The following is a 142,659-nucleotide window of genomic DNA, read 5'->3' on the forward strand; positions in this document are numbered from 1 at the left end:
GCTTTTTAAAAATTCCTTCATGGGATGTGAGCATCGCTGGCAAGGCCAGCATTCATAGCCCATCCCTGAATGAATGGGTTGGGTTCATATGACAAGTGTTTTAATCTTTGAATTGTATTAATTTATGTGTATTATGTCGAATATAAATTTGAGTTTTGAGTTTTATTATTCCATGTGGATTTTTTTTGTAATGAGTCTGAAATAAAAATTAAATGGCAAAATGATCACCGTGGTCTTTATTTGGCAGCAATGTGAAGGTCAGGCTGCTGCATTTGTGCGAGAATGGTTTCAGGATACTGCTCCCTGATAGATCTGTCCTTGTTTAAACTCAGTGTGAAAGCATCTGGGTGATTTCTGGAACCTTGAATCCCAACATGTGCGTCATCGGAGTTTGATCATTCGAACAGGAGGAAACCATTCAGTTGCTCGGGGTCCGTTCAGCTATTTAATCAATCATGTTAGATCTGTGTCCTAACCATCTACCCATCTTGGTTCTGTAACACTTTATACCCCTTTCTGACAAATCTATCAATTCAGTTTCGAAAATTTTCAATTAATCCTCAGCGTCAATAGCTTTTATTTTGGTGGGTTTGGGGATGTGTTCCAGATTTCCACTGTCCTTTGTATAATCTTTCTCCTACAATTCTACATACAAACATACAAATTAGGAGCAGGAGTTAGCCACTCGCCTCTTGAGCCTACTCTGCTATTCAATAAGATCGTGGCTGATCAGAACGTAACCTCAACCCCACAGTCCTGCCTACCTTTCACTCCTTTGTTTATCAAGATTCTATCTAGCTCTGCCTTAAAAATGCTTTTTGAGGAAGAGAGTTCCAAAGACACTCAACCCGCTGAGAAAAAAATTCTCATCTGTCTTAAATGAGCGATCCATTATCTTTAAGCAGTGCCCCCTAGTTCTAGATTCTCCCACAAGAAGAAACATCCTCTCCCCATCCACCCTGTCAAGACCCCTCAGGGTTCTTAGAGGTTTCAATTGTCACCTCTTACTCTTCTAAATTCCAGTGGATACAAGCCTAACCCGTCCATCCTTCCTCACAGGACAACCCAGCCATTCCTGCTATTAGTCTAGTAACACTTCTCTGAACTGTTTCTAACACATTTACATCTTTCTTTAAATAAGGAGACCAGCACTGTACACAATACTCCAAATGTGGTCTCGCCAATGCCCTGTACAACTGAAGCCTAACCTCCCTGCTTTTGTAATCAGTTCAATCAATGATAACATTATATTAGCTTTCCTAATTACCTGCTGCAATTCATGCACTAGGACACCCAGATCCCTCTGAATCTCAGAGCTCTGCAATCTCTCACCATTTAGATAATAAACTGCTTTTTTATTCTTCCTGCCAAAATGAACAATTTCATATTTGCCCACATTATACTCCATTTGCCAGATCTTTGTGCACTCACGTAACCTATGTCACTTTGTAACCTCCTTACATCCTCTTCACAATTTATTTCCTACCCACCTTTGTGTTGTCAGCAAATTTAGCAACCATTCCTTTGGTTCCTTAATCCAAGTCTTTTATATAAATTGTAAAAAGTTGAGGCCCCAGTATTGATCCCTGTGGCACACCACTCGTCACATCCTGCCAACCAGAAAAAGACCCATTTATGCCAACTCTCTGCTTCCTGTTAGCTAGCCAATCTTCTACCAATGCCAACATGTTACCCCCTACACCATGAGCTTTTGTTTTCTGCAATAACCTTTGATGTGGCACTTTATCAAATGCCTTCTGGAAATCTAAGTACAGTACATCCACTGGTTCCCCTTTATTCACAGCATATGACTCCTTCAAAGAACTCCAATAAATTGGTTAAACATGGTTTCCCTTTTACAAATCCATGTTGACTCTGCCTGATTGCCTTGAATTTTTCTAAGTGTCCTGTTATAATATCTTTAATAATAGCTTCTAACGTTTTCCCTATGACAGATGTTAGGCTAACTGGCCTATAGTTTCCTGCTTTCTGTCGTCATCTGTTTTTGGAAAATAGCAAATATAATGTCTTTATTCAATCTAATGGAGCCTTCCCCAAATCTAGGGAATTTTGGAAAATTAAAACCAGTGCATCAACTATCTCACTAGCCACTTCCTTCCAGACCTGAGGGTGAGTTCCATCCGGACCTGGGGATTTGTCAGCCGCAGCCCCAACAATTTACTCAATACCACTTCCCTGGTGATTGTAATTTTCTTGAGTTCCTCCCTCCCTTCCATTTTCCTGATTTACAGCTATTTCCGGGATGTTACTGGTGTCCTCTATAGTGAGGACTGAAGCAAAATACCCGTTTAATTCATCCGCCATCTCCCTACTGTCCATTATAAGTACCCCAGATGCACTTTCTATTGGATTAAAGCTCACTTTGTTAACTTTTCTTATTTAAATATCAATAAAAACGCCTACTATCCGATTTTGTTACTAGCTAATTGTCCCTCATACTCTTAATTTTTCCCTCAATCTTTTTGTCATCCTTTACTGTTCTTTATATTTTTTCCAGTCTTCTGATCTGCCATCTATCTTTGCATAATTATATGCTTTTTCTTTAAGTTCGATACTGTCTTTAACTTTTTTAATTAACCATGGATGGTGGGCCCTCCCCTTGAAATTTTTCTCTCTCATTGGAATATATAATTTCTGGATATTCTGAAATACTCCTTTAAATATCTGCCACTGAACTTCTATTGACTTATCCCTTAACCTCATTTGCCAGTTCACTTTAGCTAGCACTGCTTTCATGCCCTCATAACTGCCTTCATTTAAGTTTAGAATACTAGTCTTGGAAGCACTTGTTTCTCCCTAAAAATGAATGTAAAATTCTATCATATGATCGCTGCTACTTAGGGATGCCTTCGCTAGGAGGTCATCAATTAATCCCATCTTATTCCACAATATTCTTCTTACCTTGAAACCTGCAATGTGAAGATCCATCCAGACTGGGACAAGGACTCTTCCTCTTCAGGAGCTTCCTCCAGAGGGGACGGACTGAGACCTTCCCCAAGGCCCGCGTGAGTTTGTGTCCGTTTCTTACCCCGAGATTTAATTGCCTGTCCGTGACCCTGGTTTTCGGTGGCTCCGGTTAACCAGTTCCTGTTGGATTGCGGTCCTGGAATTTCAAAAAGACAATCCTGGGGTTAAAGGTTTTTTTTGCAAAAATATACTTTATTCATAAATCTTCAAAAACATTTCGAACCATTTCAAAATCACCATCACAAAAATACAATCAGGTTCAACTTTTACAACATGAATCACAAGGTGTATCAGTACAAACAATAAATATTACAATGATTGGCAGACATTCATTTTGAGCTGTACATCCCGAGGGCCTCTAAACAGTCTAAAGCCGTGTTATAATTCAGGGATAATGCGTGTGTTTTAGGCTGTGCGATTATCCTGACCGTGAAACGGGATTCCCGTTGGTCATTTTCTATTCACTTTACGGAGGTTCTGGGTTTGGATTTCTTTCTGTCTCTCTCTCCAGCTTTCTTTCTCTGTTTATTTTCTTCGCTTTGCGCTATTGAAGTCTTGAAGAAATATTAGCAAGTGAATGGAAAGCCTGTTTATGAGATAAACCCACAGCAGGGGAAGTGAGCTGCAGAAGGGTTAGGGAAAGACTTCAAACATGGGGAGAGAGAGGGGCAGGAGTTTGAGAAGGTAAGAATGGCAGAGGGAGGGGGCTGCTGAAGGGGGAGATTATACAGAGCGGGTGGGAGGCTGCTGTTGATTTCGGAGGGGGGGCGGTAATTAGAATGAACATGGGGACAGGGTGCTTGTCCATGTTTGAAATAGGGAGGGCTCGCAGCTGCATGTTTTAAACGCTGAATGTCTAAATGAGTGAATAGCTGACTGATGATATTATACAGAAGTCCAGAGAGATACGGGGTGGGTTGGGAGGTGGAGGGTGGTGCTGGAAGGAGTGCAGGGACTGTTTTGATGATGGGTTGGGTATTATATGAGGATTTGAGAGAGAATATTGGAGTGGGCAAATGCGGGGTTAAAAATGACGCGTGGAATTTGGCGGCCACAAAAGAAATGTCAGCGATAAAATGATGCGGAGATGCAATAATCGCCTGTTGACAATCGCAGGGAGGAAAAAGATGGGGGCTGGATAGTTGCGGGAGGGAAAACAAAAGAGCCTAGATTTGGAAATATCATTTTATGGCCTATATTGCTTGTATTCAATAAAGCAGAAAAAAATACCATATCCTAAAATAAATTAACATCTATTTTTTGAGTTTGAAATCAGGGGAGAGCGCGAACGCAGTCCCCCACTACCACAAATTTTGCAGTCGAGTATCCCGCATTTGGGGACATCGCAGGCTTCAGCACACCCGAAGTGCAATGGGATAGCCTCGTCCTGGGAGAACAACCTTCATGATCATTGTCTCTCCCCTGCCAGGTAAGTATGCCTGAAAATGCTCACACGCTGCCAGCCGACTTCTAGCACTACCTCTCAAAGTCACATACACTCATTTTTAAAAATCATAATGTACCCTGTTCATAATATTTTCCATTAAACAGCTCAGTTTTTCTCATGTATTGTAGAACATGCTTAACTATCCCTCTAGATAGAGAAAAGGCAGCTGATATACTGTCCTACATTAATATTTGCATATTGCCTTAAAAGGAAAGAAACCACCTTCCTAGAAAGTTGGCTGCAATTTGGGCATTCTCCAATTAGAGGCGCTGTTCCCTCAATATAAGAGACTCGTTCAGCCTCAGCTGTAATATTGTACACTTCCTGGACCTTCATTCCAATGGAAGTACCTCCATCAGTGCATCAAAGAACAAAAAAAAGTACAGCACAGGAACAGGCCCTTTGGCCCTCCAAGCCTGCACCGATCATATTGCCTTTTGCAAACATTTTGCACTTCCGGGGTCTGTATCCCTCTATTCCCATCCTATTCATGTATTTGTCAAACAGCCTCTTAAACACCACTAACTGTTTCTGCTTCCACCACCTCCTCTGGCAGCGAATTCCAGACACTCACTACCCTCTGCGTAAAAAAACTTGCCCGCACATCTCCTCTAAATCATCCTCCAATACTCTATCCTCAAATAGTTTCTGGACATCACTCACCTGCTGCAGCTCCTTCTGAACATGAGCAGTTCATTGATGCACCAAGTCAATGCCACTCTACCTATGTCACCTCTATCTCACCAAGGAATTTCTGACCTTAACTGCGGACTCTTTCCTGTTGTCTCCCATCTAATCCCTATTTATTGCCATGGTTTTCATGTAATGTAAATTGCTAGATAACCTGGCCCATATAATTTGAGTCTTCCTTGTGTCTATTCATGTGTGCACTGTGGCTTCTACTCCCGGCTCTAGCCCATCACTTATATTTCCACAATTTTCTGCCCTTTTTTTTACTACTATTCTATTTATCCTCCTAGTCCCCTGTCCTATTGTCATGCCTTCTTTCTCAGGTGCTTTGCCCTCCCAAATCCCTACATCAATCCTTCAGTACTCCTTGACCTTCCTCCACTCCTGTTGCTGTCCAAGGCTTGACTCCCTGTCAGGTAAAGGAGAGGGTTCTAAAGGAACCTAAAGGAAAGGGTTAGCAGGCTAAGAGCTCAGAGTAGTGCTTGTTATGTGGAAACCAGACAGCATTGCTTCTTGAATGGAATAGAACTGTTAATCACAGTGGGACAGGAAGAAGTCCCTACATGGCTAAGCCAATGGAAGACAACTTGGGAACATGCCAACAGCAGATCCTGCACCCTTAGAACCAATCAAATGGCTAAGAAGGATCGTACACAAAGACAGTTGCAGAGCAGCCAAGGAATCAGGTGAAATCAACCTGGGCACAACAGGATGTTCTCTCGCTAAGCTGCAACTGAGGAAGGCCGGATGGTTATTAGAACATGAAGCTCAGGTACAAAACCAGGAAGGGAGGATAAGACAGGAGCAGACAAAGCAAGAGTTAGAGAAAAGCCAGAGATAGAGAGGCACTGAGCTATTGTACCAAACACGTTTGACGGAGTGTAAGCAATAATGCGAGGAGTTCGAGGAGGAGTTTGTGTGTGTGTGTGTGTCTGTGGAAAGAGGAAAGAGCGGAGAGGGCCGAAAAGGAGGTGGAAAATGTAAAAGCCGCCTTTAAGGTAATTGCAAAATGAGTCCTCTCAGCACTGAATCATCCCAAATACAGGAATCAAACAACAGGACAGCTAACGGTACCTCTTTATGTGATGGGCCCGGGGGAGGTGGTCCCGACATCAGGACCAATTTGGTGGGTGTTGTCCACTGCCGCATGCCCTGGATACTCCGGCTACTGCAGAGGCCAGAACGATGAGGGAAGTAGTACATGCGTGATGGAAACCATCGGCCAGTTCTACAGGTTTACATATAACTACTAATCAGCTGCTGGCAATGGTAACGGAAATCCTGTCTTGAAATTGGGGAAAGGGGATGGTTACATTCGCAGCCATGGAACAAGCGGTGGGTCTGAATAATTAGCAGCAATGTTAAGTTGCTTCTGGCAGCCTTGAAGCCAGAGGTTTACGATGGGCTTGTACAGCCCAATGCGAAAAGCAGAGGATGGGTTCGACAAAACACAGGATCGAACCTTGCAAGCCCTAGGTGATTCTTCAGGGGTCCCTACGATTAAATAGGTAGCACAAGACAAAACCCTCCAGAGGTGTTCAACAGTCTCTGCACACGAACATATGAATTAGGAGCAGGAGCCTGCTCCGCCAGTCAATAAGACTATATCTCATCGGAAGGTAACCTCGACCCCATATTCTCACCTACCTACCCCACCCCCACCACCCCCCCCCCCCCCGCCCCGTCATAACCTTTCACCCGCTTGTTAATCAATAATCTACCTCGCTCTCCCTTAAAGATATTCAAAGACTCTGCTTCCACTGCCTTTTGACTCACAACGCTCCGAGAGAAACAATTTCTGAGAAAAAAATGCCTGAAGCCAAAGTGGAAACTGAGTTGTGATGATCAGGGTAGATTTTGTATTGATGCATGGTTAGAGGGAGAAGGGGATGTTATCAGGTGGATAACTGGGGCTTCCCACACAGTAGTGTACACCCCAAACCAGCACAATCACCTTAGACAAGTGGGGTCCCTTTCAACTTGAAGGGGTTCATGAGGTACAAACAGGTTGTGGCGATATCTATACCTTTAAACTTTCAGGTAGGGCACTTGGAAACCAAATGGAGTGGTAAGCTCCTGTGCCGGGGCCAACTTAGCATAGGAGTGTTGAGATCAACTTGGAGTTGAATATTTCAAATAGATTCTGGTCCATACCAGACTGGATGGAACATCAGTATAAATTTGTGTTCACCTGCAAAGAACAGCAGCAAACTTGGACCTGTCCACCTTAGGGATTTCATAATAGCCCCTCCATTGTTCACTAATGTATGGCTAAATGCCTCAAGGAATTCAGCCCAGATTGTCTTATCCAATATGTGGTTGACTTGGTGCTGTTCAAGGATCTCTTGAGCAAGTTGTTTATAACCGTTGGTTGATACAGGGCTAAAAGTAAACCCAAAAAGACTCTTGGGTTTAATAACCAGGTCAAGAGAAAGGTTGATAGATGAGGCCAAGTGAAATGCGGTTCAGAATTTACTGCATCCTAATTCCTTAACCTTTTTGCACTCATTTTTGGGCCTGACTGGCTCCTGTGGGAATTTATACAGGATTATACTACCACAGGAGCTCCTCTGTTCAATTTATTAAAAGGATGATAGTTTGGAACTGGGATCAGAGTGTGAGGGGGTATTTGAAGTTAAAACAAGACTTACAAACAGCAACAAAAACAGAAAATGCTGGAAAAATGCAGCAGGTCTAACAGTATCTGTGGAGAGAGAACCAGAGTTAACATCTCAAGTCCGTATGACTCTTCTTCAGAGCCTACAAATAGCACCTGTCTTGGGAATCTTAGACCCAGAAAAGGCATTTTGTTTAGACTTGCCACTGAAGGAAACCTGAGCACTGTGTTATTTATGCACAGAAGATTAAAATGTATTACATACGCGTCTAGGATGGTCACCAGTGTAAGAAAGGGGGTTCTCATTGTCTGAGTGACATTTCTTAGCACTTTCCCGGATGTTTGCTGGGACTCTTAACTCATCACCCCACCCCCCACCCATTAGACTGTCAGTGGATGGATGGTTGGAGAATGGCACACTGTCAAGCCAGAGAATTTTTATTTGGACCCACCTTCTGGGGGGAGGCACTTATTAAATTGCAATGGTTGGAAGCGTCCCAATTGGCTGCTAGTGTGGTTCACCAGTGGGGGCCACATGAATGCTCAACTGAAGGAGCATTGGGAGACAGATGTGGGGCTGAAGGGTGGAATCGACCCAGGGAGGAAGGATATTTATGGATAAAAACAAAAAACTGCGGATGCTGGAAACCCAAAACAAAAACAGAATTACCTGGAAAGACTCAGCAGGTCTGGCAGCATCGGCGGAGAAGAAAAGAGTTGACGTTTCAAGTCCTCGTGACTCTTCAACAGAACTGAGTAAAATTAGGAGAGGGGTGAAATATAAGTTGGTTTAAGGTGGGGGGTGGTGTGGTTGTAGGGACAAGCAAGCAGTGATAGGAGCAGATAATCAAAAGATGTCACAGACAAAAGAACAAAGAAGTGTTGAAGGTGGTGATGTTATCTAAACGAATGTGCTAATTAACAATGGATGGCAGGGCATTCAAGGTACAGCTCTAGTGGGGGTGGGGTGAAATAAGACTAACCGGGCATAACAGGTATAGATTTAAAAATAATGGAAATAGGTGGGAAAAGAAAAATCTATCTAAATTATTGGAAAAAAAGGGAGGCGGAAGAAACGGAAGGGGGGGGGGGGTGGTGGGAATGGAGGAGGAAGTTCAAGATCTAAAGTTCTTGAATTCAATATTCAGTCCAGAAGGCTGTAAAGTGCCTAGTTGGAAGATGAGGTGCTGTTCCTCCAGTTTGCGTTGGGCTTCACTGGAACAATGCAGCAGGCCAAGGACAGACATGTGGGCAAGGGTGGAGCGTTAAAATGCCAAGCGACAGGGAAGTTTGGGTCTTTCTTGCGGACAGACCGCAGGTGTTCTGCAAAGCGGTCGCCCAGTTTACGTTTGGTCTCTCCAATGTAGAGGAGACTGCATTGGGAGCAACGAATGCAGTAGACTAAGTTGGGGGAAATGCAAGTGAAATGCTGCTTCACTTGAAAGGAGTGTTTGGGCCCTTGGACAGTGAGGGGAGAGGAAGTGAAGGGGCAGGTGTTGCATCTTTTGCAGGTGGTTCTAGCTCAGGAATTGAAATGAAAAGGTGGACAGGATGTGGGAGTTATGATCTAAGATTGAAATTGCCCACCCATTGGCCCAACAGTTGGTTGCTTATCTGGTGGCCCATCTCATTGGATTCCACCTCTTATGTATATATGATCTGAATCTATGTTCATATATGTTATGCTATATGCTCTGACTCTACATTCACTTGTAACTCATGTAGCGAGTATTTAGCCACCTGGGAGCGTCGAGGTTTTAAGTCAGCAGATGGCTGACCTTTGACGATAGCCCCATTGTTGACTACAGTTCTGGGGGCCATTAAAGGCAAGTGGGGTCCGTATTATACTCACAAGATAAAGATCCAGTCCAAGACAGAGCCCAGGTACGAAGGCAGTAAAAGGGCCGATGAACTAGCGAAACTGGGGGCGGCAGAGAGCGATCCATGGGATCCATTTCACTCAGGGACAATACAGAAATCGCCCAGGGAAAGGAACCAGCAGAAGGGATTTCCTTGCCTCCAGATGTAAAGGAGGTACAAGCGAATGACATAATGTTACAGTCAGTTTTAAAGGACAAACCCAATAGAGGGTCCCTTTGGATGTGACAGTAAAAGAAGGGATGCTGTTTAAAGGGGACAAATAGGTATACTGGGGAGGGATACATAGAGGAGTTCATGCAGTTGGCACATGGAGGTCCAAGGCCAGACATCCAGGGCTAGATATGACTTAAAGTGGATGTTGGCCCCATTTGGGAGAGGGTGCAACAGATTATTGCAAAAATTTCCCAGTATGTGCTACTAACAACCCCAACCCCCACAACTGAAAGGCCATTTGGGTCACACCAGATGAGTAGAAAGTCCATGGCTCTGTGTCCAAATTGGTTTACTTGCCCACCACTTGTAGAGGGAGGAAATATTGTCTTGTACAGGTCAATGTCTTCTCTAAATGAGTGGAAGCTTTTCCCCTAATGTCTAACACTGCCCAAGTATCAGTGAAAGGGTATTCTCGGCATGGGGACTACCAACAGAGCTGGACCACGATCAAGGTACCCATTTCACGAGCCAGGTTATGCAAGTTACCCTAACGTATACTGGGAATGAAAGGGAAGTGACATATTTCTCACAACCCTCTATCATCAGGGATTGTAGAAAGAATGAATCGTATTTTAGAGGAAAAATTGAGGAATGAACTGTAGGGTTGGCCCATTGGTCCTGATGAACATTCGGGGTCACTCCATCCAAGGGTATGGGTTACTCATCCCATGAAATAACGATGGGATGTCACATGAGAACCCACCTCCTCAAAATCAGCTGCTGGGCCCCACTCTCACTGAGAGTCAGTTGAAAGAGATTACCAGGGATATGAAGGACTTATGGGAAACATTGAGGGAGATGCTTGCAGCCAAGAGGGTAGGTAGGTAGGTAACATATAAGAAATAACTTGTTTCTGAAACCACAAGACTGGGACATTGGTGATCAACACATGGTGAGAAACTATGTCTGAGTACGAGCCTTTGAGCCCCTGTATTAGACCCATACCCAATTGTGGGTGAGGCTAGTCCTATAGTCTATGCCATTCAGTTACCCAAGCAAGTTAAGTGTGCAGTATAAAGGGTTAATGTTAAATATATAAATAAATAGTCTACATCATCAATGTAACATCACATGATAACAGAGTTTAGAGAGAGAGTTCTACGTAGAGCCCCGTGCTGTGTCTGCCTTGTAAATAGTTAGTATAATGTTCAATAAAAGATAGAGTTTGCTAACAGTCTTATCTATGAGTCCAGGACACAACTACCACATCTAAGACTGAAACAACAATAACAGAAAATGGTATCACATTAATCAGTGCAAACGGTATCAAGGTGATGGGGGAGCAAAGACCTTTAAAAGTCCAGGGTCAGTTCTCTCGATGTCCTACCATCGTCCCATATACTGGGGTGATGACAATGGGTGAAATGTCCCGCTTGTGAGGCCAAGTCCGCAAGTACTCCCTGATCAGGTATCGAGCAAAACTCCTACTCAGGTGACCTGTAGTGGTCACTTCATCCCTCCCTCAGATCAATGTCCAGCAGAAGAGCTGGAGCAGACCCCGTTTTTTTCACGGCGTCATCTAAACAGAAGAAAAGGATGGAAGACAAAAATAAAAGGAGATATTCACCTAGCGTCACGGTCTGATGAGGAGGCAGCGAGCACAGAGCAGATTATCAAGATGAAATGGCAGTGGTGGCGGAGGCTGGGACTGCTAACCAGCAGGTGGATTGTGGCAGTGTCGAGAAACCGTGGTTACAACTTTAGTATTGGGTCCAGTGACGTTACTCAGAGGATGGGGAAAACGGCAAATCAGAGGCAATCCATATGGACGGGGGTGGGTGGAGGATTAACGCCTAGAGAGTTATCAATGTAGCAAACTCGGTTGAGGAGATGGATCAGTGTTTTGAAAAATCAATAACTGCACTGGCTGTAGCTGTGTCTGGAGGGCATCGATGGTGCATTTAGTGCACGATGGATAACACCTTCTTATGGAAGGAGGGGAGCAATCAAATAGCTCAAAATTATAATATAACGGGGTTGTTAATTCATTAAAGGAAAGTAGACAGGTATTCTGATGGAGAAATTCTTGAGTCAAAGACCAAGGGGTTTCTGTTTCTGACAGAGTGTTCAAAAAAAGGTCCAATAGACTTAAAAATATGAATCCTGCCTGAACAGCCGATTCCCAAGAAATAGTTGCTGGTAGCTCAGAACTTGAGTATTGCTGAAAAAGGGAGACATGTTGTTGAAGCTTTTCATCTTGCACTCATCAGGACAGATTTGCAAGAATACCAAATCTCAAAGGGAACAACAATTTATACTTCTCATTATTCTTCTCGTACAGTATAACACAACAAGGATCATTATTTGTACTGTGGAGATGTTGCAAAATAACCATGTATGTACCCATACTGCTTACCATGGTGAAGAAGAATATTGTGTGACCCCAAGTGAAAAGCAATCTAACCATGGAAATATTTGTATGCAGTACCTTTCGCTTTACTCCACTTAAGCCTGTCAGGCTTGATTTACACACATTAACAAATATCCGTCTTTTTTTCCAAACATATACCCTATTCATAAAATTTGTAAAAATACGTTCCCGAACATTCTGACTTTATGGAAAGTGCAATAAAATTCAAAAGTGGTTATGGTACTGGGCTTGTAACCCCAAGATCAAGAGTTCAAATCTCACCATGGCAAATTATGAAACAATGTAATTTCATCTGAATAGGAACAGATGGAAACGTGTTTGTACTCGAAAGAGTTACAGCATTTGCTACTCTTAGGTGTCCCAATACAATTGTAATACTATTGATTTTTAACTTTTCTATCAGTGTGACTGTCATTATGTCTTAAATGTCACGGATGCCTTCAAAAATGATTTGTATAAGTCTGGAACTGAATTAACCCCCTATCCCTGTACACTTGACTGTTCTCTGAAAGGACATTGATCTACCTAGTAAACACGTTTATCAATTTCAACTGCACACCCGTAACAATAATCTGGACTCCGTATCCTTCTGGTCCATAATTTGGGATTGGAGTATGAGTATTAAGGTCCATCTTTGAATAAGTATCATGTCTCACATCCTGGTGATAAGACAATTAGTAATAGTAAAATATTTATTGGTCGATCTTATCTGGCGGCAAAGAAGCAGAGCTGACGTGATGCCCGAGTGAATCAAAACATTAATGTATGTGATTGTCAGGATGCCACCTATGAACTTATTGACAACTGTGAAGGTGCCTTTTAAAGGGATGATAGAGGCACCTTAGGGGGAACTGTAGGGAAAGGGTTAATGGACTGGCGATGAGCTCAGAGCAGTGTTTGTTATGTGGAAACTGGATGGATGCGATACAGTGATGTTCACTAATTATGTTGATACTTTTTAATTGCAGCGATACCGCTGAATTGAGCAATTTGAATTGAATAGAACAGTTCTTCGCAGCAAACTGGTTGAAAACAGCGGCGGCTGATTGAAACCAGACTGGTAATCACAGCGGGACAGGGAGAAGTCCTTATATGGCTAAACCAATGGGAGACAACTTGGAAATGCACTAACAGACCATCAGATGATCACGCACCCTGGGAACCAATCAAATGGCTAAAAAGGATCATACATGAGCAGAGTTGCAGAGCAGCCAAAGCATAAGGTGAAACTGAAGGGTCCTTGGGGCACGATGTCATCAGAGCGAGACCACCGAGGAGTCCCACTGGAAGCAGATCGATCCTAGTCAGATTGGATATAATCAGCCTGCAGTCAACCTAGTCTGACTAACTAGCGGTAACTATGTTTTTGTTGGAATAGGCGTAAATCATTTGCACATTTTGCTTAAAGTTTCTTTTTAACCCTTCTTTAATAAAAGTTGTTTGATTTACAATGAATTTTGTCAGCTATAACTCTCCAGCTTGGGAACCTTCTACTTTACAGGTTTTCTCTCCGTCTGCCTCTTAATTCTCCAAAGAGCCCAGCAAGGCATTTATTGCTGGCTCCTCACAAGCAGCAACCCCAGCTGCCCCATCCGACTCTCTCACTAACCTTTTCATCCTGCGGCCCTCCACGACTAATCTTACCACTCAGCTCCCCATCAAACTTACCTCTTGTATTAAAAACAAAAAAACTGCGGATGCTGGAAATCCAAAACAAAAACAGAATTACCTGGAAAAACTCAGCAGGTCTGGCAGCATCGGCGGAGAAGAAAAGAGTTGACGTTTCGAGTCCTCATGACCCTTCGACAGAACTTGAGTTCTGTCGAAGGGTCATGAGGACTCGAAACGTCAACTCTTTTCTTCTCCGCCGATGCTGCCAGACCTGCTGAGTTTTTCCAGGTAATTCTGTTTTTGTTTTACCTCTTGTATTGCTGACTTTGTGCAGTCTGCCAGTGAATCAGCATGTCTCTCCAGAATTGCTGTTCACTTGTGAACAAAGCCCTTACCATCCATGAGCTTATTGAAGGTGATTGGCCCTGACAGAAACTTGGCTGAAGAGATGATACCTTCCCGCTAACTGAAACCTCTGGACCTGGCTATACCTCCCATCAATTGACCCACTAACACTATTGTGGTGGTGCTCTGGCTCTTATCACCAAACCTCACCTTGGCATATCTCCTTACTCCTTTGGCACTTGCTGTGCTTTTTGAACATCTCACCTTATTCTATCTCTCTCATTCAAAATCCTTATTCTCTATTGCCCACTTTAGTAGCATAATAATTGTATTACCAAGATATCTTTCCTCCTTCAACTTCTACATGTGAGACTTCTCTTCCTCAATGATTTCGATCTCTATCTCAGCTCATCATGTTCTCTCTCTTCTGAGTTCACTGCCCTCTTATCCTCCCAAAACCTCTCTCTCCACGTAAACTCCCTGACCCGTATCCACAGCCACCCCTTCGAACTTGCCTTCTCTCATGGCCTTGGTACTCCACTGTATCAATCACATGAATGCCATCTCCAATCGCTTCCTTGTGCAGCTATCCTCCTGCATCCCCCTTCCCCATCCCAACCTACTTCCTTCTGTGTCCACCCTGGGAAAAAAAACTGAACAATTCACTTACAATTGCACTTCAAAATCCTCACTGGCTCACAGTTGGTCCTTGAATCACCCGTATGTTCTTGTAGCTACCGATCCCACCCTCACCAAGCCCCTTTAATGATCCCCATTAAAACCACTACTCTCTTTCTGTCCCTCTCAGCTCATCTTCTGCTGAAACCTTCATCCATGCCCTTTTTATCTCTGGACTTGACTATTCCAACACAGTCCCAAATGGGTTTCCACATTCTACCCTCTATAAACTTCAGCTCATCCAAAACTTTGCTCCTGGTTAAGCAGCGTCATTATTTTAAAATTCTCACCCTTGTTTTCAAATCCCTCTTATGGTCTCGCCTCTATCTCTGTACATTCCTCCAGCCCCACAACTCTCTGATATATATCTGCACTCATCTAATTTTGGCCTTTTGAGTAGCTCATATTAACATCTCCACTATTGGTTGGTGGTGCCTTTGTTAGCCTCAGTCCTAGCCCTGGAATTCCTTCCCCACACCCCTCTCCTTTCCCTTCTTTAAAACACACATGAAAACCTTTTGGTCATCTAGGCTAATAACTCCATATGTGGGTCATTGTCATACTTCATCTTATAATGCCCCTGTGTAGCACCTTGGGCTGTTTCATTGTGTTAAGGGTGCTACATAAATATAAGTTGTTGTTTAAAGGGAGAAAGAGCGATTGGGGCGGAGTTTGCACTGTGGGCGGAGTTCGTGTTGAGAGGGGGTGCAGTTCGTGCTGTGGGAGGAGTTCGTGGTGAGTGTGGGTGGAGTTCGCACTGGGAGGAGTTCGTGGTGAGTGTGGGTGGAGTTTTTGCTGTGGGTGGAGTTCGTGGTGAGTGTGGGCGGAGTCCGTGCTGTGGGCAGAGTTCGTGGTGAGTGTGGGCGGAGTCCGTGCTGTGGGCAGAGTTCGTGGTGAGTGTGGGCGGAGTCCGTGCTGTGGGCAGAGTTCGTGGTGAGTGTGGGCGGAGTTCGTGCTGTGGGCAGAGTTCGTGGTGAGTGTGGGCGGAGTTCATGCTGTGGGCAGAGTTCGTGGTGAGTGTGGGCGGAGTTCGTGCTGTGGGCAGGGTTTGTGGTGAGTGTGGGTGGAGTTCATGCTGTGGGCAGAGTTCGTGGTGAGTGTGGGCGGAGTTCGTGCTGTGGGCAGGGTTTGTGGTGAGTGTGGGCGGAGTTCGTGCTGTGGGCAGGGTTTGTGGTGAGTGTGGGCGGAGTCCGTGCTGTGGGCAGGGTTTGTGGTGAGTGTGGGCGGAGTCCGTGCTGTGGGCAGGGTTTGTGGTGAGTGTGGGCGGAGTTCGTGCTGTGGGCAGGGTTTGTGGTGAGTGTGGGCGGAGTTCGCACTGTGGGCAGAGTTTGTGGTGAGTGTGGGTGGAGTTCGTGCTGTGGGCAGAGTTTGTGGTGAGTGTGGGCGGAGTTCGCACTGTGGGCGGAGTTTGTGGTGAGTGTGGGCGGAGTTCATGCTGTGGGCAGAGTTCGTGGTGAGTGTGGGTGGAGTTCGTGCTGTGGGCAGGGTTTGTGGTGAGTGTGGGCGGAGTTTGTGCTGTGGGCAGGGTTTGTGGTGAGTGTGGGCGGAGTCCGTGCTGTGGGCAGGGTTTGTGGTGAGTGTGGGCGGAGTCCGTGCTGTGGGCAGGGTTTGTGGTGAGTGTGAGCGGAGTTCGTGCTGTGGGCAGGGTTTGTGGTGAGTGTGGGCGGAGTTCGCACTGTGGGCGGAGTTTGTGGTGAGTGTGGGCGGAGTTCGCACTGTGGGCAGAGTTTGTGGTGAGTGTGGGTGGAGTTCGTGCTGTGGGCAGAGTTTGTGGTGAGTGTGGGCGGAGTTCGCACTGTGGGCGGAGTTTGTGGTGAGTGTGGGCGGAGTTCGTGCTGTGGGCAGGGTTTGTGGTGAGTGTGGGTGGAGTTCATGCTGTGGGCAGAGTTCGTGGTGAGTGTGGGCGGAGTTCATGCTGTGGGCAGGGTTTGTGGTGAGTGTGGGCGGAGTCCGTGCTGTGGGCAGGGTTTGTGGTGAGTGTGGGCGGAGTCCGTGCTGTGGGCAGGGTTTGTGGTGAGTGTGGGCGGAGTTCGTGCTGTGGGCAGGGTTTGTGGTGAGTGTGGGCGGAGTTCGCACTGTGGGTGGAGTTTGTGGTGAGTGTGGGCGGAGTTCGCACTGTGGGCAGAGTTTGTGGTGAGTGTGGGTGGAGTTCGTGCTGTGGGCAGAGTTTGTGGTGAGTGTGGGCGGAGTTCGCACTGTGGGCGGAGTTTGTGGTGAGTGTGGGCGGAGTTCGTGCTGTCGGCGGAGTTTGTGGTAAGTGTGGGTGTCAGACGAAGGTAAGAGTGCAGTGCACTGAGATGAGAGTTTCAGATGCTGCACACATTCTTGTGTAGTCTCATCATTGATGGGAGCCTCCAGACTGAATTCCTCATTGACCACTGAAAGACGATGGCACCATGATGTAGATCTCCATTGTCTCAACAAGGCACCTGGCCTGCACAGTGACAGTGTGATGACTTAAACTAATGACATGTCCTTCTTCTTCCTTAGGTCTGCCACCAAGCAGCCAAGCGCGGGACCCCCAAGAGCTACCCTTGATGCCAGAGGGCCACCAAGCTCCAGAAGCACCTTCACACCTGCTCTCTGAACCAGGCACCAGCGCAGATACCAGCACCTCGGTGGGCATTAGTTCAGTGGCTAGGATCTCAGTGCACATTGGTGAGGGCGCTTCACACTTGCTTAAGGTGCAAGTGGAGGCAGAGAGTGCCCAGGGCGCCAGCAGTCAGAGGACTGCTGGGGACCAGGACAATGCTCAGTCAATGGCTGATGATGGGCCTCTGGAGTCGTCCATTAGGCAGCAGATGCTGGAAGTCCAGCGGGGTGTGTGGGAGGATCTGGCGGAGATCCATGAGGGTATGAGTGCCATGGTCTCCATTGTGGAGTCCATGCGAAGCGTGAGCACTGCGTTGACCCTTATGGCCGAGCACAATGCCTCCTCCATGGAGACAGGCAACTCTCATGGAGAGGCAGCTTCAGGGACAGTATCAGGGGTTCCTGGGGTTGCGCTCAGACCTGCAAGCACTCACACAGGCAATGACCTCAGGTGGTCAGTGTGAGATGGATGAAGCACCCAGTATCCCAGGTAGGTGCCCATCCATCAATGGCGAGCAGGGAGGTCCACAGTGACCTCACGTTGGTGCACAAGCTGCCTGTTGTCTCTGCGGACTCATCTCAGGACACTCTGGATGACAGTAGCAGCTCCTCCACTCCTCTGCCAGTGACCGTGCCATCTGATGAGTGTTATGGCCCTGCAGTTGGTAAAGCTGAGTTATTTAAAAAATCCCAGAGGGAAACTTTAAACAACTGTCATAACCTATATTTTTAAGTGGTTTGTTTGAGATGCAACTCTAAATTCAGGAATCAGACCACCAGTTCACAAGAGATTTTTATATCAAACTACACGAGACATTTATTAATTTACAGAAGTTAAATATATATACATGGCTACAACTTACTATCATAGTTTTTAACAAATTACCAGACTAAAATCCATGAAGGCAACAATAACCCACAGACTTTAAGCAGACACCAGGCAAAGCATTTTCACCTTACAAATTCAAAATGAGGCTCCTTTCCCTTTGGTTCCTTTGCAGGCGCAGTGGTAGGTTTACAGGCTTTGATCTTACATTGTAAATTCTCATTGTGTTGCCAGCCCCTTTGTACTCAAAACAAAAACAGAATTACCTGGAAAAACTCAGCAGGTCTGGCAGCATCGGCGGAGAAGAGCAAAGTTGACGTTTTGAGTCCTCATGACCCTTCCACAGAACAGCTTTGTACTCAACCTCTTCTAACAATAAAACCCCTTTCTTGTACCAATTTTATTAGTAATATAGACATTGCTTGGTCTCTGCTAGCTAGGTGTCAGATTTCACTCCCCTTCTTGAATGCTCTATTCAACAAAATGCAAATGCACTCTACCTCTCTTACATCTCAAAACTAGCACACATCAAAGCACCCAGACTAGCTGGCTTTAATCCAATTAAGGCACACCCACAGACTAAACTTCTATTTAAAAAAATAATTCCAATAATATATACATTAATAGCTTCATGACAATGAAGCTGCAGCAACTGGGGAGATGCCAGCCATGACATGGCCGCTCCCTCCCAGGCGGGGCCATCATAGGCTCCACTGGCCAGAGGACAACCACCAAGGTCATCAAGGCCAACAAGACAGCAGAGTGAGCAGGTTGTCTCTAATGCCGATGCCAGTGAGGGGGGAGCGCCTAGACGTAGCTTCCAGAAACATAAGTTTAAAGCACCTTAAGCACAAGAAGGACTGGTCATGAGTGATCTTTTGTTCTCCCAATTATTTTTCATTTTTTAATGGTGTGACCATCAATACCTGATATTGTTCTTTTCAATAATCTGTGAGCTCCAACATTAAATTACATTTGCTTTAGTGTTATTGGCCTGAGTATGCTTCCTTTGTTTTGTAGGTGCAAGGTACGCCAATATGGAATGCTGGACGTGGTTGGCCCGAAATTTTATTGCACTGGCACTGAGCGTATCTTGGGGGCAAAGGAAAGGGTCATTTCTGTGATCCAGGATGACGATGGTAGCCCTGGCATGAGGTGGTAGCTCTTATTTGGCAGCCTAGCTGGAGGAGCATTGGATCAAGGCGTCCCTGGTGTCCCTGTCTCCCTGGAGGTTACAGAAGTATGTCTCCATGTCCTCAGCATTCTCCTCACCATGCTACTCCTCTGGATTCATCCTCTGTGCCCTGTGCAGCTGCGTGAACATCCTCTTCCTCCAGTGGGTTCCCCCTTTAACAGTGCCAGATTGTGGAGATAGCAACATGCAACCACTATCAATGACACTTGCTCTAGGGGGTATTGCAGTGCGCCCCCAGAAGGGTCCAGGCATCGGAAGCCCATTTTCAGAAGACCTATGGTTCTCTCTACCACCGCCTTGTGGAGGCATGACTCCTATTGTAACGCAGTTTTGCCTCTGTTCTTGGGTGGCAGAGAGGTGTCATGAGCCACCTTTTCAAGGGATAGCCCTTGTCACTCAGCAGCCATCCATCCAATCGGGCTGGAGCACTAAAGAGCCCCGGCACCTGGGAGTGTCCCAGTATGCACGCGTCATGGGAGCTGCCAGGGTACCTGACACAGTCTAGCAGCATTTGCATCTTGTGATCACACACTATCTGCATGTTCATGGATTGGAATCCCTTCCTGTTAACAAAGGCGCTCGGCTCACCTGCTGGCACCTTGATGGTTACGTGTGTGCAGTTGATGGCACCCTGGACGTGGGGGAACCCAATTATCGCTACAAAGCCTCTGGCTGCTCTGCCTGACTGTCTCGTTGGGGTATGGAAATGAATGAAACTCAATCCCCACCTGAACAGAGCTTCTGTCACCAACTTGACACAACTGTGGACAGCTGATTGGGACACTCCACACAAATCCCCCACTCACCCCTGGAAAGAGCCAGAGGCATAGAAGTTAAGGGCCACTGTGACTTTCAGAGCCACTGGCATGGGGTGTCCACCCACAGAGTTGGAGCTGATCTCAGGCCCAACTTGACAGATGGAGGTGACAGTCTCCCTTGAGAGGCGGAGCCTCCTTCGGTATTGCACCTCGGACATATTGAGGTAGCTGTATCGCCGCCAGTAAACCCTGGCAGCAGGACAGAGGCAACTTTTGCGGCCCCTTCCAACTTGGACTACCTGCTGGCCCTGCGCCTCTCCTCCCGCAGGTCACTCCCCTGGAAGCTGCATTGGGGAAACCTGGCCTCCTCTCCCTCCTGCCTCTCTCTTCCTCCTCAGAGGAGGGTGTCCCAGCTGAGACCACAATCCCCAAGACCAGGTTAACAGAAGGTTGCCTGATACCTGGAAGGGTCCACACGGTCCGAATCCTCTGGGGGCCTGGTAGGCAGCAATGGGGGAGGATTTTTCCCTCATCGGGCAGGCTTGGCGGGAAGCTGACCCCTGCCCGCGATGGGGGCTGGTCCGTGATTTCACGCCGGCGGGCCATTTAAGGCCGGCCCAGCATGAAACATGCGCTGCCTGTGTGGGGGAGCGGGAAGAAGGAAGGCGAGTGCGGCGAGGGTGAACTTTGCCCGAGTGTGCACTGGAAAAGCTCCCTGAGGCGTAGAGCTGTTAAATGTTAAAAAACAAAATGAAGAATTTTTTAAATGTTAAAGAAAATGTCCCCTCGTGTGATTCTGTCACGTGAGCAGGAACATGTTACAAATGAGACGTAAAATGTTTTATTTTATTTTTATTTGCTTTAGGAAACCTCATCCTTTCCTGAAAAGTACAAAGGACACTTGGCCTTTTCCCCTTCCGCCAATCAACTGCACACATGTGGCCATCAAGGCGCCAGCGGGTGAGCCCGGTGCCTTTGTCAACAGGAAGGGCTTCCACTCCATGAACGTGCAGATAGTTTGTGACCACAGGATGCAGATTCTGCAAGCGTGTGCAAGGTACCCAGGCAGCTCCCATGATGCTTTCATCCCGATGCACTCCCAGGTGCCGAGGCTCTTTGGTGCTCCAGCCCGACTGAGCACAGAGACGACAGGCCAACATTGGTTGCATTGGACCTGCTGACCATTGATGGACGAAACCTAGCTGGGATACTGGGTGCCCAATCCACCTCCCACACTGACACTGACCAGCTGAGGTCATTGCCGGTGTGTGGGCTAGCAGGTCCAAGTGTATCCCCAGGAACCCCTGATTGTGTCCCTGGAGAAGCTTCTCCATGAGAGTTGCCACTCTCTCCATGGAGGAAGCATTGCGCTCGGCCATGAGGGTCAACACAATGCTCATGCTCTGCAGGGACTCCTCTACAACAGAGAACATGGCTCGCAGACTTTCATGTATCTCTGCCAGATCTACCTGCACACCCCACTGGACATCCAGCATCTGCCGCCTAATGGACGACTCCAGAGACCCATCATCAGCCATCAACTCAGCATTGTCCTGGTCCCCAGCAGGTCCTCTGACTGCTGGCATTCTCTGCCTCCGCCTTCACCTCAAGCAAGTGTGAAGTGCCCTCACCAATGTGCACTGAGGTACTAGATGGCGATCCTATGCCCACCAAGGTGCTGGTGCCTGCTTGACAGAGAGAGTGTGACGCATGTGCGTGCTCAGCATGGTGGTCCTCCGGGGTCAGGGGTGGGCCTTCAGGCTCCTCATTTCGACCACCTGCTGATGACCCTAAAAGGGACAAGAACAACATGTCATTAGAACAACTGTCACTGTGCATGCCAGGCACCCTGGTGAGACAGAGATATGCATCATGGTGCCGTTGTCCTTCCAATATCAATGGGCACTCCAGGTTCGAGGCTCACATCAATATACAGACTACGCTAGAATGGTTGCAACAGCCGACATTCTCACCTCGGTGCACTGCACTCTGACCTTTCTCTGGCACCCCAACCCCACTGTGGCCGCTTGACCGAGGTGCATGGTGCCTCTCCAGCTCCAGGGCCTCCTGCTCATAACGAGTGAGGATTAGTAGGTGTGGTGGTCCCCCTGCCAGTCCGCGACCTCTCAACATTGTTATGGGTCTCCTCCTGAAAGGATACAGGACCATTGACGAGTCCACCCTCTACCTGCAGCACCATTGCAGCCTGGCCAACCCCACCTGAGGAACACGTCGCCGGGCTCAGCCGATTCGTGACCCTGGAGCCACAAGTCACTCAGCCCAAGGAGGCAGGGCTCACCCCATTGGCCGGCTCCTGCCTCATTGCAGTGGGGTTTTAGGGGCGGAGTCGGCGCTGGGGCGGGGTTTTAGGGGCGGAGTCGGCGCTGGGCGGGATGTGGGGTGGAGTCGATGCTGGGGCGGGGGCGGAGTCAGCGCTGGGGTGGGGTCGGGGGCGGAGTCTGGGGTGGGGGACGGAGTCTGCGCTGAGGTTGGGTGGGGGGGGCGGATCGGCGCTGAGGTGAGGTTGGAGGGCGGAGTCTGGGTTGGGTGGCGGAGTCTGAGGTGGGGTGGGGGCGGAGTCGGCACTGAGATGGGGCGGAGTCGGCGCTGAGGTGGGGGCGGAGTCGGCGCTGAGATGGGGCGGAGTCGGCGCTGAGGTGGGGGCGGAGTCGGCGCTGAGATGGGGCGGAGTCGGCGCTGGGGTTGGGTGGGGGGCGGAGTCGGCGCTGAGGTGGGGTTTGAGGGCGGAGTCTGGGGTGTAGGGCGGAGTCGGGCCTGTCGCTGTGTGTCCGATACGGATTCGGAGCTGATGCGGGAGCCGCTGCGATGTCGGGAGCCGTGTTCTTCGGCTGCACTTTCATCGCCTTCGGGCCCGCGCTCTCTCTCTTCCTCTTCACCATCGCCCGGGAACCGCTGCGGGTTATTCTCCTGATCGGAGGGTGAGGGCGCGGCCTCGGGATTCCAGGCAGCGGGAGGTGCTGAGGAGAGATCAGGGTCCGGCCGGTGACCCCCGGACCCCTCCCCCACCCCCTGTGCCTCATCCCCCCCCCCCTCCCCATCCCCCCTCTCCCCATCTCTCTTCTCCCCCTCCCCAACCCCCTGTGTCTCATCCCCCCCTCTCCCTATCTCCCCTCTCCCTATCTCCCCCATCACCCCATTCCCCACCCCCCTCCCCATCCCCCCTCCCCAAACCCCCTCTCCCCCCGCTGTGCCTCATTCCCCCCCCTCTCTCCACCCCTCTCTCCACCCCCTCCCCTCCTCCCCATTCCCCCATCCCCCCTCCTCCCCATCCCCCCCCTCTCCTCCCCAGCCCCCCTCTCCCCCACCCATCCCCCTGTGCCTCATTCCCCCCACCCCCCCGTCCCTCATTCCCCCACTCTCCCCACCCCCTCCTTCTTCCCCAATCCCCCATCCTCCCTCTCCCCATCCCCATTCCCCATCTCCCTACCCCCCCCCATTCGCCATCCACCCTCCTCCCCAACCCCCCTCTCCCCCTGAGACAGTGGTTAACCAATGCACAAAACAGTGTGGGGAAGTATGTCCAATCCAGGGTAACGGTGGAAGGGCGGGATTCTGGTATCTATGTGCAGTACAGTCATCTTTAGGAGATGATGGGACATCATTCCCCGTGTAGCTTGTTTTTGGGCTCAGTGTTTCAGCCTGAGTTGTACATATAGAATCTGTAGTTTCAAAGCTTGTATTCTTTCAGACAGATCCTAATTGCAAAGGGGAAATGAAACTGGGGAAACTCCCAGTTCCTAAGGAAACCAAGACTCAAACAGATTGGTCAACCAAAAGCCTCAGGGGGGACTGAAACTGTATATAAAGGACACAGAGCTGTTGGAGCTCAGGTCATGAGTTTGGTGGTACAGTACAGGCAGGCTGAAGAAGACAGAGGCTAGATCCAGAAGCTGAGAATAAGCAAATGTACAGCTGCTGCAGCAGTTTCTGTTACTTTGAAGATAACATTGGTGGATCTACACCATCCAGACCATCGTAAGCAGAGTTGAGGAGGTTCTGCAGACATGTTCTATTTTTGATGAGGATCGTACCCGTGGGGCTGGGGCTGGTTGTGCGCTTCTGGTGACTGGCAGTCAGGCTGAATCCTAGAAGAGGAGCTGAAATTCTTCCTGAGGGAGGAAGAGTTTTGAAGGACTTTGTGACAGATTGGTGATTCATATGCTGAGCGGACTGCTGAGCCAATTCGTGAGATCTGTCGGCAGTTACAGAAGAAATGCAGTGAACAGCACAGACCACTGTACATTACCTTCATAGTGAACTTTATCAGCTGAGACAAACTGTGGAAAATAGGCTGTCCACCCGGACTTCTGGGCATCATTTCCTCTTTCCACGCGAACATGCGCAGTTCCATCAGTTACAATGCAGCAACATCAGATGCTTTCAAGATCAGTAGCAGGATAAAGCAGGGCTATGTCCTGGTGCCAACTCTCTTTGGCATATTCTTCTCCATGCTGCTATTGTATATTTTTGATGACGAGGGTGCCTACTTGCAGTCTAGAGTTGATGGCAAGCTGTTCAACTTGGCAAGACTGAAGCATGTGAAATCCTAGCCCGTGAGTTCATGTTCGCTGATAACAGCGGCTGCATTGTGTGAGCCCAATGGATTATGGCCACATCCCCAAAGACATGCTCAGTGACAATCTTGTATCGCAGACAGGTCGTCCACCTCTGCGATACGGGGATCTCTGCAAGTGAGACGTCAGAGTTAACGCATGGGGGAAGCCCTCGCTGCTGACCAGAGTGCCTGCAGAAAGCTGTCAGGAAGGGTGTGGAAAAAGCAGAGGACAAAGGAAATGACCAGATGGCAGAAAGGAGAGCCCGCTTCAAGTCGTATTCAACTCGAAATGTTAACTATGTTTCTCCCTCCACAGATGCTGCCAGACCTGTCGAGTATTTCCAGCATTTTCTGTTATTTCAGATTTCCAGCATCTGCAGTATTTTGCGTTATGTAGTACCTTTTAAAGCATTAGGTGCCCCGAGGTCCTTTATAGGCTAAAATGGCCAAAGATGAGATATTAGGACGGGTTCCTAGAAGCTATACCATAAAGCACGGCTTTCTGGAGGGTCTTAAAGGTGGGGGAGAGAGTGGCGGAGAGGGTCAGGGAATTCCAGAGCTTTGGGCCCAAACAGCTAAAGGCACGGGCACCAAAGGGGGAGCAAATTAGGTGGGAGGTGCTCAGGAGGCTAGGATAGGTGGAACGTAGACTTCTGGGATGTTTGTGTGGCTAGAGAAGATTGTAGGGAGGAGGCCATGAAGGGATTTGAAAATGAGGGTGAATATTTTCAATGGGAAGCATCAGGGAACTGCTGCGTGTCGATGTAGGTCAGCGAATGCAGGGGTGATGGGTGAGGGACTGAACATCAAAACGTGTTTCTGCCTGAGGGATACTCAACTAAGCAGCACATGAAAAAACATGTTGGTTTTACGTGAACAGTAATCAGTTGGATCTGAAGTGTTGAATGTAAGACTGTGGGATTGATATATGAATCTGTTTAATCCTCAGGGCCTTCTTCTGGTTGGTGTCCCTGCTGCTGTCGTCAGTTGTGTGGATGGTTGCTGTGCAACTAAGTGACAAGAACAATGCGATAATGCAGAAGGGGCTTCTCATCTTTGGCGTCATTTTCTCAGTGCTGCTTCAAGAGCTCATTCGATTTGGTTACTATAAGCTATTAAAGTAAGAAAAGATCAACTCACGTTGTTCAAAACAAAATACGCGACTTAACTTCTATAAGACTAGGTTAATTTCCCTGTCTAAAGTAGCGTTTGACAAGTCCAGTTGGCAAATGACTGGAATATTCCCGGGTAAAGGTGTTTAACAGCTTTAGCCTCACGTGATTGTATCAGTATAAGTAAACACCTTGTGCAGGATGCGTATTTATTGTCTACAAACCTTACCTCCTGTTGTCACAGGTTTTGCTTTGCTGTTCACATTGTAAATTGTCAACTCTCATGATGTAATAGCAGGTTCGGAAAACTGGGTGGCTCTATGGAGTGACTTTCTGAAGCCTACAATCTCTCTTCTGGGACCATTCTGTGTATAACCTACCCCCTGCCCTTCCAAGCCCATGGGTACGATAGCGTGCTAGTTATGTTAAATGCCTGGTAACCCAACGGCCCGGACTAATGATCTGGAAGTGGGTGTTCAAATCCCACCACACTATCTAGGGAATTTAAATTCGATTAATTAGGTAAGTCTGGAATAAAGAGCTAGCATTAGTGATATCCCCATAAAATTACTGGCTTGTTGTCCCCTTTAGGGAAGAAATTGTGCTGCCCCTACCCGCTCTGGCCTATATGCGACTCCAGACTCAATGGTTGACTGGTAACTACCCTCTGAAATGGCCTAGCAAGCTACTGAGTTGTATCAAACCGCTATGCTTGAAGTGGTTGAAGAATGTGGCTCACCACAACCACCTCCTCCCAGGTATTGGTGATGCACAGTATATGCTATGCCCACAGTATATGCATATCCTGAAAATGAATACAAATCCCCTCCCCCCATGTATTCAACAACCGACTGCGGGGAAAATACCACGGGCAGAATTTTTCCCTCGGTGTGCGGATGCGCGTCCAACACGCTCGAGCGTAAAATAGCACGCGATGACATTGGGTGAGCGTCCCGACGTCATTGCTCAGTGTTTCACTCGGCGGGCAGGTGCGGGTGCAGGAGGCGCGCCAGCCCATTAATTAAGAGGCCAGTAAAAAGTCGTTGACAGGCGGGTACTGACTTTCATTTCCGTATGGACGAGGCCAGCTGGGCTGAACGAGCCAGAGGTTTTGCAGCCATTGCTGGGTTCCCCCGTGTCCTAGGGTGCAAACGACTGCACACATGTGGCCATCAAGGCGCCAGCAGGTCAGCTGGGTGCCTTCGTCAACAGGAAGGGCTTCCACTCCATGAATGTGCGGATAGTTTGTGACCACAGGATGCATATTCTGTTAGTCTGTGTAGTGTACCCTGGCAGCTCCTCTGATGCGTACCTCCTGAGACACTCCCAGGTTCCGAGGCTCTTCAGTGCTCTAGCCCGACTGGATGGATGGCTCCTGGGTGCCAAGGGCTATCATTTGAGAAGGTGGCTTATAACACCTCTTCACCACCCAAGAAGAGAGGCAGAGCAGCGTTATAACAGGAGCCATGCCTCCACAAGGGCGGTGATAGCAAAGACTATATAGATCTTCTGAAGACTCACTTCCCATGCCTGGACCGTTCAGGGGGAGCACAACGATATCCTCCAGAGCAGGTGTCACTGATGGTGGTTGCATGTTGCGCTCTCCCCAGCCTGGCACAGGCAAGGGGGGACCCACTGGAGGAAGAGGATGTTGATACAGCTCCACAGGCCACAGATAATGAATCCAGTAATGAGTCAAAAGAGGAGCATGGTGAGGAGAACGCTGAGGGCGTGGAGGCAGACCTCTGTAACCTCCAGGGAGACAGGGACACCTTAATCCAACGCTCCTCTAGCTAGGCTGCCAAAGATCTGCTACCACCACATGCCAGGGCTGCTGCCTCCATCCTGGGTGTCTGAAATGATCCTTTCATTTGACCCCAAAGTCCACTCAGTGCCTGTGCAATAAAGCTTCAAGCCACCCACATCCAGCATTACATACTGGCGTACCCTGCACCACATCAAATAAGAAAAGGTGAAGCATACTCAGGCCATTACGACAAAAGAAAATTTCTCGTGTTGGTAGTCAAAACAAATGAACAGTACCTTCTCTGGCCTTCAACCCCAGACCAGTTAAACTAAACAAACCATTGCACAACCAGTCCCTCTTGTGCTCATGGTGCCTTAAACTTACGTTCGCAACTGCTACATCTGGGTGCACCCCCCCATCGCTGGCACCAGCATTGGAGACAGCCGGCTGACTATGCTGTCCTGTTGGCTTTGATGACCTCTGGCCAGTGGAGCCTTGAGGGAGGGAGCGGCCAGTTCCACGGCTGGCATCTCCTCAGTCGCCGCATCCTCATCAGATGCCACAGTCACTGGCAGAGGGGTGGAGGAGCTGCTGCTGTCATCCAGAGCACCTTGAAAGGAACCCACAGAGACAACAGGCAGTTCATGTGCCAATGTGAGGCCGCTCTGGACCTTCCTGCTCACCATTGATGGACAGGCACCTAGCTGGGATACTGGGTGCCTCATCCATCTCCCACATGGGCACTGACCACCTGAGGTCAGTACCTGTGCGAGGGCTTGCAGGTCCGAGCACAACCCAGGAGCCCCTGATTTTGTTCCTGGAGCTTCCTCTCCATGAGAATCACCACTCAATGAAGGAGGCAGTGCACTCGGCCTTGAGGGTCAACACGGTGCTGATGCTCCGCATGGACTTCTCCATAACGGAAACCATGACACGCATATGCTCATGTTTCTCCGCCAGATCATCCCGGACATCTTGCATTTGCAGCTTAATGGAAGATTCCAGAGGCTCATCATCTGACTTCGCCTGAGCATCGTCCTGGTCTCCAGCAGTCCTCTGACTGCGCGCTGGGCACACTATGCCTCCTCCTGCGCCTCAAGCGAGTGTGAAGTGCCGTCACCACTGTGTACCTACATTCAAAGATCGAACGCACACCGAGGTGCTGGTATTTGTGCTGGCTCGGAGAGCAGGTGTGGCGCAGATGCATCTGGAGCCTGGTGGTCCTCTGGCGTCAGGGGTGGGTCTTCGGGGTCCTGTGACTGGGTGTGTGATGGCAAACCTAAGGAAGAACAACGACATGTCATTAGTTTAAGTCATCACACTGTCACTGCATGCCAGGGACCCTGGTAGACCATAGAGATCTGCTTCATGGTGCTATCGTCTTTCAATGAGGCTTCCAGCAATGATGAGACTACACAGGAATGTTTGTACCATCCGAAGCTCTCACCTCAGTGCACTGCACTCTTACCGTTGTCTGACACCCCAGCCTCTCTGCAGCTTGTTGACCGAGGTGCGAGATGCTCTCCAACTCAAGGGTGTCCTGCTCGTATCTGGTAAGGATTAGGAGGTTGGGGGTGGCTCCGCCTGTGCACAACCTTTCAATGCTGTTATGGGCTGTCTCCTCCTGAAAGGACAGAGGAGCATTGGTTAGTCCACCCTCTACCTGCAGCGCCATTGCAGCCTGGACAACCCCACCTGAGGAACACCTTGCAGGACACATCCGAGTCATGGCCCACAAGGCACTCAGGCCAAGCAGCCAGGCTCACCCCCTTGGCCTGCTCCGGTGTCATTGACAGTTAGCACTCAGACCCTAGCACCCCTGAGCTCCACGGGGTGATGGCCACACCTTAACACTTCAACATGTGATCCATGCCAACACGGTACTTACCCTTCCTGAGCGCAGCAGGTCATTAAACCATTTGCGGCACTGGACCCGGTGTCCCACACCACATCGTGGCTGCTGACCAGCACTGCCACCTCCTCCCAAGCTCTTTTTGTCAGGTGCGGTGGCCTCCTCCTTCCATCCTTGGGGATAAGGGTGACCCTCCTGGCATCTCCAGGAGGACCACGAGGCACTGATCAGAAAACCGGGGTGGGGGGAGGCGTTGGTGGTGGTTCCAAGTGCCCATCTGACCTGCCGTCTCGCTTGGCATCTGCAGCCGCACTGGAATTAATCTTCTGCTGGCAACAGTGAAGATGCCTTCATCGCCGGCAGCCTTCCAGGGCCTAACTGCGCCGGTTTTAAGCCGGCCGCCGGGTCACCATTGGACCCAGCAGCCGACAGGCCCCCACCCACCCCTTCCCGTGCATTGGGGAAGCCGCTGTTCACACTCGGGCCTCAATTGGCACGACAGCGTGAAAATGCGGCTGGGGGTCAGATCGCAGGGGCCGCACCCCAGCCCGTCAACCACGTCCGCCTGCTGACCTCCAAATCCTGGCCCATAGGCAGTTTAATTAACGAGGTAAAACTTTGAACTATTTATGTTTTCAACCAGTGGAGAGACCGGAGTCTCTGGTGTTTGACATACCTCTTTCACTGTAGCTAGGTTACCATCTCCAGCTACACATCTGGAATCAGTCACTGAATTCCCACTCAAGCCTTCACATAAAATACAAAGTAAAATCTAAAACACACACGACTATTTCAACAATTGGAAACTATCCTCAGGTGGGTTCCTGCAGTTGTGTGTGCCTGTGATCGTTACCATTATGTTTAGTGCTGACCACTTGCAAAAGGATCAAGGACGAGAGGGCACAGATCTAAAGTGATTTGCAAAGGAAGCAAACGTGATGTGAGAAAAAAGCCTTTTCACACGATGAGTGTTTGGGTCTGGAATGAACTGCCTGTACGTGCGGCGGAGGCAGGTTTAATCAAGGGATTCAAGAGGACATTAGATAATTATTCGAATAGAAGCAATGTGCAGGAATATGGGGAAAAGGCAGGGCAATGGCATTAAGTCATAATGCTCCTTTGGAGAGCCGGTGCAGACACATTGGGCCAAAGGTGGCCTCGTGCAGTTAAAATTCTGTGATATTGCCATGCTTGGAAATATCCATTCCTTTACGGGCAAGGACAGTCATAGAGGCTCAGCACAAAGGAGGCCGTTAGCCCATCAAGCCTGTGTCGCCTCATTGATAGAGCAAAGCTAATTCCATTCTTTCCTCTTTACTCTTGCACTGTATCCGCTTTTTTCTCCCTGTCACTGGCTACCTCCTGAAGGTGAGGTAAAGTTCCTAAGATGCCATCGACCCTCTAGTGCCTCACCCATGTGACCATTGTTCCTAGTCATGACTTGTGTTGGCAAACTATTCAACTGTGGAAGGCATTGCATCCAAGCCTGGTAATGTTTTGGAATCAAGGGCTAGTTGTCCTGGCTCAAGTCAGCTAATTCAGAATTGAGCCAGGATTTTCCAGTCTGTACAGCTTAATATCACAGCAATGGTTGTATTCAATAAGACCTCAATTTAATGGATTCTGGACTTTTTTTGTTAAAACATTGTATTTGAAAAAAATTCCAAATTTATACAGTTGATGCATGACCTCATGTTAAACATAATTAAGTTTATTATCTAGTTCTAATCTTGATGTTTACCGTCTAACTATTGTGGATATCTCTGGGTAATTTTTGGATTCTTCTGCTGAAACTTTTAGGAAGGCAAATGAAGGGTTACTGGCAATAACTCGAGAGGAGATCATGCCTATTTCTGTTCAACAGCTGGCTTATGGTAAGGTTCTGTAATGGAAATCAACCTATTATCAGCTCATTTGCTGCTGAAACCTTCATTCACATCATTGTTACCTCTAGACTTGATTCCTGGAAGCCTTCCCATCTTCTGCCCTCCATAAAGCCATCACTCCGGTGCTCACTAACTTACATTGGCTCCTGGCCTGACACTGCTTTGATTTTAAAATTCTCACCCTCATTTTCAAATACACGCCACCACCCTCCCCCCATCCCCACCACCAGCTGCCCAGTCTCTGTAATTTTCTCAAGCCATATAATCTTCTGAACTCTCTGCACTCCTCATCTGTTGCACATTCCCGGTTTCATCACTTCATCTCTGGTGGATGTGCCATCAACTGTCTGGGTCCTAAGGTCTGGAATTCCTTCCCTAAACTTCTCCCCAACTCTACCTCCTTCCTCCTTTAAGACACCCCTTAAAACCTACCTCTTTGACCAAGCTTTCGATCATCTCTTTTCGTGACCCAGTGTCAAGTTTTGTTGGATAACTCTCCAGTGAAGTGCCTTGTGAGATTTTACCATATTAAAGGCACTGTTTAAACGCGAGTTCTTTTTATTTATTAATGGCTTTGCTGGCTAGGCCAGCATTTATTCCCCATCCCTTGAGAAGGAGGTGACGGCGTAGTGGTATTGTCAAGTGGCCTAGTAATCCAGAGGCCCAGGGTAACGCTTTGGGTTGGAATCCCACAATAGCAGATGGTGAAATTTGTACTCAATTAAAAAAATGTTGGTGTTGCCAAAGTGTACAATCACAGAATAAATAAACAAGGATATAATGTTGAACTTATACAAGACCTTAGTTACTGTTGGGGGGAGCTGTCTACTGGTAGTTGCAGCTCTTTATATGGTGGATATCAAGGCATAGGTCCAAGAGCTTAATACAACACTTACCTGAACGCCAGAGACGAATAATCCACCCTGAACCCCCAACAAGATTAGTAACCCAGCATATCACATAGGAACAAGAGAAAGCCATTTATCCATTTGAGCTTTTTCCTCATTCAGTGAAATCATAGCTGATCTGTGACCAAACTCTATATACAGTAACCGTCTTTGCCCCATATCCCTTAATACCATTGGTTAACAAAAATCATATTAATTAATATCATATAAAGCCAACAATTGGCTTAGCCTCAATTCCTGTTTGCGGAAGGGAGTTCCAAACTATCGACCCCCTTCTGTCAGAACGGGGTCTGGTTGCAAGGAACAAAATAATTTCTCTAACTGACAAAGATCGTGACTAAATTATCCAGTGCTGTAAAACAAAAAAAATTGCACCACGCTTCTTGCTTGGTTCAGTGAAATTTAGCCAGTCAGGTGTGTCGCTTTTACAGGAAGTGTGCCGTATCTATAAGTCTTAGGTGTTGCGCTGGAAAGTTTGAGTCTCTAATCAGTTGGTGGTGATGCATCCCTGCGATATCATCACATTAGAATGCGATTTGGTCTTTGACATGCGGCTCTTTGTTGCCCTCCTTTTCCTGACTTCTATGGATTTCACTGATGCTCGGTAACCCTCCCCAAGTGATCATTCTCCATGTATGAGGCTTGGTGCCAAGAATTGTCAGACCGTGCAACTGGAGATAGTCGCAGCTGAGACCCACCCTGCCTTCCCACACTATCCATGCACGGAACTTTCCAGCAGGCACCAGGAATCGGTACCCCAGTTTGGGCACATGGGGATCAATTATTGTTGCTCTGTCATTGGCGGAAATCAGCACAAATTGGGGGACTTCCTCGTCTATGATTGGTTGACGTGGTTGAGAAGCATGTAGGCCCCAGCAGTAAAGGAGAGTCCTGTTTGTGGCGTGACTGACCACCTGCACCAACCTTTGCAGTAGGATCCTACTTCATTTTAAATAAGGGTTTGTGTTTTTGCACAGTTTCAGGGCTGGGATTTGGTATAATGAGCGGAGCCTTCTCGGTTGTAAATATCCTCGCGGATTCCCTGGGCCCAGGCACAGTCGGCATTCACGGGGATTCATCGCATTATTTCCTTCTGTCAGGTAGGTGCATTCAGATCTGGTCAAAAATGGCAAGCCTATTGACCATTGCCTGAGGAAGGAGGGGGATGGGCTTCTCACCATAAGTGTGGCGAGGAGGTTGTTTGGGGGGCAATTTCAACACAGCAAGACAGGAATCGGGCAGTCCTGAAAGATTAGCAGCTGATAACTTGAGCTCATGGACCTGCAACAGGTACGGAATGTGAGCGGAATGGCAAGTTTGGTAGAAAGGACATGAAAACAAGGATTCTTCAGGATGATCCCAGTGATGGGAAACCATGGTTATGAGGAAAGACGTGATATCCAGAACAGCTCCCACTGGGGCAGGGAAGGCCAAAAGGGGTCTTTTTAAATGAAGGTTTTTGATGGGATGGAATAGGAAAGACTAGCTCCGGCAGAGGAATTGGTGACAAGAGGAGGTCATCTATTTAAAATTCTCACCATGTGAAGAGTGGTATAAACAGAAACATTATGCAGAGGGTTAGAAGAGCCCCTCAAGCCTATTCCGCCAACCAATTAGACCATGGCTGGTGATTGAGGAAGAGACCATAGCCTCTTATAATGGAAAATATGATAAATATTTGAAGTAGGTGAGGACATGGAGCTATAGTCAGAGAGTAGAGCAGTGTAGTTAGTTTTGAAAATTCTGTTTCAAAGAGCTGGCACAAACACAATGGACTAAATGGCTCCCCCACCCCCACCCATCCTCTGTGTTGAAAGCTTCTATGGCTCTCTATAATCTAGGCTGACATTTCAGTGCAGCACAGTACTTGAAGTGCTGAATTGTTGGAGATGAATTTCAGAGGAGAGGACCCAGGGCTCATCTGTTTGCTGATATGGGTCAGGTGAATGTCAAAGGTGCCTTGACATTATTCAAAGAGGGGATGGTAACAGAAGCAAAGACAGGTTAACTGGTGAGACAACTCATTGCTGTTTCTGGGACTTTTCTTGGATGTAAATTGTTTGCACTTCAGAAGTAATTCATTGGCTACAAAACACATTGGAATGTCCTAAAGAAATGACCAACTGCTATACAAAAGCTAATTCTTCGTCATTTACATCAGAATAGCTCTGACATCCAGGTGTGTGTGTGTGTGTGTGTGTTCTCAGCACTGCATGTGCAAAGCAGAAAATGGGCTGACGTTCACAGCCTTGTAATCTTGGGTTGTGTTTATTTGTGCTGCAACACCAGAGGGAGCACTCCCTGCACTTGCGCGGATAGTCTTAAATTTGTACAGAAAACTGGTTTGACCTCAACTGGAGTATTGCATCCAGTCCTGGGCAGCACTTTAGTAAAGGTGTGAAAGCATTAGAGAGAGTGCAGAAAAGATTTTGGAGAATGGTTCCAGGGATGAGGATCTTCAGTTACGTAGATAGATTAGAGAAGTTACAACTCAACTTTCCCTTCTCGAAGGAAGACAAAAGATTTGATAGAGGTGTTCAGAATCATGGGTCTGGACAGAGTAGATTAGAGAGAAACCTTTCCCGTTGGTGGGAGGATCAAGATACAGAAGGCACAGCTTTAAGGTAATTGGCAAAAAAATGCCAATGGAGACACGAGGAGAAACTTTCATGCAGCAAGTGGTTAAGATCTAAATGTGTTGCCTGAGTGTGGTGGGGACAGGTACACTCGAGGCATTCAAGAGGGACTACTATCTGAAAAGGAAGAATGTGCAAGGTTACGGGGAGATGGTGGCGGAGTCACACTAGGTGAATGGCTCATTCGGAGTGCTAGAGCAGACACAGTATGCTAAATGGCCTCCTCCTGTTCTGTAACCATTCTGTGATAGTGTTGGTCACAGTAAATCAGTATGGGACTTTATCATGTGTAATCAGTATGGGACTTTATCATGTGTAATTAGGCAGACAACCTAAGTTTTGAGGTGCAAACTGAAACCTGGTGTTAGGGAGTAAATTAAAACAATCGTGTTAGGATTGACTATTCCCAAGATATTCTCTTCATTTGTCAGTCATTGTTATTAAAGTTCTTACCAGAAATATGCTGGGGTTTTGCTGTTTTAATAGGACTTTCTGCAGATGCTGTCAAAAAAGACTTTGCGAAGCATCAACACATCTGGGCATTTTCTGTTTTTGTACCATCTGAGCTAGCCGGGAATTGCCTCCTCAAAGCCTTTCTGACTTGCTTCAGAATTCTGTTACTTACACCTGCAATCATTATTTCCGTTTTTGTGTATCGGCGATGCATTGCAGATTGAACAAGTTCATCCCCCAGTATTGAAGGAGAGATCTGAAATGGGATTTGATGCCCCACAGCCACGCATGCGCCTCTGATGCTCCTGTTGCAGAACGGAAAGGCGTCAGGCAGTTGCGCACATAGTGACCAGGAAATGTGTTTTTAGGGATGTTGGTTGAGGGGTAAATATTGGACACTGGGGACAGTTCCCCAGCTCCTCTTTAACAGGGCCTTAGTTTCAGCTTCTCACCTGAGAGATGGCACCTCGGTACTGGGCGGGGAGTGTCAGCCTAGTTGATGTGCTCAAATTTTTGGAGTAAGGCTTCAACCCAGAATCTTCTGGCTCAGGAAAGTGTCCTACCAACTTGGCCCATGGCTAATTCCTTGGCTACGCCAGGGTGACGCTATTCTACTGTGTCTTTCAAATGTACCCTACGGTGCTATTGTTGAGTATTTCAGCTTATCCCTGCCAAACATGTGGACGTCCTCAATGGGTTGCTAGGCCACTTCACAGGGAAGTTAAGAGTGAGGGAACCCCGTTTTTTGTGAGAACTGGAGTTGCATATAGGCCAGACCATGTAAGAACAGCAGTCTTCCTTCCCTTAAAGACATGACTGAACTGGCTTTTCCCAATAATCCAGCAGCTTGGTGGTCACTGCTACTGATATCAGTTTGTTCCAGTCTTGTGCAACTGAATTCAATTCTTAACATGGCCCGATGGGATTTGAACACTCACTGTTTGGGTTATTAGTCCAGTAACATAATCAGGTCTATTGAAAATGCCCAAAATTCAATCCTGTGCTCCATGAATCTTTGCTCCACTATCCCACTTGACACACCTTTTTGGGTTAAAAGTCAAAAAGGTCCTGGTGTTTCGTACATATTTGTAATTTAAAGAGTACAAGTCCCTAATGGGAAATCAACTAAGATGAACCTGTCTTCCATTAAACTGAGACCCCATCTGCTTTCAGGTGGACCTAAAAGATCCCCTGGCATTATTTGAAGTAGAGCAGGGGCTTCCTTCTGGCCAATATATACTCCTCAAACAACATTTCTGAAAAACAGGTTATCTGGTCATTACCACATTTCTGTTTGAGGGAGCTTGCTATGTGCAAATTGGTTGTGACTTTCCTACATTACGTCAGTGACCACACTTCAAACGTACTTCGTGGGCTGCAAAGTGCTTTGGGACATCCTGAGATGGTGAAAGACACTTTATAAAATACAGATCTGCCTTTATTTGTAGCATTTATGACACTGGCCATCATCCTGCTGCACGTGTTCTGGGGAATAGTCTCTTTTGATGCCTGTGAGAAGAGCAAGTGGTGGGCGTTGGCTGCAGTTGTACTGAGCCACCTCGTGGTATCCAGCGTGGTAAGTGTTGATGTCTGTGGTTAATTTAGCTCAGGTAACTCTGACTCTGGTGAGATAAAATCACCCGAGAGCCTGACAAACATGTATTTGCAGCTTGTAGGTTAGTGGTTTGCAGTGCTCAGCTTTGAATGTGTATTTTAAATAGAGATAATTTGCCACGGTTTAAAATAGTAAATCATAAGGGATTTTATTTTCCCTCAATTTCCTGTTGTTCCTTCACAGTCATTGATACTATGCCAAATTGTGCTCTTGCGCTGTTTGAACATGGGGTGCATCACATCTGGAACTGATCTTGCCCTCAACCAATTACATGCATTAGGGGTGAGAATTGTACATTGTTTTGCTGCAAGGAGTGGCTGAGGCAGGGGAAATGACCTCTTTTTGAAGAAAAATTGGATTTGCTTGGAGCATAAACCAGATGCTATGATGGGACTCATGATTATTCCCCTGTTGCCCAGCAGCCTGCCCATCCCACACCCCGTCTGCAACATGCTTTGTGTTTGAAGCAAAGGAAGATAGAGGGCTAGAGAGAGAGAGCAGAGCAGTGGGATTAAATTTTGATTGGTCTAGCAAGGAGCCAATACAGACACAATGAGCTGAATGGCCTGCGCAAATACTTTGACCATTCTAATTTTTTTGAGGTTGACTGTCTTCTGCAATGAGTTTTGCTCATATCAATTTTTTTTTTTTACTGAATTTTAATTTGTAATTTTTCGCGTTACTAAATTGGAGGTTTGCGTAATGAAGTGCGGTTGATTAAGAATTTAATCCCATTTGGGCTGAATCTAAAGCTAGATGGTAAAATTCAGTAACCTGTGTATTCCAAATGCTGCAATGCTTTTGAAGGGAAACTAGGGATCTCCTGGGCTTCTTGGCGTGCTGTTGCTTCAGAATGATCCTTTCTTTCAATCCGTATTGTGCTTTTTCCTCTCTCAATACAGACATTTGTGAATCCTCAGTATGAAGGGAGCCTGATCCCAGTATACATCATCACGCTGACCATGGGCATCTGGGCATTTTTCACTGCAGGTGGCTCAGTGCGGAATCTCAAACTTTGTGTCACGTGCAGGGATAAAGATTTTCTTTTGGCCAACCAACGACCCAGATAACAGTTTTGGTGAGCTGGACGCTCTTCCAAACCAACATGACTATGCATGGTGAAGAGGAATAGTCGAGAGTACAAAACTATGTACTTCTTGCTAAGCATAAAGGTGTTTTTTTTTTCTTATTTAAAAGAAAAAGCACTTAAGTAATTGCTGTAATTTAAACCTTAACTCAGGGCAGTCTGTAGATTCAGTATAAATCATACCTGTTGAGAATTTGAATTGCCTTCAACCAATGTAATGAGCTTGACTGATTGGCCAGCCCGATGGATTGATGTAAGCGCTGCTCATTTCTCAGTGGCTTTGTGCAGTGGTTACATGAACCATATGTGAAACGATAGCAATAAGAATCCATTTGATTAGGTCTGAAGTAGGTAAACTAACAGTCACAGCTCCTTTCTGAACGGATTTGTAGCTCTTTATTGAAGCAGACATCTCCCTTGTTTGTAGGGTTCCCAACTCTGCAGGATTTTTCCAGGACACTGGAGTGCTGGTGCAATCCTGTTTGGAAGGCTAAGGCTAGATGTTGTGCTGTTTCCATTTTATTTTCGTTTCTTAATTATAAAATTGTTGGGGATAGGAGAGAAAATCTGTTTCACTTATAGTCGAGGTTGATCCAATAAGGCTGCAAAGGGTCTGTGTCCCCTTTCTAATTGGTCGTTGGAAGGCAGTGTGTTTGGAGGATGGACCAATGGCGATAGTGTGGGGCCGGCAAGTCATGTGATAATTTCCAGGAATACACCCAACCAGAGTTGGCAACCCTGCTTGTTTGTGCAATTTTCTTAACTGCTGTATAAGTACTTCTGGGGGGGAGAAAAATGACTTGCACATTTAATTCTTCACAAACACCAATGCTAAGCTTTAAAAATATTGATTTTATTAATGTCGATGAGCTAATCATGTAAAACTTGAATCTCAGCCGATGAATTGCTGTGAAGTTTATTTTGCCTAAACAGCCACTTTGTTTGGCTCATCGTGTCCTAGATCTTATTTAACATGCTGTTAGCGATCCATTTTTTAGCTGTCTACTAGAAAACTGTCTTGCTGTGTGTTAATGATGCGTAATTTAGTAACAAGTACAATGTGCTCAATAAACCTCAGTTGTCTTAAGACTAAACTAATTTTACTACATACTTGTCACTGACTTTTTTTAACCTTCGTTTGGTTGTAGAGTTTAGGGAAATTAAACCTGAACTGGCTAATGAACTTCCTGAATTAGAAAATCCCCGGCAATGAGGATTTTGCAGTTTACAAAGAAATTCTTGCTGGTAAGTAACTGCAAATGCTCTTAAATCGAACAGTTCTTAACAACTGGAGACTTTGCAGTAATTTATCAGGTTAGTCCCGTAGTAGTTTGACTTTCAACAAACTGACTGCATGCTTAAGTAGTGAACTCAGTTATTGTTAAGCGCCCTGGTAATTTAAGATGGTTATTATTAATACTGATCTTGATATCCATTAAAATATTAATTATTTCAATAGTGACAGAGATGTTGAGCTTATCTACATTTAACTGTTCTGATTTTTTTTTTCTCTTCCCTGTGGCGTTTCTTGCCTTTAGCCAGGTTTCCCTGGTAGGGCTCTCAGCACCTTGTCATTTGCCAAGAGTTGCTTACACATATTGGAGCCCTACCATCCTCTGCTGCAGCAAGTGCTGGACAATGTCGGGCAGTGGTTCGGCGGGTGGCACTCTCACCTCTTGAGTTAGAAGATCATGGGTTCAAATCCCATTCCAGAGACCTCAGCATAAAATCTAGGTTGAAACTTCAGTGCAGTACTGAGGGAGTGCTGCACTGTTGGAGGTGCCGACTTTCAGATGAGACGGTAAACTGCGGCAGGGTGGCCCACTGTCCCTTTTGCTTTTACAGAATCTCCCGGTAATTTTACTCATTGTCTCACATCGCTTAATATTTCTTTCTGGGAATATAGTTGCCCCATATTTCTAAAGTTATTTGTGCAGCCGTCAGCCACAAAGTGGCATTGGATTAGAGCCCCGGAGAAGATTGCATGGCCGCCATCTCTACATGGAGCAATGTGTGGCCACCATCTTTATGGGGGAGGGCGGGGGGCAGTATGCGGAAAAGAGCATGTGAGGCTGGATGAGAGGGGCTTCAGTGAGCCTTCTGTCAACGGTGAGTCTGACAGCTTGACTGAAAGCAAGGTAAGAATATAAAGTAATAAGTTTTACAAACAACTTTTCATATTTCTAAGATGTATTATGGTATATTATGAGAAGCAATGCTGTGGAATCTTGCTAAGGCACCCTCCCCTGCCCTCCCTGCTCTCATAGTCACCAGCACACATCTCGGTCATTAGCTTCCCCTGTTCCCATGGTAAGCACCCTCTCCTCCCTGTTACAATCACTTTGTCTCCAAGTCCACCTTGCCCACATCAACCTCCCCCCTGCTCTCAGTCACCAGCACTTTGAAATCTCACCATCCCCCACCAGCACCGCTCAAAGTCTCCCTTATTTTATTTCATGAGAGTTGGTCACCCTGAACTGAGGCCCTGCCTGCCCCCTCAAGTAGATGTAAACATAAGAATATAGGAACACGGAACTAGAAGCAGGAGTAGGCCAGTCAGCTCTTCGAGCCTGCTCCACCATTCAATAAGATCATGGCTAATCTGATTGTGGTCTCGACTCCGTTTTCCTGTCTGCATGTTGCCAAACCCCACCCTCCCGCATAACCCTTGACTCTCTTATCAAAAACCTACCCAGCTTAGCCTTGAATAAACATAATGACCCAGCCTCCACTGCACTCTGGGGAAGAGAATTTGGAGATTATTTGACCTTATCGGAGAAAAAAATCCTTATCTCTTTTAAAAGGGAGTCCTCTTATTCTTAAACTGTGTCCCCTAGCTCTAGTCTTCCCCACAAGAGCAAACATCCTCCCGGTATCCACCCTGTCAAGTCCCCTCAGGATCTTTATGTGTTTCAATAAGATTAGCCCTCATTCTTCTAAACTCCATTGGGGATAAGCCCAACCTGTTCATCTTTTCTGCTTAAGATAAGCCCTCCATCACAGGAATGAGTCAAATAAACCTTCACTGAACTGCTTCTACCACAATTATATCCTTTTTCAAATGAGACGAAAACTGTACACAGTACTTCAGATGTGGTTTCACCAAGGCACTATATAGTTGCAGTAAAACTTCCCTACTTTTATATTCCATTCCTCTTGCAATAAACGCCAACATTCCATTTGCCTTCCTAATCGCTTGCTATACCTGCATACTAAATTTTTGTGATTCATGTACCAGAACACCCAGATCCTTCTGTACCACTGAGTTCTGCAACTCCCTCCATTTAAATAGTAAACTGCTTTTCTATTCTTCCTGCCAAAGTGGAGAAGTTCACATTTTCTCACATTATCCTCCGTCTGCCAAATTTTTGTACACTCACTTTGCCTGTCGATATCCCTTTATAGACTCTTTACCTTCTCTTGGCAACTTACTTTCCTACCTATCTTTCTGTCACTTGATCCCTCTGTCCAAGTCATTGAGATAGATTGTAAATGGTTGAGGCCCAGGTGCTAAGTTGCTGACTATCTTTCTTAACAATGGAGGAAGCTATAGCCAGTCTGTCTTCAACACAGGTTTATTCACAAAGCCCTATAAAATACCCATGCAGATGACTACTCCCTGCCACACAGCCTGTCACCCCCACAGATGAAAACTGGTTCTTATATATGTGCCCTAACCTTTCCCCAATTAGTATCAGTTGCTTTTAATCACAACTAAAGCATGCACTCAATTGTCACCACATAAGCAACTTTAACACCCAGCACTGATCATTGTAACACTCCACTAGTTTGCCATCCTGAAAAAGATCCGTTTATCCCAACTTTCTGCTTCCTGTTAGCTAACCAATCCTTTATCTTTGCTAATATGTTACCCCTACATCATGAGCTCTTATTTTGTGTAGTAACCTTTGATGCCTTTTGGAAATCAAAGTATACCACATCTACATCTTTATCGATCTTGCTCACTAATTCCTCAAAGACATCTGTCAGTTAAACACAATTTCCTTTTCACAAAACCATGTTGACTCTGCCTGATTCCATTATGATTTTCTAAGTACCCTGCTATAACATCCTTAATAATGAATTCTAGCAATTTGCTATGATAGATGTTAGGCTAATTGGTCTGTAGCTTTTTGCTTTCTGTCTTTCTCCTTTCTTTAGTAAAGGTGTTATGTTAGCTGTTTTCCAATCCACTCTAAGGAATTTTGGAAGATTATAGCCAATGCGTCTACTATCCCTGCAGCCACTTTTTTTAAGACCCTAGAATGCAGGCCATCAGGTCCAATAGACTTGTCAGCCTTTAGGTTTAAAAGTTTTCCCAGTACCTTTTCCCTGGTGATGATAATTGTTTTACGTTCCTCCTCCTTTGATAAAACACCCCACAGCACTATCTCAAAGTAGATCAGGGAGATCCTCCTGTATGTCCTGGTCAATATTTACACCTCATTAAAACAGGTTATTTGTTCTTTATCACATTGCTGTCAGTTGGAACTTGCTGTGTGAAAATTGGCTTCTATGTCTCCTGTATTACAACAGTGGCTACAATTCATTGATTGAAGCCTATACTTTGCTGGACTAAAGACTTTCATCTTAGAATAGGTGTTGACTTTTACAAAAAAAAAATGATTTTGGCAATTACTTTGTTTGGGGAGGGAGAATAGCCAATGATGTGCTCCAGTGTGATTGTGTGATATTTTTACAATGTGTTACTGTAATCCCCTGAAGATAGCACTGCCTTCTGGATTTACAAGCAGTGATGCCCTTCTAAGTTTGCCCGCTGCACCTGAATGTATTCCAACTCATATGATCCCCTATGCTTCTGCCATTGGTCACCCAGCATTTTCATCTTCACCGCTCCTAACCTTTCCATGGCCGACTGGAAAACAAGCAGGCTCTTCCATTATCTGATATAACTCTGTTAAAACAGCCTTTCTCCCCATCCTCAATACATTTATAACTAGAAAATAGGGGGTAAAAGCATGCCATTTTTTACAAAACCTGCCCCAATGATTTTTCTCCCAGTTGCTCACAGCAGTGAGATTAACCTTCAGTTGCTGGAGTTTTAGCAACCCTAGCTATCAGATTGAGCTGTGATCCAGCTCAGATATTTAAAATGATAAAGGAGATTCAAAACGGTTTCTTCTGCTAGAGAATCAGAACAAGGGGACACATTCTTAAAATTAGGGCTGGGCCATTCAACGGTGATGTCAAGAAGCGTTTTTTCACTCGAAGGGTAGTGGAGATCTGGAACTCTCTCTCCGCCCTCCCCCCAAAAAAATTCTGGATCAGTTATAATTTTCAAGGCAGACTGAGAGATTTTGTCAAGGGATATAGATCAAAAACAGGTAAATAGACTTGAGCTACAGATTAGCCATGATCCAATAGAATAGCGAAACAGACGCAAGGGGCCGAATGGACTGCTTCTAATAGTGTTTCTAGTTCATCACCCAAATGGCTGTCCTTTGTGTCTGAGCCAAGACAGTGAATGGGTGTTGTCAGCTTAATTGCAGAGGCTAATGTAATTGTAGGAGCAACATGTATAAAATCCCAGCACTAACACTAGAACAGTTCACGTATAAACATGTCCCAACACAAAAACGAAGGATTGAAACAAACGACAGAAACTAGTAACTGGATTGCCTTCAGACAGAACCACAGAATGATGCAGCATAGAAGAAATCCATTCAGCTCATCATGTCTGTGCCAACTCTCCGAATGAGCATTCCACCTGGTGCCATTCTCCTGTCTTCTCCCTGTAACCTAGCACATGATTCCTTTTCAGATAATCCAATTCACTCGAATGCCCCGATTGAACCTGCCTCAACCACACATTCAGGCAACACATTCCAGACCCTGACCGCTTGCTGCGTGAAAAGGTTTCTCCTCCTGTCTCCATCGCTTCTTTTGCCAATTACCTTAAATCTGTGTCCACACATTCACGATCCCCCCCAGACCACTCTTGGAGTGTACAGCACAGAAGGAGGCCATTCGGCCCATTGTGTTCGTGCCAGTCAACAAAGGTCTGACTACATTAATCCCATTATCCAGCGCTTGGCCCATTGCCCCAGAGGCTATGGCAATGCAAGTGAGTATCTAAATACTTAAATGTTATGAGAGTTTCTGACTCGACCACCCTTTAAGGCAGAGTTCCAGACTCCCATCATCCTCTGGATGAAAAATATTCTCCTCAACTCCCCTCTTAGCCTTCTACCTCTTACCTTAAATCTGTGCCCCTGGTTATCGACCCCTCTACTAATAGAAAAAGTGCCTTCCTATCCACCCTATCTGTGCCCCTCATAATCTTATACACCTCAATCAGGCCCCCTCTCAACCTTCGCTGCTGCAAGGAAAACAACCCCAGCCTGTCCAACCTTTCCTCCTAGCTCAGACCCTCCAGCCCAGGCAACATCCTGGTAAATCTCCTCTGCACCCTCTCCAGTGCAATCACATCCTTCCTATAATATGGTGACCAGAACTGCACGCAGTACTCGACCAGACTTCCATCCCCCAAGTACCCCCCGACCCATCCTAACCCCTCCGCCACCACCCCGCATGTACAGCTCCCAACTAAGGTAAGTAAAAAGGAGCAGAGTGGCAATCCGATTGCCACTCCATGGAAGATCTAGTCCATAGTGTCTGCTGTGGCTCAGTGGGTAGCACACCACCTACTGATTTGAGACCCATGTCAGAGACTTGAGCACAAAATCCAGGCTGACGCTCCATTGCAATACTGAGGGAGTGCGACACTGTTGGAGGAGCCATGTTTTGGATGAAATATTAATCCAAGGCCATATTTGCCCCTCCCACCCCCCCACCCCACCCTACACTGACATGGAAGTAAATGATTCCATGACACTTTTGAAAAAGAGGTGAGTTCTAGCCAATATTAAAGATAGATTTAGCTTGTCAGTGTCATACTGTTTGTGGAACCTTCCTGTGCCCTAATTTTCTGCTGTATTTATGAGGAATTAAGCTGGAGGAAGCCACATGGCCCCTTGGGCCACTTCCACTATTCAGTAAGATCATGGCTTCAACTCCATTTTCCTGCCTTCTTTAGATAACCCTTGACTTACTCAAGATCAAAAATCTAACTCGGCCTTAAACACGTTCAATGACTCAACCTCCACTATTCCCTGAAATAGCGAATTCCAGCAATTAACAACCCTCGAAGAATTTCCTCATTTTTCCATCTTAAAAAGAAGATCCATTAACTCTAAAACTGTGCTCCCACAAGGGGAAACATTCTTTCAGCATCTACCCTGTCAAGCCCCTTTGGAATCTTACACGTTTCAATAAGATCACCTCTCACTCTAAACTCCAAGTATTGGCTCAATGGTTTGTCATGAGACAACGCCGTCATCCCAGGAATCAGTCTAGTGAACTTTCTCTGAACAGCTCCAATACAAGTATATCTCTCCTTAAGGAGACTAAAACTGTACAAATTACTGTAGATGTAGTCTCACCATTGCCCTGTACGGTTGTAGCAAGATGTCCCTACTTTTATGTTCCATCCCCCTTGCAATAAAGGTCAACATTCTGTTTGCCTTCCTAATTACTTGCTGTACCCGCATGCTAACTTTATGACTGGTGTACGTGGACAGCCAGATCCCTCTGTACCACAGCATTCCGTAATCTCTATTTCAATCATATTCTGCTTTTCTATTCCTAGCAAAGTGAATAACCTCATATCCCCACATTATATTCTATCTGCCAATTTTTTGCCCACCTGCTTAACCTATCTATATCCCTTTACAGATTGTTTTATGTTTCCCCACACCTTTTTTTCATCACCAGAAAATTTGGCTACAACTTGGTCCCTTCATTGAAGTCATTAATATAGATGGTAAATAGTTGAGGCCCCAGCACTGATCCCTTTGGTATCCCATTAGTCACAGTTGCCAACCTGAAAATGACCCATTTATCCCAACTTTATTTCCTGTTAGATAGCCGATCCTCTATCTGTACTAATATATTACGCCCCAATACCATGAGCTCCTGTCTTTTATAGGAATGATGGGAGGAGGCTCTCAAGTGGAGCATAAACACAGGATTGGCCTGGTTCTGTGGCGTATATCCAATGTGATCTACCCTAAAACTTAATTTCGCTCAGTCAACATCAGCTTTTCTCTCTCGTGTGTTTATCCACCTTCACCTTAAAAACTTCAAAACTCATTGGCGTGTTTAAAAGAATGAAATAAAATTATGAACGTTTCCAAGATGTAAAGAAGGGAATGTGGTCAAAAGATGCCAAGGAGTCTGGTCAGGTACAAAGACAAATAAGACATAAAAAGCATTGTTTTTTTTATAAATTAAACGTACACAATACACAGCAAAACAACGACGAGCACTGGGAACAGTTAAAGGAAACTCAAGCTGCTAAAAGATTAATGGAAATCATGTTTCTGGAGAACTGCAATAGTATTGGGAAAAGGTTTCTCCAAATCAGAAGACTATCAAAGATTGATTGGACCATCGGACGATGCTGAGGGCCAGGTCCCATTCTAAAGTGACAGGAAAATGGAATAAACGTTTTGCGTCTGTTTTCATTCTTAAAGATGCTGCTCAATTGAATGAAATAAGCGGTGCTGTCAACAGTAATGTCAATATTAAAATAGACAAGGATATTGTCTTAGAATGATGAATCTTAAAATGGATCAGGATGCCTATCCAGTTGATTTCCATCTGAGGGTCCTTAAGGAGTGGGACAGTTCTTATGCAAGCCCTGTGCTTTTGTTTTTAAAGGCTCAGGGAGGTGAGGGACTGTTCCCTTAGACTAAGGGGAGAATAAGGTAGTCAGGAGACTGTGGGTTTGGCCAGTAGGAAGTGGTGAATGGGAGGGGGAGGTGCAATTGTCAGCACAATGCTTCTGTGGGGTGGGTTTTGCAGTGCATGCAGTGAGTCAGACAGCAGTTGATGAGCTGGAATGAAAGAGGCAGGAAAATCTTCATGCTAAGGTGGACATTTACAAAGCACGCGAGACACTAAGCCAGACACCAGATTAATAAATAAATGCACAAAGGCTCAATTTCCTCTAGGCTTCAGCCCGAACTCCATTGAGAGACCAACAGATCCCACTGGGACAGGGTTGTGTTGAGTCTCTGCCATATTCTAAGGAGCCATACCACCCCCAACCCCATCTGCCCTTTTCAAGTCAAGTCATTAAGTTTGCCAACCCTCCAGGATTGATCTGGAGTTTCCAGGGATTGAAGATTAATCTTCAAGACACTGCTGTGAGCAACCATCCAGGAGAAAAATCAACTTAGAAACTTTAGAATGCAAGAAGAAAAATTGTCATTAAAACATAACATTTGGATATTCTTCAGTGAAGGTCTAGGGTTTATACAAAATGACACCAGGCTAAATGTTGCCTCTATATTTTCAGGCATCTGTACTAACCACCTCTCTAAACTATTTCAGAATATATTTGCTCCAGCTTGAGGCTCATGCTTGTGAAAGCACGTCTTCTTTACTGGTTGCCGGTTTGTAGATAACCCCTCTGTTTTCAGTCGTTTTATCAGCTCTGCAAAAACAAGAGAAGTTGGAGGGGAGGGGGTTAAAAAAATACATCCTTATGAGCAACAAACATTAACCAATGATTAAGGCCTAAATTTATCAACCTGATCCCGCGATTTGCACTCGTTTCCCGAAAATCCTTAACCAAAGCAAAAGGCAAACTACAGAAGATGGTTGAAAGGGTTTTTTTTTGTGTGAAAGATGGCCATCGTTCAAAGAATGAAGAATGATCTATCCTGAATTCACTGCATGAGCTGGACTAAAGGATCATCAATTCAAGAGGAGAGGGGATCCTGGCCACAAAACTTCAACATGCAGCCAAAACCGATCTGCCAGTGGCATTGGAGAGATGGTGGCATAGTGATATTGTAGTAATCCAGAGCACTAGAAGTAGTACCCTATAGTGTAGTAAACCAGAGACCCAGGTGAATGCTCAGGGGGTACAGGTTCAAATCCCACTGGCAGCTGGTGGAACTTAAATTCAACTAATAGAGCCTGGAATTGAAAGCTAGTCCATGGTGACCTGAAACCATCATCAATTGTTGTAAAAATCCATCTGGTTCACTAATGTCCTTGAGGGAAGGAAATCTGTCATCCTTACCTGGTCTGGCCTATATGTGATTTCAGGCCTACAGCAATGTGGTTGACTCTTAACTGCCCTCTGAAATGGCCCAGCGAGCCACTCAGTTCAAGGGCAATTAGAGACGGGTAACAAAATGCTGGCCTTTCATGGGATGTGGGCATCACTGACAAGAATTAAAAAAAATCCTCAGTAATTCAGCCACATGTAAGCATGGCTGAACAGTATTTCATGTAACAGCTGTACAAACAGTCAGTAGCAACCTAAGGGACTGTGGAACTAGTGTAGCGGATGTTTAACTGATTGTTGAAGATTTAGGTACATTTCTTGTGGAGTCCAGAAGGCATAGCACAAGCATAGGTTCAGATATCTCTCTCATCCTGTTGCCCTCTCACCCTGCAGATCAATCACTACAACTATATACATTTCTATTGTTTCTTTAAAACTTCCATCTATGGAGAGATACTGTTCCCTTTTCCACACCTATCATGGAGCAGCACTGAGGTAGATGCCGATTCCCTGAGGGTGAAAGCAGGTTGACTTCAGCCCTCCCCACAGAGTCACAGGAACATTTATAGCACAGAAGGCAGTCATTTGGCCCATCCAGTCTATGCCAGCTCTCCACAGAGCAATTCAGTATCATTCCATCGCTTGATTCCCGGAGCCCTGCAGGCTTATTTCGCTCCTGTGCCCATCCAATTTCCTTTTGAAATCATTGATTGTTTACACTTCTGCCACCCTCATGGGCAGCAAGTTCCAGGTCATTTCCACTCATTGTGTAAAAGAAAAGTTCTCTTACATCTGCCAGCTCTCCTTAAATATGGGCAGAATTTTACCCCCCGTAAAACCCCAGGGGGGATGTTGAAGAGGGGGCGCTATGCACTCCCTGTGCGGGTGGGGTCCCTAAATCCGAGACACCGGCGGTACATTGAGGAATGTTAAAAATAGAGAAAAAAAATTCCCTGACATGTCCCCTCATGTGACACTGTCACATGAGTTGGGACACGCCCATAACTTTTAAAGCCACTTCAATTAAATTTCTAAAAACCTACATGAAACCCCATCCCGCCCGTGGATGAGGTTTCATGTTTTTTCTACTTCCCGCCGGGGCTCCTGGCCTGCACACCAACCTTAAGGTTGGACAGGCAGGTCCATTAATTACTTTAATGTCTCTTTCAATGGCCTCAATTGGCCGGGAGTTCCGCCCGACATCACTGCGTGTCATTTTACATGTCGGCAAGCAGGCCCTACCACACCCCCCCCCCCCCACCCCCCCAAGCTTGCTGACAGGAAAATCCTGGCCCATATAATTTCGGACACTTGTATTAAATCTCCCCTTAACCTTTGTGCTCTAATGAGAACAATCCCACTCTCTCTCGCTACTCCATGTAATCGACGTTCCTAATCTCTGGATCCATTCCTCCAGTAAATCTCCGCACCCTCTCCCAGACACCACCACATTTTCTTTATTTTAATTTCCACCCCAGATCGAGAAGGTGAAAGTGCTTCAGATTCCACGATATTGTTGCTGCTTTCATCACTCTCAAAGTCTGAAGGCAGCCCGTTAAAACTGCTAAGGGAGCTTACTTTTGTGGGGTTGTTTGGAGAGAAATGCTTCAGTCAGGGTTCAGACTCCTGATCACAACAGTAGCCTGCATTTATATAGCCCCTTTAACAGAGTAAAACACTACAGGGCACTTCACAGGAGTGGTATCAATCAAAATCCACACAAGGTGACCAAAAACTTGGTCAGAGAGATAGGTTTTAACGAGCAACTTAAAGGAGGAACAGGAAATAGAGAGGCCTAGGGAGAAAATAGGTCTGAGGAGAGGGAGAAGAGGTCTAGGGAGGAAACAGAGAGGTATAGGGAGGAAATAGATCTAGGGAGGAAGTTTTTTAGAGCTTGGGGCCCAGACAACTGAAGGCACGGCCAACAATGGTAGAACAATTAAAATTGAGGATGTGCAAGAATCCAGAATTATCCATCACCACTGTGCTCACCATCTCTGACTCAGGGTTCACCAAAGCTTTGATTTTAAAATTCTCATCCTTGTTTTCAATTCTTTCCAAGGCCTTGACCCCCACCTCCCCTAATCTCTGTAATCCCCTTCAGCCCCCACAACCCGCCAAGATACTTATACTCCTCTAACTCTGGCCTCTTGTGCATCCCAGATTTTAATCATTCCAGTACTGGTGACCTGACCTTCAGATACCTGGGCCTCAAGCTCTGGAATTCCCACTCTATAGCTCTCCACATCTCTACCTCGTTTACAATGATCCCTTAAAGTCACTTCGATCAAGAACCTGTGGTAATATCTCTTATATGTAGCTCCATGTTAATTTTTGTCTGATTACACTCCTGTGAAGTGCCTGGGTTTGTTTTAGTAGATATAAGGTGAAATATAAATGTAATTAGTTTTTGTTATAGTAGTATGAGGAAAGAATGATTTTCTGAGATAAATACTCCCTTTAAATATGGAGTTCAATCAAAATACTCAAAGACTTGAGTTTTAAGTTCTTACCTTTTCCTCAGGAAGAAGCAGCTCAGAGCTAAAGCAACCATGACACACAGCACAGAGCACAAAGCAATGGCCAGAATTACACCTGCACAGAAAATAGATCACTGTTAATACAGGCTGACACCTGTACTGCTTGCATCAAATACTAAACCTCACTCTAAGCAAAGCTTTTGATATTCGATGACAGTGGGTGGGGAAGGTCTTGTGGCGCAGTGGGTAGCGTCCCTGCCTCTGAGCCTCAAGCTCTGGGTTCAATTCTGCCCCGGGACTTGATGGTCAAAGAAGGTGTGTTCATCACACAGCCAAACAGGTTGAGTATCAATCTGCAAACCCTTCCAACACAAGCCAATGGCCGACAGTAAGGACGGGTGAGATTCCTGGTCAGCCATGTGATGGAAAGAATGTTGGAGCCTCTACCATCATTATCCATAGCTCCAAGCTACAACACGCATGTAAAAGTGCATGTTGCCACAGCAACTTGGAGTCCCCGAGTGATCTGTAACACATCACCACCACCAGCTGGCTTCCACTATTCATGCCCCATGGGTCTTAGTGTTCTACAATACCAGGGCTGGATGTACATCACAATATTAAATGGGCTGAAAAGTAAGCTTAGTGTACCTGTGATTTCAGAGAAGCTGGCCTCTGTGTGAAATCCCATCAAAGAGCCAGGGTCTCTGAAAACTGTGAATGCAGTCTCAATGACTTTGGAAGTACTTCAGAGAGCCGGGAACGTTTACACAGTGACGCTTCCAGAATCAAATCCTATTTATCCATCACAAAAACAGAAGTAGAAATACCTGGAAAAACTCAGCACGTCTGGCAGCATCGGCGAAGAAGAGCACAGTTGACATTTTGAGTCCTCATGACCCTTAGGTCATCTGTGCTCTTCTCTGCCGATGCTGCCAGACCTGCTGAGTTTTTCCAGGTATTTCTACTTCTGTTTTTGTTTTGGATTTCCAGCATCCGCAGTTTTTTGTTTTTACCTATTTATTCATCCCTGGGATGTGGACATTACTGGCTGGGCCAGCATTTATTGCTAATCCCCAGTTGCCCTTGAGAAGGTGGTGAGCTGCCTTCTTGAGCCACTGCAGGCTGTGTGGTGATGATATTGCCATAGCACTGTTAGGTAGGGAGTTCCAGGATTTTGATCCAGTGACAATGAAGGAACGGTGATACATTTCAAGTTGGGAATGGTCTTTGTTTGACATGATAATGCTTCCACAGCATGTTGCTCCTGATCTCAGTACGAACGTCATGGTTTTGGGAGGTTTGTTGAAGCGGGCTTGATGAGTTGCTGCAGTGTATTCTGTGAATGGTACACACTGCAGCAGTCATGGAGAGGGTGCATATTGACTGAAGTGACAGAGGCATCAATCAATTGGATGATTTAGCAATTTGGTGAGTTGGGGGTCCAGCTCCCACAGAAACACTTCCCATCATTTCAATCCTCAGAACAAGAAACTGAAATTCACGCACAGATGGGGGAAATCAACAGGTAGCAGCAGCTACTTGCCTCTCTGCGGCCCATCGTTGTGGGCACTGAACCCTGCATACACGGGTGGTGCATCCGAGGAACGCCTTCCAATAGCTGCTGTCCCATTGGCCTTATGACTGGTATTGGCCTGCTGTGTGCTGGCATGGCCTGAAGAGGGCAGCGTGTGACAAATCAGCTTCCAGGATGCCCCCAGTGTAACACTAACAACCAATATGACAAGGAACAGGAAAGCTCGGTGCTGAGAAGCTGCACATTTTGGCTGGTGCCTTTTGTGGGGGGGGGAGGCCTAAATCGCCATCTGCTTGTTCATAAAACGGGCACATTTGCCAAGTGAGAGTGATGTCCTTTTGGCTTGGCGTGGATGTAAATGCTGTCTCCTTGCTCAAATGTGCCCTTCTCGTCATTTATTTCACTGTTTTAGCTTTGGAGACCACCAGACCCTATTGACAGCTTTATTTTACATTAATTTTGTAACGTTCTTAACTTGTTCCAAACGAGGACGACAATAAGCCACGAACGAGTGGAATGAATTCTGCAGTTGAGAATTCCATCCATTTCCCACATTTTTATATAATAAAACACTGAGTAATTTGCACTTATCAAACAGGAAAGTAGAATGGATATTAAGTTTATCAGACCCATGCATGCAGACAATGGCAATAAATAGATCATGTGCCCACACGAAAAGCTGAGAAATATTTGTGAAGAAAAGTCAAAGCAGCGAGAAAGGAAAAGTTGCTGGAGATGCTTTGAGTTTTAGCAATTAAGCCAGCCGAAATGGAAACGTGATTAGATGTTTATCAAGCCATGGACCACAATCAGTCCTCAGGGCAACAATGCTAATGGCAGAGGCCTGGCTGCCATTAGTGAGGCATTGGGTTACTGCACAGCAGGAAGTGAAACATTCTGCGAGTATGTCACAATGAGGAAAAGAGGCAAGTGAGGTAGGAAGGGAAGTAGATATCAATTATTGGGCACAGTGTCACAGGCTTTTCAAATAGAAACAGAGCACATTACCAAGAGTCAGCTTATGATCAGCATTTAGGGTGTCTGAAAGAAAAACAAAGTTGCATTAACACTAATATCTGTTATACCACATCAGCAACAATTTGTATCTGTATTGCTTCATATTTGCTACATTTTGTAACACTTCATATTTTTACATTTGAGGGCTACAGTTCTCATGTATCTGCAACACGCCCTCAACCTCACCAGCACTCTCTATTCCCATGGTCTTGATCACAGTTAAGGCCATCTCTTCCTTGTATCCCCCAGCACCTACATTCCCTCCCCAATTGCACTTCTTTCTGTGGCTTAATCTAAGTAGAATCACAAATCTGATCTCTTGTGATAAACTATACTTCCTCATCCTTCGTGGGCTCTGTGCAGTTTTTGACATGGTTGAACACACCGTCCTCCTTCATTGCCTGTCCTCCATTGTCCAGCTCCTTTGAACTGCCCTCGCCTTGTTCAGCCCTAATCTGGCCAAACATAAGCCCAAGATTCTCTCTTCCCACCTCTACACCATTAACTCTGGAATCACGCAAGGGTGTGTCCTTGTCTGTACCTTTCCTTCTATAAGGAACCTCTTTAGATCCTAATCCTATAAGCAAGCCTCCAGTGAACCCCCCCCCCCCCCCCCCCCCCCAACATTTAGCTCAGTATAGTAACTGTTGATTACATCTCTGTGAAGCACGTTAGGACATTGTTCTATATTAAGGTGCTGGAGAGATGCAAATGTTATCATTGCCTCACTGGAACTTATAGATCCCAGTTAAGCTTGCCACAAGTAAATATGTTCCATGTAGGGATAGTATAGCAGTTTTGGTCGCTACATTTAAGAAAGGATATACTTGCATTGGAGGCGGTACAGCTAAGTTTCACTAAATTGTGGAGGGAGATGTTGGAATGGGAACAAGCAATAGTCGGTCCCAGGTGGTGAGTGGAGCTCCATGCCACTTGGGAGAAAGAGGTTGGTGAAGCTCGGTGCACAAGTGATACAATGGGTTTCTTAGATCATAAAACATTATATTACCATGACCTGTCTTTAACACATTGTTAAATTTTACTCAGAAACTGGCACCATTTCCATTTGAATAAAGGAAGTTCAGTAAGTGTTCTTTAAAGAACTCTAATTACAGGTTCCGTCACTAACCACAGTAATGCTTTGTTGTCTCGCTTGTATAATGTGTTACCTTGAAATCTTATTTGCCGTTGTATTTCCTGGATTACTACATTGAAGAACTTTATCCCAGTGGTAATCAGATGCTTCTGGACTATAGTTGATTTATTTGTTTGTGGGTTTTGACTAATGCTGACTGACAAGGTAGCCCTGATTATCCTTTAATCATTCTCACCACAGTATCAAGAGCCACCCCAACGATATGGGATTAGACGCGAGGCAAAGGTAACTCAGGACCAGGCAGCTTCCCCTTCCTTGAAGGAGGCTGGTTGGCTTGTTAACCAGTTGGGGTTTTTATAGCAATCTGGCAGCTCCCCATGTTCACTCTTCTCCCGTAAAGTCCCAAAATGATCACATTCACTGAATTCAGTTCCACAACTCACGGCCTCCGAGTTATCAGTCTACTTGCATAACCATCACAGCCTCACACTGCCACATACACTCTCCCACACAGCCAGCATGTGAATTCATCCCTTTCACTTACAGCTTGTGAACAAGATCCCCCACCCCTGTGACAGCAGCCCCCCCTCCCACTTTCTCCCAGCTTTCGAGTCATTTCCAAACGCCCACATAATTCCCGCAATGAGGAAAGCTGCTGTGAAACACACAGCCTCGAACGCAGCCATGACTCAGTGGGTAGCAGCCTCACGTTAGATGCAGAGGACTGTGCGTTCAATCCCACCGGGGATTTATGCCCAAAGACCAGCAGTACTGAGGGAGTAAAAACACAAAACGCTGGAAAAACTCAGCAGGTCTGACAGCATCTGTGGAGAGAGAGATAGAGTTAACGTTTTGAGACCAGTATGACTCCACTTCTGAAGAGAGGTAGGAATGCATCTCATACTCCCCCAGCCCCGTACAGCCCACTTCTACCTCCTTCCCGAAATCCATAACAACAGGACTGTCCTGGTTAGACCCATCGATTCGGCCTGTTCCTGCCCCACTGAACTTATTTCTTCCTATTTTTTTTCCTCCCCTCATCCAAAAAAAAAACACATCCCTACCTCACTTCAGTTCCTAAGTCGAGTTAACTCAGTTTCTCACTCCACAGATGCTGCTGGACCTGCTGAGCTTTTCCAGCACTTTCTGTTTTCATTTCAGACCTCCAGCAGCTGCGGTATTTTGCTTTTATTTTAGTACCGAGGGAGTGATGCACTTGTCGGAGGTGCTATTTGTTACACGTCAGAAGTGTTATTCGTCAGATAGAGGTATTGAAAACCAAGGTGGGCATGAAAGATCCTACCATTGTTTTGAAGAGGAGGGAGTTCTCTCAGTGTCCTGTCCAATATTTATTCCACAAACAGCTTCACTAGAATAGATTATCTGGTCATTGTCATATTGTTGTTTGTGGGGGCTTGCTGTGTGCAAATTGGCTGCTGCCTTTCCGACATTGTGACAGTGACTACACTTCAAAAGTAACAAAAACACAAAAAAAAAACCCAACAAGTGATACCCGGGGTTTGGATTTTCCCTCCCGGGGGCAGGATTATGAGGTAAAGGCTGCTTCTGGGTTCCAGACGTGCCCCCAGGTGGAGGGGTAGCAACAGTCACCCACGGGGATTTCTGCCAGGGCAGCCCCTTTAACTTGCACGGAGACTGGTTCTCTGTCCATTTAAGGGGGGGGGGCGGGTGGGCCCAAGAAGCTGAAGAGCCTGTCAGAGGCCTTCCAGCTCGAGTGGAGCAAAGTGGAAGGTAAGTAAGGTTTTACAGTATCTTAAGATCATGAAATCATAAGAATGAGGAGCATGGGTGGACCATCTGGCTCCTCGAGTCTGCTCCGCCATTCAATAAGGTCTGATCGTGACTTTAATTCCACTTTCTTGCCTGTTGCCATAGCCCCTTAACTCTCTTGTCAATCAAAAATCTGTCCAACTCATATATTCAATAACTCAGCCTCCACTGTTTTCTGGGGAAGAGAATGCCAAACCCTAACAACCCTCGGGGAAGAAATTCCTCCTCATCCCCATTTTAAATAAGACCCCCCCCTCCCCCGCCTTATTTCTTTTTGAGCCTTATAAGATTCTGAGGGGGGATTGACAGGGTAGATGCCGAGAGGGCATTTCCCTCGTGGGGTTATCTAGGGGACAAGTTTAAAGATAAGGGGTCTCCTATTTAAGATGGGGATGAGGAGAATGTTTTTCCCTCAGTGGGTGGTTGGTCTGTGGAATTCTCTTCCCAAGGGAGCAGGGGGAGGCGGGGTTATTGAATATACTTAAGGCTTGAGTTAGACAGATTTTTGATTGACAAGGGTTATTGGGAGGTGGGGGGGTGGGGGGGGGGGGGGGGGGGGTGGGGGGAGGGATGGGCAGAAAAGTGGAGTTAAGGCCACAATCAGATCAGCCATGATGTTATCAAAGGGTGGAGCAGGTTCGATGGGCCGAATGGCCTACTTTGCATCAAGGTGTCTGGCCTGGAGCCTCTGACAGTCTTCCCTTGACCCCAGCAAGCTTGGCCCTGTTTGTTCCTGTATGTATTTTGCAACAGCCACCTACGGGAAATCCAGCACGTACACAATCTTCCCCTTCTACATATTACATGACTCACCATGTTGCCTTGCATATTGGATGACTTCTCTCTTCCGATACCTGAATCATCACCATTCAGCAATTTGGCAGAGATCATTCTGTTCACTACACGCTAACTAATGCCCTGGGCAGCGATGGGGAAGCACGTAGCACAGTCACCTCATCCCACCTGAAGATACTTACACCAAGGGGAGGATCCAGTGCAGCAGGCGAATATAGCAACACACCCACATTTTAACTAACATTTAAAACTGATTATCCAAGTCCAACTTCAGCAGAAAATCCAGGCTGACACTTCTCTTCAAAAGGGGACACCCCAAAGCACTTTACAGCCAATGGAAGTACTTCTTTTTTGTGTAGTCACTGTTGTGATGTAGGAAACACAGCACCCAATTTTACGCAGCAAGCTCCCACAAACAACACTAATAATGAGACCAGATAATCTGCCAATGGTGACGCTGCTTGAGGAATAAATATTGGGAGGATTCTCCCGCTCTTCAAATCGTGCAATGGCATCTTTCACATCCACCTACGAGGTTAGGTTTTACTTCTCACCTGGAAGACACCACCTTCAACAGTGTAGCACTCTCTCAGTACCAGGTTGGAGTGTCAGCCTGAATTGTGCCAGATTAGGTAGGTAGGTCAGGTGTTTTTCACGTGTCGGTGCAGACTCGATGGGCCGAAAGGCCTCTTCTACACTGTGTGATTCTGTGTCCCAAAGTCCTTAGAGTGGGATTTAAACGCCCACATTTCTGAGTTAGAGGCGAGATGCCGCCTATTGAGCCACAGCCAACACCTAACACATGAAACGTCAAAGTCTCCTGTACCCACTCTCCCAAAAAGTGCATTGCAGACCTCAGCATCCACAATCCCATTAAGGAACTCTTAATTCCCCCACTGCTGTGGACTGGGCGGGAATTTCCTCCCAGCTGATTCCATTCCAGCCGTGAAACAAGAGGAAATTCCCAGCCTTTGTGAAATTGAAGGTTTCCTCTCAGGGAGGCCTTCGGGGGGAGACAACAGGCATGGAAAGCACCCGTCCAGATCAACTCTACATTTCCCTCCATTCCGGGATTTTAACCTCCATATTTTCCCTGGAAATCCATTCTGAATGTTGGTGATTCAGTGGGGTTAATTCTGGCTTTGGGATTTAACGTAAAACTTGATATTTTCCTGGCCAGGCTCTGCCTATGTGCTGTCTCCGATGCATCATTCCCAAGTCACAGCACTTAACTTCACTTCTTTACTAATGGCCCAGCTCATTTTCCTGGGTCCCCTCTACTGCATGATGGGGAAGGATGAGGGAGTGATGGAGGGGCACAGACCTAGAACCTGGCAGTCATTGGCTAGTAGCGAGCCTTACTGCTCCCATCCAGCACCTCATTTGAATGGAAATTTAACTTGGGAGTGATGTTTGACAGGGGATGGATCCGATATAGTCCTGATTACACCATTGGCAAAGTCAAAATAAGCCACAGTCAGTGAAGAACAGTCAGCATTTGCTTTTTACGAGCTTGGTGGTGATTTTCTAGATTTACGTTCCCTGCTTCCAATCCCATCAGTTTGCTTAATGACTGAGGTGCAGGGTCCGATCCCAGACTGTGCTGCAGTGCTCACCTTCATGGAATGACATAAACACTTTTCTCTCCCAAAGCTTCTGAACATGTCTGTAATTGTTCACCATCCCTGTTCGATTGGCTTCATCCACTTGCGAGATGTACAAGTCCCTTTGTAACTCTAACAGCTGGTGACAGATCGAAACAGTTCCCGTTACTGATGCACTGCACCAAAAAAAAAAAGATCCTTACAGCAAGTTTCACGCTCCCAGAATGGAGCCATGCCTGTTGGGAGCCTTAGGATGGAGGGTGGTGTCCGGGACAGGTGGGTCTGGTGCCTTATCTCCGGTGCTGTCCCTGATGCATCATTCCCAAGTCACAGCACTTAACTTCGCTTCCTTACTAATGGCCCAGCTCATTTTCCTGGGTCCCCTCTACTGCATTGGGGCGGGGCGGGCGGGGGGGGGGGGCGCGGGGGTGGGGGGGGGGGGGGGGTGGGGGGGGGGGGGGGGTGGGGTGGGGGGGGGCGGGGGGGTGGGGGGGTGGCGGGCGGGGGTTGGGGGGGGAGGGGGGCGGCGGGGGGGTGGAGGGGGGGGGGGGTGTGGGGTGGGGGGGGGTGCGGCGGGGGTGGGGGGGGGGGTGGGGGGGGTGCGGCGGGGGGTGGTGGGGGGGGCGGGTCTGCGGGGGGGGGGGTGGGGGGGGTGCGGCGGGGGTGGGGGGGGGGCGCGGGGGTGGGGGGTTGGGGGGGGGTGGGGGGGGTGCGGCGGGGGTGGGGGTGGGGGGGGTGGGCGGGGGGGTGGGGGGGGGGCGCGGGGGTGGGGGGCGGGGTCGGGGGTGGGGGGGTGCGGCGGGGGGTGGGGGGAGTGCGGCGGGGGTGGGGGGTTGGGTGGAGGGGTGGGGGGGTGTGCGGCGGGGGGTGGGGGGGGTGCGGCGGGGTGGGGGGGGGGGGGGGGGGGCGGGGTGCGGGCGGGGGGGGTGGGGGGGGGGGGGGGGGGGGGGGGGGGGGGGCGGGGGGGGGGGGGGGGGGGGGGGGGGGGGGGGGGGGGGGGGGGGGGGGGGGGGGGGGGGTGGGGGGGGCGGGGGGGGGGGGGGGGGGGGGGGGGGTTGGGGGGGGTGGGGGGGGGGGGTGGGGGGGGGGGGGGGGGGGGGGGGGGGGGGGGGGGGGGGGGGGGGGGGGGGGGGGGGGGGGGGGGGGGGGGGGGGGGTGGGGGGGGGGGGGGGGGGGGGGGGGGGGGGGGGGGGGGGGGGGGGGGGGGGGGGGGTGGGGGGGGGGGGGGGGGGGGGGGGGGGGGGGGGGGGGGGGGGGGGGGTGGGGGGGGGGGGGGGGGGGGGGGGGGGGGGGGGGGGGGGGGGGGGGGGGGGGGGGGGGGGGGGGGGGGGGGGGGGGGGGGGGGGGGGGGGGGGGGGGGGGGGGGGGGGGGGGGGGGGGGGGGGGGGGGGGGGGGGGGGGGGGGGGGGGGGGGGGGGGGGGGGGGGGGGGGGGGGGGGGGGGGGGGGGGGGGGGGGGGGGGGTGGGGGGGGGGGTGGGGGGGGGTGGGGGGGGGGGGGGGGGGTGGGGGGGGGTGCGGGGGGGTGGGGGGGGGGGGTGGGGGTGGGGGGGGGGGGGGGGGTGGGGGGGTGGGGGGGGGGGTGGGGGGGGGGGTGGGGGGGGGGGGGGGGTGGGGGGGGGGGGGGGGGGGGGGGGTGGGGGGGGGGGGGTGGGGGGGGGGGGGGGGGGGGGGGGGGGGGGTGGGGGGGGGTGGGGGGGGGTGGGGGGGGGGGGGGGGGGGGGGGGGGGGGCGGCGGGGGTGGAGGTGATGGAGGGGCACAGATCTAGAACCTGGCAGACATGGCTAGTTGTGAGCCAGCGCTCTGAAACTGTAGGATCTACGGGGATCAGGTGCCAAGTACACAGAAGGGCCCAGAATGAGAAGTACCATTAGTTTTGACCTTCAAGCTCCAATTTAATGGGGACTGTGCTGTCTCCATGTTGCAAATGAGGAAGATATCATGCATCTTTGCACGAGTACGCCATTCCCCATTTCCAAGTGGAAAGTGTGAGGATATGCACCCGCATTAAATTCAAGGCCAATTTTTGGTTTGCGATTTTTTTTTTTTTTTTTTTTAAATGTGGCCACTTCTCTAGAGTGACATGTCTGGAGTCAATGCACAAGGGCCATTTAAACAGATGTCATGAAGAGATTAATATCTACAATGTTATTGGAAATTAGTTTTAAAATTGGAATTGTAGTAGGGCCTGTGTGTGTGTGTGTGTGTGTGTGTGTGTGGCTTAATTGGAATCAAGTTGGCTATTCTGGGCGCTTTGATGTATAGTAGTTTGAGATGTTAATTAGATAAATGTAAGGAGTTAAAGGTAAAGTGCAATTTGCATTGTTGAATAAACTATTCAAAAGAATTAGGAAAATCTTGCACATAGTTGGGAGATGCCAAGCCATGAGGTTATATTACTAATAAAATTGGTGGAATGAAAGAACTATTGTTAGGAGAGGTAAAATTTTAAAAACCTAGTAATGAAATGGAAAATAGATTCAAAGGGGAAGCTGGGTAAAAACAGAGAGGAGTTTGTGTGCAGGTCAGAGGCCATTTAAGATCTAACCGGCCTGTAAGCCAACAACTGTCTGCAAAGGAACCAAATTGCAAGGAACCTCATTTTGAATTCGTAAGGTCAAATGTGCTTTGCCTGGTGTCTGTTTAGGGTCTATGGGTTATTGTTGCCTTGCTGAAGATATATCTGGGAGTGATTAATTTGGGGATTTGTTTAAAAGTTATTATGGTAGTAATTTTTAGACATGTGTATGTGTTTAATTAGTTGTTAAATTAATAAATGTTTAATTTACTTTTATATAAAAAAACCACTTGAGGCTTGGTGGTTTTATTCTTGAATTCAGAGCTGCATCACAAACATACCAATTGAAAATATAGGTTATGAAAGTTGTTCAAGTTTCACTCTAGGATTTAAACTACTCAGCCTTTACCAACTGCTGTGTCATAACACAGACGATACATTTAAAAATGGTGGCCTCAGGTAAAGCCCCACATTAATAAAATGTAGGAAATGTGACAGCCAGTTTGCACACAGCAAGCTCCCACAAAAAGCAACATGATGACAGCCAGATAACCTGACAGTACAGCATTTCCTCAGTACTACATTGTAGTTGCAGCTGGGGTTTTGTCCTTTGGTCTCTGGATTGTAGTGTGAACCCACAGCTGCCTGGCTCGGAGCTAAGAACATTTAGCCACGGAGCCACAACTGACGCTGTTAAACGCACTCATATTTCCTCATTATGGTTTCCACATTATGCTCCCATGCTTAACAAAGATCCAGGTACAAATGTTTTGAAATCTCGGCACATGTTGTGACAGATCAGTGATTTGTGCAATTCCAGTACGTGAGATTTTTTTCTCTCAAGAGTTTACAAAGAAAAGGTAGACTTAGAAATGGGAAACCAGATACAGTATCCCAAATCCAGCTATCCAAGAGCCAATGATGTCTGAAAACTGGATATTTATTTTAAGCTCCCATGCATGAATTTTAATTATTATTAGATGAGCGAAATAACTCACTGGCTTGTTCAGCTAGGTGCTGCACTGGCGGGGTGATGCACCGACTAGTTATCAGCTTTGCTCTCCTGTCCTTTCCCACGCCGAGCATTCCAAGCGACTCTTGATCCAGCTCGAGCCACACCACCCAAAAACCGGCAAGATCCGAAATCCAGCACGGACTGAGTCCCGAGCTTGCCAGTTTTGAGACGCTGTACCCGTGTATATCGGTTTTAAAACTGCTTTCTGTGTCTGCTGTCTGAGAAAGAATATACAGTCTGTCTAGATGTGGGAGCGGGGTCTGCTTTTGTTTGCAGTCACTCATTGTGCCTACACTGTTTGATCAGACAGCTCAGGCCCAAAGCTGTGTTGATACAAGTAAGGTTGTCATGGTGAGAAGGGATAAAATTGCCATTCCTAAGCATCAAAACTCATTTTTTTTTTCAACAGCGGGAAATTCCACAAAGATTTTCCTACTTGGCTGATGTAACTTTGGCAGAGACCGTGCTCATTTATACATCAGCAGCGTTTGTGCTAAACTTCCACAGGATCACGGTACAAAGCAGAGAAGACACAAAACCCCTCTGACCATTCAGTGGAAGAAACCATTGTTCTTGTGAGGTTGTTGAAAGGACAATTTAACACTCGTCACCGAGCTGTCAGCGACCTCCTCCTCAGCATATTCCCGATAGCCTTTAAAACAGACAGGAAACTTTCAACGGCCTCACAAAGAATATTCCAACAATCGATCTTTCATAAAATAGTAAAGCACAGGAGGCCATTCAGCCCATTGAGCCTGCTTCTGGGTCTTTCAGAGAGCAATCCAGAATCCCTGCTTATTCCCTTCAAGCAGGTATATATCCGAGTCTTTTGCACTGAAAGATTTAAGGATTTTGTGTCTTTCTCTGTACAGTGATCCTGGGAGGAGGGAAGAGTGTAATAAGACCCTCTGAGACACAATTCTTGTACTAATGCTGTGATTCTAGATTCCCACTAGTTGGAGGTCAGCAATTTTATAGTCTTTGATTATCAGATAAGTTCTGTGATCCCCACTCCAGGCTGGAAAGGGGCTGGGCTAGCAGGGAAGAGCACGGCACAATAGCTGCATCTGTCCACTCAGCGCTCACCAATAGGGCACTGGAAGGGCAGGAGGGTGAAATGCTCTCTTGGGGGCCCAGCACTGTGACTATGGAAACAACATAGAATGTGATTCACTCCTCTGCACTAATACTAACAAACACTTGATGCTTTAGACAAGCTAGAGATAGTTTGTACAGCTTGACAAACAAGATTGCCTATCATTGAATGAGGGCAAGTTTAATATACCGGGGTTAATAGAAAGAAACCTGTAACTGAACTCCACCTGAAAATCAAGCCCTGGAGATCAGACATGAAAATAAAATGTAAATCAGAGCATTCACCAAATAGATAACAAGGAGTTGGTCTGAACCTGGAGAAGAGCATTCCAGTGACAGGAGGATGGGTAGGAGCATTGAGCTTATAGTGCAATAACCCTAACCTCTGCTCAGCCTGTTGACAAAAATCTCAGTTTGCTCATCTGCTGTGCCCTCGGCTACTTTGTATGGAAATGGGAGGTGGTGGCATAGTGGTATTGTCACTGGACTCGTATTCCAGAGACCCAGGGTAATACTCCAGAGACCCAGGTTCAAATCCCACCACGGCAGCAAGTGAATTATGAATTAAAAGTCTGATGATAACCACGAAACCATTGCCAATTGTCATTAAAAACCCACAAATCTGCTGTCCTTACCCAGTCTGGCCTATATGTGACTCCAGACCTACAGCAATGTGGTTGACTTGTAACTGCCCTCTAAACAAGGGCAACTAGGGATGGGCAATAAACGCTGGACACCCACATTCCAAAAATGAAATCTGGGCTAGTGAGAGGTGGCCTATGGAAGCATATTTTCACATGAGGTTCAAGAGAAAAGTGGAAGAAACTTAAATCAGAACCACTGTAAAGAAACAGGAACCTACCTGATCTCCAGAAATTTGCACAGGTTTCCTGAAAACAGTCCATAGCACACTGGGGTAACAAGGAGGGGTGGTCAAGGATCCATTATAGCGGTAATATTCATCCAATTGCTGAGGGAGAAGATCATTAATATCAAAACCAGGCATCTTGATCTCTTTACCTGTGAAAATACAAAATGAAGCTTCCTCAGAAACAGCTGGCAAGGACCCAAAATATTTGGGAACTGCTACAATACAAACCACAACACCAGGCGTCATGAGAGTAACTTTGCCAGGCCCCACTCCCATGGTGCAGCCTGCTTAGTGATGACTGTGCATCAGAAACCCAGAGTTACAAAGTCTCAGGGACACCAGCTAAATGAATAACATTGATGATGAAGTTTACAGCTACACTAAAATACTAAATAAGTAGGAGAAATAAAGAAATTGTGTTGACCTAGCATCTTTCATGCTCTCGCAATGTCCCAAAGCTCTTTACAGCCACTGAAGTACTTTTGAAGTGTAGTCACTATTGTAATGTGGCAGCAAATTGGACACAGCAAGCTCCCACTAACAGCAATAAGATAACAACCAGATAGTCTGTTTTTGTGCTGTTGGTTGAGGGATAAATTTTGGCCAGGACCCCAAGGATAATCCCTTGCTTTTCTTCGAAATAGTGTCTCAGGGGTCTTTTGTGCCTGTCTGAGATGGCGCACGGTGCCTCAGTTTAACATCCAGCACCTCCACCAGCGCAGCACTCACTCAGGACTGCACTGAAATGTTGGGGGGAGGGGGTGAAAGGTGGCAGGAGTTGGTGGGGATAGACAGGAGGTCAGAGTTGGAGGAGAGCAGGGTCCAGAGAGAATCGCAGGACTGGAGGAGGTTACAAGAGATAGGGAAGGGTTTGAACATGAGGATGAGAATTTTTAAAATTCCATCATAGGTGGACCAGAAGCCAGTGTAACTCAACCTGCACATGGACGGACAAGGGAACAGGCCTTGGTACAAGTTAAGATGTGGGCAGCATAGTTTGGCTTCAGCTCAACTTTATGGAGGATGTAAGTTGGGAGACAAGTCAGGAGAATATTGCAATCAGCAAAATGTATGGATGAAAGTTTCAGCAGCAGATGGGATGAGGCAAGCGTGGAGAGACGCAATATTATAGAGCTGGAAATGGACAGTCTTGGTGATGGAGATGATTCTGCCATTGCAAGTTAACCTTTGGACCAGATAGAATGCTGAGGTTCTGAACAGTCCACTTTAATCTGCGACATTGGAATCATCAGCTCAAGAAAGGGCTGAAGACAATCGCTTTGCCCTTCTCAAAGTTTAACTGGAGAAGCTTTTGGCTCACCCGTTGGTCGGTCAGTGTGTACAGGCAGTGAAGTATTTGAGCGAGCTGGTGGTGAGGGAGAGCTACCTGATGTCAGTAGACAATGTGGAACCTCACGTTTTCTGATAACTTTGTCTTTGGCATCACCTTTTTTAAATTCTTTGATGGGATGTGGGTGTCGCTGGCTGGGCCAACATTTATTGCCTATCCCTAATTGCCCTTGAGAAGGTGCTGCTGAGTCACCTACTTGAACCGCTGCAGTCCATGTGGTGTAGGTACACCCACAGTGCTGTTAGAGTGTTCCAGGATTTTGATCCAGCAACAGTGAAGGAGCGATGATATATTTCCAAGTCATGATGGTGAGTGGCTTGGAGTGGAACTTGCAGATGGTGGTGTTCCCATGTGTCTGCTGCCCTTGTCCTTCTAAATGGTAGAGGTTCTGAGTTTGAAAGGTGCCATTGAAGGAACCTTAGTGAGCTGTTGCAGTGCAACTTGTGGTTGGTACACACAGCTCTTACTGTGCATTGGTAGTGGAGGGAGTGAATGTTGAAGGCGGCAGAGGGAGTGCCAGTCAAACGGGCTGCTTTGTCCTCTTCCCTGTTATTATCATCGTCCTCTTTAAAAAGCCCACCCTGGACCCTCTATCCTTTCCAACTACCATACTGTATTCAATGTTACATCCGTCAAACTGGTCATCATTTATTCCCATTTCCCAGCACACCGATTTCGAAACACCTTCATGCATAGCCTAAATCACTTAATGGTTTAAACAAATTTGGCTCTGTAATCTTCTCCAGCCCTACATCCCAGCTCACTCTCCCTCTTCGAACCCGGGTCTTCATTGCAGCCAACCCTGCTCCAATCTTGACATAGGCTTCAGTCAACATATCATTACCCTCAGGAACTCCATTTCAAACACATTCCCCCTTTTCTAATCCTGCTCTTCAAGCAGACTTTCTGTTAACTCCCAAACTCTGTTGGGTGTCTACTTTGTCTTTGTGAAGTACCGTAGAATGATTTCGCATTCAAGGCTCTCTGTAAATCCAAGTTCTTTTGATCAGTGGAAAGGGTTGTAAAGATTGTTTGGTGTTTCATGGAGAGGTCTGGAGGTGTGTATGGTTGAACATAAACCATCTATTGGTAACCCACAACTATATATATATCCCAGGCGCTACCTTCATGCAGACTCCTTCCAGACTCTACTCCAAGAGAGTCTGCTATCATGTGATTCTCTACATCATACTGTGGGTGGTACTGTTCTCCAGTCTCACATTAACCCTTACTCTGCCAAACACCCTTACACAAAAGGCAAGCCAAGCGTCATTTTATGAGATTCCAGTTTAGCAAACCTCAGTGCTCCTTACCTTTAAACCGAATTTCTTTTAAATGAGAAAATATCTTCTCGTAAGCAGGGTTGAAGGACCCAATCTGAAACAGAGAAAAGCTGTTAGTTTTGGGAGTTGCCATCATTACACGTAAAGCACGTGACTCAATGCTTAAGTGTTTCAAATAAATACCTCAATGAGAATTCCCAGGACAGCCAGCCCGTCGCCCTTGTCTTGTGCTATGGAAATATCGTTGTACTTCTCAGCGTTATAGTGGACAATATGTAACTAAATTAACAAAGCAGAGATGAAAGGTCACTCATTGGCCATTGTACTTAATTACTGCTTTAATAACCTCACTTGTACAGTTTCGTTCTATGGGTCACACTTCAATACATCAACGTAAACCCAAAATACTGCGGATTCTGAAAATCTGAACTTAAAAACCAGCAAGAAATGCTGGAAAAACTCAGCAGGTCTGACAGTGTCAGCGGAGAGAGAAACAGTGTTAATGATTTGAGTCCGACATGAAATTCCTTGGGAACTGTTGGGGAGAAGAGTCATAGTCGACCCAAGACTTTGGCTGGAATCTCCCGTTCTGGAGTCTAAGTTCATTGGCAGGCATTGAAGTGGGAGTGATTTCTGCTGGGTGGAGGAGGAGTTGGGTAAGTTGACCATGCACAATCTTGCCTTGTTCAGCTCATTACTTAAGCACCCGTGAGGAGCTGAGCAAACCACGTGGTGGGGGCAGGCAGACAATCACTCTCCCCGCCATTACCTCACGGGGGTCAAAGGTCCGGACGCCATATTTAAACCACACCCGGACGGCCCGCGCCATCCCTTCCACCACTGCCCGCCCACTGCTCCCCCCTTCCCCCTTCCTTTGGTCATCTTCCAACAACTTCCACCGTCAGCGCCCGGTCTCAAGCATAGGCTGGCATTTACAGACGCTCCCCAGAGGGGACAATGCAGCAGCAGCTCACCATTAACCATGGAAGGAAGTCAAGCTCGCCAGATGCACGCCGCTTACGTGCAGTCATGAATGTGAGCGTTCTGATTTAATTTGGAGGGGGAGCGTAATTCCGGCAAGGTGCTCTTTGAATGAGCACGTGTGGCTCGCTAATGCAGGCAGAAGGGCTTCCTGACATTGTTCGTCGGGAAGCTTGACCCACCTTTAACCCCCCCCTTTAAAATCCCGAGAACATAATTCCTAAAGTTCAACCCATCGTCGGGAAACTAGTATGTGGCCTCACCCCAAATTAAGTCCCCCGCCGCCCACGAAGCTTCCTGCGGCTGGCGGGACTGGGAGATTCTGCCCGTGAACTCGGTTTCTCTCTCCATTGGTGCTGCCAGAACCTGGGGAGATTTTTTTCAACACGTTCTGTTTCTAACTTCAATACTTCCTTTGTTGAAAATTGTGTTTCCTTAGAACAATAAGCAGCCAACAAATAAGGCTTTATGTAGCCTTTCCAAAGCAAAACATTGTGCACGGTCATAACACGAATATAGTACAGGCATTCAATCTCTGCATAGGTTTGCTCTGGCTGTTGGCACCTTTGTGCACTATACATCTCATGACAAAGGTATTGTGTGATCCAACAAGCATGTGTGAAGGAAATTCTCTTAGTCTTGTCCTCAGTCTTAGTGACCATCTTAAACTGTCAGCTCTATTCACATACTTCCCAATCAGACCCTCATTCACTCTTTCAAAACCCGTAATTCATTCTCCTCTTAGCCCTCTCTGCTTCTGCACAAAATGTCCCAGTTTCACAAGTCTCTGCTCAGAACTATAGTATCCCCATTCTTGGCATCACCCTGGTCAACCGCACTACGTTCTAGAACAGGATATAGTTGCACACTGAATTAACCTCCTTTGTAAATTTATCTTCAACTCTTGACTCTTGTTTCTTTCTTTATAAAATGCAAAATGGTGCTGGATTTTTTTTTACACTTTATCTACCTGCAGACTCACTTTAAGGGAATTATATATTTGAAACGTTGGGTCTATCAGTTCATCCACGCACTAGTGTCTTTCCATTATGCATACGGTCTCAGTCCTTGTTTTTTCTTCCAAAAAGTCTCATCTTGCATTCATCCACATTAAATTGTATCTGCCCATCCCATAAACAGCCTGTGTCTTTTGTATCATTCACAAATTTTGAGACTGTGCTCAAGTCCAAATGATCTGCGAGTGGACCCAGCGCCAACCTGTGGGGCAGAATACTTTCCCTAATCTGTTCAGCACCAGTCTTACCAAGACACTCCTTCCAGTCATTCAAACAGCTTTCAATCTGTGCTGCTGCATTTCCTCTTACACCTCACTCTCTGCAGTGGGTTACATGCAAGACAATCAGCACTGTGCTGTCTTGGGGTTATCCTCTGTGGAACACGTTGAGATGATAGAGTCAGTTTTGTACAGAGCTCACGACCCAACTCTGGTCTGAGCTGCTGCTGAGCAAGACTCTACAAAACCACCACAGCCTAATGAAGTATAACACTAGGGTTAATCCTGGTTGTGAAGTACTGCAGACCATGTAAGTCATTGTCACTTCCTGAAGAATCTTCAATAAAATTGAAGGACAAGGGCAGCAGATGCATGGGAACGCCACCACCTGCACATTCCCCTCCAAGTCACTCACCATCCCGACTTGGAAATATATCGCCGTTCCTTCACTGTCATTGGGTCAAAATCCTGGAATTCCCTCCCTAACAGCACTGTGGGTGTACATACACCACATGGACTGCAGTGGTTCAAGAAGGCAGCTCACCACCACCTTCTCAAGGCAATTAGGGATGGGCAATTTATGCTGGCCTCACCAGCGATGACCACTTCCCATGAACAAATAAATATTTTTTTTAAAACAACTTGCATTTATGATCCAAGGTACTTCACAGGATGATGATTAAATATAAGTCAATGTGGAGCCACATGAGAGACATTGGGCCAGGTAACTAAAACCTTAGTTGATGAGGGAAGAGTTAAAGGAATTTTTTAAAGGAGGAGAGAGTGGAGAAGTTTAGAGAGGGAATTCCAGAGCGCAGGGAGCTGAAGGCACAGGTGCCAATGCTGGAAATGGGGGATGCATGGCAGAGATCCTGCAGGGCTGGAAGAGGTTACAAGGTGGGCAAACACATGGAGGGATCTGAATATTTATGAGAGTTATGGGGGGGTGGTGGTGGATGTGATGTTGCCCAAGAGGGCATTTGGTTAGTCAGGTCAGGAGATAATAAAACACAAACACAGATGAATGTTTCACTAGCAGATGTGCTGAGGCAGGTGCATGGGATGATATTACAGAGGTAGTACGGGGTTGGAAACTCAACTCAATAATTACAAAGAACAAAATACAAAGAAAAGTACAGCACAGGAACAGGCCCTTCGGCCCTCCAAGCCTGCGCCGATCATATTGCCCGTCAACTAAAACATTTTGCACTTCCGGGGTCCGTATCCCTCTATTCCCATCCTATTCATGTCTTTGTCAAGCTGCCTCTTAAACACCACTGTCGTATCTGCTTCCAGCACCTCCTCTGGCAGCGAATTCCAGACACTCACTACCCTCTGCGTAAAAAACTTGCCCTGCACATCTCCTCTATAGTTTTCTCCTCTCACCTTAAATCTATGTCCCCTAGTAATTGACTCTTCCACCCTGGGAAAAAGCTTCTGACTATCCACTCTGTCCATGCCACTCATAATTTTGTAAACTTCTATCAAGTCGCCCCTTAATCTCCGTCGCTCTAGTGAGAACAATCCGAGTTTCTCCAACCTCTCCTCATAGCTAATAACCTCCAGACCAGGGAGCATCCTGGTAAACCTCCTCTGCACCCTCTCCAACGCCTCCATATCCTTCTGGTAATGTGGTGACCAGAATTGCACGCAATATTCCAAGTGTGGCCTAACCAAGGTTCTATACAGCTGCAGCATGACTTCCCAGCTTTTATACTCAATACTCCTGCCAATGAAGGCAAGCATGCCATATGCCTTCCTGACTACCTTATCCACCTGCGTTGCCCTTTTCAGTGACTTGTGGACCGGTACACCCAGATCCCTCTGCCCATCAATGCACTTAAGGGTTCTGCCATTTACTGTATAATTCCTGCCTGTATTAGACCTTCCAAAATGCATTACCTCACATTTGTCTGGATTAAACTCCATCTGCCATTTCTCTGCCCAAGTCTCCAACTGATCTATATCCCATTGTATCCTTTCACAATCCTTTTCACTATCTGCAACTCCTCCAACCTTAGTGTTGTCTGCAAACTTACTAATTAGCCCAGTTACATTTTCCTCCAAATCATATACGTATACTACAAACAGCAAAGGTCCCAGCACTGATCCCTGCGGAACACCACTAGTCGCAGCTCTCCATTCAGAAAAGCACCCTTCCACTGCTACCCTCTGTCTTCTATGACCAAGCCAATTCTGTATCCATCTTGGCAGCTCACCTCTGGTCCCGTGCGACTTTACCTTCTGTACCAGTCTGCCATGAGGGACCCTGTCAAAGGCCTTACTGAAATCCATGTATATAACATCCACTGCCCTTCCATCATCGATCATCTTTGTCACTTCCTCGAAAAACTCGAACAAGTTAGTGAGACACGACCTCCCCTTCACAAAACCATGCTGCCTCTCACTAATACGCCCATTTGCTTCCAAATGGTAGTAAATCCTGTCACAAAGAATCTTCTCTAATAATTTCCCTACCACTGACGTAAGGCTCACCAGCCTGTAATTTCCCGGATTATCCCTGCTACCCTTCTTAAACAATGGAACAACATTGGCCATTCTCCAGTCCTCTGGGACCTCACCTGTAGCCAGTGAGGATGCAAAGATTTCTGTCAAGGCCCCAGCAATCTCCTCCCTTGCCTCACTCAGTACTCTGGGGTAGATCCCATCTGGCCCAGAGGACTTATCCACCTTAATATTCTTCAAGACGCCTAACACCTCCTTGAGACTTTTATTCCCCAGGAGAGTCAACATGCTTGGACTCTCCAGACTTTTGGTACCTCAGATTCCTTATGCTGGTGAAAGAGGGGTGTAGATCAAGGAATAATTCTAGTCTCTTTACCTACCCAACCAGCTTCAAGTCTGGCATTGAAGAGAAAAGCCTGCAAACAGATTCCCAGTATTTTGAGTGCAGATTATCTAGAAACCTAACAAGGGAAGAGGAGAGGATTAATCTTATTAACCTGATTCTTCTTAATGGCTCTCTGGAAGAGGGGACCACTGTAATTATCCTCAGTGCCCATGTTAGAGAGGGCAATGCAATCCATATCTTCCACTTGTCTTTGCTCACCAGTGAGCCCTGCTGTATATCAGTGAGTGCAGGATCTAGCACCACGCTAGATTGGTTGAATAACCTGCCAACCGCTAAATCTCACTGAATAATGGACACCGTGGGCAAGATTCTCCTGGCTGTGGAAGTGTGTGCCAGCAAGGAGGAAACTCTTCAGAGCAGAGGTCCCAAGGAAGCAACACCATAAATAAGATAGGGGAGGTGGTGGCGTAGTGGTATTGTCACAGGACTAGTCATCTAAAGACCTAGGGTAATGCTCTGCAGACCCAGGTTCAAATCCCACCATGGCAGATGGTGGAATTCAATAAAAATCTGGAATTAAAACTATTATCGATTGTAGTAAAAACCCATCTGGTTCACTAATGCCCTTTAGGGAAGGAAATCTGCCGTCCTTACCCGGTCTGGTCTACATGTGACTCCAGACCCACAGGAATGTGCTTGGCTCATAAACACCCTCTGAAATGCCACTCAATTGTATCAAACTGCTAAAAAGTCTCAAAGAAACCGGATGGACCACCCGGCATTGACCTAAGCACCAGGAATGACAATGGCAAACTCAGTCCTTACTAACATCTGGGGGCTTGTGCCCAAAATTGGGAGAGCTGTCTCACAGACTAGTCAAACAACAGCCTGACATAGTCATACTCTCAGAATTATATCTTACAGATAATGTCCCAGACACCATCACCACCATCCCTAAGTATGTCCTGTTCCACTGGCACAGTGCTATACAGTCAGGAGGGAGTTGCCTGGGAGTCCTCAGCATCAACTCCAGACCCCATGAAACCTCACGGCATCAGGTCAAACATGGGCAAGGAAACCTCCAAGCAATAACTACGTACCACCCTCCCTCAGCTGATGATTCAGTGCTCCTCCATGTTGAACACCACTTGGAGGAAGCACTGAGGGTGGTAGGAATGTACTCTGGGTGGGGACTTAAATGCCCATCACCAAGAATGGCTCAGTAGCACTGCTACTGACTGAGCTGGCCAAGTCCTAAAGGACATAGCTGCTAGACTGGGTCTGCGACAGGAGGTGAGGGGACCAACAAGAGGGAAAAACATACTTGACCTCATCCTCACCAACCTGCCTGCCGCAGATACATCTGTCCGTGACAATATCACTGCCCAATGACAGTATCAGTGGGAGTGAACACCACACAGTCATTGTGGAGACGAAGTCCCGCCTTCACATTGAGGATACCTCCATTGTATCATGTGGCACTACCACTGTGCTAAATGGGAAAGATTTTGAGCAGATCTAGTACTCAAGACTGGGCAACTGTGAGCCATCAGCAGCAGCAGAATTGTACTCAGCCACAATCTGTAACGTCATGACCCGACATATCCCCTACTCTACCATTACCACCAAGCCAGGGGATCAACTCTGGTTCAACGAAGAGTGCAGGAGGGCATGCCAAGTACAGCACGAGGCATTCCTAACAATAAGGTGTCAACCTGGTGAAGCTACAACACAGGACTACTTGTGTGCCAAACAGCATAAGCAGCAAGTGATAGACAGAGCCAAGCAATTCTACAACCAACAGATCAGAGCTAAGCTCTGCAGTCCTGCCACATCCAGCCGAGAATGGTGGTGGACATTTAAAAACTCACTGGAGGAGGAGGCTCCACAAATATCCCCATCCTCAATGATGGAGGCACCCAGCACGTCAGTGCAAAAGATAAGGCTGAAGCACTTGCTACAATCTTCAGCTAGAAATGCCGAGTGGATGATCCATCTCAGCCTACTCCAGAGGCTAGGAATCCTGCAATGAGTAATTCACCCCCTGACTCCCCAAAGCCTGTCCACAATCTACAAGGCACAAGTCAGGAGTGTGATGGAATACTCTCCACTTGCCTGGATGAGTACGACTCCATCAACATTCAAGAAACTTGACACCATCCAGAACAAAGCAGCATAGTTGATGGCACCACATCCACAAACATTCACTCCCTCCACCACTAACGCACAGCAGCAGCAGTGTCAACCATCTAAAAGATGCACTGTATGAATTCACCAAGGCTCCTTAGATAGCACCTTCCAAACCCATGACCACTACCATCTAGAAGCACAAGGGCAGCAGATAGATGGGAACACCACCACCTGGAAGTTCCCCTCCAAGTCACTCACCATCCTGACTTGGAAATATATCACCTTCACTGTCACTGGGTCAAAATCCTGGGACTCCCTCCCTTACAGCACTGTGGGTGTACCTACACCACATAGACTGCAGCGGTTCAAGAAGGCAGCTCACCACCACCTTCTCAAGGGCAATTAGGGATGGGCAATAAATGCTGGCCCAGCCAGTTAAGCCCACATCCTATGAATGAATAAAAACCTGTATCAGCTGCTTACCAACAGGGCTTCATATTGCTATTAATATATATCTTATACATTATTCAGAATGTACTAGCTATATTTTCTAAATTAATCCCAGTTTAAATAGACAGTGTGCCCTGTTTATATTCCAAGATTCATGTTTATGTACCTAATCAAGATTGTTCAAAATGAGGCAACATAGTCTGAATGTAACATGAACTTAGGGCAGCAGACACTCCAATTTGGCCCTAATTTAGAACAAAAACAGAAATATCTGGAAAAACTCAGCAGGTCTGGCAGCATCAGCGGAGAAGGACAAAGTTGACGTTTCGAGTCCTCATGACCCTTCAACAGAACTAAGTAGAAATAGGAAAGGGGTGAAATATAAGCTGGTTTATGGGGGGGAGGGGGCGGCGGGCGGAGGGATTGGGGGGGTTGTTGGGAGAAGCAAGCAGTGATAGGAGCAGATAACCAAAAGATGTCAGACAAAAGAACAAAGAGGTGTTGAAGGTGGTGATATTATCTAAAAGAATGTGCTAATTAAGATTGGAGAGCAGGTGAGCAAGGTAGCTCTAGTGGGGGTGGGGTGAAATAAACCATGGGTGGAATCCATTTAAAAATAATGGAAATAGGTGGGAAAAGAAAAATCTATATAAATTATTGGAAAAAACAAAAGGGAGGGGGAAAAAACGGAAAGGGCGTAGGGATGGAGGAGGCAGTTCAAGATCTAAAGTTGTTGAACTCAATGTTCAGTCCGGAAGGCTGTAAAGTGCCTAGTCGGAAGATGAGGTGCTGTTCCTCCAGTTTGAGTTGAGCTTCACTGGAACAATGCAGAAAGCCAAGGACAGACATGTGGGCAAGAGAGCAGGGTGGAGTGTTGAAATGGCAAGCGACAGGGAGGTCTGGGTCATTCTTGCGGACAGACCGAAGGTGTTCTGCAAAGCGGCCGCTGCATTGTTCCAGTGAAGCTCAACACAAACTGGAGGAACAGCACCTCATCTTCCGACTAGGCACCTTACAGCCTTCCGGACTGAATATTGAGTTCAACAACTTTAGATTTTGAACTTCCTCCTCCATCCCCACCCCCTTTCCGTTTCTTCCCCCTCCCTTTTGTTTTTTCCAATAATTTATATAGATTTTTCTTTTCCCACCTATTTCCATTATTTTTAAATGGATTCCACCCATGGTTTATTTCACCCCACCCCCACTAGAGCTACCTTGCTCGTCCTGCTCTCCAATCTTAACTAGCACATTCTTTTAGATAATATCACCACCTTCAACACCTCTTTGTTCTTTTGTCTGTGACATCTTTTGGTTATCTGCGCCTATCACTGCTTGCTTGTCCCAAGAACACCCCCCCTTCTCCCCACCCCATCCCATAAACCAGCTTATATTTCACCCCTTTCCTATTTCTACTTAATTCTATTGAAGGGTCATGAGGACTCGAAACGTCAACTTTGTTCTTCTCCACCGATGCTGCCAGACCTGCTGAGTTTTCCCAGGTATTTCTGTTTTGGATTTCCAGCATCCGCAGTTTTTTGTTTTTATCTATATTATTTTGGCCTTAATTTAAGTGTCTGTCCTTCAGAGACTCTCCCTTAACAAACACAAACATCTTGATAAAAACAAAAAACTGCGGATGCTGGAAATCCAAAACAAAAACAGAATTACCTGGAAAAACTCAGCAGGTCTGGCAGCATCGGCGGAGAAGAAAAGAGTTGACGTTTCGAGTCCTCATGACCCTTCAACAGAACTGTGTGAATATTAGGAGAGGGGTGAAATATAAGCTGGTTTAAGTGGGGGGGGGTGGGATTGTGGTTGTAGGGACAAGCAAGCAGTGATAGGAGCAGATAATCAAAGGATGTCACAGACAGAAGAACAAAGAGGTGTTGAAGGTGGTGATATTATCTAAACAAATGTGCTAATTAAGAATGGATGGCAGGACACTCAAGGTATAGCTCTAGTGGGGGTGGGGTGGAAAGACTAACAGGGCATAAAAGATATAGATTTAAAAATAATGGAAATAGGTGGGAAAAGAAAAATCTATAAATTATTGGAAAAAACAAAAGGAAGGCGGAAGAAACGGAAAGGGGGTGGGGATGGAGGAGGGAGTTCAAGATCTAAAGTTGTTGAACTCCGGAAGGCTGTAAAGTGCCTAGTTGGAAGATGAGGTGGTGTTCCTCCAGTTTGCGATGGGCTTCACTGGATGTTCACAAACATCTTGATGCTAATTCAATGAGGAAGTGGCCAAGCAGGATGGAGGTGTAGTGCAGTGAACAAAGACTAGCTGTCTCTGTTATAATAAAAGCAAAAAACTGCGGATGCTGGAAATCCAAAACAAAAATAAAAATACCTGGAAAAACTCAGCAGGTCTGACAGCATCTGCGGAGAGAAACACAGTTAACGTTTCAAGTCCCGTATGACTCTTCAACAGAACTAAGGAAAAATAGAAGAGAGGTGAAATATAAACTGGTTTAAGGGGGGGTGGGACAAGTAGAGCTGGATAGAGGGCCAGTGATTGGTGGAGATAGCCAAAAGATGTCATAGACAAAAGGACAAAGAGGTGTTGAAGGTGCTGATATTATCTAAGGAATGTGCTAATAGGTGACATTAAGGGTAGAAAGCAGAACGAGCAAGGTACAGGTAGCCCTAGTGGGGGTGGGAGGGGTGGGGGGGAAGGGATCAAAATAGGCTAAAAGGTAGAGATAAAACAATGGATGGAAATACATTTAAAAATAATGGAAATAGGTGGGAAAAAAAATCTATATAAATTATTGGAAAAAGGGGGGATCGGAAAGGGGGTGGGGATGGAGGAGAGAGTTCATGATCTAAAATTGTTGAACTCAATATTCAATCCAGAAGGCTGTAAAGTGCCTAGTCGGAAGATGAGGTGCTGTTCCTCCAGTTTGCGTTGAGCTTCATTGGAACAATGCAGCAGGCCAAGGATGGACATGTGGGCATGAGAGCAGGGTGGAGTGTTGAAATGGCAAGTGACAGGGAGGTCTGGGTCATGCTTGCGGACAGACTGAAGGTGCTCTGCAAAGCGGTCGCCCAGTCTGCGTTTGGTCTCTCCAATGTAGAGGAAACCGCATTGGGAGCAACAAATGCAGTAGACTAAATTGAGGGAAGTGCAAGTGAAATGCTGCTTCACTTGAAAGGAGTGTTTGGGCCCTTGGACGGTGAGGAGGGGGGAAGTAAAGGGGCAGGTGTTGCACCTTCTGCGGTTGCATGGCAAGGTGCCGTGGGAGGGGGTTGAGGTGTAGGGGGTGATGGAGGAGTGGACCAGGGTGTCACGGAGGGAACGATCCCTGCGGAATGCCGCTAGAGGGGGTGAAGGGAAGATGTGTTTGGTGGTGGCATCATGCTGGAGTTGGCAGAAATGGCGGAGGATGATCCTTTGAATGCAGAGGCTAGTGGGGTGATAAGGGGGACCCTATCATGTTTCTGGGAGGGAGAGGAAGGTGTGAGGGCGGCTGCGCAGGAGATGGGCCGGACACGGTTGAGGGCCCTGTCAACCACCGTGGGTGGAAAACTTCAGTTAAGGAAGGAGGACATGTCAGAGGAACTGTTTTTGAAGGTAGCATCATCAGAACAGATGCAACGGAGGCAAAGGAACTGAGAGAATGGGATGGAGTCCTTACAGGAAGCGGGGTGTGAGGGGCTGTAGTCGAGGTAGCTGTGGGAGTCGGTAGGCTTGTAGTGGATATTGGTGGACAGTCTATCACCAGAAATTGAGATAGAGAGGTCAAGGAAGGGAAAGGAAATGTCAGATATGGACCATGAGAAAATGATGGAGGAGTGGAAATTGGAAGCAAAATTAATAAATTTTTCCAAGTCTCTGTGACTGGTGATGTTTTAAAGCTGGAGGTCATTTATTCCTCTTCATTCAGTCCTGAATTCCAAGGAACCAGAAAGCAAATTGAAAATAAACAGATCACAGTGGTGATTAGTGGGGTAGCTTTTTATCTGGAAAAGGATGATTTGACAGCACACTGATGGAGGAGGTCTGTCAGAATCAAGTGTAGCACTAACCTGTGATCAGTTTGTGTGGTAATTATCCCATGTTGTTTCAGAGAGAAGCCGCTTTCATTTTATTCCCATTCGCAGGTCAGACTGCTGCTTCACGCACTCGGACATGAATTCACTTCCTTCTGCTACAGATTGCTCAGCCTTTCTCTGTGTGTGTGCCCACAGAAATACCCCGCGCATGTCCTCCACTTTTTAAGCACATTCCTTCATTTCCTTTGGCCGCTGAAATCGCCGACATTAACATTCCCAGCCCCCTTTCACCTCTCCCCCCGAACTCGGTCCTGGGTCACAAAGGAAACACAGGCTTTGGGAGTCTTTCTATTGGCTGCGATGCCACGTTAAATCCCAGCCTTCTCCGGGTTCATGCCTTTAGCTTCAGGGCATCTGCAGAAATGGCGTAGATAACCCGAGGGGAGGGCCTTCAGAATCTGAGCTCCTGTCATCACCCCACTTCCCCTACTCCTTCCACAGTCCAACACCCCCCACCCCTGTCTGGCCCCCAAATTTCTCAGCTGGCTGTTGAGCTCTGGTTTCAGTGAAGTCCTCTTTCCCACCAGAGCTGCCCAATCAGGGGGAGTTTTAATGTGAGAGCTACAGGCAGAGGTGAAAGCAGGTCACAACAATCCTCTCTCCTCTCCACACACAAGGCCCTCTCTTTGTTAAGTACCTCTGCGGCAGCTTTTGAATATTCAAAGTGGTTTAAATATTTCTCCTCTTTTTCCATCCACACGCAAACAGTATAAAAGGGGTCACAATTCTTGGAGTGGAGTTTTGTGGTCAGGCAGGGGTGGTGATCCTTGGGGTTTTAAATCACTTCTCAATGTGAGAGTGAGTGAGCAGGAGGGGGGGATCAAAAGAAAGAGAGAAAGGGAAAAAGAGAGAGAGAGAAATGGGGGACAGGGAGAGAGGTATGGAGGAAGAAGGGGAGAGGGAAAGGGGAGAGAAAAAAAGGAAGGAGATAGAGAAGGGGTGAGTGAAAGAAAGATAGACAGGAGGGAGAGAAAGACAGGAGGGAGAGAAAGACAAAAAGGAAAAAAAAGAGGGTGAGAAAGAAAGAGGAGAGGTGGGAGGAAGAGAGTGTGAGTGTGCCTGGGACTGTGAGAGACAGACAGATAGGCCCGGAGATGTGAACTACTCTTAAAGGCAGCAGTTAATAGTGGTCACATTTAGGAAATAGAATGAAATGCAGCTCTCTGATTCACCCTCACTTTTCAAGCACTTTGCAAGATAAAGTATATAGGGCTGCAAGCTTATAAATAGGGGAATAAGGTATCATATCAAAGAGGGATTTCTAACCGTACGCAGATCAGAAGATCCATTATGGATGAGAGGGGCCACTTGGCCCTGAATTCACCTATCCGAAACAATCTTCTCCGACCCAAACTGCTGCAGGTTGTTACTTTGATAATTCCAAAGTTTTTTTTGCCTCCACCTGTCTGGCTGTGGAAAGTTTTGATCACTCTCTGAATCAAGAACCTTCTGATATCTGTCCTGAAAGTTACCTTTGACTAGTTTGAACCTGTGCCCCCCCATCCCACTGTTCAACTCAAAAGTAGTTCTGGTTTCATCTTTTCCACTCCATTTATTGTCTTAAATCCTACTGCAAGATCATTTTTCTAGATGTCTCCTCTCAAGTTTGAAAAAGCACAAAGTCTTTCCTGATTATTCAGACACCTGATGCTGGAGATAAAAGCAAAATACTGCGGATGCTGGAAATCTGAAACAAAACCAAAAAATCTCAGAATCACAGAGTCTCACAGTGCAGAAGAGGCCCTTTGGCCCATCGAGTCTGCACAGGCACGTGAGAAACACCTGGCCTGCCTACCTAATCCCATTTACCAGCTCTTGGCCCATAGCCTTGAATGTTATGATGTGCCAAGTGCTGATCCAGGTACTTTTTAAAGGATGTGAGGCAACCCGCCTCCACCACCCTCCCAGGCAGCGCATTCCAGACCGTCACCACCCTCTGGGTAAAAAAGTTTTTCCTCACATTCTCCCTAAACCTCCTGTCCCTCACCGTGAACTTATGTCCATTTGTGACTGACCCTTCAACTAATGGGAACAGCTGCTCCCTATCCACCCTGTCCATGCCCCTCATTATCTTGTACATCTCGATCAGGTCACCTCTCAGTCTTTTCTGCTCCAACGAAAACAACCAAGTCTATCCAACCTCTCTTCATAACTTAAATGTTTCATCCCAGGCAACATCCTGGTGAATCTCCTCTGCACCCCCTCCAGTGCAATCACATCCTTCCTATAATGTGGCAACCAGAACTGCACACAGTACTCTAGCTGTGGCCTCACCAAAGTTCTGTACAACTCCAACATGACCTCCCTACTTTTGTAATCTATGCCTCGATTGATAAAGGCAAGTGTCCCATATGCCTTTTTTACCACCCCACTGACATGCCCCTCCGCCCTCAGAGATCTATGGACACACACGCCAAGATCCCTTTGTTCCTCAGAACTTCCTAGTGTTATGCTGGGAAAATACTGGATAAAACTCAGCAGGTCTAACAGCATCTGTGGAGAGAAAGACAGAGTTAACATTTCAAGTCCGTGTGACTCTTCTTCAGAGCTGGATGCTCCCGATGCTGGAGCCTAGGCTCCTCTCGACACTGCCTCCAGTTTTGGGATGTCTCCCCTTATCTCCCTAACAGGGTCCACTACTCCAGATGCAGTCAGACCAGAATGTGAACACACGCATCACGCCAACCCCCTCCTCTGACTAGTAATGTTACAGGTGTTATCTTACTCAAAAACAGAATTACCTGGAAAAACTCAGCAGGTCTGGCAGCATCGGCGGAGAAGAAAAGAGTTGACGTTTCGAGTCCTCATGACCCTTCGACAGAACTGTCGAAGGGTCATGAGGACTCGAAACGTCAACTCTTTTCTTCTCCACCGATGCTGCCAGACCTGCTGAGTTTTTCCAGGTAATTCTGTTTTTGTTTTGGATTTCCAGCATCCGCAGTTTTTTTGTTGTTATCTTACTGTCAGCTTCATTGGTTGGACCACAGTTTGAGTATTGGGTCTGGTTTTGGGCTGCCCATGTTAGAAGGGATGGCGAGGCCATTGTGCAGAGAGATTCACTAAGGTGATAACCAGGGTTGAGGGTTTCAGTTATGAGCAGAGACTGGGAAAACTGGTGAAATTTAACACCAAGGTGCGAAGTGATGCATTGTGGTTGGAAAAATGAGGAGAGCCAATATAAACTAAATGAGTATTACTGAAAAGAGAAACTGTTGAAGCTTTATGCCTCCCACTCATCGAGACAGATTCGCAAGAATACCAAATCTCAAAGGGAACAACAATTAATATTGATCCCTTTACAATTGGTATTCTTGCACATTGTCCTGATGAGTACAAAACAAAAAGCTTTGACAATATGTCTCTTTTTTCAGCAATACTCAGGTTCTGTACAACCGAGCAACTATAAACTAAATGGTACAATTTTAAAGGGGATGCGGAAACAAAGAGACTTGGGGCTGAATTTTACATTGATCAGGCGCGTGCCCGACCCGATACTGGGGGGGGTGGCGGGGAACGTGCCCAACCCAATACGGGGTGGTGGGGGGGGTGGGGGGGGAGGCGTGCCTGACCTGATACTAAGGAGAATGGTGGGGTGGGGGGGGGGGTGTGCCTGACCTGATACTGAGGGGGGTGGGGGGGGGAGCGTGTGCCCAACCCGATACTGAGGGGGAGGGGGGGCGCGTGCCAGACCCGATACTGAGGGAGGGGGCTTTCCCAACCCAATACTTGGGGGGCGGGGGGCACCTGCCCGGCCCGATACTGATTCCCTCAGAGGGAAATTAAGCTCATTAACGGGGCAATTGTCTGTTATTTTTCGTGGCCTGTCCAACCTTACGGTTGGCGAAGGGGGCGAATTGGCCGGGCGGCTTTTACATTTTCATCAAACCTCATCCAAGGGCGGGGTGAGGTTTCCATTGTTGAAAAAAGTAATAAAGATCTGTGCACAAGACTTTTATCATGAATATGTTCAGGTGCCTGACCGTGATGCGGGGACACTGGGTTTTTCTCCCCCCCCCCGATTTTTGGAACTTTATTTCCCGGTTTTTCGGGCCTGCAGCTCCCCGAGGCAGCTGTCTGCCTTCAGCGAGCTCTCTCTCAGCACCCGTGCCTGTGCCCGCGCCCATCATCGCCCACCCTCCTCCTGCCCCCACCCCGGCAGCGCTGAGCTTTTCAGCGCGCGCTTCACCCCAGCTGCCCGTTAATTGGCCAACCAGCCCGAAATCGTGGTCGGCCGTCCATTTTCCAGCCAATCCCGGGCCTGCCAATCGCGTCCGCCTGCTGAGCTGAAAATTCAGGCCTTGGTATATTACATAAGCCTTTGAAGGCGTCACGACAAGTTAAAGTCATATGGTGTATTTGGCTTCATTAATAGAGGAATAGAATATAAAGGAAGGAAATTATAAATCACCTTCATAGAACACCGATTATGCCCCAGCTGGATTGTGTGTCCAGTTCTGGGCACCACACTTTAGGAAAGGTGTCAAAATCTTGGGAGATGGTGCCAAGCGAATGTATCAGAATGGATGCGGGACTTTAGTTATGGGAGAAGTTTGGGAGGGAGATATATAGAGAGAGGGGGAGAGGGAGTGAGCGGGAGGGAAAGACAGAGAGGTGGGGTTTGGTAAGGACAGAGAGCGGCGGAGGGGGAGGGGAGGGAAAGAAAGAGAGAGGGAGTGGGAGGGACAGAGAGTGAGGGAGGGGGAGGGAGAGAAAGAGAGGGGGAGTGGGAGGGAAAGAGTGAATGAAGGGGAAAGGGAGGGAGAGGGGGAAGAAGTGGGAGGGTCAGTGGGGGGAAGAGAGCGGAGACAGCAGAACCTTCTTAGTAATTTCATCTGTAAGCACTAGCTGCAAGCCTGGGGATTTGCTCATGCATCAAGTGCCCAGAATGCCATACTGTCTGTGATCACCTGCTTATTCAACCAATGTTTTGGGGCCAGGGAATGGAGAGATATTGGCTGATGGATAAGATTTCATTCTGGTTCTGTCCGCCAACTCATTAATTAGACTGGCACAAGCCTGAATAAACCTGCTCACATTATTTTACAAGAAAACTCCTTCTGGCAATGACTTACCTGTCAAAATCATTTAGCCCCCAACTTGACAGACAGGAACTTCCTAAATAGAGGACGACTCTCATTGTCTCAGGGAGCAGCTGCTCCTGACTGTGTGTTGGAACATGACATCCTGTGTGAGTGCAAAAGTACCGTGATCCTCATGATGAAACAGCTCCCAGCACAGAATCGTGAATTCCACAGCTCGTCTGGGAGTATCAGCGGGAGCATAGGAACACCAGAACAGGAGTAGGCCATTCGGCCCATCAAGTCTGGTCCGCCACTCAAGTAAATCACGGTTGGGCATCTACCTCAACGCCATTTTCCCCACTATCCCCACATCCCTTGATGTCATTGGTATCCAGAAATCCACCGATTTCTGCTTTGAACTTGCTCAGTGACTGAGCTTCCACAGCCCTCTGGGGTAGAGAATTCCAAAGATTCACCACCCTTGGAGTGAGGAAATTCCTCCCCATCTCAGTCTTAAATGGCCTACCCTGTATTCGAAGACTCTGTTCCCAGTTCTGGACTCACCAGCCGGGGGAAACGTCCTACTGGCACTCACGCTGTCACGCCTGTAAGAATTCTACAAGTTTCAATGAGATCACATCTCATATATCAAAACTCTCGAGAATGCAGAATGCCCAGTTTACTCTTATCTCTCCTCATAATCACTGTTGCAGTGAATATTGCATAATGTTGAGTTAGATATAGCTCTTGGGGTGAAAGGGATCAAAGGGTATGAGGAGAAAGCTGGAGCAGGCTATTGAGTTGGATGATCAGCCATGAATGGTGGAGCAGGCTCGAAGGGCTGAATGGCCTACTCCTGCTCTTAGTTTCTATGCTTCTATGTTTAATCCTGTCATCCCAGGAAAGTGTGGGTGCAGTCACTGTGGGATCAGGATTTTCAGGAACGCTGATGGACCCTGTTCATCTGGATTAACTGCCTCTCCCACACGGTTAATACAATTTCCTTGTCACTGCTACAACTACAGACAGGAGACCACAGGCACCCTATGCCTCCCCCACCCCACCCCCGTGACCAGGGCTACATGTCGGGTGAGCAGAATTCAGAATCAGCCTTGTGGGATGGCAGTCCAAGCTCAGTGGGTAGCAGTCTCACCTCAGTCAGAAGGTCATAGATTCAAGTTCCACGCCAGAGACTGCAGCACAAATCCTGGCTGACGCCCCAGTGAGGTGCTGAGGGAGTGCTGCACTGTCAGAACTGTCATCTTTCGGTTGAAACATTACATTGAGGCCCCACCTCCCTCTCGGGTGAATATAAAAGATGCCACTGCACTATTTTGAAGGAGGGCACGTGAGTTCTCCTAATGTCTCGGTCGATATTTATCTCTCTACTAACATCACTGAAACACATCATCCTGTCATTATCATACTCCTGCTTGAGGGATCTTACTGGCCGCTGTGTTTCCTGCAACAATTATTATTGGCTGTGAAGGGGGAGATAGTGGCATAGTGGTAATGTCGCTGGATCAGTGCTCCAGGCTAATGCTCTGGGGATATGGGTTCAAATTCCACCACGGTAGCTGGTGGAATTTAAATTCAATGAATAAATCTGGAATTAAAAGTATTGGTGACTGTGAAATCATCATCGATTGTCATAAAATCCCATCTGGGTCACTGGTGTCCTTTAGGGAAGGAAATCTGCCGTCCTTACCCGGTCTGGTCTACACGTGACTCCAGACCCACAGAAATGTGGTTGGCTCTTAACTGTCCTCTGAAATGGCCAAGCAAGCCATTTGGTTCAAGGGCAATTAGGGATGGGCAACAAATGCTGGCCTTGCCAGCTATGTCCATGTCCCCAGGAAAGAAAAAAGCACATTGAGACATCCTGAGGTAGAATCTTTCTTTTTGTTCAAGTTAAAAAGCTTTTAAGAGCAAATGGGTCGAATGATCTTACCTCTGATGGATAATGTCTCCCACTGATGGCGTGTTCAGACCCCAAATCCTCAGTTTCACTCCCCCAGTGTAGATGGAGCTGCACTGCAGTGTAGTGATGAGACATACTGATCATTTGCATGGTCGGGGGCAAGGTCATTTTTACTGCAAAGAAAGGTAAGTAGTCACTGAAATCTGAAATAATGGCCTAGAGATTTCAAAATTCTCTTTTCTATCTTGAGCCACAAGCTGTTTAATTGTCAGTAACTAACGACTGATTGGATGCGGGCAACTCCCTATTACACATCGAAAATAGTAGTTGCCTCAGTGGGTAGCAGTAGTGCCGAGTCAGAAGGTCATGGGATCAAGTCCTACTCCAGAGGCCTAAGCACAAAAATCAAGGCCGACGCTCCAGTGTGGTAATCCTTCTGTACCGCCCTATCTATCCAATGAGACATTAAACTAAGGCCCCTCCTGCCCTCTCAGGTAAATGTCAACGATCTCGTGACACTACTTGGAAGAAGAGCAGGGGAGTTTTTCCTGGCGTCCTGGCCAATATTTATCCCGCAACCAACATCACAAAAGGAGATGAGCTGGTCACGATTACATGTTCGTATGTCGCTTGGGCGTGTAAATTGGCTGCCGAGTTTCATTATTTACCGTAATGAATACCGTTCAAAGGTGGTTACTTGGCCATAAAGCACTTTGAGATGTCCAGAGGTGCTATATAAATACAAGTCTCTTTTTTGAAACCACACGCTCAATTTTATTAATGTTAGAGAGAGGACATGATGGACCTAGTAGGTCTTCCTATAACCAGGATCAGCAATATTAATTTGGAGGGAATGGGCACCTCCGTATGTCTGAATTAATTAATTGTGGTAGAATAGTGCTAATGGAATTGGACTACTGACCCAGGGATATTGAGGGTAGGTTATCAAACTGCCATTTGTGTGTAAAACTGGTGTAGTGGATCAGCTGTAGAAATTGTAGACAGAATTAATGACTGTGAAAACCAGGGCGCTTCTATAATGGGTGCCCCTTTGATATCATGTTTTAATCTATTTGTTATCTGCCTAATTGCATTTCTTTAACCAAGGAATTAGCTTGGCTGAGGGAAAAAAAATGGCAGGTGGAACAGTTGTTCCAAACAACTTGATTGATTCAAGCACTGTGATAAAAGCAAAATACTGCGGATGCTGGAAATCTGAAATAAAAACAGAAAATGCTGGAAAAGCTCAGCAGGTCTGGCAGCATCTGTGGAGAGAAAAACATAGTGAACGTTTCAAGTCCCTATGACTCTTCTCTGAAGCTCTGAAGAAGAGTCACACGGACTCAAAACATTAACGCTGTTTCTCGCTCCACAAATGCTGCCCGACCTGTCAAGCTTTTCCAGCATTTTCTGTTTTAATTTGATTGGTTCGACTTCTTTTTGCTTTAGTTGGGAGGTTTTGCTCAGGATTCTGGTTCTGTATTCTGATTGATTGAGGGAGAAATGTGTCACTGTTGCCTCTTACCTGCGTGTCCATCATTGGTTAAGGATAGGTTCTCTGTTGCTGATAGGTTGTAGCCTAGCAACTGGATGGGCTGCAGGGCTGGGTCATAGATGCAAGTGTGAAAGTCTATGGGCGACTGCTGATGATTTCCACATTCTGGATAGCTTAATGCCCAGTGATCTTCTCCATGGGGCCCTGGAATAGAAATACCATCCTTAATACGTTGCTCAGATACAAGTTTTCACATGTCAAACAGAATTAAGATCTAGGATTTGGTGGCTATTTATCCCTTGCTTTCGTGCAGTGGTTAAGACGTCACCATGTTACTCCTTAGAATTGTAATGCTATTCCTATTGAAAAAGGAGTTGGCGAGTTGTCTCAGCGTAACATTCATCAGAAAATCTTACCTGTATATTCATCTGGGCTTAAGAAATCAAAGAGCAGAGAGAACATAGGTCTGCAAGAAAGGACTTGCATTTATGGCCTTCAGACGTTCCAAAAGTGCTTAAGTTATTTCTTAAAACCTACCACTGTGATCAATCCTTTGTCACCCATCCTAATGTGTTAAGATAAAAGCGGATGCTGGAAATCTGAAACAAAAACAAAAATTGCTGGAAAAACTCAGCAGGTCTGACAGCATCTGTGCAGAGAAAGATAGAGTTAACGTTTCGAGTCCATGACTCTTCTTCAGAACCAAAGAATAGAAATGTAGTGAAATATAAACTGTTTAAGAGGGGTGGGACAGGTGACGCTGGATAGAAGGCCCGTGATAGGTGGAGGCAAAGGAGAGATTGCAAAAAAGGTGTCATAAACAAAAGGTTGAAGGGGTGTTGATGGTGGTGATACTGGCTAAAGGAGGTGCTAATGGTGACATTAAGAGTAGAAAACAGGATGAGCAAGTGACAGATGGCCCTAGTGGGGCTGGGGTGGGAGAAAAGATCAAAATAGGCTAAGAGATGGGGATAAAACAATGAATGAAAATAGGCTGGGGAAAAATATATATATATATATATATATATAAACATTGAAAAATAAATATTGAAAAAAGGGGGTCAAAAAGGGGTGAGGATGGAGGTGAGAGCTCATGATCTGAGTTCAACACTTCAATGTCAAGTCCGGACTTAACACTGGGTTCAACAACTTCAGATCATGAACATCTCCTCCATCCTCACCCCTTTTTACAATATTTATTTTTCCATTTTTATAGATATATTTTTTCCCACCTATTTATGTTATTTTTTAAAAAAAATTTCCATTCATTGTTTTAGCCTATTTCGATCTTTTCTCCAACACCGTCCCCTCCCCCCACCCCAGCCCCACTAGGGTCATCTGTCACTGGCTCATCCTGTTTTCTACTCTTAATGTCACCAATGGCACCTCCTTTAGCCAGTATCACCACCATCAACACCCCTTCCACCTTTTGTCTATGACATCTTTGGCAATCTCTCCTTTGCCTCACCTATCATTGGCCTTCTATCCAGCTTCACCTGTCCCACCCTCTTAAACAGTATATATTTCACCACATTTCTACTTCCCTTTAGCTCTGAGGAAGAGTCACACGGATTCGAAACATTAACTCTGTCTTCCTCTCCACAGATGCTGTCAGATCTGCTGAGTTTTTCCAGCAGTTTTTGTTTTTGTTTCTAATATGTTCTTACGTGGCTTGGTGTCAAAATTTGATTGGCAACACTTCTGGTGAAGCGTCTTGGAATCTTTTACGATGGTAAAAGTGCTGTATAAATGCAACTTGTTGTTCACAACCAATAAGTACCTTTGAATTGTAGTCACTGCTGCAACATGGGGAACTGTGACAGCCAATTGATGCACAGCAAGTTCCTACAAGCAACGAGAAGAGAAATGGCAGAATAATCAGCTGGTGCTTTGGTTGAGTGATAAGTAGGGGTCTAGGGAGAACTCCCATGGTCTTCTTCAAATGAGATCTTTAAGCCCACCTGAGGGGGCAAATGGGGGCCTTCTTTTTATGTCTCATCTGAGGACAGGGACAATGGTATTCTTATAAACACCTTTTATGTCCCATAATGGAAGGCAAGACATTAGGTGCCCAGCAGGAGGATAAGGGAAGATACAGGACATTGAAATGAAAGGTTTGATCAAAGAGATGGACAGAGTTTCCATGGGGTAAATGAGTGAATCGATGCTCATCTGTGCTGAGGGGAGAGTGAGTGGGGAATGAGGAGTAGCTCAAGGAACACAGGGCACGCACAGGGGCGTGAGGCAGTAGGAAGTGCCTCAGGGTGTGGTGGGCTGCACAATGGAATGATTTGAAATCAATTTTAAAGTGAATTCATTGAGGTACATGGGGTCAAGGAGCTCAGAGAGCACGAGGACACAGGGGTACATGCAAGAGAGAGTGGTGGCGTTGATTGAATATTAATCCATGTAAAAATAAACTCCAAGCAGAATAACCACCATCTGATTGGCTTAATTATGAGATTGATGGAATGTGAACAAATTAAAAACAGAATCCATTCACTGGGCAGTTATGGAAAACAACCAATCAACAAGCAGCTCATGCACAAACTATGCGACCAAAGCCCCTCTTTCTTCAACGTGAAATATTTATATAGCCCCTTTCATGACCTGAGGTACACTTTAGTCACTGAAATACAATAAAGTAGGAAATGTGGCAGCTAATTTGCACACTGCAAGTACCCACAAACAGCAATGTGATAATAACCAGATAATCTGTTCTAAGTGATGGGGGTCGAAAGATAAATATTGAGCAGGACATCGGGGAGAGGTCGGCCATACATTTTTGTTTGGAGGATTATAAAACAGATTACATGTTTACACATGGTGACAATTACCACTGAGAAACTCCTCATTTATCCAATGTGAGAATAATTGAATTCCTTCAGCTGCCAAGAAATCCTCTGCTGAAAATTGATTAAAAAGCTCTTTGATTCAGCAATCTGCTTGACTAATATTTTTGTAGGATGCGCTCATTTACAGTCCCTTCCCCCGGAACTCTCTGTCCACCTCTTTGATCAAACCCTCATTCTAACTTCTTCTATCTTTGCCTTTCCTCCTGATGGCTATTTAATGTCTTGCCTTCCTTAATGGAGGGTTTTGTCACAGTATGCAGGACATAAAGGGTGTTTATAAGAATACAAGTTGCTGTGTATCTACGGAGTTTGTGTATTTTTCTTGTTCCTGTCCTCGGATGAGACATAAAAAAAAGGCCCCCTTTGCCCCCTCAGGTGGGCTTAAAAGATCTCACGGCACTATTTGAAGAAGAACTGGGGAGTTCTCCCTAGACCCCTACTTATCCCTCAGCCAAAACTCCAGCTGATTATTCTGCCATTTCTCTTCTCTCTGCTTAGAGGAACTTGCTGTGCGTCAATTGGCTGCCACAATTCCCCATGTTGCAGCAGTGACTACAATTCAAAGGCACTTGATTAATTGTGGGCAGCAACAACAACTTGCATTTATATAGCACTTTTAACATCGTAAGCCGCTCACAAGCAATTTCTATGGCACAGGAAAAGAGGCTGAGCAAAATCAGCGTGACTGGGGAATATCTCAAATCTAATATTTAAAATGATGGTCAAATATTACTCTTACTGAATTCATTACATTTATTAACTGTTGGGAACATCAGAGCCAAACCTGCTCCTGATTCAGAACCTTGCGGAATATCTGCAGCTCCATCAGGAGCAGCAACCTTGGGTGAAGTCCCTCCCAGGTCCACGGGTACAAAGGTTAATTATTTGAACCAACCTCCACTTAGTGATGCCACTCTTAAAAACCACCATTTTGCTCACTTATTGGGGAAGAGATGCCCTTTTCCTATTCCACCCAGTCAAATCCCACTCTCTTGTTCACTTTCATATCCCACCTTCCTTTTTGCTCCCTGTACAGTTTCATATCTCACTCAGCTTAAAATCCCTCTCTCCTGGCTAGTTTTCAACAACAGCTAAGCTTTGCGAGCAGTCAGAGAACTGAAATAGTTTCATCATGAAAAAGCCAATGATAAGATCGCAATTCCTAAAATGTTGGAATTAAAGGAAACATTCCTGGTGACTTAGGATACCTTGGTTTTCTAAATCTTATAGAAAATGGAGTCTCTGGGTTTTAGTCTGGAGCAGATGCCAAGGAAGCTAGTGGGGCGGTTAAAAGTTCAAAGTTCACATCACATCACAAGCCGCATTAACTGAATATTTTTCAGTTGGCTGCTCAAAATGAAAAGTGAGAGGCAACAAAACCCAAAGTCTCAGGTTCGTGAAAAGGGCCTTTCAACAATTGTTTCAGACATGACTGGCCGATTCCCAGTGAAGCTTCTTCAGCACAGGCTCAATCCCAGCTCTTCACAGATCGACAGAGGAGTTAGTTGTTTGTCTCCATGTAGTGCATACAGTCTGCACTCAGGTTGTTCCAGTTCCCCTTTGTTGTAGGGTGGCCGAGTTGTTCTATAAATGATAGAGTTGATCTGCAGACACTTCTTGGGTGGAAACATTAAGTTTGTTTACAATATACCCAGCAGCCGCTACACGTGTGCTTTCAACTCCAACTCTATCTCTACACCGTCTGCTGAGGTAGCCTGCCCTACTCTATAGGTTACTGCAGATCATGTGATCTCCCCTAACCTATTATTCTTAAAGGTACACTACACACTAAATAAAACAATAAATACAACACCCTTCAATGCCTTTTAGAGAGAAACTACTAAGAGCTAATTGATCAAAGAAACTTCTCACAAAAGTGGCCATTCACATGGCTTTGAGTTAGGTAGCTCGACTGGTGCAGTCACTACCCGTTTCCCAAAGGAAATCCAGACAGAGATATCTGCACCTGGAGGACTGAGTTTTTGGTGCATGTCTGAATCAGCATGTTTCCTACATGACCAAAATAGGCTCCATTTTCATCTCACCCTGTCTGCCTTTTGACTGGGGGGGGTTTCAGTCTGAACCATAGCAAGCTGGTGTCAATGCGAGTAGAAGTTTGGAACTCTCTTCTGCAAACAGTAATTGATGCTGTATCAGTTGTTAATTATAAATCTGAGATTGATAGATTTTTATTAACAAAAGGTATCAACATCCTGGGGGTTACGACTGACTATAACTGAACTGGACTAGCCACATAAATACTGTGGCTACAAGAGTAGGTTAGAGGCCAGGAATCCTGCGGCAAGTAACTCACCTCCTGACTCCCCAAAGCCTGTCTGCCATCTACAAGTCAGGAGTGTGATGGAATACTCTTCATTTGCCTGGATGAGTGCAACTCCAACAACACTCAAGAAGCTCAACACTATCCAGGACAAAGCAGCCCACTTGATCGACACCCCATCCACCATCTTAAACATTCACTACCTCCACAACTGACACACAGTGGCAGCAGTGTGCACCATGTACAAGATGCACTGCAGCAATTCACCAACAATCCTTTAACAGGACCTTCCAAATTCACAATCTCTACCACCTAGAAGGACAAGGGCAGCACCTGCAAGTTCCCCTCCAAGCCACACACCATCCAGACTTGGAAATATATCGCTGTTCCTTCACTCTCGCTGGGTCAAAACCCTGGAACTCCCTCCCTAACAGCACTGTGGGTGTACTACACCACATGGACTGCAGCAGTTCAAGAAGTTGGCTCATCACCACCTTTCCAAGGGCAATAAATGTTGGCCTTGCCAGTGATGCATCCGGTAAATCAATAAAAACAAATCACGGGCAAAGACGGGTGTGTGGTGTTAGTTCAAAGATCAGCCACAATCATGGAAGAGGCTCAAGGAGCTATATGGCCTACTTCTGTTTCTATAAGCTCTGTAACTGGCTGTGCATCATATCTAGTCTTTGGGGATGGAGTCAGTCTGCAGTGACAGCAGCACTGGTTGATATCTGTGAGCACAACTAAATCTCTTGTGCATCTGGGACTTTTGCACAACAGGGCTGCACATCTGGAAGCTGGATGCAGAGATCCGTTCACAACAGAAAACCAAGCGAGAGTCCCTGTTCTTTGTTCCTCCATTCTCAAACAGCCATTCCTCTTACCTGAAGCCTGAGCCAGGGTGGCTAATTGATGAAATCTATCTCCTAGCATTTACAAGGGCAAAATCTATCTGGAATTCCATTGAGCTACTAATATTGAAGCTTTAACCCCTGCTTGAGTCATAGGGTGGGGTATGTATTGGAGGCTGGAGAGCCAGCAAGAGCCTCATGTCGCCTCCTTTCGGGAAGGCCTGCTGAATGGGCAGCAGTGGGCCTACCCAGGATCCAAGACCATGGGGTGGAAATCCCATCCCCAGGCACTGCCAGTCGCTCCAAGGCCAGTAGACATGCATGCCATCCTTCAAATGGACGCCATCTTGTTGGTTTACCGCGAGACTTATTTGGTCATTACCATATTGCCATTTGTGGGATCTTGCTGTGCAGCAATTGACTGACATTTCCTACATTACAACAGTGACTATGCTTCAAAAGTACTTTGTTGGCTGTGGAGCACTTTGGGGATGTCACAAGATAGTGAAAGGTGCTATATAAACGCACAAGGGCCTTCCTTGCTGGAGACAGGCAAGAGATTCTAAAGAACGTCTCCAGATTGGCATCTTGGGGCATATTCCACAATCTGATGTTGCTTCATCACTGACCCTCAGCCTCCCCATTGAGAACCATCGCTTGGCTTTAATGGCTCACCTTGATAGCTGTCAAGGGTAGTCATGGGTACAGGTGAACCATGTTGAGGCGATGTTGAAAGCAGGTGCCAGTTCTCGAACCTGATAAACTGTCTCGTGTACTCAATGCCCTTAAGGGTCAGAGCTGATCACACAAACTTCGGAAAGTGTGGGACACACTCCATCCCACCTGCCCCCACACAGTTATGATCCTCTGTATATCACAATACGTCATGTGACCTCCTGTCAGAGGCTGAAATCAGGTAAGCCCATGCCCATTAGGGAAAAGATATGGAAAATTCCTCTCTGACCCCCTTAAGCAATTGAAACTAGTCCAGGAGATCCCATTGGCTCTTGATTCACGATGCAGGATATTTCATTCTTGTGTGGGTGAACTCCAACCCTGGTCACAAACAACTCCAGTGCTTGACTGAAGGAATTCAGTGAATCAGTGTTCACCATCCAATCTGACACCTGTCCGTGCACAACGTACAACCTAGTGCTGCCCTTCTATAACTTGTAGTAGTCACTCCTAGCCCTATTTAAACTATGCAGTTGAAATAACTGATGCAGGTAAGGACAATTGAGTCCCCATCATTTTATAAACCTACTTGAAATCAATCCCAAGTCCAGACATAGCAAGGATGGTTGCTGCTGCAAATTAATCTGATGGCCTCCTCCGCACCCTTTTAAAAGCCACAATGTTGCTCAGTGTGTGAGGAGACGAAACTGGCCTAACTCAAGCCCACCCAAGGTCTTATACAAGGACAAAATTACCCTGTGACTACACCCTCAAACCCCTGTTGACTTTAGCAGTCATTTCATGTCACTGGTCAAGAATCATTCGTGAGTGATGCACTATAACATCTACATATTTCATCACAAATTTTAATACTGCTTCCTACACATTCAGACCTGCCCATATTCATAATACAACTTTCTTCCAAGACATCCTCTTCCCAACATAGGTTGAATGCCCCAAGGGCACAAGGGCAGCCAGGCAAACTGCAAGTTGCTTTATGTCATTTACTGATAATTTCACACTGTACAATTCCTATAGTGAGTGATGGCTATTGGACAATGTTTATTTTCCACACTGGCACAGCAGCAACCTGGTGAATACAGGAACTATGGCATAATCCAGCTCAAGAAGAATGGCATGGTGCAGGGCTGGCATGGTGTGGGGGTGGTGCTGTGCTGGGCTGGCATGGTGCGGGGCTGGAGAAGGGGCAGAGATGCTCTCTCTCAGGTGAATCCGGCGCTCAACACCCATTTAAGGGTTGAAATGGCAGCATGTTCCGAGACAGGATAAGCCAGCAACAGCAAGATTGGTGGTCACCCAACTTTACCACAACGGGAAAACCCAAGCTAATGTAAATGATCCAGGGCTTTTGGAAAAGCGGAGAGTGAGTTCGACAAGTCTGCAATAGATTGGTGAACTGCAGAATTTGATCCGGTTGGAGCAGGCATGGAGCTGGAATGCATCCGGTGGTATACCAACACAATGGGCCCCTTGTTCTCCACACATAGTATCTGATTTAGAACATGTTAGAATAATTATTGAACAGGAGGGTTCCAATCAAAAACTTGTCATCTATACCACAGAAGCCTCAAGTGCCCTTCAGAAAGGATCCAAAAATTACTCCCAAGCCCTGTGGTCAGCACCATAGCAACCACCTCCTTCAGGAAATGATACCATCTTGAGGCCTTATGCAGTCAGATCAGAGTGGAAGATTGATCTTTGCCTCTTTACCAGCCCTTACTCAATCGGCAGCACTCTCACCCCTTGAGTCAGAAAGTTCTGGGTTCATGTGCCACTACAGAGACTTGAGAGTAAAATCTAGGTTGACACTCCTACTGCAATACTGAGGGAGTGCTGCACTGTCGGAGGTGCCATCTTTCAGTTGAGGCATTACACCGAGGCCTCATCTGCCCTCTCAAGTGGACACAAAAATTGATGGCACTATTTGAAGAGTAAAAGGGGAGTTGTCCCAAATATCTTGGCCAATATCATCCTTCAACCAAATCTTAAAAACCAATCAATGGTCATTATATTGCTACATGTGAGAGAATTGATTTGTTACTGTGCATACATTAGATGTTGCATTCCCTACATTATAACAGTGATTACACTTCAATGGCAGTAAAGTGGCTTGGGAAGTCCTGAGGCTATGAAAAGTGTTACATCAATGCAAAACCTTCTTATCCAAGATTCCTCCACCAGGACTTCACCGAAAGCCTTCCCTGGTGGAATTACCGCTGAGCAAGGCAAGAAGGGGAAAATCCCAAACCACACACTCCAGCCGTGTGCTGCGCCCACCCCTCCCACAACACTGGACAAGCTCCCAAGGGCCAGGCTCAGAATCCGGACAGCATGCAATCGAAAAATTCAGACTTTGAAAAGTTGATGATAAAAAAAATGTCACATCAGCAGGCTCTGCTTTCTGAATCCCCATCGAAAGTTGAAACTTAACTTTGTTGTAACACACTGACTGGCAGCAGACCACAGGATTTATTATGAGGAGCTATTGTTTGACCTGAATGTACCCTCAATGGAGCTGTCACATGTTGATAAATTAATTTTGACGCAAAAGAATAACGCACTGACATGGAAACTTCTCGCTCCTGTAAATCCTTCAGGGCTAGTCCTGGACTAACACCGCTCACTGTAACCTTTACTAGCGACAATTTGTGAATACATTTTGATTATTTGAGAGCTCTAGTGCCGAAGGAGGTGGACAACAGTGCATTCGGTACATTTTTTATTTGGCCGTCTCAGGAAACTCCATAAACTCGAAGAAAGCACTCACGTTTCAATAGTGCCTTTCACGGCCTCAGGACACTCCAAAACATGTCACTGCCAATGGCACACTTTGAAAAACAGTCATTGTTTTAGTTTAGCAATTGCAGCAGCCCACTTGGACACAGCCAGTTCCTAAAAATAGCAATGAGATAATGACAAGATTGTCTATATTTGGAGGTATTGGTTGAGTGATAAGTATTGGCTCAGGGAGTGCTGCATTGTCAGAGATGCCACCTTTTGGATGAGACACCAAAACGAGGTCCCATCTGCCCTTAAGGGCAGATGTAAAAGATCCCGTGGAACTAGTTTGAAGAGCAGCAAGGGAGTTCTTTCCAGGACTTTTCCCGCACTAACTGGCCTTTTTTTTTAATCTTATTTTCGCCTTTTCCCAGGAAATCACAGTACTTCGGCTGTGTATAAACTGTGATACGAGCATCAGAACAGGAGTTGGCCATTCAGCCCCTTGAATCTGTTTCACCATTTAATCAGATCATGGGTGGTCTGTCCCTCAGCTCCTACCTCTAATTTCAAGGTTATGTCCCCCATTCTTGATTCCTCCTGTTGTAACCATACAGTCCTATTGCATGTTGGACAAAATCCAAAATACAACTAGGAACAACATCCAAGAATGACAATCCCACAGATCACTGTGAGCAATTAAAGAAACCTCCAGACAAGGTTAGCATTACAAGATCTGGGCGTATCGACAAATAAGTGACAGACGTTCAGAAAGTGCTGGAAAAGCTCAGGAGGTCTGGCAGCATTCGTGGAGGAAAAAAAAAACAGGGTTAACGTTTCCAGTCAAATATGACTTCTTTGGAATTGTAGAGCGGTAGAAATGCGATGGGTTTTATGCTGTTGAAAAAGGGGCGAGGGAAATGCAGAACACAAGGGAAGGTCAGGAATGGGTTAGAGGGCAGCGGGGAGACTAAACACCAAAGATGTAGTGGGACAAAAGGCAAGTGTGGGGGTGATGGGTGAATAAGACATGGCGCAAACCGGAATGCAAGCAGCAGAGTTTTGGATGAGTTTTTGAAGGGTGGAAGATGGAAAACCAGCTAAGGAGGGAGTTGGAATGCATCAAATCTTTATCATTTTAAATACAAAGCTTACATAGTTGTAAGGGACAGATTGGATGGAGCAGTGCCTCTTTTCCTGCTTATCACTTGTCGTATTCTTACAGAATTCTCCTGATTCCAGAGAGTGGATTGAAAGGTAGCAAATGAAACCCTGCTTTTCAAGAAAGGAGGGAAAGAGAAAGCAGGGAACCATATACCAGTTAGCCTGACATCTGTAGTAGGGAAAATGCTAGATTCTATTATTAAGGATTACTTAGAAAACCACAACATGTTTATTACAGCATCCACGTGGCTTTAAGAAAGGGAAATCATGCTTGATAAATCTATTAAGAGCTTTTGAGGGTGTAAATAGCGGATAGATAAAGAGTGATGTAGTGTGTTTAGATTTTCAGAAGGCACGTGATAAGATTCCACACAAAAAGATTAGGGTTCATGACCTTGGAGGTAGTATGTTAGAATGGATTGAGGATTGTTTAACGGACAGAAAACAGAGTAAGGGATAAACGGGTCCACTTTCGAATTGGCAGGCTGTAATTAGTGGGATACGGCAAGGCTCAGTACTGAGGATTCAACTATTCACAATCGATATCAATAATTGGATGAGGGGACTGAGTGTAACATATAGCCAAGCTCGCTGACAATACAGATCGAGGTGGGAAAGTAAAGCTGTGAGGAGGGCATAATGGGATGCAGACATGTTAAATGATTGGGTAAGAAGTTGGCAGATGAAGCATAATTGGTGGGAACCATAGCAAAGCAGAGTAATTTTTAAAAAGGTGAGAGTCTATCAAATGTTGGTATTCATGGGGCATTTGCGGGTGTCCTTGTTACAAAATTAACATGGAGGTACAGCAAGCAATTAGGAAGGCCAACTGTACATCAGGCTTTATTGCGAGGGGCTTGGAGTACGAGAGTAAGAAGTCTTACTGCAATGATATAGAACCTTGGTGAGACCACACCTGGAGTACAGAGTACAGATTTAGCCTTGGAGGGGATGCAACAAAGGTTCACCAGATTGTCTACTGGGATGAGAGATCAAGTAGAATGGGCTAACATTCTCCAGAGTTTAGAGAACGGAGGTCTTCCCATTGAAGCGGATAAAATTCTTAAAAGGATATGACGGTAGATCCCGAGAGGCTATTAGCCCTGGCTGGAGAGTCTAGAACTAGAATAAAAGGGAGCAAGCTGAGATAAAGAGAACAATTCAGCCCATCGTGTCTGTGCAGGCTCTCGGAAGGAGCAGTTCACCAAGTACCATACCCCCATCTTCTCCCCGTAACCCTGCACATTCTCCCTCTTCAGATAACAGTCTAATTCCCTTTTGAATGCTTCGATTGAACCTGCCTCCACCACAATCTCGGGCAGTGCATTGCAGATCCTAACCATTCGCTGTGTGAAAAGGTTTCTCATCTCGTCATTGCTTCTTTTGTCAATTACCTTACACCTGCACCCTCTCCTTCTCGAATCAATGGGAACAGTTTTTCCCCTCATTTACTCTGTCCAGGCCCCTCATGATTTTGAACACCTCTATCAAATCTCCTTCCCTTCTCCTCCAGGTTAAACAGTCCAGACCTCTCCAATCTATCTACGGAACTGAAGTGTAATCAGGCACTTAATTGGAAGTACCCCTCCAAGTCATTCACCATCCTCGCTTGGAATTATATCGCCGTTCCTTCACTGTCGCTGGGTCAAAATCCTGGAATTCCCTCCCTAACAGCACTGTGGGTGTACCTACACCACATGGACTGCAGCGGTTCAAGAAGGCAGCTCACCACCACCTTCTCAAGGGCAATTAGGGATGGGCAATAAAGGCTGGCCCAGCCAGCAAAGCCCACATCCGGTGAATAAATGAAAAAAACTGGCCACTGTTGGGTCTCCGCATGAACGATGCCACAGGAGGGCAGAAATCCCGCCTTCTGTGAAATTCCTTCACTCAGAGGGTTGTGAATCTTTGGAACTCTGTATCCCAGAGAGGGTGCTCAGTGAGACCGATGGATGTTTCGACTCAGAGGGTCTAAAGAACTGGACAGGAAAGTAAGATTGATGCAGAAGGTCAGCCATGAAGTCACTGGATGCTACTCCTGCTTCCATTTCTTACATTCTGTCATTCGCCTGTTTACAGGTTAACACTTACAATGATTCACTACCTCATCTGCAACATCAGGCAGGGGTATTTACTTGTATTACGCCTTCTGCAAAAGAGGCAAGAGCTGGAGTTGATTATTATGCTAATTGTAACTGAAATTTCAAAAGAGATATGCAAATAGAATTCCCTTTTACAGCTGTGCAAACTCATTACGAGTTCTTGCGATGGGCAGCATGAATCACACACCCATGGCAACCTCCTCAAGAACCCTGGATATTACATGCAGCAAAGTCTTAGATGTGTTTTGATGAGGTATTATTGCGACCACCATTAACATTATTTAGTCTCTACTGGAAAACCAGCTCGAGCGAAGAGGAGGACAAATGTTTTTACCCAGCAAGTTATGGTACGGAATCCTGTGGTTCCCTTCCAATGGGTTTGCAGGGGGTGGGGGTGGGGGTGGGGGTGGGGCTGGGGGTGGTGCCCGTAAAATTCCCTGGATGGCTTTCCCACCGCCCCCCCATCCGCCCCAACCGGTCAGCAATTTTACGGCGGGACAGGCACGGCCTTGGCCAGCCCGCCCAACCTTGCCCCAATTGAGGCCCTTAAGCGGGCAATTAATGACCACCTCAGGGCCGTTTCCCACCCAGCCTCAATTTGGAGGCAGGCGGGAGGGACTTCAGGAGCAGGGGTAAAGATCGGCAGTTCACTGCTCAGACGTCAGGCGAGAAGGTGGGAAGGAGGGGGTGGTGGTGGTGGGGGCGATGGCGGGCGAAGAGGAGGAGGAGGGGTGGGTGTGGTGGGGGAGGGGAGGAGGGTGGGTTGGGGTAGGGGTGCACCTCCATTAAAGGCCCCCTTTCAACACCAGGCACCAACACTCACCCCTCCCCCAACCCCTCACAAGGTCTGCCCCCCCCCCACCCACCCCCCCGGTGGGTGCTTCTTCCTTCCCTGGCCTCTTCATTGACACTCCCAGCCCTCCTCTGCCCACTACCTCCCCTCCTAGTCCCGAGACACCCCGCACTCACCCGGTCCTGGGCTCCAGGACTTAAGACCCCGGAGCCTGCTTGCAGTCCCAGTCCTGTCCGCCGCAGCTCTGGCGCTGCTGGGGCTACAGGTCAGCTGGCCAGGCCGGTGGCTCACTGAGGTGGGACTTCCTCCCGGGTGAAGGCAGAAGTCCTGCCTCCTTCCAGCAAATCAAGCTCCCCCCCCCGCCCCCCGAGCATGAAGTGGCTGCGAGGTGGCCCAGTATTGGCAGGGATGTGTTCCCCATTGACTCTTTGGTGAAACCCACCTCCTGAAAAATCCTGGTCATGACCTGGAACGCTGGGGATGGATATTGGAAGCAGATTCAATAGTAACTTTCAAAAAAGAGTTGGAAAAATACTTTTTTTTAAAAAAGGAACATGGGAGTGCTAATTGGGTAGCTTTATTTCAAAGAGCCAGAACAGCCCTTAAGAAGGAGCAAGAAATCACAATCAAAACTCTCCACTTACTGCTCCTCTTCCACCCAGCACCCATGTCAGAGCCATTTCTAGCGCTGCAAATGAGCCGTCCAGTAATAGACTACCTTCCTGCAGCAAGCCAATTTGCACACAGCAAGATCTCACAAACAGCACGGTTTAAGTAATAGGTTTGAAAAAGAATTTGAAAAAAAAGGTGATAGTGGCCAGGTAACCTGTTATTTAGCTCAAGTAACATTTGCGCCAGACAAGTGTCAGGCAATGGCCATCTCCAACAAGAGAGAATCCAACCATCTACCCGTGATATTCAATGGCATTACCATCACTGAATCCCCCACTATCAACATCCTGAGCTGAACTAGCCATATAAATACTGTGGCTACAAGAGCAGGTCAGAGGCTGGGAATCCCACGATGAGTAATTCACTTCCTGACTCCCCAAAGCCTGTCCATCATCTACAAGGCACAACTCAGGAGTGTGATGGAATACTCCCCGCTTGCCTGGATGAGGGCAGCTCCCACAACGCTCAAGAAGCTCGACACCATCCAGGACAAAGCAGCCCGCTTGATCGGCACCCCATCCACTACCTTAAACATTTACTCCCTCCACCACCGTTTCACAGTAGCGGCAGTGTGTACCATCTACAAGATGCACTGATGCACTGCAGCAGCACAGCAAGGTTCCTTCGACAGCACCAGTAACCTCTACCATCTAGAAAGGCAAGGGCAGCAGACACATGGGAACACCACCACCTGGAAGTTCCCCTCCAAGCCACTCACCAGCCTGACTTGGAAATATATCGCCGTTTCGCTCCCTCCCTAACAGCACTGTGGGTGTACCTACACCACATGGGCTGCAGCGGTTTAAGAAGGCAGCTCACCACCACCTTCTCAAGGACAATTAGGGAGGGGCAAAAAAAATTTTGGCCTAGCCAGCGATGCCCACATCCCATGAAAGAATTTAAAAAGGTGACAGTGATCAAATAACCTGCTATTTAACAACATAGGTTGTATGATAAATATCTGTCAGGAACTCTGCTCATGGGATCTTTTACATCCTCCTGATAGGTGTAATGACTCATCTGAAAGCTGGACCTCTGACAGTGCAGCGCTCCCTCAGTACCGAGTGTCCGTCTGGATTCTATGATGACTCTGGATGAGACTTGAATCCACAACCTTCTGACTCAGAGGTGAGAATACTCCCCCTGGAGCAACGGCTGACACCAATGTAGCTGAAGCTATTGGGCCAGAGCCAGTGGTACTCCGAAGTAACCAAGACATCAGTGTTGTGGGGGAGGAGGACTGTAACCTGCTCAACATCAAACGCCAGAAGGAGGGACCACTGCTGGCCCACCGCGGGTTCCACCCAACACCCACCCCTCCCCCCCCACCGCTGGTACCGGGTTATCCCCCTGCATGTAACTTAGCCAGCTGTCTCCAGGAACGCCTGATGGAGCTGCAGCCAATACCCAGCGAGCATGGGCTCACCCATTCAAGTAGGCTACTCCTATATGAGACTTCAGCCGTTCAAATAGTCCACACCTCCTGCTGCATCCTTCCCCAGACGACTGGCCCAGGGAATCTTGATTTGTCACTGCTGGCCCTGCATGTTTCAATTAGTTTTGCAGAGACCAGTTATCAGCCAGAGCAAGCACACTGAGCTGCATGCTGATTGTGCGGAGTGTAATTAGAAATTGGGTATCATGCTTCCTGTCCAGTTTCGGGCAGCTTTCAACCACAGACTATAAGCTAAAAAAAGCAGCTTCGAGGTTGACCCAACGCTGAAAGACAAGCCAGGGGTCCCCAGTGGTTCACGATTAATTATTTCCAACACCTGGGGGAATCCCTGGTGGTCCTCTGTAACCTACCTGAACCAAAGACCCACACCCGCCTTTGAAATACAAGCTCCGAATGATCCCAAGACTCTGTAATACACTCACACGGCTCACAGTGTGCAGTAGCCTGATCAAAGTGCTCAAGGCTACAGACAAACCACAAGTGCTCTCCAAAGATGCACAATGTGTTATTAAACAGGACGGAGGTCCACCATATCTCACCGCCACCGTAATCAACCCATTTTCCCCTTCTTTCAATTGGTCCCCGGCTCGGTAATCTCCCCCTCCTTTTACACAAAGCTAACTACTTCACTTAGCCTGTCAGTTCCCTGGCCGCTGATCTACCCAATCCCCGCCCCCCTCACCCCCCGGCCATTGTGTGAGGCTGAACCAGGTCATTCGCCCTGAGCTGCCCAACTTCAGGGCACCTCAGCCCATCTGCTGCGGAAAACCTCATCTGTGTCCTTGTTACCCCCGGACTTGACTATTTTAACCCACTGCTGACCAGCCCCACCACGTTCACCAGCAACTAGCATCATTAATGTGGACACAGAGCCACTGTGGAAGGTACACTCTGAATTACGTTGGTGAGAACGTTTTTCAAGAGGGCAAGGGCGCTCCATAATCTACACCCGTGTGAAGAACAGAATCGAGAGCCTCACTGCACCAAGTGCCAGAGAGAACAAGTGCGCGTGCAAATGCTGGATAAATAAAGGAAAGCTTGCATTCATGTCGCACGTTTTACAACCTCAGGATTCCGAACAGCCAATGAAGTACTTTTGAAGTGTAGCAACTGTTCTGCGTAGGAAACTTGGCAGCTAATTTATGCACAGCAACCCTCAATGTAAGGATGGCCTGGACCTGTTTTTAGTGCTTTAGGAAGGCAGTGGTGTCGTGGTATTGTCACTGGACTAATAATCCAGAGACTGAGGGTAATGTTCTGGGGACCTGGGTTCAAATCCCACCACAGCAGATGGTCAAATTTGAATTCAATAAAAATCCAAAATTAAAAGTCTGCTAATGACCAATGAAACCATTGCTGATTGTCATAAAAACCCATCTGGTTCAGTAATGCCCTTTAGAGAAGGAAATCTGCTGTCCTTACCTGGTCTGGCTTACATGTGACTCCAGACCCACAGCAATGTGGTTGACTCTTAACTGCCCTCTGAAGTGGTCTAGCGAGCCACTCAGTTCTCAAGGGCAATTAGGGATGGGCAATAAATGCTAGCCTAGCCAGCAATGCCCCTGTCCCATGAATGAATAATAGAAAATAAGTGCTTTTGGTTACTTAGCATCTTTAATGCAATTAAATGCCCCAAGGTGCTTCACAGAGGCAAAATTAGATACCCACGTTAGAAGATATTAGGACAGATGGTCAAAGCTTGGTCAAATAGGTAGGTTTTAAGGAGCACCTTAAAGTAGGAAAACAAGGCAGACACTTTTAGCACAGGGGCATTCCAGAGCTTGGCACCCTGGCAGCTAATGGCACAGCCACCAATGGCAACAATTAAAATCAAGGATTCTCTAGAGGCCCGGATTAGAGGAGTGCAGGTGTTTGAGAGGGTTGTGAAACTGGAAGATATTACAGAGGTGGAGAAGGGCGATGGATTTAGGACTAAATATTAGGAAAGCAGCAGGTTAATTCTTCCTGAAATGATGCCATGGGATCTTTTACAACTTTGAGAAGAATGCCAGGGCCTCTGTTTAACATCAAAACTCAGCCACTGTTGTAATGCAAGAAACATAGCAGCCATTTTGCACATCTCTGACAGTGCAGCACTCCCTCAGTACTCCACTGAACAGTCAGCCTGGATATCGTGCTAAGGCCCTGGACTAGGACATGAACCCACAACCTTCTGACTCAGAGGCAATAATAGGGCCACTGAGCCACAGCAGACTGGGCCAGTTCTGCTGGATGAAATAGATGTACACCCAAGTCCTGTGTAGTGGAGTCGTGCTAACAAATGCCAGTTGGAACAAATTTGCACAACATGATTTCTGGACCGATGTGCGCACAAGCCCATTTTAAAAAAAATTTGTTCACAGAACGCAAGTATTGCTGGCTAGAGCAGCATTCGTTGCTCATCCCTAGTTGCCCTTGAAAAAAGTGGTGCTGAGCGGCCTTCTTGAACCGCTGCAGCCCACGTGGTGTAGGTACACCCACAGTGCTAATAGAAAGGGAGTTCCAGGATTTTGATCCAGCGACAGTGAAGGAATGGCGATATATTTCCAAGTCAGGATGGTGAGTGACTTGGAGGGGAACTTGCAGGTGGTGGTGTTCCCATCTATCTGCTGCCCTTGTCCTTCTAGGTGGTAGAGGTCATGGGCTTGGAAGGTGCTGCCGCTTGATAGTGTTGTCGGCGACACCTTCCATCACTTTGCTGATGATTAAGAGTAGACTGATGGGGCGGTAATTGGCCAGGTTGGATTTGTCCTGCTTTTTGTGGACAGGACATACCTGGGTAGTTTTCCACATTGCCGGGTAGATGCCAGTGTTGTAGCTGTACTGGAACAGCTTGGCTAAGGGTGCTGCAAGTTCTGGAGCACAAGTGTTCAGTACCATATCCTTAATGTTGTCAGGTCCCATAGCCTTTGCTGTATCCTGTATCTTCAGCCGTTCCTTGATATCATGTGGAGTGAATCGAATTGGCTGAAGACTGAGGACCTCAGGAGGCCGAGGACCAGGAGGAGGCCAAGATGCATCATCCACTCAGCACTTCTGGCTGAAGGTGGTTGCAAATGCTTCAACCTGGTCTTTTGCACTGATGTGCACCCTCATCATTGAGGATGGGGATATTTGTGGGACCTCCTCCTCCTGTTAGTTGTTTAATTGCCCACCACAATTCACAATCTGATGTGGCAGGGTTGCAGAGCTTAGATCTATTGGTTGGGGGGATTGCTCAGCTCTATCTTCCACCATTTGAAATGGAAGTAGCCCTGTGTTGTAGCTCTAGGATGGCACCTCATTTTTGAGGTATGCCAGATGTTTGCAAATCCTTCCTGGAAAAGTTGCTCTGCACAAATATCACAGTTGTGATAATAAGGTTGTGATCAAGCTGCCAAGCTATGGTCCCCTATTCCAGGGTGACCAAAGCTCAGGAAATAAAATAAGGAACTTTGGAGACTGGGGGATGGCGGGGAGTGTGGGAGTGTTGGTGAGGCAGCATACCCGGGTTGGGGGAGGGGGGTTTTGGGCAGCGGTGTGCTGGCATGTAAAGAGACCTGATGGGATTGGGGGCTGCTGGCAAGACTGGAGATCGGGATAAGTGGGTGCTAAACACCTCGCAACATTCCGAATTTTTTTCTTTTTTACTTACAGTCAGCCTCCTCTCTCCTCAAGCTGTACCCTCCACACTCTGCGCTCCTCCCCATCATACAAACACCTCTCCCCAACTCAACTCCCTTGGGTTGCCACCAACCTCCTGCCCCAAGATTTGGACATAACTACACACCCCACCCACCCAAGGTTTGGGCTGCGCCATTACTTCACCGACTCCCCCTCCCTTGCCCAACCCGCCACTCCCACTCCACTAGCTCAGGACTGCCAGGCCCAGACTGCCCCCGACAAGCAACCCCCCCCCCCCCCCCCAATTAACTTTCAGGGAGTCCGCCACTCCTTCCCAAGGCTCTTTGGCTCCAGCCTAAATCCAGGCAACCACCTCACACACCATGGCCAAGAAGGCTGCCAACACAGCAGTGCACAGACAGCATCAGCACACTGCACGTGCTTTGAGTGCCAAATATACTATGGCAACAAGAGGAGACTCCCCAGCATCCTGGGAGCCAATTACCCAAAATATAGGGCATACGGTAACCTGGGAAGAAACGGTACTGGATGTGGGACAATCACTAAATTCCAGGACAATCCCATAAAACACAGGATGGCTGGTCACCTTGTCCTACTCGAAAGGACTAACTTTTATACTGATGAGTTCCAAATGCTGATTCTTGCCAAAAATTTATTTTTCTTTTGCTAAGATTTGATTTTGTAGCCTTGCTAAAACAGATGTCATTGCATGCATCTGGTTTATGTATGCGCAGCAGATAAGATGCAGTATTCTTGTCAGTTTATTGCATCCAGAGAGCGATTAGGAGAACAAATCTTGTGGTTTTCAGATTGGTAGACTGAGCCAGAGATCAAGCAATATTAAAATAGAGAGGCCACAAAAGGGAATATGCAGAAGGAAGAAAGAGGGGGGGAGGGAGGGCTGAATAACCTGGCTGGAAAGGGGGCAAGGCTCCAGGAAGCAAAGGGTAAAAGGGGCTGCACCAGTAAGAGAATGACAGCGATAGAAGACCTAAGAGGTCAAAGTCCCTTCCACACTCGGTCTGTTAACTTTATATAAACCTGAAGAACTTTACTGTAGTCGAAGGGAAGAGAACCTTGGTCAGTCACTAAGACAACAACATTCAAAATGGGTTTGCCCACCTGTGGGTATCCTGTCTGCATATCTGTTCAATGGATAGAGAGTTTGCTAAGTCTTGACTTGTGGTTGAGATGCTTCCAAACAAACAGTTGAAGTTTCACTTCTGTCTGACAGTTTAGTCCTGTCCTTAGTTAAACCTTGACCAGAAATTCCCAGTCCCTTACAGGACAGGAGCAGAGGTGGGGCTATTAACCTGCCTGCTCCGGAGTGCTTCACTCCCAGTGCAGTTCTGCCAATGAGGGTAGAAAAGCCATCTCCAGGCCAAACAAGTTCTAACTTTTGTATTGCTCATTTCTGAGTGCTGATTCTTGCCAAACGCTCATTTTTCTTTTGCTAACCTTGCTAAAACCAGCTTGTGTTATCGCATGCAACAGGTTTGTGTGTCTGAACCAGATGAGATGAGATGTACAGATTAGAAAAGAACCCTGGTTTTGAAACTGGTGGACTGAGGTCAAGCAATATTAAAATAAAGATGTCGCAAAAGAGCATGTGCAGAAGGGAAAAAGAGGGGGAGGGAGGGCTAAATAACTTGGCTGGAAAAGGGCAAACCCCCAGGAAGCGAAGGGTAAAAGGGGCTGCAAACAAGCAAGAGAATGACAGTGATAGAAGACCCAGGAGGACCCCTGGAAGGTCCCTATTCCCAGCATGTTGATGGCGGAGGTGGGAATACGGAGATGTGATTGCGGAGGGGGATCGGCCCCATCTCCCAATTCCCACCTCCATCAGGAAATTGAATTTGTTTCTACAACCAACAAGAGGTCTCCAATGGGATCAGTCGCTGAGACTCAATTTGGACTTTTTCCTTCTACATGCTGTTGTACCAACATACAAAATAGTAGGAGTAGGCCATTCGGCCCCTCGAGCCTGCTCCGCCATTCAATAAGATCACGGCTGATCAGTTTGCATTTCAAGTTCTACATTCCTTTGTATCCCCGTTAACCTTTGATTCCCTTGCCTAACAAGAATCTATCTACCTCTGCCTTAAAAATATTCAATGATCACCCCCTCCCCCACCCTCCACTGCTGTGAGGCAGAGAATTCCAAAGTCTCTCAACCTTCAGGAGGAAAAAATTCTCCTCACCTCTGTCCTATAAGGGCGACCCCTAATTTTAAAACAGCGTCCCCTAGTCCTGGACTCACCCAATGTTCTGTTCATGGCTCGACAGGAGGCTTCATAAGACGACGGAGACCCTTATGAAACAAAATCTGCATCTTTACCTACTACCATTTCTGGGTTAATGTGCTCAGGCTTAACCATTAACTTCAGGTGGACAATGGATACGGGATACTTTTACTGGGTAAAGCTCATTTACAGCAGAACAATAAAGGGAAGAAATAATAAAGCTCACTATTACAATGAAGTATCCAACCTTATACAACAATACATTGTAACACCCAACCCTTTGGCTAAGGTATTAAATTAGAGTTGATCATTGCACTGTAATAATATTGTGTCAAGGACTTGGTTTAAGTATTAAATGTCTAGTTTGTATCTGTCGTTACAAAGGAAGTAGATATAAATTAAAAGGGGAGAGGAGCGTTATAGGCAGAATAATAGGTAGAAAGGATGTACTGAAAAGATTAGCATTACTGAAATGTTGATAAATCATCTGGTCTAGATTGAAAAGCATCCTAGGTTGATGAGAAAAACAAAAGTGGAAAAGTAGAGACATTGCTCACAATCCTTCAATCCTGATTGGATACAGGGGTATTGCTGAATGGCTGCCAGTATTAGAACCATAGAAAAGTTACAGCGCAGGAGGCCAGTCGGCCCATCTTGTCCATGCCAGCCCAAGGGCACCCAGGTGCCCTTTCTAATCCCACCTTCCTGCACCCAGCCCATAGCCCTGCAGCTTACAGCACTTTAGGTGCAGATCCAGGTACTTTTTAAAAGAGTTTAGAGTTTCAGCCTCTACCACCAACTTGGGCAGTGAATTCCAGACACCCACTACCCTCTGCGTAAAAAGGTTCTTCCTCATGTCCCCCCTACACCTTCTGCCACTTATCTCGAATCTATGTCCCCTGGTTCTAGAATTCTCCATCAAGGGAAACAATTTTTTCCTGTCCACTCTATCTATGCCCCTCATAATTTTGTACTCCTCAATCAAGTCACCTCTCAACCTTCTTTGTTCCAGGGAAAATAACCCCAACCTATCCAATCTTTCCTCGTAGCTACACTTTTCTAACCCTGGCAACATTCTTGTAAACCTCTTCGGCACGCTCTCCAGAGCTATTACATCCTTCCTGTAATGTGGTTTTTATAGCACTATTCAAGAAAGGGGAGAGGGATAAGCCAGGAAACCTCAGGCCAATCAGCCCAACACCAGTGGCGGAAACCATTATCAGGAGCCATTATAAGATCGAAGCCCATGGAATTAAGAGGAAAGTTGGATTCAACTTTCTGTGGCAAATTTATTTCCTCTCTATCAGGCAAGAACAGTAACTTCACACCCTTCAATGTGCCAGGCTGAGAGATGCCAATTTTTGCGGAGCTCGTGGCAGAGTGCCATAACTCTTACAGCAACTTTTCAAATTTCTGAATTTATGCACGTATCTGCTGAGGTAAGAGTTAGAGCTACTAGCCCCACCCTGCAATTTTTGAAAAAAATTTTGAAAGCAATTTTTGAGCCAATAATGTATGCAAAGTAGCAGTGGTTGGAGCCAGTTTGCAGTTATTTCCTGAATGAAAATCTATTGTTACCTTCAGTAAAAACCCAACCTGATCTTCTCAGCTGCCAGTATTAATCAACAGGTAGGATTTAAGTCACTGGATTCGAAACTGACATTTGCAGATTTTAAAATCTACTTTCCTTCTCACTGAGTTCCGCATATTAATGAGGTTATACTTTTCCAATAGGAAAATATAATCCTGTTCGGGCAGCAGAAGGAACAGAACAAGTCTGTAATTATCTGAAGGAGGTAACATCAAGTAAATTGTCCTTTAATGCCTCTCTTGTTAAGCATACTTTTCCGAAACATTAACTTGTAGGAATTCCCTTCAGCGCAAGTCTGGTCTAGTGTGGAGCCACACAGTTCAAATGGTCCCAAGGTTGCAGTGCTGATCTGGGCACAGATAGCAAAGGTCAAAAGAGTTGGATTGTTTTGGTTGGTAGGGGGGGGGGAGGTAGGGATGCTACAATTGATCTCCGCACCCCCTGATCAGACAGGGTGACAACTCCCAGTGATACCCCGCTAGACACTGTACAAATGGTGAGCACATTAAGAATTGGGCCCAGCCACTGTGGTTGAAAGGCCAGCTAACGGTCACTTGCATGACGGACAGATGAAAAACGGTTACTTGGATGAAATATTGAGGTTAGTGAGTGAATGGGACCACAGGGGGTAAAGCAGGATGACAGGGAGCTGGTTACAGCAAGAGGTGGTCAGCTGTTAATGTTTAAGTGTGGCCCTTAGGCCAGTGCTCAGTGCCGCCGTGATTGTGTGTGGCCTGAGTCCAGTCCCGTGTATCTGGCCTTACAGCCAATAATTACAGACTTGTTCTCCTTCTTCTGCTGGGCTAACAACTTGGGATTATGTGTTCCCATCGGGAAAGTAAGAACCTCATTAACATGCGGAACTCAGTGAAAAGGAAAGTGGGTTTTGATAACAGTTACGTATCCAGTGACTTAGATCCTATCTGATAATTAATACTGGCAGCTGAGAAGGTTGGTTTAGATTTTTGAAACTCTATCGTTACTCTCTGACATGCAGGAAATAACTGAGAAATAACTGCACAAATTATGAGCTCAAAAATTGCTTTCAAGAAATGGCTGATGCTCATGGCTCCAGCTGTTATTTCAGTGAAAATGTCAAAACTTCTGACAAGGGCAGATGTGTGATTAAATGCAGAAATTGAAAAGTTGGCTGTAAGAGTTGAATCACTGCTAATAGGCAAATGCAAACAAACCTTTGAAATATTGATCCACCCAGAGCCATATTTGAAAACAAACTTATCCGTTTATTTTGGGTTTTGGAGGCAACAGGTAATTTGGTCCGTGTTAAAGATAAACATGTCTTTCTGATGTGATTCCATTTGCAAAGCTAATGAAAGGACGACTCAATGGGGAATGAGGAAAGACGGCTACAATTCAGCTGTAGCCTTTCCTGCCATGCATTTCCACCTCAAACTGATGCCATGGGTGTAATGTAAAAACGCAGTTTATTGGTGCTCAAAATGTAACCAGGTTTCAGTTTTCACCAAACAAATGCAACCTGAACCAAATCTGATGTGAGGCGGTGGGGAGAGGCAATCTTACTCTATACCATCCAACCTCACTGACTGTTTGATAGACGCTACACAGGATATGTTCCAAAGTAGAGCTAAGACAATTTGACATTTTGACCTTGTAAATACTAAAGTGACAGGGAGAGAGAGACTTGATAAATTACACTTAACTGTAGTTTGATTGCTAACGTACGGTGTGGAAACAGCCTGTGTGCAATGTGAGTACGCAACCGGACAATGCCTACCAATGTGAAATACGCAGTCTTTAACTGGGGTGGGTGGGAGAAAAAAAAATCAGGAAGCACTCACCGATGTAAGTCCACTCAGATGCTGTAAAGAAAATATGAAAACATTAATGAAACCAGATCATGAAGTGTTGAATATTCACCTTCATACACAGTCAAACACAACTGACCAGACCTTGCTGGAAAAATAGCTGGTGAATTAATGGTGCATGTGATTATTAATACTAAAACTGGCCAGTAAATTCAGTGGATGAGGAGATATTCGGAGAGTTGCAAATCTCCAGAATTTGTTGCCTGATTTACTCTGCTCAACTATTTGCTTTGCATAAATAGCATCTCAGCCTTAGGCTCCATATTATGTTTAAGAAAATGCTGAATTTTCACCTTAATTACCCATTAAGCTTGCAGCCACAGAAAGTCAGGGCTGGTTATTAACAGCACAAGTATTTGTTTAATCAACCTGCTAATGCAGTGGCTAACAACTTCTGTAACCCAGATAAAAAGAAAGGGACCAATTCAACTTGTTCAATTTCATTCCTGCAGGTACTAAATTATTGCTGGAGATGTAAAATTACATTTTTTTTTCACTCTTTTCAGTCTGTTTTTCCCCCTCCTCTCTCTCTCTCTATCCAATCTTTCATTCCTTCACTTTCTGTACCCAATACAGTCCTCCTAAAATATGAAGTGCCAGAGAACTGGAGGATTGAAAATGTTACACTCATGTTCAAAGGGGGTGAGAGGGGTAAACCCACTCAAGGATAGTCTACCTGTGGTGGGGAAAGTTTGAGACATATTAACCTGGAATTCAATTAATACTTGGAAAAACATGGAGTAATAAGTGAAAGCCATGATAGATTTATTAAAAGGCAAATCATGTTTAACTTAATTGAGCCCTTTGATGCAGGAATGGAGTGTCCTGGGTTTTTTTAAACTCAGCCTTTGAAGATGGCGGTACAAGTTGAGGAGGCTATTCAAACAGCCTACGGGATCCACGACTGTATAAACATAAGCATAAAGTATAAAAACAAGAACATTATGCCATACCTTTATATAACAGTAGCTAAACCTCAGCCAGAGCAATGTGTCTAATTCTGGGCACCACACTTGAGGGAGGATGTCAAAGCCTTCGAAAGGACGCGGAGGAGATTCATTAGAATGATCCCAGGGAAAGTCTTCAGTCTCCAGGGAGAGACTGGAGAAGCTGGAGTTAGTCTCCTTAGAGCAGAGGTCAAGGGGAGATTTGAAGAGGTGCAAGCATTTTGATAGAGTAAATAAGGGTAAAATGTTTCCAGTGGCAGGAGGGCAAGTAACCAGTGGGCACAGATTGAAGACAATGGGCAAAAGAACAAGAGGGAACATGAGAAAAAATATTTACACAGTGAGTTGTTGTGACATGGAATGCACTACCTGATCGGGTAGTGGAAGCTGATCCAATAGGAACTTGCAAAAGGAAATTAGATATATATTTGAATATTTGAAGAAAATTTGCGGGCTTGGGGCAAAGGACATGGAGAGTGGAACTAATTGGATAGTTCTTTCAATGAAGCAGCATAGGCATGATGGGCTGAATGGCCTCCTTTTGTATCATTCAACTCTAATTCATTCGAATTCATTCTCTTTCCTTTGTTTATTTCTCAATGCTTGAATCTCTATGGTTGAGGTGGCTTTGGCCCCGTCATTCACTAAGGTTCCCATTATCAGCTCACATTTCCAGCAAGTTGTGGTGCAAAAAAATTCTGAAGGATGCAGAGAAAGGGTCTAACTAATGGGGCTACCCCACAAAATTACCCCCTCCAGCAAGATCTGACCTGGTCCTTTTGCCAGGAGACAGAATTCAAGTCTTTTAAAGTGGTAAACCCTCATGCAGCACCAGTCATCACTGTGCTGCAGGGCACAATAAATCATTCATCGGCACTTTGTGATGCCCCACACCTACAGACGTTGATATTTATAGAGCTTCTTCCCATACACAGACTCCAGTTCCCCATTGAACCCTCCGTAATATACACACAATCCCAAAAAGAAGCAAGATGCTGAGTGAAATCCCTATATTTATAAGTACGGGTCCTGGAAATTGCAGTCCATTAACCTGACCCTGTGCCTCATGGAGCTGATCAGTGCAGATTCAGCTCAAGCCAAGCCATTTCCTCAATGGAGAGTCATTCCCAGGGCCCGAGCTGTTCCATCCCACAGCCCTGGTCTCATCCATCAGGCAAATTTCCAGCATGAAATCCACCCAGCCTGTGGGGACCCTCACGCTGAAACCCACCCACCCAGCCTGTGGGGACCCTCACGCTGAAACCCACCCAGCCAGTGAGGACCTTCATGCTGAAACCCATCCACCCAGCCTGAGTGAACAACAATGAAACTAAGTGAATGAATGAATACCATCCCAACCCAGATAAATGAAGACCCTCCACCCCCCCAGGGCAAATGAAGACCCTCCATCCCCAGCCCCCAGGATAAGTGAAGACCCTCCACACCCCCCCCCCCCCCCAGGATAAATGAAGACCTTCCACCACCACCACCCCCAACCCCCCCCCCCCGGGTAAGTGATGACTCTTCCCCCCCCCAACGTAAGTGATGACTCACCACCAACCACCCCCCCACCCCCCCAGGGTAAGTGAAGACCTTCCACTCACCCCCCACCTCCCCCCGGGTAAGTGATGACTCTCCACCCCCCCGAGGGTAAGTGAAGACCCTCCACCTCCACCCCCCCCCCAGAGTAAGTGATGACTCTACCCTCCTCTTCCTCTCGGGGTAAGTAAGGACCCTCCAAAGATCCCTCACTGACCTCCAGTTGCCAGGAGTCGGCTCCTCAGCTGCAGGATGAAAATTACTGAGCACCAGATCCGCGAACCTCGTCCCAGGCACATGGTGAAGACTCTGGGCTGCTGCTCTCGGCTGTCCTGTCCTGTCCTGTCTGTCTGTCTCTCTCTCTCTCTCCTGGCTCTGGGCTGTTTATAGCGAGAGCTGTCGGGAGGCTGGCCCAGTCTCTGGGCGTTACTATGTGGAGATGCCGGACACTATGGAACCTGTCTGACCGGTTCAAAGCTCAATTTGTTCATTAAAGTGCGAGGGCAGAGCGGGACAGTTAGCAACTCCAGCCCATCGAATGGGATCCAGGAGATGGTGAATTGGCTCCACCCCACTCTACTCTTGAGAGTCTATAATTAATCAATTCATCTCTCTCACACCATTATCTTTGGTTTCGCTCCAGGAAGCTTCAGAAAACTTCTTGGAATAAAGTAACTGAAATTTCCTGTCCGGTAAAGCTCCGAGTGTCTCACCCAGATAAAGGGAGGAAATGGACTCGCAAAATTCGGGCTAAAGAACTGAAACAATGAAATTCCCTGAGGGTCATGTAAACTTTGGACCGTTCAGTGTTGAGGCGAATGGCCGCTTGTTACAGACAACGCACTGACCCTAATGGAAAACGGGAGCTTATAAACATGTGCCACTAAATCCATGTGGGGCTCCGTTGTGGCAAAGTTTAAACTGGTCCAGTGGCTGAGGGAGAAAAGAGGCAAGTTAACGGTACATGAGCGGCGCCAGAGTTAAAACTGAGAGAAAGGAGAGACAAAGAGAGAGACAAAGGGGGAGGGGGGGGCGGGAATGGGGAGATAAAACACCAGGATATCAATCACGTCTGCCCAACACGGGCACTCGTTTTAATTAAAAATAAATCATTTAAATCTAAAATAAATCATTTTAATCAGCTATTGCTTCGACCTTTCCGTTCAAACGAGTGAGAGAATACTTTACACACAGCGAGTTAAACTTGGGAAGCTTCATTTCCAGAGTTTAATTAACCTTGGAAGAACTAAAGCAGTTAAGAATTTTTTTTAAAAAAAGGAACCGAATTGTATTTTTACTCAGGGGCTGTGTGTATAAATGTTGAGACTGAGTAAGACGTGTGTTTCTTTTAGACCAGGCAGTGCACTATCTCCCCACCGGAGAGCAGCCAGTCTCAATCGGTGTGTGTGTGTGTCTACAGCCACGTTAATCGTGGAGACAGGGTATCCTCAGGCACAGGCAGAACCAATAATCCCACTTTCAAATTGAGAGTGGAGGGGGAAGGAGGTTCAAAGTAAAAACTAAGGTGTCCGCTTCAAATCGGGGACCGGAGAGGGGGTTGGGCATCGGAATACAGAGATAAAAGCAAAGAACTGCGAATGCTGGAAATCCAAAACAAAAACAAAATGACCTGCAAAAACTCAGCAGTTCTCACTGGCCCTCTATCCAGCTCTTCTTGTCCCACCCCCACCTTAAACCACCTTATATTTCACCCCTTTCCTATTTTTACTTAGTTCTGTTGAAGGGTCATGAGGACTCGAAACGTCAACTGTGCTCTTCTCCGCCGATGCTGCCAGACCTGCTGAGTTTTTCCAGGTATTTTTGTTTTTGTTTTGGGCATCTGAAAACTGGACTGTCCAGTATAAAAACCGGACGATTGGCTACTAGAGGTCTGTCAGTAATTCCCAACCCCAACCCCCCCAACTTTACACACAAACCGAGTGAAAATAACAGCAAATTAGGAGATGATTAAATGGCTGAAGTGGTATTAACAGGAGGTGAAAGCCTCAAGATGCAGGATATGGTGTAACTTGGCTGAGATATAGTGAGGATGGGGTGAGTGTGAAGTGGAATCATAAGACCGTAAGACATAGGAGCAGAAATTAGGCCATTCTGCCCATCGAGTCTTCTCCGCCATTCAATCATGGCTGATAAGTTTCTCAACCCCATTCTCCCGCCTTCTCCCCGTAACCTTTGATCCCGTTACCAATCAAGAACCTATCTATCTCAGTCTTAAATACACTCAATGACCTGGCCTCCACAGCCTTCTGTGGCAATGAATTCCATAGATTCACCACTCTCTGGCTAAAGAAGTTTCTCCTCATCTCTATTCTAAAAGGTCTTCCCTTTACTCTGAGGCTGTGCCCTCGGGTCCTAGTCTATCCTACTAATGGAAATATCTTCCCTACGTCCACTCTATCCAGGCCTTTCAGTATTCTGTAAGTTTCAATCAGATCCCCCCCTCATCCTTCTAAACTCCATCAAGTATAGACCCAGAGTCCTCAAATGTTCCTCACATGTTAAGCCTTTCATTCCTGGGATCGTTCTTGTGAACCTCCTCTGGACCCTCTCCAGGGCCAGAACATCCTTCCTGAGATATGGGGCCCAAAATTGCTCACAATATTCTAAACGTGGTTTGACCAGAGCCTTGTAAAGCCTCAGCAGCACATCCCTGCTTTTATATTCTAGTCCTCTCAAAATAAATGCCAACATTGCATTTGCCTTCCTAACTACCGACTCAACCTGCAAGTTAACCTTAAGAGAATCCTGGACTAGGACTCCCAAGTCCCTTTGCACTCCAGATTTCTGAATTCTCTCCCCATTTAGAAAATAGTCTATGCCTCTATTCTTCCTAGCAAAGTGCATGACCTCACACTTCCCCAAGTTGTATTCCATCTGCCACTTCTTTGCCCATTCTCCTAACCTGTCCAAATCCTTCTGCAGCCTCCCCGCCTCCTCAATACTACCTGTCCCTCCACCTATCTTTGTATCATCTGCGGACTTAGCCAGGATGCCCTCAGTTCCTTCATCTAGATCATTAATGTATAAAGTGAAGAGTTGTGGTCCCAACACTGACCCCTGCGGATCTCCACTAGTCACCGGCCGCCATCCTGAGAAGGACCCCCTTATCCCCACTCTCTACCTCCTGCCAGACAGCCAATCTTCTATCCATGCTAGTACCTTGCCTCTAACACCATGGGCTCTTATCTTACTGAGCAGCCTCCTGTGTGGCACTTTGTCAATGGCCTTCTGGAAGTCCAAGTAGATAACATCTATTGGCTCACCTTTGTCGAACCTACTCGTTACCTCCTCAAAGAATTCTAACAGATTTGTCAGGCATGACCTCCCCTTGATGAAACCGTGGTGACTTTGCCCTACTTTACCATGCATTTCCAAGTATTCTGAAATCTCATCCTTAATAGTGGATTCTAATATCTTACCAACGACCGAGGTCATGCTAATCGGCCTGTAATTTCCCGTCTTTTGCTTCACTCCCTTCTTAAACAAGGGGGTTACATTTGCGATTTTCCAGTCCTCTGGGACCCTCCCTGACTCCAGTGATTCCTGAAAGATCACCACTAATGCCTCCACTATCTCTTCAGCTATCTCCTTCAGAACTCTGGGGTGTAATCCATCTGGTCCAGGTGATTTATTCACCTTCAGACCTTTCAGTTTTCCTAGCACCTTGTCCTTGGTAATGGCCACCATACTCACCTCTGCCCCCCAACTCTCTTGAACTTTGGGGATGTTACTCATGTCTTCCACCATGAAGACTGACGCAAAGTACCTATTCAGTTTCTCCGCCATTTCTTTGTTCCACACTACTACTTCTCCAGCGACATTTTCCAACGGCCCAATGTCCACTTTTGCGTCTCTCTTACCTTTTATATATCTAAAAAAACTCTTGCAATCTTCTTTTATATTACTGGCTAGTTTACCCTCATATGTAATCTTCTCCCTCCTTATTTCTTTTTTAGTTGTCCACTGTTGGTCTTTGTAGGCTTCCCAATCTCCTGGTTTCCCACTGCTCTTCGCCGCATTGTATGCTTTCTCTTTAGCTTTTATGCTGTCCCTGACTTCCCTTGTCAGCCATGGTTGCCTCGTCCTCCCTTTACTATGCTTCTTCTTCCTAGGGATGAATTTTTGCTGTGTCTCCCAAATTACTCCCAGAAACTCCTGCCATTGCTGTTCCACTGTCTTTCCTGCTAGGCTCATCTCCTAGTCAATTCTGGCCAGCTCCTCTCTCTTGCCTCTGTAGTTGCCTTTATTCAACTGTAATACAGTTACATCTGATTCCAGTTTTTTCCTCTCAAATTGCAGGATAAATTCTATCATGTTATGGTCACTTCCTCCTAAGGGTTCCTTCCCCTTAAGCTCGCTTATCAAATCTGCCTCATTACACATCACTAAATCTAGAATTGCCTGTTCCCTAGTGGCTCCACCACAAGCTGCTCCAAAAAGCCATCTCGTAGACATTCCACAAATTCCTTTTCTTGGGATCCACTACCAACCTGATTTTCCCAGTCTACCTGCATATTGAAATCCCCCATGGTCACTGTAACCTTGCCTTTCTTACACACCTTTTCTATCTCCTGGTGTATCTTGTGCCCCACATCCTGACTACTGTTCAGAGGCCTGTACATAGCTCCCATTATGGTTTTTTTTACCTTTGCATCAGGGAAAGTGACAATATGAAATAGGTTTGGGACCCTCAGCACCCGGAGAAAAGCTGAAAGAGCAGCTCAATGTGAAGATGTGGGCACCTCCCAGCGGCTCAGTGCAGGCGAGACACGTTAATGGTTTGGACATGAATCTGTAAAAGAGTTGAGCTCCAGAATTTAAAAGCAAAAATATTGCAGATGCCGGAAATCTGAAATAAAAACAGAAAAAAAGTGCTGGAAAAAAAACTGCAGGTCTGGCTGCATCTGTGGAGGGAGAAACAGAGTTAATGTTGTCCAATATGAATCTTCTTTGGAACTGGAGGGAGGTAGAAATGTGATGTTAATCTTCCCTGCCCTCTAACCTATCCCTGACCTTCTGCTTTGCTCCTGCCCTTCCCCCGCCCTTTTCAACTGCATAAAAAAGTTTTTTTCCTCACGTCGTCTTTGGTTCTTTTGCTAATCACCTTAAATCAGTTTCCTCTGGTCCTTGAGCATTCTGCCAATATGAACAGTTTCTCTCTGTAGGTCTATTCTACACTATCCAGTCCCCTCATGATTTTGAACACCTCTATCAAATCTCCTCTCCACTTCTGTATGAAGAACAGTCCCGGTTTCTCATGTCCACGTAACTGAAGTCTCTCATCCCCATGACAAAAGCAAAATACTGCGGATGCCGGGAACCTATACAAAAACAGAAAATGCTGGGAAAACTCAGCAGCCTCTGTGAGCTCTGCTCTGGTGAAAGGTCATACGGACTCGAAACGTTAACTCTGTGCTGCCAGACCTGCTGAGTTTTTCCAGCATTTTCTGTTGTTTCTTCTCTCATCCCTCACAATATCCTCATAAACCTTTTCTGTATCCTCTCTGATGCCTTCACATTCTGAGGAAAATGTGGTGCTCAAAATGGGTGGATCTTCCAGAATCCCAAATTCATTGATTGAATTTAAATTCCACCAGCTGCCATGGTGGGATTTGAACCCAGGTTCCCAGCCGCTGACATTACCTCCAGACCACCTAAAGTAATGAATATATTTCTCTCGATTGCTCCTTTTCATTTTCCATAGCTAAACCTAAATTTAATGACACAACGAAACCTGTTCCCTAAATTTTTCCTAGTGCCACTTGACTCACCTCATTCCTCAATGAGCCAGGAACATACTGACCTCGAAAATTCTCCTTCTGAAGCTCTTCCACCTTTCTGCTCTTTACACCGTTACTATCCCAGTCTATATTCAGATAATTAAAGTCTACCCTTACAACTACTCTATAATTCCTGCATCTCTCTGTATTTCCCTTGTATATTTGTTCCTGTACATCTTTCTCACTAGTTGGTGCCTTTTAGAACACACTCAGTAATGTAATGGTACCTCTATTGTTTTACCTGGAAAAACTCAGCAGGTCTGGCAGCATCGGCGGAGAAGAAAAGAGTTGATGTTTCAAGTCCTCATGACCCTTCGACAGAATTTTTTTCTCTCAGGTCGTGACTCTTTGGAACGCTCTTTCCCAAAGGGCAGTGGAAGCAGAGCCTTTGAATATTTTAAAGGCAGAGGTAGATAGATTCTTGATTAACAAGGGGATGAAAGGTTATCGGGGTAGGCAGGAGGTTACAATCAGATCAGCCCTGATCTTATTGAATGGCAGAGCAGGCTCAAGAGGCCGAGTGGCCTACTCCTGCTCCTAATTCGTATGTTTACATGATCGTATGAACACTTGTTTTACACCCCACCCAATTTTGAAATCAAGAGGCTGTAAAATTCAGCTGAGGAAACCAAGTGTCCAACACAAAAGTGTCCCACCAATATAAAGTTGATTGACCCAATTTTAATTTAACAGCAAGCAATTTGCGGTATTTTTCATAGCAGATATTCTACCTTATTAGGACAGGACCCTTATATCAGATGAAGCTGCTTCTGCTAGAAAGCCTAATTGTTCTTAAGTAAACACTGAATCAGTTCAAACAGAGGTGAATTAGGAACTGTGGATTTAATAAAACAAAGTTCCCTCTTTAGCAGTTAGACATGAAAAGGAGCACTGACTTGTGACAGTGACTTGCAGATTTTCCCATGTGTTCTGCCCTGCAGTGTGTGCCCCCTGTTCTGCCATTCTGTATTCCAAGAGAGTTCCTTTGTTTTTTATGTGTGACACCAACGTGTATATGAGGTATATGAGAATTGAAGTGTGACAGAGAAATGTGACACAACATATTGGCGCTTTTCATAATGGATGCAAGAGAAAGGCTCTTTGAAACAAATGTCCCTTCACTTAAAGAATAATTACTTAACTGTGAAGGGTTTGTGTGAAGATTCCACTTTTTTTATTCCTTCATGGGATGTGGGTGTCATTGGCTAAGCCAGCATTTGTTGCCTATCCCTAATTGCCTTTGAGAAGGTGGTGGTGAGCTGCCTTCTTGAACCGCTGCAGTCCACGTGGAGTAGGTACACCCACTGTGCAGTTAGGAAGGGAGTTCCAGAATTTTGACCCAGCGACAGTGAAGGAACGGCATTATATTTCCAAGTCAGGATGGTGAGTGGCTTGGAGTGGAACTTGCAGGTGGTGATGTTCCCATGTGTCTGCTGCCCTTGTCATTCTAGAGGCTGCACGTTTGGAAGGTGGCTGCCTGAGGCACCTTGGTGAGTTCCTGCAGTGCATATTGTAGATGGTACACACTGCTACTACTGTGCATCGGTGGTGGAGGGAGTGAATGATTGGCACCCCACCCACAATCAAGCGGGCTGCTTTGTCCTAGATGGTGTCAAACTTCTTGAGTGTTGTTGGAGCTGCACTCATCCAGGCAAGGGGACAGTATTCTATCCCATTCCTGATTTGTGCCTTGTAGAGAAATTAATGGTTTTAAATTTGAACAATTATCATGCTTTCTGTCCTGATACAATTACTTTGATTTTACTAAAGAATCATTAATGAAAGCTATCATATTTTAATCTGAAATTTGAACCACTCAGTTCTTAATCTTAGAAGTTCTGGGTGATTCTGTGAATGATTAAGGTCAGAGATGCTCAGTTAAAGTTAATGTCATACAAGGCTTACTTTACTTTGGAAATATGCTAACTTAAAAATTATTCTTTCCTATTTGACTCTAACAGGTGTGTGCAGTGTATAATACTGACCATGCTGTGTGTCACAGTAAACTACATATCTGTTAAAGAACTTGACCCAGTCAAATTAAGGCCCCTCAACTTAACCTCAGTAATGGGATAATAGACTTCTCTAACCAAAGCAATGTAGAAATGGGAGGATACCATTCACCCCTTCTCAACTCCTTCTTCTAATAACCCTGGGGTGAAACCATCAGGCCCTAGTGATTTGTTAGCCTTCAGTCTCATTATTTTCTGCTCTATATTTTTTTAAACTTAAATGAGAACTAGTAAGTTTGTCTCATATCTCTAGTTTTTTATCCTCGTGCGCTAATATGCAGATCAATACAAAGTAATTATTCAGCAAGTCCACAATTATTTTCAATTGCAAAATCTCAATGAAGGGTAAGATGGTGGTGTGCCTGCGTAACAATTTAAAAAAGAAACTGTAGACAGATCCCTAGAAAGTGCCGCCAGACCAACTTCCTGACTTCTTTGAGGAGGTGACACAAGGTACTGAAAAGTACCAGAAGAATTTTGTGATTGGAGCCAGCAAATTCACCGTAAACATCTGACAATGCACCCTGGCCCCCACTCCCTAACAACACTGCCTGCACGGAAAGGTGAGCACAGTGTCAGAAACCTAGGGCTACCGCAGGAAATTCCCTGGAAAATTCTCTCCATTTCCATAAGGTTTAAAGATAAACTGCAGGAGTCTCCCACTGTCCAAGAATCATCAGAGTTTTGGCTACACAGTGACTATACAGCTGGAGTTTACCTCTCTTTTCTTTCAGGGACTTGTTCAACTCCCTTTTGAAAGACGGTTGGTTATTTTTTGCCCTCTTGCCACATAAGGATTGGCCTGGAGTCTACCTAACACTGGCAAGTTCTTCCCAACACTGGCGAGTTCTTCCCAACACTGGCGTGTTGTACCTAACACTGGCAATTTCTTCCCAAAACTGGTGAGTTCTTCCCAACACTGGCAAATTCTTCCCAACACTGGCAAATTCTTTCCAACACTGGCAAATTCTTTCCAACACTGGCGAGTTTTTCCCAACACTGGCAATTTATTTCCAACACTGGCAATTTATTTCCAACACTGGCAATTTTTTCCCAACACTGGCAATTTCTTCCCAACACTGGCGAGTACTTTCCAACACTGGCAATTTCTTTCCAACACTGGCAATTTCTTTCCAACACTGGCAATTTCTTTCCAACACTGGCAATTTCTTCCCAACGCTGGCGAGTACTTTCCAACACTGCCAATTTCTTTCCAACACTGGCAATTTCTTCCCAACACTGGTGAGTACTTTCCAGCACTGGCAATTTCTTTCCAACATGGACAATTTCTTTCCAACACTGGCGAGTACTTTCCAACACTGGCAAATTCTTTCCAACATTGGCAATTTCTTTCCAACATGGACAATTTCTTTCCAACACTGGCGAGTTCTTCCCAACACTGGCATGTACTTTCAAATACGGACAATTTCTATCCAACACTGGCGATTTATTTCCAACTCTGGCGAGTTCTTTCCAACACTGGTGAGTACTTTCCAACACTGGCGAGTACTTTCCAACACTGGCAAATTCTTTCCAATGCTAGCAATTTCTTCCCAACACTGGCAAGTTCTTCCCAACACTGGCGAGTACTTTCCAACACTGGCAATTTTTTCCAACACTGGCAAGTTCTTCCCAATATTTAAATGTAGGACATTTCTGCTAATCCATTGCTGGATGTCAGACAATTAGTTAGACAGTTTAGTGACAGTGGAGGAGTAGAGCTGGTTGCTGGGGTGAGGTAAAGCTGGGTGCTAGGAGAGATAGAGCTGGGTGCTGGGGTGAGGTAGAGCTGTGTGCTGGGAGAGATAGATCTGGGTGCTGGGGTGTCAGAGAGCTGGGTGCTGGGGTGAGGTAGAGCTGGGCGCTGGGGTGAGGTAGAGCTGGGTGCTGGAGTGGGATAGAGATGAGTGCTGGGAGAGATAGAGCTGGGTGCTGGGGTGAGTTAGAGCTGGGTGTTGGGGTGAGATAGAGCTGGGTGCTGGGGTGAGGTAGAGCTGGGTGCTGGGGTGAGGCAGAGCTGGGTGCTGGGGTGAGATAGAGCTGGGTGCTGGGGTGAGGTAGAGCTGGGTGCTGGGCTGAGGTAGAGCTGGGTGCTCGGAGAGATATAGCTGGGTGCTGGGGTGAGGAAGAGCTGGGTGCTGGGGTGAGGTAGAGCTGGGTGCTGGGAGAGGTAGAGCTGGGTGCTGGGGTGAGATAGAGCTGGGTGCTGGGATAGGGGGAGCTGGGTGCTGGGGTGAGGTAGAGCTGGGTGCTGGGGTGAAGTAGAGCTGGGTGCTCGGAGAGATAGAGCTGGGTGCTGGGGTGAGATAGAGCTGGGGGCAGGGAGAGATAGAGCTGGGTGCTGGGGTGAGTTTGAGCTGGGTGCTGGGGTGAGGTAGAGCTAGGTGCTGGAGTGAGGTAAACTTGGGTGCTTGGATGAGGAAGAGCTGGGTTCTGCGGTGAGGTAGAGCAGGGTGCTGGAGTGAGGTAGAGCAGGGTGCTGGGGTGAGGTAGAGCTGGGTGCTGGGGTGAGGTAGAGCAGGGTGCTGGGAGAGGGGGAGCTGGGTGCTGGGGTGAGGGAGAGCTGGGTGCTGGGGTGAGGTAGAGCTGGTTGCTGGGAGAGATAGACCTGGGTGCTGGGGTGAGGTAGAGCTGGGTGCTGGGAGAGATAGACCTGGGTGCTGGAGTGAAGTAGAGCTGGGTGCTGGGGTGAGGTAGAGCTGGATGCTGGGTGAGGTAGAGTTGGGTGCCAGGGTGAAGTAGAGCTGGGTACTGGGGTGATGTAGAGCAGGGTGCTGGGAGGGGTCGAGCTGGATGCTGGGTGAGATAGCTGGGTGCTGGGAGAGGTAGAGCTGGGTGCTGAAGTGAAATAGAGCAGGGTGCTGGGTGAGGTACAGCTGGGTGCAGGGGTGAGGTAGAGCTGGGTGCTGGGGTGGGGTAGAGCTGGTTGCTGGGGTGAGATAGACCTGGGTGCTGGGAGTGATAGAGCTGGGTGCTGGGGTGAGTTTGAGCTGGGTGCTGGGGTGAGGTAGAGCTGGGTGCTGGAGTTAGGTAAACTATGTGCTGGGGTGAGGTAGAGCTGGGTACGGCGGTGAGGTAAAGTTGGGTGCTGGGGTGAGGTAGAGCTGGGTGCTGGGGTGAGGTAGAGCTGGGTGCAGGGTGAGATAGCTGGGTGCCGGGAGAGGTAGAGCTGGGTGCTGAAGTGAAATAGAGCAGAGTGCTGGGTGAGGTAGAGCTGGGTGCTGGGGTGAGGTAGAGCTGGGTGCTGGAGTGAGATAGACCTGGGTGCTGGGAGTGATAGAGCTGCGTGCTGGGGTGAGTTTGAGCTGGGTGCTGGGATGAGGTAGAGCTGGGTGCTGGAGTTAGGTAAACCTGGGTGCTGGGGTGAGGTAGAGCTGGGTACGGCGGTGAGGTAAACTTGGGTGCTGGGGTGAGGTAGAGCTGGGTGCTGGGGTGAGGTAGAGTTGGGTGCAGGGATGAGGTAGAGCTGGGTGCTGGAGTGAGGTAGAGTTGGGTGTCGGGTTGAGGTAGAGTTGGGTGCTGGGCTGAGGTAGAATTGCGTTGTGGGGTGAGGTAGAGCTGGGTGCTAGGGTGAGGTAGAGCTGGGTGCTAGGGTGAGGTAGAGCTGGGTGCTGAAGTGAAATAGAGCCGGGTGCTGGGTGAGGTAGAGATGGGTGCTGGGTTGAGGTAGAGCTGGATGCTGGGGTGAGATGGAGCTGGATGCTGGGAGAGATAGAGCTGGGTGCTGGGGTGAGGTAGAGCTGGGTGCTGGAGTGAGGTAAACTTGGGTGCTGGGGCAAGGTAGAGCTGGGTGCTGGGGTGAAGTAGAGCTGGCTGTGGGGATGAGGTAGAGCTGGGTGCTGGAGTGAGGTAGAGTTGGGTGCTGGGGTGAGGTAGAGCTGGGTGCTGGCGTGAGTTTGAGCTGGGTGCTGTGGTAAGTTAGAACTGGGTGCTGGGGTGAGGTAGGGCTGGGCGCTGGGACAGATAGACCTGGGTGCTGGGAGCGATGGACCTGCGTGCTGGGGTGAGGTAGAGCCGGGTGCTGGGAGGGATAGAGCTGGGTGCTGGGGTGAAGTAGAGCTTGGTGCTGGGGTGAGTTCGAGCTGGGTGCTGTAGTGAGGTAGAGCTAGATGCTGGAGTGAGGTAAAGTTGGGTGTTGGGGTGAGATAGAGCTGGGTGCTGGGGTGAGGTAGAGCTGGGTGCTGGGGTGAGGTAGAGCTGGGTGGTGGGTGAGATAGCTGGGTGCTGGGAGAGCTAGAGCTGGTTGCCGAGGTGAGATAGAGCTGGGTGCTGGGTTGAGGTAGAGCTGTGTGCTGGGAGAGGTAGAGCTGTGTGCTGGGAGAGGTAGAGCTGGGTGCTGGGATAGGGGGAGCTGGGTGCTGGGGTGAGGTAGTGCTGGGTGCTGGGGTGAAGTAGAGCTGGGTGCTCGGAGAGATAGAGCTGGGTGCTGGGGTGAGATAGAGCTGGGGGCAGGGAGAGATAGAGCTGGGTGCTGAGGTGAGTTTGAGCTGGGTGCTGGGGTGAGGTAGAGCTAGGTGCTGGAGTGAGGTAAACTTGGGTGCTTGGATGAGGAAGAGCTGGGTTCTGCGGTGAGGTAGAGCTGGGTGCTGGGGTGAGGTAGAACAGGGTGCTGGGAGAGGTCGAGCTGGGTGCTGGAGTGAGGTAGAGCAGGGTGCTGGGGTGAGGTAGAGCTGGGTGCTGGGGTGAGGTAGAGCAGGGTGCTGGGAGAGGGGGAGCTGGGTGCTGGGGTGAGGGAGAGCTGGGTGCTGGGGTGAGGTAGAGCTGGGTGCTGGGAGAGATAGACCTGGGTGCTGGAGTGAAGTAGAGCTGGGTGCCAGGGTGAAGTAGAGCTGGGTGCTGGGGTGAGGTGGAGCTGGGTGCTGGGTGAGATAGCTGGGTGCTGGGAGAGTTCGTGCTGAGTGCTGGAGTGAGATAGAGCAGTGTTTGGGTGAGGTAGAGCTGGGTGCTGGGGTGAGGTGGAGCTGGGTGCTGGGAGAGGTAGAGCTGGGTGCTTGGGTGAGATAGAGCTCGGTGCTGGTGTGACGTAGAGCTGTGTGCTGCGGTGAGGTAGTGCTGGGTTCTGGGGTGTGGTAGAGTTGGGTGCTGGGGTGAGGTAGAGCTGGGTGCTGGGCTGCGGTAGAGTTGGGTGCTGTGGTGAGGTAGAGTTGGGTGCTGGTGTGAGGTCAACCTGGGTGCTGGGAGAGGTAGAGGTGGGCGCTGTGAGAGATAGTGCTGGGTGCTGGGAGAGATAGAGCTGGGTGCAGGGGTGAGGTAGAGTTGGGTGCTGGGGTGAGGTAGAGCTGGGTGCTGGGGTAAGGTAGAGCTGGGTGCTGGGATGGGGTAGAGTTGTGTGCTGGGTGCGGTAGAGCTGGGTGCTGGCGTGAAGTAGAGTTGGGTGCTGGGGTGAGATAGAGTTGGGTGCTGGGTGAGATAGAGTTGGGTGCTGGGGTGTGATAGTGTTGGATGCTGGGGTGAGATAGAGCTGGATGCTGGGAGAGGTAGAGCTGGGTGTTGGGAGAGATAGAGGTGGGTGCAGGGAGAGATAGAGCTGGGTGCTGGGGTGAGGTAGCGCTGGGTGCTGGGGTGTGGTAGAGCTGGGAGCTGAGTGAGATAGAGCTGGGTGCTGGGAGAGGTAGAGCTGGGTGCTGTGGTGAGATAGAGCTGGGTGCTGGGAGAGATAGAGCTGGGTGCTGGGGTGAGGTAGAGCTGGGTGCTGGGGTGAGATAGCGCTCGGTGCAGGGGTGAGGTAGAGCTGGGTGCTGGTGTGAGGTAGAGCTGGGTGCTGGGGTGATGTAGGGCTGGATGCTGTGGTGCGGTAGAGTTGGGTGCTGGAGTGAAGTAGAGCTGGTTGCAGGAGTGAGGTAGAGCTGGGTGCTGGGTGAGGTAGAACAGGGTGCTGGGGTGATGTAGGGCTGGTTGCAGGAGTGAGGTAGAACTGGGTGCTGGGGTGAAGTAGAACAGGGTGCTGGGGTGATGTAGGGCTGGATGCTGTGGTGCGGTAGAGTTGGGTGCTGGAGGGAGGTAGAGCTGGTTGCAGGAGTGAGGTAGAGCTGGGTGCTGGGAGAGGTAGGACAGGGTGCTGGGGTGATGTAGGGCTGGTTGCAGGAGTGAAGTAGAGCTGGGTGCTGTGGTGAGGTACGGCTGGGAGCTGGGACAAATAGACCTGGGTGCTGGGGTGAGGTAGAGCTGGGTGCTGGGGTGAGGTAGAGCTGGGTGCTGGGGTGAGTTTGAGCTGGGTGCTGGGGTGAGGTAGAGCTGGGTGCTGGGGTGAGGTAGAGCTGGGTGCTGGGGTGAGTTTGAGCTGGGTGCTGGGGTGAGGTAGAGCTGGGTGCTGGGGTGAGTTTGAGCTGGGTGCTGGGATGAGGTAGAGCTGGGTGCTGGGGTGAGGTCGAGCTGGGTGCTGGGGTGAGGTCGAGCTGGGTGCTGGGGTGAGATAGAGCTGGGTGCTGGGGTGAGGTAGTTTTGGGTGCTGGGGTGCAGTAGAGTTGGGTGCCGGGGTGAGATAGAGCTGGGTGCTGGGGTCAGGTAGTTTTGTGTGCTGGGGTGCAGTAGAGTTGGGTGATGGAGTGAGGTAGTGCTGGGTGCTGTGGTGAGGTATAGTTGGGTGCTGGTGTGAGGTAGACATGTGTGCTGGGAGAGATAGAGCTGGGTGCAGGGAGAGATAGAGCTGGGTGCTGGAGTGAGTTAGAACTGGGTGTTGGGATGAGGTAGAGCTGGGTGCTGGGGTGAGGTAGAGCTGGGTGCTGGTGTGAGGTAGAGCTGGGTGCTGGGGTGAGGTAGAGCTGGGTGGTGGGTGAGATAGCTGGGTGCTGGGAGAGCTAGAGCTGGGTGCCGAGGTGAGATAGAGCTGTGTGCTGGGAGATATAGAACTGGGTGCTGGGTGAGATAGAGCTGGGTGCTGGGAGAGGTAGAGCTGGGTGCTTGGGTGAGATAGAGCTCGGTGCTGGTGTGACGTAGAGCTGTGTGCTGCGGTGAGGTAGTGCTGGGTGCTGGGGTGTGGTAGAGTTGGGTGCTGGGGTGCGGTAGAGCTGGGTGCTGGGCGGCGGTAGAGTTGGGTGCTGGGGTGAGGTAGTGCTGGATGCTGTGGTGAGGTAGAGTTGGGTGCTGGTGTGAGGTCAACCTGGGTGCTGGGAGAGGTAGAGGTGGGTGCTGTGAGAGATAGTGCTGGGTGCTGGGAGAGATAGAGCTGGATGCAGGGGTGAGGTAGAGTTGGGTGCTGGGGTGAGGTAGAGCTGGGTGCTGGGGTAAGTAGAGCTGGGTGCTGGGATGGGGTAGAGTTGTGTGCTGGGGTGAGGTAGAGTTGGGTGCTGGGGTGAGGTAGAGTTGGGTGCTGGGTGCGGTAGAGCTGGGTGCTGGCGTGAGGTAGTGTTGGGTGCTGGGGTGAGATAGAGATGGGTGCTGCGTGAGGTAGAGTTGGGTGCTGGGGTGTGATAGTGTTGGGTGCTGGGGTGAGATAGAGCTGGGTGCTGGGTGAGGTAGTGTTGGGTGCTGGGGTGAGGTAGAGCTGGGTGCTGGGGTGAGGTAGAGCTGGGTGCTGGGCTAGATAGAGCTGGGTACAAGGTTGAGGTAGAGTTCGGTGCCGGGGTGAGATAGAGCTAGGTGCTGGGGTCTGGTAGTTTTGGGTGCTGGGGTGAGGTAGAGCTGGGAGCTGGGGTGAGTTAGAGTTGGGTGCTGGGGTGAGATAGAACTCGGTGCTGGGGTGAGGTAGAGCTGGGTGCTGCGGTGAGATCGTGCTGGGTGCTGGGGTAAGGTAGATTTGGATGCTGGGGTGAGGTAGAACTGGGTGCTGGGTTGAGGTAGAGTTGGGTGCAGGTATGAGGTAGAGCTGGGTGCTGGGTGAGATAGTACTGGGTGCTGGGATAGGTATAGCTGGGTGCAGGGAGAGATAGAGCTGGGTGCTGGAGTGAGTTAGAGCTGCGTGTTGGGGTGAGCTAGAGCTGGGTGCTGGGGTGAGGTAGAGCTGGGTGCTGGGGTGAGGTAGAGCTGGGTGCTGGTGTGAGGTAGAGTTGGGTGCTGGGGTGAGGTAGAGCTGGGTGGTGGGTGAGCTAGCTGGGTGCTGGGAGAGCTAGAGCTGGGTGCCGAGGTGAGATAGAGCTGGGTGCTGGGGGAGGTAGAGCTTGGTGCTGGGGTGAAGTAGAGCTGGGTGCTGGGGTGAGATAGAGCTCGGTGCAGGGTTGAGGTAGAGCTGGGTGCTCAAATGAGGTAGTTGGGTGCTGTGGTGAAGTAGAGTTGGATGCTGGCGTGAGGTAGAGCTCGGTGCTGGGATGAGGTAGAGTTGGGTGCCGGGGTGAGGTAGAGCTGGTTGCTGGTTGAGGTAGAGTTGGGTGCTGGGTGAGGTCGAGTCGGGTGCTGGAGTGAGGTAGAGCTGGGTGCTGGCAGAGATAGAGATGGGTGCTGGCGTGAGGTAGTGTTGGGTGTTGGGGTGAGATAGAGCTGGGTGCTGGGGTGAGGTAGAGCTGGGTGCTGGGGTGAGGTAGAGCTGGGTGCTGGGGTGAGGTAGAGTTGGGTGCTGGGGTGAGGTAGAGCTGGGTGCTGGGGTGCAGTAGAGTTGGGTGCTGGGATGAGGTAGTGCTGGGTGCTGTGGTGAGGTAGAGTTGGGTGCTGGGGTGAGGTAGAGCTGGGTGCTGGGGTGCAGTAGAGTTGGGTGCTGGGATGAGGTAGTGCTGGGTGCTGTGGTGAGGTAGAGTTGGGTGCTGGTGTGAGGTAGACCTGTGTGCTGAGAAAGGTAGAGATGGGTGCTGGGGTGAGCTAGAGCTGGGTGCTGGGGTGAGGTCGAGCTGCGTGCTGGGATGAGGTAGAGCTGGGTACTGGGGTGAGGTAGAGCAGGGTGCTGGGAGGGGTCGAGCTGGATGCTGGGTGAGCTAGTTGGGTGCTGGGAGAGCTAGAGCTGGGTGCCGAGGTGAGATAGAGCTGGGTGCTGGGGGAGGTAGAGCTTGGTGCTGGGGTGAAGTAGAGCTGGGTGCTGGGGTGAGATAGAGCTCGGTGCAGGGTTGAGGTAGAGCTGGGTGCTGAAATGAGGTAGAGTTGGGTGCTGTGGTGAAGTAGAGTTGGATGCTGGCGTGAGGTAGAGCTGGGTGCTGGGATGAGGTAGAGTTGGGTGCCGGGGTGAGGTAGAGCTGGTTGCTGGTTGAGGTAGAGTTGGGTGCTGGGATGAGGTAGAGCTGGGTACTGGGGTGAGGTAGAGCAGGGTGCTGGGAGGGGTCGAGCTGGATTCTGGGTGAGATAGTAGGGTGCTGGGAGAGGTAGAGCTGGGTGCTGAAGTGAAATAGAGCAGGATGCTGGGTGAGGTACAGCTGGGTGCTGGGGTGGGGTAGAGCTGGTTGCTGGGGTGAGATAGACCTGGGTGCTGGGAGTGATAGAGCTGGGTGCTGGGGTGAGTTTGAGCTGGGTGCTGGGGTGAGGTAGAGCTGGGTGCTGGAGTTAGGTAAACTATGTGCTGGGGTGAGGTAGAGCTGGGTACGGCGGTGAGGTAAAGTTGGGTGCTGGGGTGAGGTAGAGCTGGGTGCTGGGGTGAGGTAGAGTTGGGTGCAGGGATGAGGTAGAGCTGGGTGCTGGAGTGAGGTAGATTTGGGTGTTGGGGTGAGGTAGAGTTGGGTGCTGGGCTGAGGTAGAGCTGGGTGCTGGGGTGAGGTAGAGCTGGGTGCTGGGGTGAGGTAGAGTTGGGTGCAGGGATGAGGTAGAGCTGGGTGCTGGAGTGAGGTAGAGTTGGGTGTTTGGGTGAGGTAGAGTTGGGTGCTGGGCTGAGGTAGAATTGCGTGCTGGGGTGAGGTAGAGCTGGGTGCTAGGGTGAGGTAGAGCTGGGTGCAGGGTGAGATAGCTGGGTGCCGGGAGAGGTAGAGCTGGGTGCTGAAGTGAAATAGAGCAGAGTGCTGGGTGAGGTAGAGCTGGGTGCTGGGGTGAGGTAGAGCTGGGTGCTGGAGTGAGATAGACCTGGGTGCTGGGAGTGATAGAGCTGCGTGCTGGGGTGAGTTTGAGCTGGGTGCTGGGATGAGGTAGAGCTGGGTGCTGGAGTTAGGTAAACCTGGGTGCTGGGGTGAGGTAGAGCTGGGTACGGCGGTGAGGTAAACTTGGGTGCTGGGGTGAGGTAGAGCTGGGTGCTGGGGTGAGGTAGAGTTGGGTGCAGGGATGAGGTAGAGCTGGGTGCTGGAGTGAGGTAGAGTTGGGTGTCGGGTTGAGGTAGAGTTGGGTGCTGGGCTGAGGTAGAATTGCGTTGTGGGGTGAGGTAGAGCTAGCTGCTGGGTGAGTTAGAGCCGGGTGCTGGGTGAGGTAGTGATGGGTGCTGGGTTGAGGTAGAGCTGGATGCTGGGGTGAGATGGAGCTGGATGCTGGGAGAGATAGAGCTGGGTGCTGGGGTGAGATAGAGCTGGGTGCTGGCGTGAGTTTGAGCTGGGTGCTGTGGTGAGTTAGAACTGGGTGCTGGGGTGAGGTACGGCTGGGCGCTGGGACAGATAGACCTGGGTGCTGGGAGCGATGGACCTGCGTGCTGGGGTGAGGTAGAGCCGGGTGCTGGGAGGGATAGAGCTGGGTGCTGGGGTGAAGTAGAGCTTGGTGCTGGGGTGAGATAGAGCTGGGTGCTGGGGTGAGTTAGAGCTGGGTGCTGGGGTGAGGTAGAGCTGGGTGCTGGGGTGAGGTAGAGCTGGGTGCTGGGGTGAGGTAGAGCTGGGTGCTGGGGTGAGGTAGAGCTGGGTGCTGTGTGAGATCGCTGGGTTCTGGGTGAGGTAGAGCTGGGTGCTGGGGTGAGTTAGAGCTGGTGCAGGAGTGAGATAGAGTTTGGTGCTGGGGTGAGATAGAGCTGGGTGCTGTGGTGAGGTATTGTTGGGTGCTGGGGTGAGGTAGAGCTGGATGCTGGGGTGAGGTAGAGCTGGGTGCTGGGCTAGATAGTGTTGGGTACGAGGGTGCGGTAGAGTTGGGTGGCGGTGTGATATAGAGCTGGGTGCTGGGGTCAGGTAGTGTTGGGTGCTGGGGTGAGGTAGAGCTGGGGTGTGGTAGAGTTTGGTGCTGGGGTGAGGTAGAGCTGGCTGCTGGGGTGAGCTAGAGCTGGGTGCGGAGGTGAGGTAGAGCTGGGTGCTGTGTGAGATAGAACAGGGTGCTGCGTGAGGTAGAGCTGGGTGCTGGGAGGGGTATAGCTGGATGTTGGGAGAGATAGAGCTCGGTGCTGGGAGAGATAGAGCAGGGTGCTGGGGTGAGATAGAGCTGGGTGCTGGGAGTGATAGAGCTGGGTGCTGGGAGAGATAGAGCTGGGTGCTGGGAGAGATAGAGCTGGGTGCTGGAGTGCGGTAAACTTGGGTGCTGGGGTGAGGTAGTGCTGGGTGCTGGGTTGAGGTAAAGTTGGGTGCAGGGATGAGGTAGAGTTGGGTGCTGGAATGAGGTAGAGTTTGGTGTTGGGGTGAGGTAGCATTGGGTGCTGGGCTGAGGTAGATCTGGGTGCTGGGAGAGATAGAGCTGGTGCTTGGGTGAGATTGAGCTGGGTGCTGGGGTGAGATAGAGCTGGGTGCTGGGGTAAGATAGAGCTGGGTGCTGGGGTGAGGTAGAGCCGGGTGCTGGGTGAGATAGCTGGGTGCTGGGAGAGGTAGAGCTGGGCGCTGAAGTGAGATAGAGCAGGGTGCTGAGTGAGGTAGAGCTGGGTGCTGGGGTGAGGTAGAGCTAGGTTTTGGAGTGAGGTAAACTTGCGTGCGGAGGTGAAGTGGAGCTGGGTGCTGGAGAGATAGAGCAGGGTGCTGGAGTGAGATAGAGCTGGGTGCTGGGAGAGATAGAGCTGGGTGCTGGGATGAGGTACAGTTAGGTGCTGGAGTGAGGTAAACTTGGGTGCTGGGGTGAGGTAGAGCTGGGTGCTGGGGTGAGGTAGGGTTGTGTGCAGGGATGAGGTAGAGCTGGGTGCTGGAGTGACGTAGAGTTGAGTGTTGGGCTAAGGTAGAGCTGGGTGTTGGGGTGAGGTAGAGTTGGGTGTTGGGGTGAGGTAGAGTTGGGTGCTGGTGTGAGGTAGAGTTGCGTGCTGGTGTGAAGTAGAGCTGGTGGCTGGGGTAAGGTAGAGCTGGGTGCTGGGTGAGATAGCTGGGTGCTGGGAGAGGTCGAGCTGGGTGCTGGGGTGAGGTAGAGCAGGGTGCTGGGTGAGATAGAGCTGGGTGCTGGGAGAGATAGTGCTGGGTGCTGACGTGAGGTAGAGCTGGGTGCTGGGGTGAGGTAGAGTTGGGTGTCGGGTTGAGGTAGAGTTGGGTGCTGGGCTGAGGTAGAATTGCGTTGTGGGGTGAGGTAGAGCTGGCTGCTGGGTGAGTTAGAGCCGGGTGCTGGGTGAGGTAGTGATGGGTGCTGGGTTGAGGTAGAGCTGGATGCTGGGGTGAGATGGAGCTGGATGCTGGGAGAGATAGAGCTGGGTGCTGGGGTGAGGTAGAGCTGGGTGCTGGAGTGAGGTAAACTTGGGTGCTGGGGCGAGGTAGAGCTGGGTGCTGGGGTGAGGTAGAGCTGGGTGCTGGGGTGAGATGGAGCTGGGTGCTGAGAGAGGTAGAGCTGGGTGCTGAAGTGAGATAGAGCAGGATGCTGGGTGAGGTAGAGCTGGGTGCTGGGTGAGATAGAGCTGGGTGCTGGGATAGATGGAGCAGGGTGCTGGGGTGAGGTAGAGCTAGTGCTGGGGTGAGATAGAGCTGGGTGCTGGGGTGAAGTAGAGCTGGCTGTGGGGATGAGGTAGAGTTGGGCGCTGGGGTGAGATAGAGCTGGGTGCTGGCGTGAGTTTGAGCTGGGTGCTGTGGTGAGTTAGAACTGGGTGCTGGGGTGAGGTACGGCTGGGCGCTGGGACAGATAGACCTGGGTGCTGGGAGCGATGGACCTGCGTGCTGGGGTGAGGTAGAGCCGGGTGCTGGGAGGGATAGAGCTGGGTGCTGGGGTGAAGTAGAGCTTGGTGCTGGGGTGAGATAGAGCTGGGTGCTGGGGTGAGTTAGAGCTGGGTGCTGGGGTGAGGTAGAGCCGGGTGCTGGGTGAGATAGCTGGGTGCTGGGAGAGGTCGAGCTGGGTGCTGGGGTGAGGTAGAGCTGGGTGCTGGGGTGAGGTAGAGCTGGGTGCTGTGTGAGATCGCTGGGTTCTGGGTGAGGTAGAGCTGGGTGCTGGGGTGAGTTAGAGCTGGTGCAGGAGTGAGATAGAGTTTGGTGCTGGGGTGAGATAGAGCTGGGTGCTGTGGTGAGGTATTGTTGGGTGCTGGGGTGAGGTAGAGCTGGATGCTGGGGTGAGGTAGAGCTGGGTGCTGGGCTAGATAGTGTTGGGTACGAGGGTGCGGTAGAGTTGGGTGGCGGTGTGATATAGAGCTGGGTGCTGGGGTCAGGTAGTGTTGGGTGCTGGGGTGAGGTAGAGCTGGGGTGTGGTAGAGTTTGGTGCTGGGGTGAGGTAGAGCTGGCTGCTGGGGTGAGCTAGAGCTGGGTGCGGAGGTGAGGTAGAGCTGGGTGCTGTGTGAGATAGAACAGGGTGCTGCGTGAGGTAGAGCTGGGTGCTGGGAGGGGTATAGCTGGATGTTGGGAGAGATAGAGCTCGGTGCTGGGAGAGATAGAACAGGGTGCTGGGGTGAGATAGAGCTGGGTGCTGGGAGTGATAGAGCTGGGTGCTGGGAGAGATAGAGCTGGGTGCTGGAGTGCGGTAAACTTGGGTGCTGGGGTGAGGTAGTGCTGGGTGCTGGGTTGAGGTAAAGTTGGGTGCAGGGATGAGGTAGAGCTGGGTGCTGGAATGAGGTAGAGTTTGGTGTTGGGGTGAGGTAGCATTGGGTGCTGGGCTGAGGTAGATCTGGGTGCTGGGAGAGATAGAGCTGGTGCTTGGGTGAGATTGAGCTGGGTGCTGGGGTGAGATAGAGCTGGGTGCTGGGGTAAGATAGAGCTGGGTGCTGGGGTGAGGTAGAGCCGGGTGCTGGGTGAGATAGCTGGGTGCTGGGAGAGGTAGAGCTGGGCGCTGAAGTGAGATAGAGCAGGGTGCTGGGTGAGGTAGAGCTGGGTGCTGGGGTGAGGTAGAGCTAGGTTTTGGAGTGAGGTAAACTTGCGTGCGGAGGTGAAGTGGAGCTGGGTGCTGGAGAGATAGAGCAGGGTGCTGGAGTGAGATAGAGCTGGGTGCTGGGAGAGATAGAGCTGGGTGCTGGGATGAGGTACAGTTAGGTGCTGGAGTGAGGTAAACTTGGGTGCTGGGGTGAGGTAGAGCTGGGTGCTGGGGTGAGGTAGGGTTGTGTGCAGGGATGAGGTAGAGCTGGGTGCTGGAGTGACGTAGAGTTGAGTGTTGGGCTGAGGTAGAGCTGGGTGTTGGGGTGAGGTAGAGTTGGGTGTTGGGGTGAGGTAGAGTTGGGTGCTGGTGTGAGGTAGAGTTGCGTGCTGGTGTGAAGTAGAGCTGGTGGCTGGGGTAAGGTAGAGCTGGGTGCTGGGTGAGATAGCTGGGTGCTGGGAGAGGTCGAGCTGGGTGCTGGGGTGAGGTAGAGCAGGGTGCTGGGTGAGATAGAGCTGGGTGCTGGGAGAGATAGTGCTGGGTGCTGACGTGAGGTAGAGCTGGGTGCTGGGGTGAGGTAGAGCTGGGTGCTGGGGTGAGGTAGAGCTGGGTGCTGTGTGAGATCGCTGGGTTCTGGGTGAGGTAGAGCTGGGTGCTGGGGTGAGTTAGAGCTGGGTGCAGGAGTGAGATAGAGTTTGTTGCTGGGGTGAGGTAGAGCTGGGTGCTGGGGTGAGATAGAGCTGGGTGCTGGGGAGAGATTGAGCTGGGTGCTGGGAGAGATTGAGCTGGGTGCTGGGGAGAGTTTGAACTTGGTGTTGAGGTGAGGTAGAGCTGGGTTCTGGGGTGAGTTAGAGTTGGGTGCTAGGATGAGGTAGAGCTGGGTACTGGAGTAAGGTAGAGTTTGGTGCTGGGGTGAGGTAGAGCCGAGTGCTGGGTGAGATAGCTGGGTGCTGGGAGTGGTAGAGCTTGGTGCTGATGTGAGATAGAACAGGGTTCTGGGTGAGGTGAGCTGGGTGCTGGGGTGAGGTAGAGCTAGATGCTGGGGTGAGATGGAGTTGGGTGCTGGGGTGAGGTAGAGCTGGGTGCTGGGAGATGTAGAGCTGCGTACGAGGGTGAGGTAGAGTTGGGTGCCGGGGTGAGGTAGAGCTGGGTGCAGAGGTGAGGTAGAGCTGTGTGCTGGGGTGAGGTAGAGCTGGGTGCTGGGGTGAGATAGAGCTGGGTGCTGAGGTGAGATAGAACTGGGTGCTGGGAGAGATTGAGCTGGGTGTTGGGGTGAGTTTGAGGTGGGTGCTGTGGTGAGGTAGAGCTGGGTGCTGGGTTGAGGTAGAGTTGGGTGCTGGGATGAGGTAGAGCTGGGTGCTGGAGTGAGGTAGTGTTGGGTGCTGGAGTGAGGTAGTGTTGGGTGCTGGAGTGAGGTAGAGTTGGGTGCTGGGGTGAGGTAGAGGCGGGTGCTGGGGTGAGGTAGAGCAGGTTTCTGGGTGAGGTAGATTTGGGTGCCGGGGTGAGGTTGGGTGCTGGGGTGAGATAGAGTTGGGTGCTGGGGTGAGATAGAGCTGGGTGCGGGGGTGAGGTAGAGCTGGGTGCTGGGATGAGGTAGAGTTGGGTGCTGGAGTGACATAGAGCTGGGTGCTGGGAGAGGTAGAGCTGGGTGTTGGGAGAGATAGAGCTGGGTGCTGGAGTCAGTTAGAGCTGGGTGTTGGGGTGAGGTTGAGCTGGGTGCTGGGGTGAGGTAGAGCTGGGTGCTGGTGTGAGGTAGAGCTGGGTGGTGGCTGAGCTAGCTGGGTGCTGGGGGAGCTAGAGCTGGGTGCCGAGGTGAGATAGAGCTGGGTGCTAGGGTGAGGTAGAGCTGGGTGCTGGGGTGAGATAGAGCTGGGTGCTGGGGTGAGGTAGAGCTGGGTGCTGGGGTGAGGTAGTGCTGGGTGCTGGGGTGAGGTAGAGTTGGGTGCTGGGGTGAGGTAGAGCTGGGTGCTGGGGTGCAGTAGAGTTGGGTGCTGGGCTGAGCTAGTGCTGGGTGCTGTGGTGAGGTAGAGTTGGGTGGTGGTGTGTGGTAGACCTGTGTGCTGGGAGAGGTAGAGCTTGGTGCTGGGAGAGATAGAGCTGGGTTCTGGGGAGAGGTAGAGCTGGGTGCTGGGAGAAATAGAGCTGCGTGCTGGGTTGAGGTAGAGCTGGGTGCTGGGTTGAGGTAGAGCTGGGTGCTGGGGTGAGGTAGAGCTGGGTGCTGGGGTGAGGTAGATCTGGGTGCTGGGGTGCAGTAGAATTGGGTGCTGGGGTGAGGTAGTGCTGGGTGCTGTGGTGAGGTGGAGTTTGGTGGTGGTGTGAGGTAGACCTGTGTGCTGGGAGAGATAGAGCTGGGTGCTGGGGTGAGATAGAGCTGGGTGCTGGGAGAGATTGAGCTGGGTGTTGGGGTGAGTTTGAGGTGGGTGCTGTGGTGAGGTAGAGCTGGGTGCTGTGTTGAGGTAGAGTTGGGTGCTGGGACGAGGTAGAGCTGGGTGCTGGAGTGAGGTAGTGTTGGGTGCTGGAGTGAGGTAGAGTTGGGTGCTGGGTGAGATAGCTGGGTGCTGGGAGTGGTAGAGCTGGGTTCTGGGGTGAGATAGAGCTGGGTGCTGGGAGAGATTGAGCTGGGTGTTGGGGTGAGTTTGAGGTGGGTGCTGTGGTGAGGTAGAGCTGGGTGCTGTGTTGAGGTAGAGTTGGGTGCTGGGACGAGGTAGAGCTGGGTGCTGGAGTGAGGTAGTGTTGGGTGCTGGAGTGAGGTAGAGTTGGGTGCTGGGTGAGATAGCTGGGTGCTGGGAGTGGTAGAGCTTGGTGCTGATGTGAGATAGAGCAGGGTTCTGGGTGAGGTGGAGCTGGGTGCCGGGGTGAGGTTGGGTGCTGGGGTGAGATAGAGTTGGGTGCTGGGGTGAGGTAGAGCTGGGTGCTGGGGTGAGGTAGAGCTGGGTGCTGGGATGAGGTAGAGTTGGGTGACAGTGTGAGGTAGAGCTGGGTGCTGGGTGAGGTAGAGTTGGGTGCTGAGTAAGGTAGAGCTGGGTGCTGGGGTGAGGTAGAGCCGGGTGCTGGGTGAGATAGCTGGGTGCTGGGAGTGGTAGAGCTTGGTGCTGATGTGAGATAGAACAGGGTTCTGGGTGAGGTGAGCTGGGTGCTGGGGTGAGGTAGAGCTAGATGCTGGGGTGAGATAGAGTTGTGTGCTGGGGTGAGGTAGAGCTGGGTGCTGGGTGCTGCGTGAGGTAGAGTTGGGTGCTGGGAGATGTAGAGCTGGGTGTTGGGACAGATAGAGCTGGGTACTGGAGTAAGGTAGAGTTTGGTGCTGGGGTGAGGTAGAGCCGGGTGCTGGGTGAGATAGCTGGGTGCTGGGAGTGGTAGAGCTTGGTGCTGATGTGAGATAGAACAGGGTTCTGGGTGAGTTAGAGCTGGGTGCTGGGAGATGTAGAGCTGGGTGCTGGGAGATGTAGAGCTGGTTGCTGGAAGAGGTAGAGCTGGGGGTTGGGAGAGATAGAGCTGGGTGCTGGGGTGAAGTAGAGTTGGGTGCTGGGGTGAGATAGCTGGGTGCTGGGAGAGTTAGAGCTGGGTGCTGGGAGAGCTAGAGCTGCGTACGAGGGTGAGGTAGATTTGGGTGCCGGGGTGAGATAGAGCTGGGTGCTGAGGTGAGATAGAGCTGGGTGCTGGGAGAGATTGAGCTGGGTGTTGGGGTGAGTTTGAGGTGGGTGCTGTGGTGAGGTAGAGCTGGGTGCTGTGTTGCGGTAGAGTTGGGTGCTGGGATGAGGTAGAGCTCGGTGCTGGAGTGAGGTAGTGTTGGGTGCTGGGGTGAGATAGATTTGGGTGCTGGGGTGAGGTAGAGCTGGGTGCTGGGGTGAGGTAGAGCTGGGTGCTGGGACGAGGTAGAGTTGGGTGACAGTGTCAGGTAGAGCTGGTTGCTGGGTGAGGTAGAGTTGGGTGCTGAGTAAGGTAGAGCTGGGTGCTGGGGTGAGGTAGAGCTGGGTGCTGGGGTGAGGTAGAGCTGGGTGCTGGAGTGACATAGAGCTGGGTGCTGGGAGAGGTAGAGCTGGGTGTTGGGAGAGATAGAGCTGGGTGCAGGGAGAGATAGAGCTGGGTGCTGGAGTCAGTTAGAGCTGGGTGTTGGGGTGAGGTAGAGGTGAGTGCTGGGGTGAGGTAGAGCTGGGTGCTGGTGTGAGGTAGAGCGGGGTGGTGGGTGAGCTAGCTGGGTGCAGGGGGAGCTAGAGCTGGGTGCCGAGATGAGATAGAGCTGGGTGCTGGGGTGAGGTAGAGCTGGGTGCTGGGGTGAGATAGAGCTGGGTGCTGGGGTGAGGTAGAACTGGGTGCTGCGGTGAGGTAGTGCTGGGTGCTGGTGTGAGGTAGAGCTGGGTGCTGGGAGAAATAGAGCTGGGTGCTGGGGTGAGGTAGAGCTGGGTGCTGGGGTGAGGTAGATCTGGGTGCTGGGGTGCAGTAGAATTGGGTGCTGGGGTGAGGTAGAGCTGGATGCTGGCGTGAGGTAGATCTGGGTGCTGGGGTGCAGTAGAATTGGGTGCTGGGGTGAGGTAGTGCTGGGTGCTGGGGTGAGGTAGTGCTGGGTGCTGTGGTGAGGTGGAGTTTGGTGGTGGTGTGAGGTACACCTGTGTGCTGGGATAAGGTAGAGCTGGGTGCTGGGAGAGATAGAGCTGGGTGCTGGGGTGAGGTAGAGTTGGGTGCTGGGGTGAGGTGGAGCTGGGTGCTGGGGTGCGGTAGAGTTGGGTGCTGGGCTGAGGTAGTGCTGGGTGCTGTGATGAGGTAGAGTTGGGTGCTGGTGTGAGGTCAACCTGGTTGCTGGGAGAGGTAGAGCTTGGTGCTGTGAGAGATAGTGCTGGGTGCTGGGAGAGATAGAGCAGGGTGCTGGGTGAGGTAGAGTTGGGAGCTGGGGTGAGGTAGAGCTAGGTTTTGGAGTGAGGTAAACTTGCGTGCGGAGGTGAGGTGGAGCTGGGTGCTGGAGAGATAGAGCAGGGTGCTGGAGTGAGATAGAGCTGGGTGCTGGGAGAGATAGAGCTGGGTGCTGGGATGAGGTACAGCTAGGTGCTGGAGTGAGGTAAACTTGGGTGCTGGGGTGAGCTAGAGCTGGGTGCAGGGGTGAGGTAGGGTTGTGTGCAGGAATGAGGTAGAGCTGGGTGCTGGAGTGACGTAGAGTTGAGTGTTGGGGTGAGGTAGAGCTGGGTGTTGGGGTGAGGTAGAGTTGGGTGTTGGGGTGAGGTAGAGTTGGGTGCTGGTGTGAGGTAGAGCTGGTGGCTGGGGTAAGGTAGAGCTGGGTGCTGGGTGAGATAGCTGGGTGCTGGGAGAGGTCGAGCTGGGTGCTGGGGTAAGGTAGAGCAGGGTGCTGGGAGAGATAGAGCTGGGTGTTGGGGTGAGGTTGAGCTGGGTGTTGGGGTGAGGTAGAGCTGGGTGCTGGGGTGAGGTAGAGCTGGGTGCTGGGGTGAGGTAGAGCTGGGTGGTGGGTGAGATAGCTGTGTGCTGGGGTGAGGTAGAGCTGTGTGCTCGGAGATATAGAGCTGGGTGCTGGGACGAGGTAGAGCTGGGTGCTGGGAAAGCTAGAGCTGGGTGCCGAGGTGTGATAGAGCTGGGTGCTGGGAGAGGTAGAGCTGGGTCCAGGGGTGAGATAGAGCTGGGTGCTGGGGTGAGGTAGTGCTGTGTGCTGCGGTGAGGTAGTGCTGGGTGTTGGGGTGAGGTAGAGTTGGGTGCTGGGGTGTGATAGTGTTGGGTGCTGGGGTGAGGTAGAGCTGGGAGCTGGGGTGAGTTAGAGTTGGGTGCTGGGATGAGGTAGAGCTGGGTGCTGGGGTGAGGTAGTGCTGGGTGCTGGGGTAAGGTAGATTTGGGTGCTGGGGTGAGGTAGAGCTGGGTACTGGGTTGAGGTAGAGTTGGGTGCAGGTATGAGGTAGTGCTGGGTGCTGGGTGAGATAGTGCTGGGTGCTGGGAGAGGTATAGCTGGGTGCAGGAAGAGATAGAGCTGGGTGCTGGAGTGAGTTAAGAGTTGCGTGTTGGGGTGAGCTCGAGCTGGGTGCTGGGGTGAGGTAGAGCTGGGTGCTGGTGTGAGGTAGAGCTGGGTGCTGTGGTGAGGTGGAGCTTGGTGCTGGGTGAGATGGAACTGGGTGCTGGGAGAGGTCGAGCTGGGTGTTGGGAGAGATAGTGCTGGGTGCAGGGAGAGATAAAGCTGGGTGCTGGAGTGAGTTAGAGCTGCGTGTTGGGGCGAGGTAGAGCTGGGTGCTGGGGTGAGGTAGAGCTGGGTGCTGGTGTGAGGTAGAGTTGGGTGCTGGGGTGAGATAGAGCTGGGTGGTGGGTGAGATATAGTTGGGTGCTGGCGTGAGGTAGTGTTGGGTGTTGGGGTGAGATAGAGCTCGGTGCTGGGGTGAGGTGGTGCTGGGTGCTGCGGTGAGGTAGTGCTGGGTGCTGAGATGAGGTAGAGCTGGGTGCGGGGGTGAGGTAGAGCTGGGTGCTGGAACGAGGTGGAATTGGGTGCTGGAGTGACATAGAGCTGGGTGCTGGGAGAGGTAGAGCTGGGTGCTGGAGTCAGTTATAGCTGGGTGCTGGGGTGAGGTAGAGCTGGGTGCTGGGAGTGGTAGAGCTTGGTGCTGATGTGAGATAGAGCAGGGTTCTGGGTGAGGTAGAGCTGGGTGCCGGGGTGAGGTTGGGTGCTGGGGTGAAATAGAGTTGGGTGCTGGGGTGAGGTAGAGCTGGGTGCGAGGTGAGGTAGAGCTGGGTGCTGGGGTGAGGTAGAGCTGGGTGCTGGAGTGACATAGAGCTGGGTGCTGGGAGAGGTAGAGCTGGGTGTTGGAGTCAGTTAGAGCTGCGTG

The 142,659-nt window shown here is 48.3% G+C and overlaps 2 protein-coding genes and 1 non-coding gene across 4 annotated transcripts; 1 reads left to right on the forward strand and 2 right to left on the reverse strand.

Annotated features, from left to right (window-relative positions):
- Window positions 1–4,261: 4,261 nt before the first annotated feature.
- LOC121272167 lies at window positions 4,262–4,425 on the reverse strand. Its single transcript, XR_005941859.1, has one exon. It is a non-coding gene; the product is annotated as a U1 spliceosomal RNA (small nuclear RNA).
- Window positions 4,426–22,969: 18,544 nt separating this feature from the next.
- On the forward strand, window positions 22,970–39,187 carry aph1b (APH1B gamma secretase subunit). Of its 2 annotated transcripts, XM_041178530.1 has the most exons (6): window positions 22,970–23,151; window positions 25,738–25,908; window positions 31,300–31,373; window positions 33,271–33,393; window positions 36,831–36,958; window positions 37,900–39,187. In XM_041178530.1, exons 1-6 carry the CDS (start codon window positions 23,039–23,041, stop codon window positions 38,065–38,067), a joined length of 777 nt encoding a protein of 258 aa, XP_041034464.1. In that variant the 5' UTR covers window positions 22,970–23,038; the 3' UTR covers window positions 38,068–39,187. The 2 variants fall into 2 exon arrangements, with proteins under 2 accessions (XP_041034464.1, XP_041034465.1); XM_041178531.1 differs by lacking the exon at window positions 33,271–33,393.
- A 7,181-nt stretch (window positions 39,188–46,368) lies between these two features.
- Window positions 46,369–114,683, reverse strand: ca12 (carbonic anhydrase XII). The gene is made up of 11 exons (XM_041178630.1): window positions 114,335–114,683; window positions 111,605–111,625; window positions 86,769–86,942; window positions 85,274–85,416; window positions 66,822–66,917; window positions 66,669–66,732; window positions 63,996–64,153; window positions 58,519–58,645; window positions 53,212–53,244; window positions 50,700–50,781; window positions 46,369–47,604 (listed from the first exon to the last, which is right to left on the reverse strand). The coding sequence occupies exons 1-11, from the start codon at window positions 114,414–114,416 to the stop codon at window positions 47,526–47,528; spliced, it is 1,059 nt and encodes a 352-aa protein (XP_041034564.1). The 5' UTR covers window positions 114,417–114,683; the 3' UTR covers window positions 46,369–47,525.
- Between the last annotated feature and the right edge of the window lie 27,976 nt (window positions 114,684–142,659).

The sequence above is a fragment of the Carcharodon carcharias genome, chromosome 32, assembly GCF_017639515.1.
Source record: "Carcharodon carcharias isolate sCarCar2 chromosome 32, sCarCar2.pri, whole genome shotgun sequence".
In the NCBI taxonomy this organism is placed as follows: domain Eukaryota; kingdom Metazoa; phylum Chordata; class Chondrichthyes; order Lamniformes; family Lamnidae; genus Carcharodon; species Carcharodon carcharias.

Excerpts from the sequence above, each read along its gene's own strand:
- aph1b (XM_041178530.1), top strand. The coding sequence starts at position 23,039 with ATGTCGGGAGCCGTGTTCTTCGGCTGCACTTTCATCGCCTTCGGGCCC. Across the intron at positions 23,152-25,737 it reads GTTATTCTCCTGATCGGAGG|GGCCTTCTTCTGGTTGGTGT; the intron begins GTGAGGGCGCGG and ends TTTAATCCTCAG. Across the intron at positions 36,959-37,899 it reads ACCTCGTGGTATCCAGCGTG|ACATTTGTGAATCCTCAGTA; the intron begins GTAAGTGTTGAT and ends CTCTCAATACAG.
- ca12 (XM_041178630.1), bottom strand. The coding sequence starts at position 114,416 with ATGTGCCTGGGACGAGGTTCGCGGATCTGGTGCTCAGTAATTTTCATC. Across the intron at positions 86,943-111,604 it reads ATCTGAGTGGACTTACATCG|GGCCCCATGGAGAAGATCAC; the intron begins GTGAGTGCTTCC and ends TTTCTATTCCAG. Across the intron at positions 58,646-63,995 it reads TGCAAATTTCTGGAGATCAG|CTGTTAGAGTTACAAAGGGA; the intron begins GTAGGTTCCTGT and ends ATCTGTCACCAG.